At 51.6% G+C, this 121,896-nt stretch overlaps 1 protein-coding gene across 1 annotated transcript; it reads left to right on the forward strand.

The window, feature by feature from the left end:
- The first annotated feature begins 71,238 nt into the window (after nt 1-71,238).
- LOC121279721 (hyaluronidase-4-like) lies at nt 71,239-121,123 on the forward strand. The gene is made up of 4 exons (XM_041190964.1): nt 71,239-72,210; nt 102,560-102,649; nt 118,538-118,853; nt 120,981-121,123. Exons 1-4 carry the CDS (start codon nt 71,239-71,241, stop codon nt 121,121-121,123), a joined length of 1,521 nt encoding a protein of 506 aa, XP_041046898.1.
- Nucleotides 121,124-121,896: the final 773 nt, after the last annotated feature.

A 121,896-nucleotide genomic window follows, 5' to 3' on the forward strand; every position in this document is an offset into this window, starting at 1 on the left:
GCTGTGCTACAGATGTGTAAATGTCAGAGCGCTGTGCTGCAGATGTGTAAATGTCAGAGCGCTGTGCTACAGATGTGTAAATGTCAGAGCGCTGTGCTGCAGATGTGTAAATGTCAGAGCGCTGTGCTGCAGATGTGTAAATGTCAGAGCGCTGTGCTGCAGATGTGTAAATGTCAGAGCGCTGTGCTGCAGATGTGTAAATGTCAGAGCGCTGTGCTACAGATGCGTAAATGTCAGAGCGCTGTGCTACAGAGGTGTAAATGTCAGAGCGCTGTGCTGCAGATGTGTAAATGTCAGAGCGCTGTGCAGCAGATGTGTAAATGTCAGAGCGCTGTGCTGCAGATGTGTAAATGTCAGAGCGCTGTGCTACAAATGTGTAAATGTCAGAGCGCTGTGCTCAGATGTGTAAATGTCAGAGCGCTGTGCTGCAGATGTGTAAATGTCAGAGCTGCTGTGCTGCAGATGTGTAAATGTCAGAGCGCTGTGCTGCAGATGTGTAAATGTCAGAGCGCTGTGCTACAGATGTGTAAATGTCAGAGCGCTGTGCTACAGATGTGTAAATGTCAGAGCGCTGTGCTACAGATGTGTAAATGTCAGAGCGCTGTGCTACAGAGGTGTAAATGTCAGAGCGCTGTGCTACAGATGTGTAAATGTCAGAGCGCTGTGCTGCAGATGTGTAAATGTCAGAGCGCTGTGCTACAGATGTGTAAATGTCAGAGCGCTGTGCTACAGATGTGTAAATGTCAGAGCGCTGTGCTGCAGATGTGTAAATGTCAGAGCGCTGTGCTGCAGATGTGTAAATGTCAGAGCGCTGTGCTGCAGATGTGTAAATGTCAGAGCGCTGTGCTGCAGATGTGTAAATGTCAGAGCGCTGTGCTGCAGATGTGTAAATGTCAGAGCGCTGTGCTACAGATGTGTAAATGTCAGGCCGTTGTGCTACAGAGGTGTAAATGTCAGGGCGCTGTGCTACAGATGTGTAAATGTCAGGCGCTGTGCTGCAGATGTGTAAATTTCAGAGCGCTGTGCTACAGATGTGTAAATTTCATGCTGCTGTGCTACAGAGCTGTAAATGTCAGAGCGCTGTGCTACAGATGCGTAAATGTCAGAGCGCTGTGCTACAGATGTGTAAATGTCAGAGCGCTGTGCTGCAGATGTGTAAATGTCAGGGCGCTGTGCTACAGATGTGTAAATGTCAGAGCGCTGTGCTACAGATGTGTAAATGTCAGAGCGCTGTGCTGCAGATGTGTAAATGTCAGAGCGCTGTGCTGCAGATGTGTAAATGTCAGAGCTCTGTGCTACAGAGGTGTAAATGTCAGGCCGTTGTGCAACAGAGGTGTAAATGTCAGAGCGCTGTGCTACAGATGTGTAAATGTCAGAGCGCTGTGCTACAGATGTGTAAATGTCAGAGCGCTGTGCTACAGATGTGTAAATGTCAGAGCGCTGTGCTGCAGATGTGTAAATGTCAGGGCGCTGTGCTGCAGATGTGTAAATGTCAGGGCGCTGTGCTGCAGATGTGTAAATGTCAGAGCGCTGTGCTACAGATGTGTAAATGTCAGGCCGCTGTGCTACAGATGTGTAAATGTCAGAGCGCTGTGCTGCAGATGTGTAAATGTCAGAGCGCTGTGCTACAGATGTGTAAATGTCAGAGCGCTGTGCTGCAGATGTGTAAATGTCAGAGCGCTGTGCTACAGATGTGTAAATGTCAGGGCGCTGTGCTGCAGATGTGTAAATGTCAGGGCGCTGTGCTGCAGATGTGTAAATGTCAGAGCGCTGTGCTACAGAGGTGTAAATGTCAGAGCGCTGTGCTGCAGATGTGTAAATGTCAGGGTGCTGTGCTACAGATGTGTAAATGTCAGGGCGCTGTGCTGCAGATGTGTAAATGTCAGAGCGCTGTGCTACAGATGTGTAAATGTCAGAGCGCTGTGCTACAGATGTGTAAATGTCAGGGCGCTGTGCTGCAGATGTGTAAATGTCAGAGCGCTGTGCTACAGATGTGTAAATGTCAGAGCGCTGTGCTACAGATGTGTAAATGTCAGGGCGCTGTACTGCAGATGTGTAGATGTCAGAGCGCTGTGCTACAGAGGTGTAAATGTCAGGCCGCTGTGCTACAGATGTGTAAATGTCAGAGCGCTGTGCTGCAGATGTGTAAATGTCAGAGCGCTGTGCTACAGATGTGTAAATGTCAGAGCGCTGTGCTGCAGATGTGTAAATGTCAGAGCGCTGTGCTACAGATGTTTAAATGTCATGGTGCTGTGCTGCGGCGGTGTAAATGTCAGAGCGCTGTGCTGCAGATGTGTAAATGTCAGAGCGCTGTGCTACAGATGTGTAAATGTCAGAATGCTGTGCTGCAGATGTGTAAATGTCAGGGCGCTGTGCTGCAGATGTGTAAATGTCAGAGCGCTGTGCTACAGATGTGTAAATGTCAGAGCGCTGTGCTGCAGATGTGTAAATGTCAGAGCGCTGTGCTGCAGATGTGTAAATGTCAGAGCGCTGTGCTACAGATGTGTAAATGTCAGGGCGCTGTGCTGCAGATGTGTAAATGTCAGAGCGCTGTGCTGCAGATGTGTAAATGTCAGAGCGCTGTGCTGCAGATGTGTAAATGTCAGAGCGCTGTGCTGCAGATGTGTAAATGTCAGGCCACTGTGCTACAGATGTGTAAATGTCAGAGCGCTGTGCTGCAGATGTGTAAATGTCAGAGTCTTGTGCTGCAGATGTGTAAATTTCATAGCACTGTGCTACAGATGTTTAAATGTCAGGGTGCTGTGCTGCAGATGTGTAGATGTCAGAGCGCTGTGCAGCAGATGTGTAAATGTCAGAGCGCTGTGCTACAGATGTGTAAATGTCAGAGCGCTGTGCTACAGAGGTGTAAATGTCAGAGCGCTGTGCTGCAGATGTGTAAATGTCAGAGCGCTGTGCTGCAGATGTGTAAATGTCAGAGCGCTGTGCTACAGATGTGTAAATGTCAGAGCGCTGTGCTGCAGATGTGTAAATGTCAGAGCGCTGTGCTACAGATGTGTAGATGTCAGAGTGCCGTGCTGCAGATGTGCAAATGTCAGGGCGCTGTGCTGCAGATGTTTAAATGTCAGGGTGCTGTGCAACAAATGTGTAAATGTCAGAGCGCTGTGCTGCAGATGTGTAAATGTCAGAGCGCTGTGCTACAGATGTGTAAATGTCAGAGCGCTGTGCTGCAGATGTGTAAATGTCAGAGCGCTGTGCTGCAGATGTGTAAATGTCAGAGCCCTGTGCTACAGATGTGTAAATGTCAGAGCGCTGTGCTGCAGATGTGTAATGTCAGAGCGCTGTGCTGCAGATGTGTAAATGTCAGAGCGCTGTGCTGCAGATGTGTAAATGTCAGAGCGCTGTGCTGCAGATGTGTAAATGTCAGAGCGCTGTGCTACAGATGTGTAAATGTCAGGCGCTGTGCTACAGATGTGTAAATGTCAGAGCGCTGTGCTACAATTGTGTAAATGTCAGAGCGCTGTGCTGCAGATGTGTAAATGTCAGGGCGCTGTGCTACAGATGTGTAAATGTCAGAGCGCTGTACTGCAGATGTGTAGATGTCAGAGCGCTGTGCTGCAGATGTGTAAATGTCAGAGCGCTGTGCTACAGATGTGTAAATGTCAGAGCGCTGTGCTGCAGATGTGTAAATGTCAGAGCGCTATACTACAGATGTGTAAATGTCAGAACGCTGTGCTGCAGATGTGTAAATTTCAGAGCGCTGTGCTGCAGATGTGTAAATATCAGAGCGCTGTACTACAGATGTGTAAATGTCAGAGCGCTGTGCTGCAGATGTGTAAATGTCAGAGCGCTGTGCTACAGATGTGTAAATGTCAGAGCGCTGTGCTGCAGATGTGTAAATGTCAGAGCGCTGTGCTGCAGATGTGTAAATGTCAGAGCGCTGTGCTACAGAGGTGTAAATGTCAGAGCCCTGTGCTACAGATGTGTAAATGTCAGAGCACTGTACTACAGATGTGTCAATGTCAGAGCGCTGTGCTGCAGATGTGTAAATTTCAGAGCGCTGTGCTGCAGATGTGTAAATGTCAGAGCGCTGTGCTGCAGATGTGTAAATGTCAGAGCGCTGTGCTGCAGATGTGTAAATGTCAGTGCGCTGTGCTACAGATGTGTAAATGTCAGAGCGCTGTGCTACAGATGTGTAAATGTCAGAGCGCTGTGCTACAGATGTGTAAATGTCAGAGCGCTGTGCTGCAGATGTGTAAATGTCAGAGCGCTGTGCTGCAGATGTGTAAATGTCAGAGCGCTGTGCTGCAGATGTGTAAATGTCAGAGCGCTGTGCTACAGATGTGTAAATGTCAGAGCGCTGTGCTGCAGATGTGTAAATGTCAGAGCGCTGTGCTACAGATGTGTAAATGTCAGAGCGCTGTGCTGCAGATGTGTAAATGTCAGAGCGCTGTGCTACAGATGCGTAAATGTCAGAGCGCTGTGCTACAGAGGTGTAAATGTCAGAGCGCTGTGCTGCAGATGTGTAAATGTCAGAGCGCTGTGCTGCAGATGTGTAAATGTCAGAGCGCTGTGCTGCAGATGTGTAAATGTCAGAGCGCTGTGCTACAGATGTGTAAATGTCAGAGCGCTGTGCTGCAGATGTGTAAATGTCAGAGCGCTGTGCTGCAGATGTGTAAATGTCAGAGCGCTGTGCTGCAGATGTGTAAATGTCAGAGCGCTGTGCTGCAGATGTGTAAATGTCAGAGCGCTGTACTACAGATGTGTAAATGTCAGAGCGCTGTGCTGCAGATGTGTAAATGTCAGAGCGCTGTGCTGCAGATGTGTAAATGTCAGAGCGCTGTGCTACAGATGTGTAAATGTCAGAGCGCTGTGCTGCAGATGTGTAAATATCAGAGCGCTGTGCTACAGATGTGTAAATGTCAGAACGCTGTGCTGCAGATGTGTAAATGTCAGGCCGCTGTGCTGCAGATGTGTAAATGTCAGAGCGCTGTGCTGCAGATGTGTAAATTTCAGTGCGCTGTGCTACAGATGTGTAAATGTCAGAGCGCTGTGCTACAGATGTGTAAATGTCAGAGCGCTGTGCTGCAGATGTGTAAATGTCAGAGAGCTGTGCTGCAGATGTGTAATGTCAGGGCGCTGTGCTACAGATGTGTAAATGTCAGAGCGCTGTGCTGCAGATGTGTAAATGTCAGAGCGCTGTGCTGCAGATGTGTAAATGTCAGAGCGCTGTGCTACAGATGTGTAAATGTCAGAGCGCTGTGCTACAGATGTGTAAATGTCAGAGCGCTGTGCTGCAGATGTGTAAATGTCAGAGCGCTGTGCTACAGATGTGTAAATGTCAGAGCGCTGTGCTACAGATGTGTAAATGTCAGAGCGCTGTGCTACAGAGGTGTAAATGTCAGAGCGCTGTGCTGCAGATGTGTAAATGTCAGGGCGCTGTGCAACAAATGTGTAAATGTCAGAGCGCTGTGCTACAGATGTGTAAATGTCAGAGCGCTGTGCTGCAGATGTGTAAATGTCAGAGCGCTGTGCTGCAGATGTGTAAATGTCAGAGTGCTGTGCTACAGATGTTTAAATGTCAGAGCGCTGTGCTGCAGATGTGTAAATGTCAGAGCGCTGTGCTACAGATGTGTAAATGTCAGAGCGCTGTGCTGCAGATGTGTAAATGTCAGAGCGCTGTGCTGCAGATGTGTAAATGTCAGAGCGCTGTGCTGCAGATGTGTAAATGTCAGAGCGCTGTGCTACAGATGTGTAAATGTCAGGGCGCTGTGCTACAGATGTGTAAATGTCAGAGCGCTGTGCTACAGATGTGTAAATGTCAGAGCGCTGTGCTGCAGATGTGTAAATGTCAGAGCGCTGTGCTACAGATGTGTAAATGTCAGAGCGCTGTGCTGCAGATGTGTAAATGTCAGAGCGCTGTGCTACAGATGTGTAAATGTCAGAGCGCTGTGCTGCAGATGTGTAAATGTCAGAGCGCTGTGCTGCAGATGTGTAAATGTCAGAGCGCTGTGCTACAGATGTGTAAATGTCAGAGCGCTGTGCTGCAGATGTGTAAATGTCAGAGCGCTGTGCTGCAGATGTGTAAATGTCAGAGCGCTGTGCTACAGATGTGTAAATGTCCGAATGCTGTGCTGCAGATGTGTAAATGTCAGGGTGCTGTGCTACAGAGGTGTAAATGTCAGAGCGCTGTGCTGCAGATGTGTAAATGTCAGAGCGCTGTGCTGCAGATGTGTAAATGTCAGAGCGCTGTGCTACAGATGTGTAAATGTCAGAACGCTGTGCTGCAGATGTGTAAATTTCAGAGCGCTGTGCTGCAGATGTGTAATGTCAGAGTGCTGTGCTGCAGAGGTGTAAATGTCAGAGCGCTGTGCTACATCGGTCTAAATGTCAGGCCGCTGTGCAACACAGGTGTAAATATCAGAGCGTTGTGCTACAGATGTGTAAATGTCAGAGCGCTGTGCTACAGATGTGTAAATGTCAGGGTGCTGTGCTGCGGAGGTGTAAATGTCAGAGCGCTGTGCTGCAGATGTGTAAATGTCAGAGCGCTGTGCTCAGATGTGTAATGTCAGAGCGCTGTGCTGCAGATGTGTAAATGTCAGGGCGCTGTGCTACAGATGTGTAAATGTCAGAGCGCTGTGCTGCAGATGTGTAAATGTCAGAGCGCTGTGCTACAGATGTGTAAATGTCAGAGCGCTGTGCTGCAGATGTGTAAATGTCAGAGCGCTGTGCTGCAGATGTGTAAATGTCAGAGCGCTGTGCTGCAGATGTGTAAATGTCAGAGCGCTGTGCTGCAGATGTGTAAATGTCAGAGCGCTGTGCTACAGATGTGTAAATGTCAGAGCGCTGTGCTACAGATGTGTAAATGTCAGAGCGCTGTGCTGCAGATGTGTAAATGTCAGAGCGCTGTGCTGCAGATGTGTAAATGTCAGAGCGCTGTGCTGCAGATGTGTAAATGTCAGAGCGCTGTGCTGCAGATGTGTAAATGTCAGAGCGCTGTGCTACAGATGTGTAAATGTCAGAGCGCTGTGCTACAGATGTGTAAATGTCAGAGCTCTGTGCTACAGATGTGTAAATGTCAGAGCCCTGTGCTACAGATGTGTAAATGTCAGAGCGCTGTGCTACAGATGTGTAAATGTCAGTGCACTGTACTGCAGATGTGTAGATGTCAGAGCGCTGTGCTGCAGATGTGTAAATGTCAGAGCGCTGTGCTACAGATGTGTAAATGTCAGAGCGCTGTGCTGCAGATGTGTAAATGTCAGAGCGCTGTGCTGCAGATGTGTAAATGTCAGAGCGCTGTGCTACAGATGTGTAAATGTCAGGGCGCTGTGCTGCAGATGTGTAAATGTCAGAGCGCTGTGCTGCAGATGTGTAAATGTCAGGGCGCTGTGCTGCAGATGTGTAAATGTCAGAGCGCTGTGCTGCAGATGTGTAAATGTCAGAGCGCTGTGCTACAGATGTGTAAATGTCAGAGCGCTGTGCTGCAGATGTGTAAATGTCAGAGCGCTGTGCTGCAGATGTGTAAATGTCAGGGCGCTGTGCTACAGATGTGTAAATGTCAGGGTGCTGTGCTACAAATGTGTAAATGTCAGGGTGCTGTGCTGCAGATGTGTAAATGCGGGGCGCTGTGCTACAAATGTGTAGATGTCAGAGCGCTGTGCTGCAGATGTGTACATGTCAGTGCGCTGTGCTGCAGATGTGTAAATGTCAGGGCACTGTGCTGCAGATGTGTAAATGTCAGAGCGCTGTGCTGCAGATGTGTAAATGTCAGGGCGCTGTGCTGCAGATGTGTAAATGTCAGAGCGGCTGTGCTACAGATGTGTAAATGTCAGGAGTCGCTGTGCTGCAGAGGTGTAAATGTCAGGGCGCTGTGCTACAGATGTGTAAATGTCAGGGTGCTGTGCTGCAGATGTGTAAATGTCAGAGCGCTGTGCTGCAGATGTGTAAATGTCAGGGCGCTGTGCTGCAGATGTGTAAATGTCAGGGCGCTGTGCTGCAGATGTGTAAATGTCAGAGCGCTGTGCTGCAGATGTGTAAATGTCAGAGCTCTGTGCTGCAGATGTGTAAATGTCAGGCGCTGTGCTGCAGATGTGTAAAATGTCAGAGCGCTGTGCTGCAGATGTGTAAATGTCAGGCGCTGTGCTGCAGATGTGTAAATGTCAGAGCGCTGTGCTGCAGATGTGTAAATGTCAGAGCGCTGTGCTGCAGATGTGTAAATGTCAGAGCGCTGTGCTGCAGATGTGTAAATGTCAGAGCGCTGTGCTACAGATGTGTAAATGTCAGAGCGCTGTGCTACAGATGTGTAAATGTCAGAGCGCTGTGCTGCAGATGTGTAAATGTCAGAGCGCTGTGCTGCAGATGTGTAAATGTCAGAGCGCTGTGCTGCAGATGTGTAAATGTCAGAGCGCTGTGCTGCAGATGTGTAAATGTCAGAGCGCTGTGCTACAGATGTTTCAATGTCAGGGTGCTGTGCTGCGGACGAGTAAATGTCAGAGCGCTGTGCTACAGATGTGTAAATGTCAGGGCGCTGTGCTACAGATGTGTAAATGTCAGAGCACTGTGCTGCAGATGTGTAAATGTCAGAGCGCTGTGCTACAAATGCGTAAATGTCAGAGCGCTGTGCTACAGATGTGTAGATGTCAGAGCGCTGTGCTGCGGATGTGTAAATGTCAGAGCGCTGTGCTGCAGATGTGTAATGTCAGAGCGCTGTGCTGCAGATGTGTAAATGTCAGGCGCTGTGCTGCAGATGTGTAAATGTCAGAGCGCTGTGCTGCAGATGTGTAAATGTCAGGAGCGCTGTGCTGCAGATGTGTAAATGTCAGAGCGCTGTGCTGCAGATGTGTAAATGTCAGAGCGCTGTGCTACAGATGTGTAAATGTCAGAGCGCTGTGCTACAGATGTGTAAATGTCAGAGCGCTGTGCTGCAGATGTGTAAATGTCAGAGCGCTGTGCTGCAGATGTGTAAATGTCAGAGCGCTGTGCTACAGATGTGTAAATTTCAGGGCGCTGTGCTACAGATGTGTAAATGTCAGAGCGCTGTGCTGCAGATGTGTAAATGTCAGAGCGCTGTGCTGCAGATGTGTAAATGTCAGAGCGCTGTGCTGCAGATGTGTAAATGTCAGGTCGCTGTGCTACAGATGTGTAAATGTCAGGACGCTGTGCTACAGATGTGTAAATGTCAGAGCGCTGTGCTACAGATGTGTAAATGTCAGAGCGCTGTGCTGCAGATGTGTAAATGTCAGGGTGCTGTGCTACAGATGTGTAAATGTCAGAGCGCTGTGCTACAGATGTGTAAATGTCAGAGCGCTGTGCTGCAGATGTGTAAATGTCAGGGCGCTGTGCTACAGATGTGTAAATGTCAGAGCGCTGTGCTGCAAATGTGTAAATGTCAGAGCGCTGTGCTGCAGATGTGTAAATGTCAGAGCGCTGTGCTGCAGATGTGTAAATGTCAGCGCACTGTGCTGCAGATGTGTAAATGTCAGAGCGCTGTGCTACAGATGCGTAAATGTCAGAGCGCTGTGCTGCAGAGTTGTAAATGTCAGAGCGCTGTGCTACAGATGCGTAAATGTCAGAGCGCTGTGCTACAGAGGTGTAAATGTCAGAGCGCTGTGCTACAGAGGTGTAAATGTCAGAGCGCTGTGCTGCAGATGTGTAAATGTCAGAGCGCTGTGCTACAAATGTGTAAATGTCAGAGCGCTGTGCTGCAGATGTGTAGATGTCAGAGCGCTGTGCTGCAGATGCGTAAATGTCAGGGCGCTGTGCTACAGATGTGTAAATGTCAGAGCGCTGTGCTGCAGATGTGTAAATGTCAGAGCGCTGTGCTACAGATGTGTAAATGTCAGAGCGCTGTGCTGCAGATGTGTAAATGTCAGAGTGCTGTGCTACAAATGTGTAAATGTCAGGGCACTGTGCTACAAATGTGTAAATGTCAGGGCGCTGTGCTACAAATGTGTAAATGTCAGAGTGCTGTGCTACAGATGTGTAAATGTCAGAGCGCTGTGCTACAGATGTGTAAATGTCAGAGCGCTGTGCTACAGATGTGTAAATGTCAGAGCGCTGTGCTGCAGATGTGTAAATGTCAGAGCGCTGTGCTACAGATGTGTAAATGTCAGAGCCCTGTGCTACAGATGTGTAAATGTCAGGGTGCTGTGCTACAGATGTGTAAATGTCAGAGCGCTGTGCTGCAGATGTGTAAATGTCAGAGCGCTGTGCTACAGATGTGTAAATGTCAGAGCGCTGTGCTGCAGATGTGTAAATGTCAGAGCGCTGTGCTGCAGATGTGTAAATGTCAGGAGCGCTGTGCTGCAGATGTGTAAATGTCAGAGCGCTGTGCTGCAGATGTGTAAATGTCAGAGTGCTGTGCTACAGATGTGTAAATGTCAGAGCGCTGTGCTGCAGATGTGTAAATGTCAGAGCGCTGTGCTGCAGATGTGTAAATGTCAGGGCGCTGTGCTACAGATGTGTAAATGTCAGAGCGCTGTGCTACAGATGTGTAAATGTCAGAGCGCTGTGCTACAGAGGTGTAAATGTCAGAGCGCTGTGCTACAGATGTGTAAATGTCAGAGCGCTGTGCTACAGATGTGTAAATGTCAGAGCGCTGTGCTACAGATGTGTAAATGTCAGAGCGCTGTGCTGCAGATGTGTAAATGTCAGAGCGCTGTGCTGCAGATGTGTAAATGTCAGAGCGCTGTGCTACAAATGTGTAAATGTCGGAGCGCTGTGCTGCAGATGTGTAAATGTCAGAGCGCTGTGCTACAGATGTGTAAATGTCAGAGCGCTGTGCTACAGATGTGTAAATGTCAGAGCGCTGTGCTGCAGATGTGTAAATGTCAGAGCGCTGTGCTGCAGATGTGTAAATGTCAGAGCGCTGTGCTACAGATGTGTAAATGTCAGAGCGCTGTGCTGCAGATGTGTAAATGTCAGAGCGCTGTGCTACAGATGTGTAAATGTCAGAGCGCTGTGCTGCAGATGTGTAAATGTCAGAGCGCTGTGCTGCAGATGTGTAAATGTCAGAGCGCTGTGCTGCAGATGTGTAAATGTCAGAGCGCTGTGCTACAGATGTGTAAATGTCAGAGCGCTGTGCTGCAGATGTGTAAATGTCAGGGCGCTGTGCTACATAGGTGTAAATGTCAGGCCGTTGTGCTACAGATGTGTAAATGTCAGAGCGCTGTGCTGCAGATGTGTAAATGTCAGAGCGCTGTGCTGCAGATGTGTAAATGTCAGAGCGCTGTGCTGCAGATGTGTAAATGTCAGAGCGCTGTGCTGCAGATGTGTAAATGTCAGAGCGCTGTGCTACAGATGTGTAAATGTCAGAGCGCTGTGCTGCAGATGTGTAAATGTCAGAGCGCTGTGCTGCAGATGTGTAAATGTCAGAGCGCTGTGCTGCAGATGTGTAAATGTCAGAGCGCTGTGCTACAGATGTGTAAATGTCAGAGCGCTGTGCTGCAGATGTGTAAATGTCAGAGCGCTGTGCTACAGATGTGTAAATGTCAGAGCGCTGTGCTACAGATGTGTAAATGTCAGGGCGCTGTGCTGCAGATGTGTAAATGTCAGAGCGCTGTGCTGCAGATGTGTAAATGTCAGAGCGCTGTGCTGCAGATGTGTAAATGTCAGGGCGCTGTGCTACAGAGGTGTAAATGTCAGAGCGCTGTGCTACAGAGGTGTAAATGTCAGAGCGCTGTGCTACAGAGGTGTAATGTCAGAGCGCTGTGCTACAGATGTGTAAATGTCAGAGCGCTGTGCTGCAGATGTGTAAATGTCAGAGCGCTGTGCTGCAGATGTGTAAATGTCAGAGCGCTGTGCTGCAGATGTGTAAATGTCAGAGCGCTGTGCTACAGATGTGTAAATGTCAGGCGCTGTGCTACAGATGTGTAAATGTCAGGAGCGCTGTGCTGCAGATGTGTAAATGTCAGAGCGCTGTGCTGCAGATGTGTAAATGTCAGAGCGCTGTGCTGCAGATGTGTAAATGTCAGAGCGCTGTGCTACAGATTCGTAATGTCAGAGCGCTGTGCTACAGAGGTGTAAATGTCAGAGCGCTGTGCTGCAGATGTGTAAATGTCAGAGCGCTGTGCTACAGATGTGTAAATGTCAGAGCGCTGTGCTGCAGATGTGTAGATGTCAGAGCGCTGTGCTGCAGATGTGTAAATGTCAGAGCGCTGTGCTGCAGATGTGTAAATGTCAGAGCGCTGTGCTACAGAGGTGTAAATGTCAGAGCGCTGTGCTGCAGATGTGTAAATGTCAGAGCGCTGTGCTACAGGGGTGTAAATGTCAGGTTAATGTGCTACAGAGGTGGAAATGTGAGGTTGCTGTGCTACAGATGTGTAAATGTCAGAGCGCTGTGCTGCAGATGTGTAAATTTCAGAGCGCTATACTACAGATGTGTAAATGTCAGAACTCTGTGCTGCAGATGTGTAAATTTCAGAGCGCTGTGCTGCAGATGTGTAAATATCAGAGCGCTGTACTACAGATGTGTAAATGTCAGAGCGCTGTGCTGCAGATGTGTAAATGTCAGAGCGCTGTGCTACAGATGTGTAAATGTCAGAGCGCTGTGCTGCAGAGGTGTAAATGTCAGAGCGCTGTGCTACAGATGTGTAAATGTCAGGGCGCTGTGCTACAGATGTGTAAATGTCAGAGCGCTGTGCTGCAGATGTGTAAATGTCAGAGCGCTGTGCTACAGATGTGTAAATGTCAGAGCGCTGTGCTGCAGATGTGTAAATGTCAGAGCGCTGTGCTGCAGATGTGTAAATGTCAGAGCGCTGTGCTGCAGATGTGTAAATGTCAGAGCGCTGTGCTGCAGATGTGTAAATGTCAGAGCGCTGTGCTGCAGATGTGTAAATGTCAGAGCGCTGTGCTACAGATGTGTAAATGTCAGAGCGCTGTGCTGCAGATGTGTAAATGTCAGAGCGCTGTGCTACAGATGTGTAAATGTCAGAGCGCTGTGCTGCAGAGGTGTAAATGTCAGAGCGCTGTGCTACAGATGTGTAAATGTCAGAGCGCTGTGCTACAGATGTGTAAATGTCAGAGCGCTGTGCTACAGATGTGTAAATGTCAGAGCGCTGTGCTGCAGATGTGTAAATGTCAGGGCGCTGTGCTGCAGATGTGTAAATGTCAGTTTGCTGTGCTACAGATGTGTAAATGTCAGAGCGCTGTGCTACAGATGTGTAAATGTCAGAGCGCTGTGCTGCAGATGTGTAAATGTCAGAGCGCTGTGCTACAAATGTGTAAATGTCAGAGCGCTGTGCTGCAGATGTGTAAATGTCAGAGTGCTGTGCTACAAATGTGTAAATGTCGGAGCGCTGTGCTGCAGATGTGTAGATGTCAGAGCGCTGTGCTGCAGATGTGTAAATGTCAGAGCGCTGTGCTGCAGATGTGTAAATGTCAGAGCGCTGTGCTACAGATGTGTAAATGTCAGAGCGCTGTGCTACAGAGGTGTAAATGTCAGAGCGCTGTGCTGCAGATGTGTAAATGTCAGAGCGCTGTGCTGCAGATGTGTAAATGTCAGGGCCCTGTGCTGCAGATGTGTAACTGTCAGGGCGCTGTGCTGCAGATGTGTAATGTCAGAGCGCTGTGCTGCAGATGTGTAACTTTCAGGCCGCTGTGCTACAGAGGTGTAAATGTCAGAGCGCTGTGCTACAGATTTGTAAATGTCAGAGCGCTGTGCTACAGATGTGTAAATGTCAGAGCGCTGTGCTGCAGATGTGTAAATGTCAGAGCGCTGTGCTACAGATGTGTAAATGTCAGAGCGCTGTGCTGCAGATGTGTAAATGTCAGAGCGCTGTGCTGCAGATGTGTAAATGTCAGAGCGCTGTGCTACAGATGTGTAAATGTCAGAGCGCTGTGCTGCAGATGTGTAAATGTCAGAGCGCTGTGCTACAGATGTGTAAATGTCAGAGCGCTGTGCTACAGATGTGTAAATGTCAGAGCGCTGTGCTGCAGATGTGTAAATGTCAGAGCGCTGTGCTGCAGATGTGTAAATGTCAGAGCGCTGTGCTACAGATGTGTAAATGTCAGAGCGCTGTGCTGCAGATGTGTAAATGTCAGAGCGCTGTGCTACAGATGTGTAAATGTCAGAGCGCTGTGCTGCAGATGTGTAAATGTCAGAGCGCTGTGCTGCAGAGGTGTAAATGTCAGGGCGCTGTGCTACAGATGTGTAAATGTCAGAGCCCTGTGCTACAGATGTGTAAATGTCAGGGCGCTGTGCTACAGATGTGTAAATGTCAGAGCGCTGTGCTGCAGATGTTAAAATGTCAGGGTGCTGTGCTACAAATGTGTAAATGTCAGAGCGCTGTGCTACAGATGTGTAAATGTCAGGGTGCTGTGCTGCAGATGTGTAGATGTCAGAGCGCTGTGCTGCAGATGTGTAAATGTCTGGGTGCTGTGCTACAAATGTGTAAATGTCAGGGCACTGTGCTACAGATGTGTAAATGTCAGGGCGCTGTGCTGCAGATGTGTAAATGTCAGAGCGCTGTGCTGCAGATGTGTAAATGTCAGAGCGCTGTGCTACAGATGTGTAAATGTCAGAGCGCTGTGCTGCAGATGTGTAAATGTCAGAGCGCTGTGCTACAGATGTGTAAATGTCAGAGCGCTGTGCTGCAGATGTGTAAATGTCAGAGCGCTGTGCTACAGATGTGTAAATGTCAGAGCGCTGTGCTACAGATGTGTAAATGTCAGAGCGCTGTGCTGCAGATGTGTAAATGTCAGAGCGCTGTGCTACAGATGTGTAAATGTCAGAGCGCTGTGCTGCAGATGTGTAGATGTCAGAGCGCTGTGCTGCAGATGTGTAAATGTCAGAGCGCTGTGCTACAGATGTGTAAATGTCAGAGCGCTGTGCTGCAGATGTGTAAATGTCAGAGCGCTGTGCTACAGATGTGTAAATGTCAGAGCGCTGTGCTGCAGATGTGTAAATGTCAGAGCGCTGTGCTACAAATGTGTAAATGTCAGAGCGCTGTGCTGCAGATGTGTAAATGTCAGAGCGCTGTGCTACAGATGTGTAAATGTCAGAGCGCTGTGCTGCAGATGTGTAAATGTCAGAGCGCTGTGCTGCAGATGTGTAAATGTCAGAGCGCTGTGCTGCAGATGTGTAAATGTCAGAGCGCTGTGCTACAGGGGTGTAAATGTCAGGGTGCTGTGCTGCAGATGTGTAAATGTCAGAGCGCTGTGCTGCAGATGTGTAAATGTCAGAGTGCTGTGCTGACAGATGTGTAAATGTCAGAGCGCTGTGCTGCAGATGTTTAAATGTCAGGGTGCTGTGCAACAAATGTGTAAATGTCAGAGCGCTGTGCTGCAGATGTGTAAATGTCAGAGCGCTGTGCTGCAGATGTGTAAATGTCAGAGCGCTGTGCTACAGATGTGTAAATGTCAGAGCGCTGTGCTGCAGATGTGTAAATTTCAGAGCGCTGTGCTGCAGATGTGTAGATGTCAGAGTGCTGTGCTACAGATGTGTAAATGTCAGAGCGCTGTGCTGCGGAGTTGTAAATGTCAGAGCGCTGTGCTACAGATGTGTAAATGTCAGAGCGCTGTGCTACAGATGTGTAAATGTCAGAGCGCTGTGCTGCAGATGTGTAAATGTCAGAGCGCTGTGCTGCAGATGTGTAAATGTCAGGGCGCTGTGCAACAGATGTGTAAATGTCAGAGCGCTGTGCTGCAGATGTGTAAATGTCAGAGCGCTGTGCTACAGATGTGTAAATGTCAGGGCGCTGTGCTGCAGATGTGTAGATGTCAGAGCGCTGTGCTGCAGATGTGTAAATGTCAGAGCGCTGTGCTACAAACGTGTAAATGTCAGGGCGCTGTGCTGCAGATGTGCAGATGTCAGAGCACTGTGCTGCAGATGTGTAAATGTCAGAGTGCTGTGCTACAGATGTGTAAATGTCAGAACGCTGTGCTGCAGATGTGTAAATGTCAGAGCGCTGTGCTACAGATGTGTAAATGTCAGAGCGCTGTGCTACAGATGTGTAAATGTCAGAGCGCTGTGCTGCAGATGTGTAAATGTCAGAGCGCTGTGCTACAGATGTGTAAATGTCAGAGCGCTGTGCTGCAGATGTGTAAATGTCAGGCCGCTGTGCTACAGAGGTGTAAATGTCAGAGCGCTGTGCTGCAGATGTGTAAATGTCAGAGCGCTGTGCTGCAGATGTGTAAATGTCAGGGCGCTGTGCTACATAGGTGTAAATGTCAGAGCGCTGTGCTACAGAGGTGTAAATGTCAGAGCGCTGTGCTACAGAGGTGTAAATGTCAGAGCGCTGTGCTGCAGATGTGTAAATGTCAGAGCGCTGTGCTACAGATGTGTAAATGTCAGAGCGCTGTGCTACAGATGCGTAAATGTCAGAGCGCTGTGCTGCAGATGTGTAGATGTCAGAGCGCTGTGCTGCAGATGTGTAAATGTCAGGGCGCTGTGCTACAGAGGTGTAAATGTCAGGCCGCTGTGCTGCAGATGTGTAAATGTCAGAGCGCTGTGCTGCAGATGTGTAAATGTCAGAGCGCTGTGCTACATAGGTCTAAATGTCATGCCGCTGTGCAACAGAGGTGTAAATATCAGAGCATTGTGCTACAGCGGGGTAAATGTCAGAGCCTTGTGCTACAGATGTGTAAATGTCTGAGCGCTGTGCTGCAGATGTGTAAATGTCAGAGCGCTGTGCTACAGATGTGTAAATGTCAGAGCGCTGTGCTACAGAGGAGTTAATGTCAGAGCGCTGTGCTGCAGATGTGTAAATGTCAGAGCGCTGTGCTGCAGATGTGTAAATGTCAGAGCGCTGTGCTGCAGATGTGTAAATGTCAGAGCGCTGTGCTGCAGATGTGTAAATGTCAGAGCGCTGTGCAACAGATGTGTAAATGTCAGAGCGCTGTGCTACAGATGCGTAAATGTCAGAGCGCTGTGCTACAGATGTGTAAATGTCAGAGCGCTGTGCTGCAGATGTGTAAATGTCAGAGCGCTGTGCTGCAGATGTGTAAATGTCAGGAGCGCTGTGCTGCAGATGTGTAAATGTCAGAGCGCTGTGCTGCAGATGTGTAAATGTCAGAGCGCTGTGCTACAGATGTGTAAATGTCAGAGCGCTGTGCTACAGATGTGTAAATGTCAGGGTGCTGTGCTGCAGATGTGTAAATGTCAGAGCGCTGTGCTGCAGATGTGTAAATGTCAGGGCGCTGTGCTACAGATGTGTAAATGTCAGAGCGCTGTGCTGCAGATGTGTAAATGTCAGGGTGCTGTGCTACAGATGTGTAAATGTCAGAGCGCTGTGCTACAGATATGTAAATGTCAGAGTGCTGTGCTACAGATGTGTAAATGTCAGAGCGCTGTGCTACAGAAATGTGAATGTCAGAGCGCTGTGCTACAGATGTGTAAATGTCAGAGCGCTGTGCTACAGATGTGTAAATGTCAGAGCGCTGTGCTACAGATGTGTAAATGTCAGAGCGCTGTGCTACAGATGTGTAAATGTCAGAGCGCTGTGCTGCAGATGTGTAAATGTCAGTGCGCTGTGCTGCAGATGTGTAAATGTCAGAGCGCTGTGCTGCAGATGTGTAAATGTCAGAGCGCTGTGCTACAGATGTGTAAATGTCAGAGCGCTGTGCTGCAGATGTGTAAATGTCAGAGCGCTGTGCTACAGATGTGTAAATGTCAGAGCGCTGTGCTGCAGATGTGTAAATGTCAGAGCGCTGTGCTACAGATGTGTAAATGTCAGAGCGCTGTGCTGCAGATGTGTAAATGTCAGAGCGCTGTGCTGCAGATGTGTAAATATCAGAGCGCTGTACTACAGATGTGTAAATGTCAGAACGCTGTGCTGCAGATGTGTAAATGTCAGAGCGCTGTGCTGCAGATGTGTAAATTTCAGGCCGCTGTGCTACAGAGGTGTAAATGTCAGAGCGCTGTGCTGCAGAGGTGTAAATGTCAGAGCGCTGTGCTGCAGATGTGTAAATGTCAGAGCGCTGTGCTACAGATGTGTAAATGTCAGAGCGCTGTGCTACAGATGTGTAAATGTCAGGAGTGCTGTGCTACAATGTGTAAATGTCAGAGCGCTGTGCTGCAGATGTGTAATGTCAGAGCGCTGTGCTGCAGATGTGTAAATGTCAGGGCGCTGTGCTACAGAGGTGTAAATGTCAGAGCTCTGTGCTACAGTTGTGTAAATGTCAGAGCACTGTACTACAGATGTGTCAATGTCAGAGCACTGTGCTGCAGATGTGTAAATTTCAGAGCGCTTTGTTGCAGATGTGTAAATGTCAGAGCGCTGTGCTGCAGATGTGTAAATGTCAGAGCGCTGTGCTACAGATGTGTAAATGTCAGAGCGCTGTGCTGCAGATGTGTAAATGTCAGAGTGCTGTGCTACAGATGTGTAAATGTCAGGATGCTGTGCTGCAGATGTGTAAATGTCAGGGCGCTGTGCTGCAGATGTGTAAATGTCAGAGCGCTGTGCTACAGATGTGTAAATGTCAGGGTGCTGTGCTACAGAGGTGTAAATGTCAGAGCGCTGTGCTGCAGATGTGTAAATGTCAGGGCGCTGTGCTACAGAGGTGTAAATGTCAGGGCGCTGTGCTACAGATGTGTAATTGTCAGAGCCCTGTGCTACAGATGTGTAAATGTCAGAGCGCTGTGCTGCAGATGTGTAAATGTCAGAGTGCTGTGCTACAGATGTGTAAATGTCAGAGCGCTGTGCTGCAGATGTGTAAATGTCAGAGCGCTGTGCTGCAGATGTGTAAATGTCAGAGCGCTGTGCTGCAGATGTGTAAATGTCAGAGCGCTGTGCTACAGATGTGTAAATGTCAGAGCGCTGTGCTAGCAGATGTGTAAATGTCAGAGCGCTGTGCTGCAGATGTGTAAATGTCAGAGCGCTGTGCTGCAGATGTGTAAATGTCAGAGCGCTGTGCTACAGATGTGTAAATGTCAGAGCGCTGTGCTACAGATGTGTAAATGTCAGAGCGCTGTGCTGCAGATGTGTAAATGTCAGGGCGCTGTGCTGCAGATGTGTAAATGTCAGGGCGCTGTGCTACAGAGGTGTAAATGTCAGAGCGCTGTGCTACAGAGGTGTAAATGTCAGAGCGCTGTGCTACAGATGTGTAAATGTCAGAGCGCTGTGCTACAGATGTGTAGATGTCAGAGCGCTGTGCTGCAGATGTGTAAATGTCAGGGCGCTGTGCTACAGATGTGTAAATGTCAGAGCGCTGTGCTGCAGATGTGTAAATGTCAGAGCGCTGTGCTGCAGATGTGTAAATGTCAGAGCGCTGTGCTACAGATGTGTAAATGTCAGAGCGCTGTGCTGCAGATGTGTAAATGTCAGAGCGCTGTGCTACAGATGTGTAAATGTCAGAGCGCTGTGCTGCAGATGTGTAAATTTCAGAGCGCTGTGCTACAGATGTGTAAATGTCAGGCCGCTGTGCAACAGATGTGTAAATGTCAGAGCGCTGTGCTACAGATGTGTAAATGTCAGAGCGCTGTGCTACAGATGTGTAAATGTCAGAGCGCTGTGCTGCAGATGTGTAAATGTCAGAGCGCTGTGCTACAGATGTGTAAATGTCAGAGCGCTGTGCTGCAGATGTGTAAATGTCAGAGCGCTGTGATACAAATGTGTAGATGTCAGAGCGCTGTGCTGCAGATGTGTAAATGTCAGAGCGCTGTGCTGCAGATGTGTAGATGTCAGAGCGCTGTGCTGCAGATGTGTAAATGTCAGAGCGCTGTGCTACAGATGTGTAAATGTCAGAGCGCTGTGCTGCAGATGTGTAAATGTCAGAGCGCTGTGCTGCAGATGTGTAAATGTCAGAGCGCTGTGCTACTAATGTGTAAATGTCAGGTTGCTGTGCTACAGATGTGTAAATGTCAGAGCGCTGTGCTGCAGATGTGTAAATGTCAGGGCGCTGTGCTACAGAGGTGTAAATGTCAGAGCGCTGTGCTACAGATGTGTAAATGTCAGAGCGCTGTGCTACAGATGTGTAAATGTCAGAGCGCTGTGCTGCAGATGTGTAAATGTCAGAGCGCTGTGCTGCAGATGTGTAAATGTCAGGGCGCTGTGCTGCAGATGTGTAAATGTCAGAGCGCTGTGCTACAGATGTGTAAATGTCAGGGCGCTGTGCTACAGATGTGTAAATGTCAGAGCGCTGTGCTACAGATGTGTAAATGTCAGAGCGCTGTGCTACAGAGGTGTAAATGTCAGAGCGCTGTGCTGCAGATGTGTAAATGTCAGAGCGCTGTGCTGCAGATGTGTAAATGTCAGAGCGCTGTGCTGCAGATGTGTAAATGTCAGAGCGCTGTGCTGCAGATGTGTAGATGTCAGAGCGCTGTGCTGCAGATGTGTAGATGTCAGAGCGCTGTGCTGCAGATGTGTAAATGTCAGGGCTCTGTGCTACATAGGTGTAAATTCAGAGCGCTGTGCTACAGATGTGTAAATGTCAGAGCGCTGTGCTGCAGATGTGTAAATGTCAGAGCGCTGTGCTGCAGATGTGTAAATGTCAGGCCGCCGTGCAACACAGGTGTAAATATCAGAGCGTTGTGCTACAGATGTGTAAATGTCAGAGCGCTGTGCTACAGATGTTTAAATGTCAGGGTGCTGTGCTGCGGAGGTGTAAATGTCAGAGCGCTGTGCTACAGATGTGTAATTGTCAGAGCCCTGTGCTACAGATGTGTAAATGGTCAGGTCGCTGTGCTACAGATGTGTAAATGTCAGAGCGCTGTGCTGCAGATGTGTAAATGTCAGTGCGCTGTGCTACAGATTGTGTAAATGTCAGGAGCGCTGTGCTACAAATGTGTAGATGTCAGAGCGCTGTGCTGCAGATGTGTAAATTTCAGAGCGCTGTGCTGCAGATGTGTAAATATCAGAGCGCCTGTGCTACAGATGTGTAAATGTCAGGAGCGCTGTGCTGCAGATGTGTAAATTTCAGAGCGCGGTGCTGCAGATGTGTAGATGTCAGAGTGCTGTGCTACAGATGTTTAAATGTCAGGGTGCTGTGCTGCAGATGTTTAAATGTCAGGGTGCTGTGCTACAAATGTGTAAATGTCAGAGCGCTGTGCTGCAGATGTGTAAATGTCAGAGCGCTGTGCTACAATTGTGTAGATGTCAGAGCGCTGTGCTGCAGATGTGTAGATGTCAGTGCGCTGTGCTGCAGATGTGTAAATGTCAGAGCGCTGTGCTACAGATGTGTAAATGTCAGAGCGCTGTGCTGCAGATGTTTAAATGTCAGAGAGCTGTGCTACAAATGTGTAAATGTCAGAGCGCTTTGCTGCAGATGTGTAAATGTCAGAGCGCTGTGCTGCAGATATGTAAATGTCAGGGCGCTGTGCTACAGATGTGTAATTGTCAGAGCGCTGTGCTGCAGATGTGTAAATGTCAGAGCGCTGTGCTACAGATGTGTAAATGTCAGAGCGCTGTGCTACAGATGTGTAAATGTCAGGCGCTGTGCTGCAGATGTGTAAATGTCAGAGCGCTGTGCTACAGATGTGTAAATGTCAGAGCGCTGTGCTGCAGATGTGTAAATGTCAGGGCGCTGTGCTACAGATGTGTAAATGTCAGAGCGCTGTGCTACAGATGTGTAAATGTCAGAGCGCTGTGCTACAGATGTGTAAATGTCAGAGCGCTGTGCTGCAGATGTGTAAATGTCAGAGCGCTGTGCTACAGATGTGTAAATGTCAGAGCGCTGTGCTGCAGATGTGTAAATGTCAGAGCGCTGTGCTGCAGATGTGTAAATGTCAGAGCGCTGTGCTACAGATGTGTAAATGTCAGAACGCTGTGCTGCAGATGTGTAAATGTCAGGAGCGCTGTGCTGCAGATGTGTAAATGTCATGGCGCTGTGCTACAGATGTGTAAATGTCAGAGCGCTGTGCTACAAATGTGTAAATGTCAGAGCGCTGTGCTGCAGATGTGTAAATGTCAGAGCGCTGTGCTGCAGATGTGTAAATGTCAGGGCGCTGTGCTGCAGATGTGTAAATGTCAGAGCGCTGTGCTACAGATGTGTAAATGTCAGAGCGCTGTGCTGCAGATGTGTAAATGTCAGGGCGCTGTGCTGCAGATGTGTAAATGTCAGAGCGCTGTGCTACAGATGTGTAAATGTCAGAGCGCTGTGCTACAGATGTGTAAATGTCAGAGCGCTGTGCTACAGATGTGTAAATGTCAGAGCGCTGTGCTGCAGATGTGTAAATGTCAGGGCGCTGTGCTACAGATGTGTAAATGTCAGAGCGCTGTGCTGCAGATGTGTAAATGTCAGAGCGCTGTGCTACAGAGGTGTAAATGTCATGCCGCTGTGAAACAGAGGTGTAAATTTCAGAGCGTTGTGCTGCAGATGTGTAAATGTCAGAGCGCTGTGCTACAGATGCGTAAAAGTCAGAGCGCTGTGCTACAGAGGTGTAAATGTCAGAGCGCTGTGCTACAGATGTGTAAATGTCAGGCGCTGTGCTGCAGATGTGTAAATGTCAGAGCGCTGTGCTGCAGATGTGTAAATGTCAGGGCGCTGTGCTACAGATGTGTAAATGTCAGAGCGCTGTGCTGCAGATGTGTAAATGTCAGGGCGCTGTGCTACAGATGTGTAAATGTCAGAGCGCTGTGCTGCAGATGTGTAAATGTCAGAGCGCTGTGCTGCAGATGTGTAAATGTCAGAGCGCTGTGCTACAGATGTGTAAATGTCCAGGCGCTGTGCTGCAGATGCGTAAATGTCAGAGCGCTGTGCTACAGAGATGTAAATGTCAGAGCGTTGTGCTGCAGATGTTTAAATGTCAGGGAGCTGTGCAGACAGAGGTGTAAATGTCAGGCGCTGTGCTACAGATGTGTAAATGTCAGGGAGCTGTGCTACAGATGTGTAAATGTCAGAGCGCTGTGCTGCAGATGTGTAAATGTCAGGGCGCTGTGCTGCAGATGTGTAAATGTCAGAGCGCTGTGCTGCAGATGGTTAATGTCAGGAGCGCTGTGCTAGCAGATGTGTAAATGTCAGAGCGCTGTGCTACAGTGGTGTAAATGTCAGGGCGCTTGCTGCCCAGATGTGTAAATGTCAGAGCGCTGTGCTACAGATGTGTAAATGTCAGGGCGCTGTGCTACAGATGTGTAAATGTCAGGTGCTGTGCTTCAGATGTGATAAATGTCAGAGCTGCTGTGCTACAGATGTGTAAATGTCAGAGCGCTGTGCTGCTAGATGTTGTAAATGTCAGAGCGCCTGTGCTGCAGATGTGTAAATGTCAGAGCGCTGTGCTGCAGATGTTGTAAATGTCAGGCGCTGTGCTGCAGATGTGTAAATGTCAGAGCGCTGTGCTACAGAGTGTAAATGTCAGCGCCTGTGCTACAGATGGTAAATGTCAGAGCACTGTGCTACAGAGGTGTAATGTCAGAGCTGCTGTGCTGCAGAGGTGTAAATGTCAGACGGCTGCTGTGCTGCAGAGGTGTAAATGTCAGGTCGCCTGTGCTGCAGATGTGTAATGTTAAGGCTGCTGTGCTACAGATGAGTAAATGTCAGAGCCACTGTGCTGCAAGATGTAAATGTCAGGCTTGCTGTGACTACGAATGTGTACAATGTCAAGAGCGCTGTGCTGCAGCTGTGTACAATGTCCAGAGCGCAGTGCACCATATGATAGTATATGTCCAGAGCGCTGTGCTGCAGATGTGTAGATGTCAGAGCGCTGTGTTGCAGATGTGTAAATGTCAGAGCGCTGTACTACAGATGTGTAAATGTCAGAGCTCTGTGCTACAGATGCGTAAATGTCAGAGCGCTGTGCTACAGGGGTGTAAATGTCAGAGCGCTGTGCTGCAGATGTGTAAATGTCAGGGCGCTGTGCTACAGATGTGTAAATGTCAGAGCGCTGTGCTGCAGATGTGTAAATGTCAGAGCGCTGTGCTGCAGATGTGTAAATGTCAGAGCGCTGTGCTACAGAGGTGTAAATGTCAGAGCGCTGTGCTACAGGGGTGTAAATGTCAGAGCGCTGTGCTGCAGATGTGTAAATGTCAGGTTGCTGTGCTACAGATGTGTAAATGTCAGAGCGCTGTGCTGCAGATGTGTAAATGTCAGAGCGCTGTGCTGCAGATGTGTAAATGTCAGAGCGCTGTGCTGCAGATGTGTAAATGTCAGAGCGCTGTGCTGCAGATGTGTAAATGTCAGAGCGCTGTGCTGCAGATGTGTAAATGTCAGAGCGCTGTGCTACAGAGGTGTAAATGTCAGAGCGCTGTGCTACAGATGTGTAAATGTCAGAGCGCTGTGCTACAGATGTGTAAATGTCAGAGCGCTGTGCTGCAGATGTGTAAATGTCAGAGCGCTGTGCTACAGATGTGTAAATGTCAGAGCGCTGTGCTGCAGATGTGTAAATGTCAGAGCGCTGTGCTACAGATGTGTAAATGTCAGGGCGCTGTGCTACAGAGGTGTAAATGTCAGAGCGCTGTGCTACAGATGTGTAAATGTCAGAGCGCTGTGCTACAGATGTGTAAATGTCAGAGCGCTGTGCTGCAGATGTGTAAATGTCAGAGCGCTGTGCTACAGATGTGTAAATGTCAGAGCGCTGTGCTGCAGATGTGTAAATGTCAGAGCGCTGTGCTACAGATGTGTAAATGTCAGAGGTGCTGTGCTACAGATGTGTAAATGTCAGAGCGCTGTGCTGCAGATGTGTAAATATCAGAGCGCTGTGCTACTAATGTGTAAATGTCGGAGCGCTGTGCTGCAGATGTGTAAATGTCAGGGCGCTGTACTGCAGATGTGTAAATGTCAGAGCGCTGTGCTGCAGATGTGTAAATGTCAGAGCGCTGTGCTACAGATGTGTAAATGTCAGAGCGCTGTGCTGCAGATGTGTAAATGTCAGAGCGCTGTGCTGCAGATGTGTAAATGTCAGAGCGCTGTGCTGCAGAGGTGTAAATGTCAGAGCGCTGTGCTGCAGATGTGTAAATGTCAGAGCGCTGTGCTGCAGATGTGTAAATGTCAGAGCGCTGTGCTACAGATGTGTAAATGTCAGAGCGCTGTGCTGCAGATGTGTAAATGTCAGAGCGCTGTGCTGCAGATGTGTAAACTTCAGGGCGCTGTTCTACAGGGGTGTAAATGTCAGGGCGCTGTGCTGCAGATGTGTAAATGTCTGGGCGCTGTGCTACAGAGGTGTTAATGTCAGAGCGCTGTGCTGCAGATGTGTAAATGTCAGGTGCGCTGTGCTACAGATGTTGTAAATGTCAGGGCGCTGTGCTAGCAGATGTGTAAATGTCAGAGCGCTGTGCTACAGATGTGTAAATGTCAGAGTGCTGTGCTGCAGAGTTGTAAATGTCAGAGCTCTGTGCTACAGATGTGTAAATGTCAGAGCGCTGTGCTACAGAGGTGTAAATGTCAGAGCCCTGTGCTACAGATGTGTAAATGTCAGAGTGCTTTGCTGCAGATTTGTAAATGTCAGAGCGCTGTGCTGCAGATGTGTAAATATCAGAGCGCTGTGCTACTAATGTGTAAATGTCGGAGCGCTGTGCTGCAGATGTGTAAATGTCAGGGTGCTGTGCTACAAATGTGTACATGTCAGAGTGCTATGCTGCAGATGTGTGAATGTCAGAGCGCTGTGCTACTAATGTGTAAATGTCAGAGCGCTGTGCTGCAGAGTTGTAAATGTCAGAGCGCTGTGCTACAGATGTGTAAATGTCAGAGCGCTGTGCTACAGATGCGTAAATGTCAGAGCGCTGTGCTGCAGATGTGTAAATGTCAGGGTGCTGTTCTACAGGGGTGTAAATGTCAGGGCGCTGTGCTGCAGATGTGTAAATGTCAGGGTGCTGTGCAACAAATGTGTAAATGTCAGAGCGCTGTGCTGCAGATGTGTAAATGTCAGAGCGCTGTGCTACAGATGTGTAAATGTCAGAGCGCTGTGCTACAGATGTGTAAATGTCAGAGCGCTGTGCTACAGATGTGTAAATGTCAGAGCGCTGTGCTGCAGATGTGTAAATGTCAGAGCGCTGTGCTACAGATGTGTAAATGTCAGAGCGCTGTGCTGCAGATGTGTAAATGTCAGAGCGCTGTGCTACAGATGTGTAAATGTCAGAGCGCTGTGCTACAGATGTGTAAATGTCAGAGCGCTGTGCTGCAGATGTGTAAATGTCAGGGCGCTGTGCTGCAGAGGTGTAAATGTCAGGGCGCTGTGCTACAGATGTGTAAATGTCAGAGCGCTGTGCTACAGAGGTGTAAATGTCAGAGCGCTGTGCTACAGATGTGTAAATGTCAGAGCGCTGTGCTACAGATGTGTAAATGTCAGAGCGCTGTGCTGCAGATGTGTAAATGTCAGGGCGCTGTGCTGCAGATGTGTAAATGTCAGGGCGCTGTGCTGCAGATGTGTAAATGTCAGGGTGCTGTGCTACAAAGGTGTAAATGTCAGGGCGCTGTGCTGCAGATGTGTAAATGTCAGAGCGCTGTGCTACAGATGTGTAAATGTCAGAGCGCTGTGCTACAGATGTGTAAATGTCAGAGCGCTGTGCTGCAGATGTGTAAATGTCAGAGCGCTGTGCTACAGATGTGTAAATGTCAGAGCGCTGTGCTGCAGAGGTGTAAATGTCAGGGCGCTGTGCTACAGATGTGTAAATGTCAGAGCGCTGTGCTGCAGATGTGTAAATGTCAGAGCGCTGTGCTGCAGATGTGTAAATGTCAGAGCGCTGTGCTGCAGATGTGTAAATGTCAGAGCGCTGTGCTGCAGATGTGTAAATGTCAGAGCGCTGTGCTACAAATGTGTAAATGTCAGGGCACTGTGCTGCAGATGTGTAAATGTCAGAGCGCTGTGCTGCAGATGTGTAAATGTCAGAGTGCTGTGCTACAGAGATGTAATGTCAGGAGCCTGTGCTACAGATGTTTAAATGTCAGGTTGCTGTGCTGCGGAGGTGTAAATGTCAGAGCGCTGTGCTGCAGATGTGTAAAGTCGAGCGCTGTGGCTACAGATGTGTAAATGTCAGAGCGCTGTGCTGCAGATGTGTAAATGTCAGAGCGCTGTGCTGCAGATGTGTAAATGTCAGAGCGCTGTGCTAGCAGATGTGTAAATGTCAGAGTCGCTGTGCTGCAGATGTGTAATGTCAGAGCGCTGTGCTCCAGATGTGTAAATGTCAGAGGCACTGTGCTGCAGATGTGTAAATGTCAGGGCGCTGTGCTAGCAGATGTGTAAATGTCAGAGTCGCTGTGCTGCAGATGTGTAAATGTCAGAGCGCTGTGCTACAGATGTGTAAATGTCAGAGCGCTGTGCTGCAGATGTGTAAATGTCAGAGCGCTGTGCTGCAGATGTGTAAATGTCAGAGCGCTGTGCTACAGATGTGTAAATGTCAGAGCGCTGTGCTACAGATGTGTAAATGTCAGAGCGCTGTGCTGCAGATGTGTAAATTTCAGAGCGCTGTGCTGCAGATGTGTAGATGTCAGAGTGCTGTGCTGCAGATGTGTAAATGTCAGGGCGCTGTGCTACAGATGTGTAAATGTCAGGGTGCTGTGCAACAAATGTGTAAATGTCAGAGCGCTGTGCTGCAGATGTGTAAATGTCAGAGCGCTGTGCTACAGATGTGTAAATGTCAGGGCGCTGTGCTACAGAGGTGTAAATGTCAGAGCGCTGTGCTACAGATGTGTAAATGTCAGGGCGCTGTGCTACATGGGTGTAAATGTCAGAGCGCTGTGCTGCAGATGTGTAAATGTCAGGGCGCTGTGCTACAGAGGTGTAAATGTCAGGTTGCTGTGCTACAGATGTGTACAATGACAAGCGCTGTGCTGCAGAGTTGTAAATGTCAGAGCGCTGTGCACAGATGTGTAAATGTCAGAGCGCTGTCTACAGATGTTAATTGTCAGAGCGCTGTCTTGCAGAGGTGTATATGTCAGGGCGCGGTGCTACAGATGTGTAAATGTCAGAGCGCTGTGCTACAGAGGTGTAAATGTCAGAGCGCTGTGCTACAGATGTGTAAATGTCAGAGGCGCTGTGCTTGCAGAGGTGTAGATGTCAGAGCGCTGTGCTACAGATGTGTAATGTCAGGGCGCATGTCGGCAGATGTGTAAATGTCAGGTACGCTGTTGGCTACAGATGTTGTAAATCGTCAGAGCGCTGTGCTACAGATGGGTAGATGTCTGAGTGCTGTGCTGCAGAGGTGTAATATGTCAGGCGCTGTGGCTACAGAGGTCTAAATGTCAGGCGCTGTGCTACAGATGTGTAAATGATCAGGGCGCTGGTGCTACAGATGGTAAATGTCAGAGCGCTGTGCTACAGATGTTAATTGTCAGAGCGCTGTGCTACGAGGTGTAGATGTCAGAGCGCTGTGCTGCAGATGTGTAGATGTCAGTGCGCTGTGCTGCAGATGTGTAAATGTCAGAGTGCTGTACTGCAGATGTGTAGATGTCAGAGCGCTGTGCTGCAGATGTGTAAATTTCAGAGCGCTGTGCTACAGATGCGTAAATGTCAGGCCGCTATGCAACAGAGGTGTAAATATCAGAGCGTTGTGCTACAGATGTTTAAATGTCAGAGCACTGTACTACAGATGTGTAAATGTCAGAGCGCTGTGCTACAGATGTGTAAATGTCAGGGTGCTGTGCTGCAGATGTGTAAATGTCAGAGCGCTGTGCTACAGATGTGTAAATGTCAGAGCGCTGTGCTGCAGATGTGTAAATGTCAGAGCGCTGTGCTGCAGATGTGTAAATGTCAGAGCGCTGTGCTGCAGATGTGTAAATGTCAGAGCGCTGTGCTGCAGATGTGTAAATGTCAGAGCGCTGTGCTGCAGATGTGTAAATGTCAGAGCGCTGTGCTACAGATGTGTAAATGTCAGAGCGCTGTGCTGCAGATGTGTAAATGTCAGAGCGCTGTGCTGCAGATGTGTAAATGTCAGAGCGCTGTGCTGCAGATGTGTAAATGTCAGAGCGCTGTGCTAGCAGATGTGTAAATGTCAGAGCGCTGTGCTGCAGATGTGTAAATGTCAGAGCGCTGTGCTGCAGATGTGTAAATGTCAGAGCGCTGTGCTACAGATGTGTAAATGTCAGAGCGCTGTGCTGCAGATGTTTAAATGTCAGGGTGCTGTGCTACAGATGTGTAAATGTCAGAGCGCTGTGCTGCAGATGTGTAAATGTCAGAGCGCTGTGCTACAGATGTGTAAATGTCAGGGCGCTGTGCTACAGATGTGTAATTGTCAGAGCGCTGTGCTGCAGATGTGTAAATGTCAGGTTGCTGGGCTACAGAGGTGTAAATGTCAGGTCGCTGTGCTGCAGATGTGTAAATGTCAGGGCGCTGTGCTACAGAGGTGTAAATGTCAGGGCGCTGTGCTACAGATGTGTAATTGTCAGAGCGCTGTGCTGCAGATGTGTAAATGTCAGAGCGCTGTGCTGCAGATGTGTAAATGTCAGGGCGCTGTGCTACAGATGTGTAATTGTCAGAGCGCTGTGCTACAGATGTGTAAATGTCAGAGCGCTGTGCTGCAGATGTGTAAATGTCAGAGCGCTGTGCTACAGATGTTTAAATGTCAGGGTGCTGTGCTGCAGAGGTGTAAATGTCAGAGCGCTGTGCTACAGGGGTGTAAATGTCAGGGCGCTGTGCTGCAGATGTGTAAATGTCAGTTTGCTGTGCTACAGATGTGTAAATGTCAGAGCGCTGTGCTACAGAGGTGTAAATGTCAGGGCGCTGTGCTGCAGATGTGTAAATGTCAGAGCGCTGTGCTGCAGATGTGTAAATGTCAGAGCGCTGTGCTGCAGATGTGTAAATGTCAGGGCGCTGTGCTACAGATGTGTAAATGTCAGAGCGCTGTGCTGCAGATGTGTAAATGTCAGAGCGCTGTGCTGCAGATGTGTAAATGTCAGGCGCTGTGCTACAGATGTGTAAATGTCAAGCGGCTGTACTACAGATGTTTAAATGTCAGATCGCTGTGCTGCAGATGTGTAAATGTCAGGGCTGCTGTGCTGCAGAGGTGTAAATGTCAGAGCGCTGTGCTACAGATGTGTAAACTTCAGGGCGCTGTTCTACATGGGTGTAAATGTCAGAGCGCTGTGCTGCAGATGTTTAAATGTCTGGGCGCTGCGCTACAGAGGTGTTAATGTCAGAGGCTCGTGCTGCAGATGTGTAAATGTCAGGGCGCTGTGCTCCAGCATGTGTAAATGTCTGAGCGCTGTGCTACAGATGTGTAAATGTCAGAGTGCTGTGCTACAGATGTGTAAATGTCAGAGCGCTGTGCTGCAGATGGTGTAAATGTCAGAGCGCTGTGCTACAGATGTGTAAATGTCAGGGCGCTGTGCTGCAGATGTGTAATGTCAGAGCGCTGTGCTGCAGATGTGTAAATGTCAGAGCTGCTAGTGCTACAATGTGTAAATGTCAGAGCGCTGTGCTGCAGATGTGTAACTGTCAGTGCGCTGTGCTACAGATGTGTAAATGTCAGAGAGCTGTGCTGCAGATGTGTAAATGTCAGAGCTGCTGTGCTACAGATGTGTAAATGTCAGAGCGCTGTGCTGCAGATGTGTAAATGTCAGGAGCGCTGTGCTACAAATGTGTAAATGTCAGAGCGCTGTGCTGCAGATGTGTAAATGTCAGGGTGCTGTACTGCAGAGGTGTAAATGTCAGAGCGCTGTGCTGCAGATGTGTAAATGTCAGAGCGCTGTGCTACAGATGTTTAAATGTCAGGGCGCTGTGCTGCAGATGTGTAAATGTCAGAGCGCTTGTGCTACAGATGTGTAACTGTCAGGCGCTGTGCTACAGATGTTGTAAATGTCAGAGCGCTCTGCTGCAGATGTGTAAATGTCAGGGCGCTGTGCTACAGATGTGTAAATGTCAGAGCGCTGTGCTACAGATGTGTAAATGTCAGAGCGCTGTGCTGCAGATGTGTAAATGTCAGAGCGCTGTGCTACAGAGGTGTAAATGTCAGAGCGTTCTGCTACAGAGGTGTAAATGTCAGAGCGCTGTGCTGCAGATGTGTAAATGTCATAGCGCTGTGCTACAGATGTGTAAATGTCAGAGCGCTGTGCTACAGATGCGTAAATGTCAGAGTGCCTTGCTTGCAGAGGTGTAAATGTCAGTGCGCTGTGCTACAGAGGTGTAAATGTCTGGGCGCTGTGCAACAGAGGTGTACATTTCAGAGCATTGTGCTACAGCGGAGTAAATGTCAGAGCCTTGTGCTACAGATGTGTAAATGTCTGAGCGCTGTGCTACAGATGTTTAAATGTCAGGGTGCTGTGCTGCGGAGGTGTAAATGTCAGAGCGCTGTGCTACAGATGTGTAAATGTCAGGGCGCTGTGCTACAGATGTGTAAATGTCAGAGCGCTGTGCTACAGATGTGTAAATGTCAGAGCGCTGTGCTACAGATGTGTAAATGTCAGAGCGCTGTGCTGCAGATGTGTAAATGTCAGAGCGCTGTGCTGCAGATGTGTAAATGTCAGAGCGCTGTGCTACAGATGTGTAAATGTCAGGGTGCTGTGCTACAGAGGTGTAAATGTCAGAGCGCTGTGCTACAGAGGTGTAAATGTCAGAGCGCTGTGCTACAGATGTGTTAATGTCAGGCGCTTGTGCTGACAGATGTGTAAATGTCAGAGCGCTGTGCTACAGATGTGTAAATGTCAGAGCGCTGTGCTGCAGATGTGTAATGTCAGAGCGCTGTGCTGCAGATGTGTAAATGTCAGGGCGCTGTGCTACAAATGTGTAAATGTCAGAGCGCTGTGCTGCAGATGTGTAAATGTCAGAGCGCTGTGCTACAAATGTGTAAATGTCAGAGCGCTGTGCTACAGATGTGTCGATGTCAGAGCGCTGTGCTGCAGATGTGTAGATGTCAGGGCGCTGTACTACAGAGGTGTATATGTCAGAGCCCTGTGCTACAGATGTGTAAATGTCAGGTGCTGTGCTACAGATGTGTAAATTTCAGGCCGCTGTGCTACAGAGCTGTAAATGTCAGAGCGCTGTGCTACAGATGTGTAAATGTCAGAGCGCTGTGCTACAGATGTGTAAATGTCAGAGCGCTGTGCTGCAGATGTGTAAATGTCAGAGCGCTGTGCTACAGATGTGTAAATGTCAGAGCGCTGTGCTGCAGATGTGTAAATGTCAGAGCGCTGTGCTGCAGATGTGTAAATGTCAGAGCGCTGTGCTACAGAGGTGTAAATGTCAGAGCGCTGTGCTGCAGATGTGTAAATGTCAGAGCGCTGTGCTGCAGATGTGTAAATGTCAGAGCGCTGTGCTACAGAGGTGTAAATGTCAGGGCGCTGTGCTACAGATGTGTAAATGTCAGGTTGCTGTGCTACAGATGTGTAAATGTCAGGGTGCTGTGCTACAAGGTGTAAATGTCAGGTGCTGTGCTACAGAGGTGTAAATGTCAGGTTGCTGTGCTACAGATGTGTAAATGTCAGAGCGCTGTGCTACAGAGGTGTAAATGTCAGAGCGCTGTGCTACAGATGTGTAAATGTCAGAGCCCTGTGCTACAGATGTGTAAATGTCAGAGCGCTTTGCTGAAGATTTGTAAATGTCAGAGCGCTGTGCTGCAGATGTTTAAATGTCAGGGTGCTGTGCAACAAATGTGTAAATGTCAGAGCGCTGTGCTGCAGATGTTTAAATGTCAGGGTGCTGTGCTACAAATGTGTAAATGTCAGAGCGCTGTGCTGCAGATGTGTAAATTTCAGAGCGCTGTGCTGCAGATGTGTAAATGTCAGGGCGCTGTGCTGCAGATGTGTAAATGTCAGAGTTGCTGTGCTACAGATGTGTAAATGTCAGAGCGCTGTGCTGCAGATGTGTAAATGTCAGAGCGCTGTGCTGCAGATGTGTAAATGTCAGGGCGCTGTGCTACAGAGGTGTAAATGTCAGAGCGCTGTGCTACAGATGTGTAAATGTCAGAGCGCTGTGCTACAGATGTGTAAATGTCAGAGAGCTGTGCTACAGATGTGTAAATGTCAGAGCGCTGTGCTACAGATGTGTAATGTCAGAGCGCTGTGCTGCAGATGTGTAATGTCAGTGCGCTGTGCTGCAGTTGTGTAGATGTCAGAGCGCTGTGCTGCAGATGTGTAGAATGTCAGAGCCGCTGTGCTGCAGATGTGTAAATGTCAGAGCGCTGTGCTGACAGATGTGTAAATGTCAGAGCTCTGTGCTGCAGATGTGTAAATGTCAGGTGCTGTGCTACAGATGGTGTAAATGTCAGAGCGCTGTGCTACAGATGTGTAAATGTCAGAGCGCTGTGCTAGCAGATGTGTAAATGTCAGAGCGCTGTGCTGCAGATGTGTAAATGTCAGAGCGCTGTGCTGCAGATGTGTTAAATGTCAGAGCGCTGTGACTACAGATGTGTAGATGTCAGAGCGCTGTGCTGCAGATGTGTAAATGTCAGGGCGCTGTGCTACAGATGTGTAAATGTCAGAGCACTGTACTACAGATGTGTAAATGTCACAGCACTGTGCTGCAGATGTGTAAATTTCAGAGCGCTGTGCTGCAGATGTGTAAATGTCAGAGCGCTGTGCTGCAGATGTTTAAATGTCAGGGTGCTGTGCTGCAGATGTGTAAATGTCAGAGCGCTGTGCTGCAAATGTGTAAATGTCAGAGCGCTGTGCTGCAGATGTGTAAATGTCAGGGCGCTGTGCTGCAGATGTGTAAATGTCTGGGCGCTGTGCTACAGAGGTGTTAATGTCAGAGCACTGTGCTGCAGATGTTTAAATGTCAGGGTGCTGTGCTACAAATGTGTAAGTGTCAGAGCTCTGTGTTGCAGATGTGTAGATGTCAGAGCGCTGTGCTACAGATGTGTAAATGTCAGAGCACTGTGCTGCAGATGTGTAAATGTCAGAGCGCTGTGCTGCAGATGTGTAAATGGTCAGGAGCGCTGTGCTACAAAGGTGTAAATGTCAGGGCGCTGTGCTACAGATGTGTAATTGTCAGAGCCCTGTGCTACAGATGTGTAAATGTCAGAGCGCTGTGCTACAGATGTGTAAATGTCAGAGCGCTGTGCTGCAGATGTTTAAATGTCAGGTGTGCTGTGCTGCAGATGTTAAATGTCAGAGCGCTGTGCAACAGATGTGTAAATGTCAGAGCGCTGTGCTGCAGATGTGTAAATTTCAGAGCGCTGTGCTACAGATGTGTAAATGTCAGAGCCCTGTGCTACAGATGTGTAAATGTCAGAGCGCTGTGCTACAAACGTGTAAATGTCAGGGTGCTGTGCTGCAGATGTGTAAATGTCAGAGCGCTGTGCTGCAGATGTGTAAATGTCAGAGCGCTGTGCTACAGATGTGTAAATGTCAGGGCGCTGTGCTACAGATGTGTAAATGTCAGAGCGCTGTGCTGCAGATGTGTAAATGTCAGAGCGCTGTGCTACAGATGTGTAAATGTCAGGCGCTGTGCTACAGATGTGTAAATGTCAGAGCGCTGTGCTGCAGATGTGTAAATGTCAGGCGCTGTGCTACAGATGTGTAAATGTCAGAGCGCTGTGCTACAGATGTGTAAATGTCAGAGCGCTGTGCTACAGATGTGTAAATGTCAGAGCGCTGTGCTACAGATGTGTAAATGTCAGGCGCTGTGCTACAGATGTGTAATGTCAGAGCTGCTGTGCTACAGAGGTGTAAAAGTCAGAGCGCTGTGCACATAATGTGTAAATGTCATGAGCGCTGTGCTGCTAATGTGTAAATGCACAGCTGCTGTGCTGCAGATGTGTAAATCTCATAGCGCTCTGCTAGCAGATGTGTAATGTCAGGGGCTGTGCTACAGAGGGTGTAATTCAGGCGCTGTGCTGCAGATGTTTAAATGTCATGCGCTGTTGCAGATGTGTAAATGTCAGAGCCTGAGCTGCAGATGTGTAAATGTCAGTGCGCTGTGCTTCAGATGTGTAAATGTCAGAGCCTGTGCTGCAGATGTGTAAATGTCAGGTGCCTGTGCAACAATGTGTAAATGTCAGAGCGCTGTGCTAGCAGATGTGTAAATTTCAGTGCGCTGTGCTGCAGATGTGTAAATGTCAGAGCGCTGTGCTGCAGATGTGTATAATGTCAGAGCGCTGTGGCTACAGATGTGTAAATGTCATGTGCGCTATGACTACAGATGTGTAAATGTCAGAGCGCTGTGCTGCAGATGTGTAAATGTCAGGTTGCTGTGCTACAGAGGTGTAAATGTCAGGTTGCTGTGCTACAGAATTGTAAATGTCAGAGCGCTGTGCTGCAGATGTGTAAATGTCATGGCGCTGTGCTACAGAGGGTTAAATTTCAGGGCGCTGTGCTACAGATGTGTAATTGTCAGAGCCCTGTGCTACAGATGTGTAAATGTCAGGGCGCTGTGCTACAGATGTGTAAATGTCAGAGCGCTGTGCTGCAGATGTGTAAATGTCAGGGTGCTGTGCAACAAATGTGTAAATGTCAGAGCGCTGTGCTGCAGATGTGTAAATGTCAGAGCGCTGTGCTACAGATGTGTAAATGTCAGAGCGCTGTGCTGCAGATGTGTAAATGTCAGGGCGCTGTACTGCAGATGTGTAGATGTCAGAGCGCTGTGCTGCAGAGTGTAATGTCAGGAGCCTGTGCAACAGAGGTGTAAATGTCAGAGCGCTGTGCTACAGATGCGTAAATGTCAGAGCGCTGTGCTGCAGAGTTGTAAATGTCAGAGCGCTGTGCTACAGATGCGTAAATGTCAGAGCGCTGTGCTACAGAGGTGTAAGTGTCAGAGCGTTGTGCTAAGGAGGTGTAAATGTCAGAGCGCTGTGCTGCAGATGTGTAAATGTCAGAGCGCTGTGCTGCAGATGTGTAAATGTCAGGGCGCTGTGCTACAGATGTGTAAATGTCAGGACGCTGTGCTACAGATGTGTAAATGTCAGGCCGCTGTGCTACAGATGTGTAAATATCAGGGCGCTGTACAGCAGATGTGTAAATGTCAGAGGGCTGTGCTGCATATGAGTAAATTTCAGAGCATTTTGCTGCAGATGTGTAAATGTCAGAGCGCTGTGCTGCAGAGGTGTAAATGTCAGAGCACTGTTCTACAGAGGTGTTAATGTCAGGATGCTGTGCTACAGATGTGTAAATGTCAGTGCGCTGTTCGACAGATGTGTAAATGTCAGAGCACTGTGCTGCAGATGTGTAAATGTCGGAGCGCTGTGCTGCAGATGTGTAAATGTCAGAGCGCTGTGCTGCAGATGTGTAAATGTCAGAGCGCTGTGCTACAGATGTGTAAATGTCAGGGTGCTGTGCTGCAGATGTGTAAATGTCAGGGCGCTGTGCTGCAGATGTGTAAATGTCAGGGCGCTGTGCTACAGGGGTGTAAATGTCAGAGCGCTGTGCTGCAGATGTGTAGATGTCAGAGCGCTGTGCTGCAGATGTGTAAATGTCAGAGCGCTGTGCAACAGATTTGTAAAATGTCAGAGCGCTGTGCTGCAGATGTGTAAATGTCAGAGCGCTGTGCTGCAGATGTGTAAATGTCAGAGCGCTGTGCTACAGATTTGTAAATGTCAGGGTGCTGTGCTGCAGATGTGTAAATGTCGCGGCGCTGTGCTGCAGATGTGTAAATGTCAGAGCGCTGTGCTACAGGGGTGTAAATGTCAGGGTGCTGTGCTGCAGATGTGTAAATGTCAGGGAGCTGTGCTGCAGATGTGTAAATGTCAGAGCGCTGTGCTACAGGGGTCTAAATGTCAGAGCGCTGTGCTACAGATGTGTAAATGTCAGAGCGCTGTGCTGCAGATGTGTAAATGTCAGAGCGCTGTGCTACAGTGGTGTAAATGTCAGGGCGCTGTGCTACAGATGTGTAAATGTCAGAGCGCTGTACTTCAGATGTGTAGATGTCAGAGCGCTGTGCTGCAGATGTGTAAATGTCAGAGCGCTGTGCTGCAGATGTGTAAATGTCAGGGCGCTGTGCTACATAGGTCTAAATGTCAGGCTGCTGTGCAACAGAGGTGTAAATGTCAGAGCGCTGTGCTGCAGATGTGTAAATTTCATAGCACTGTGCTACAGATGTTTAAATGTCAGGGTGCTGTGCTGCAGAGGTGTAAATGTCAGAGCGCTGTGCTACAGGGGTGTAAATGTCAGGGCGCTGTGCTGCAGATGTGTAAATGTCAGAGCGCTGTGCTGCAGATGTTTAAATGTCAGGGTGCTGTGCTACAAATGTGTAAATGTCAGGGTGCTGTGCTGCAGATGTGTAGATGTCAGAGCGCTGTGCTGCAGATGTTTAAATGTCAGAGAGCTGTGCTACAAATGTGTAAATGTCAGAGCGCTTTGCTGCAGATGTGTAGATGTCAGAACGCTGTGCTGCAGATGTGTAAATGTCAGGGCGCTGTACTGCAGATGTGTAGATATCAGAGCGCTGTGCCTCAGATGTGTAAATGTCAGGCCGCTGTGCAACAGAGGTGTAAATATCAGTGCGTGTGCTGCAGATGTGTTATATGTCAGAGCGCCTGTGCTACAGAGGTGTAAATGTCAGAGCGCTGTGCTCCAGATGTGTAATGTCAGGGAGCTGTGCTCAGATGTGTAGATGTCAGAGCGCTGTGCTCAATGGTGTAAATGTCAGGGGGCTGTGCTACAGATTGTAAATGTCAGAGCGCTGTGCTACAGAGGTGTAAATGTCAGAGCGCTGTGCTACAGATGTGTAAATGTCAGGCGCTGTGCTACAGATGTGTAAATTTCAGAGCGCTGTGCTACAGATGTGTAAATTTCATGCTGCTGTGCTACAGAGCTGTAAATGTCAGAGCGCTGTGCTACAGATGTGTAATGTCAGAGCCTGTGCTACAGATGTGTATATGTCAGAGCGCTGTGCTGCAGATGTGTAAATGTCAGAACACTGTGCTGCAGATGTGTAAATATCAGTGCGCTGTACTACAGATGGTTAAATGTCAGGCGCGTTGTTGCTGGCAGAATGTGTAAATTGTCAAGCTCTGTGCTGCAGATGTGTAAATGTCAGGGTGCCTGTGCTGCAGATGTGTAAATGTCAGGCCCCGCTGTGCCTGCAGATTTGGTAAATGTCAGGGCGCTGTGCTGCAATGGTGTAATGTCAGGGCCTGTGCTGCGATTGTGTAAACATCAGTGCACTGTGGCTACAGAGGTGGTAAATGTCAGAGCGAGTGGGCTGCAGAGATGTGTAATGTCAGGGAGCCTGTGCTACAGAATGTATGTAAATGTCAGAGCGCTGTGCTGCAGATGTGTAAATGTCAGAGTGCTGTGCTACAAATGTGTAAATGTCGGAGCGCTGTGCTGCAGATGTGTAGATGTCAGAGCGCTGTGCTGCAGATGTGTAAATGTCAGGGTGCTGTGCTGCAGATGTGTAGATGTCAGAGCACTGTGCAGCAGATGTGTAAATGTCAGGGCGCTGTGCTGCAGATGTGTAAATGTCAGGGCGCTGTGCTACAGATGTGTAAATGTCAGAGCGCTGTGCTGCAGATGTGTAAATGTCAGGGCGCTGTGCTGCAGATGTGTAAATGTCAGGGTGCTGTGCTGCAGATGTGTAAATGTCAGAGCGCTGTGCTGCAGATGTGTAAATGTCAGAGCGCTGTGCTACAATTGTGTAGATGTCAGTGCTGTGCTGCAGATGTGTAAATGTCAGAGCGCTGTGCTGCAGATGTGTAAATGTCAGAGGCTGTGCTACAGATGTGTAATGTCAGGGCGCTGTGCTACAGAGGTGTAAATGTCAGAGCGCTGTGCTACAGATGTGTAAATGTCAGAGCGCTGTGCTACAGATGTGTAAATGTCAGGGCGCTGTGCTACAGATGTGTAAATGTCAGAGCGCTGTGCTGCAGATGTGTAAATGTCAGAGCGCTGTGCTACAGATGTGTAAATGTCAGAGCATTGTTCTGCAGATGTGTAAATGTCAGCCGCTGTGCTGCAGATGTGTAAATGTCAGAGCGCTGTGCTGCAGATGTGTAAATGTCAGAGCGCTGTGCTGCAGAGGTGTAAATGTCAGGGCGCTGTGCTACAGATGTGTAAATGTCAGAGCTGTGCTACAGATGTGTAAATGTCAGGGCGCTGTGCTTACAGATGTGTAATGTCAGAGCGCTGTGCTGCAGATGTGTAGATGTCAGAGCGCTGTGCTGCAGATGTTTAAATGTCAGAGCGCTGTGCTGCAGATGTGTAAATGTCAGAGCTCTGTGCTGCAGATGTGTAAATGTCAGAGCGCTGTGCTGCAGATGTGTAAATGTCAGAGCGCTGTGCTACAGTGGTGTAAATGTCAGGTTGCTGTGCTACAGATGTGTAAATGTCAGAGCGCTGTGCTGCAGATGTGTAAATGTCAGGGCGCTGTGCTACAGAGTTGTAAATGTCAGGGCGCTGTGCTGCAGATGTGTAAATGTCAGGGCGCTGTGCTACAGATGTGTAAATGTCAGGTTGCTGTGCTACAGATGTGTAAATGTCAGAGCGCTGTGCTACAGATGTGTAAATGTCAGGGCACTGTGCTGCAGATGTGTAAATGTCAGGGCGCTGTGCTACAGAGGTGTAAATGTCAGAGCGCTGTGCTACAGATGTGTAAATGTCAGAGCGCTGTGCTACAGATGTGTAAATGTCAGGTTGCTGTGCTACAGATGTGTAAATGTCAGAGCGCTGTGCTACAGATGTGTAAATGTCAGAGCGCTGTGCTACAGATGTGTAAATGTCAGAGCGCTGTGCTGCAGATGTGTAAATGTCAGAGCGCTGTGCTACAGATGTGTAAATGTCAGAGTGCTGTGCTGCAGATGTGTAGATGTCAGAGCGCTGTGCTACAGATGTGTAAATGTCAGGGCGCTGTGCTGCAGATGTGTAAATGTCAGAGCGCTGTGCTGCAGATGTGTAGATGTCAGAGCGCTGTGCTGCGGAGGTGTAAATATCAGAGCGTTGTGCTACAGAGGTGTAAATCTCAGAGCCCTGTGCTACAGATGTGTAAATGTCAGAGCGCTGTGACTGCCTGATGTGTCAATGTCAGAGCCGCTGTGCTGCAGATGTGTAAATGTCAGAGCGCTGTGCTACAGATGTGTAATGTCAGAGCGCTGTGCTGCAGAGGTTGTAATGTCAGAGCGCTGTGCTGCAGATGTGTAAATGTCAGAGCGCTGTGCTACAGATGTGTAAATGTCAGGGCGCTGTGCTACAGATGTGTAAATGTCAGGTGCTGTGCTACAGAGTGGTAAATGTCAGGGTGCTGTGCTACAGATGTTAAATGTCAGGAGCCCTGTGCTACAGATGTGTAAATGTCAGAGCTGCTGTGCTACAGAGTGTAAATGTCGGAGCGCTGTGCTGCAGATGTTTAAATGTCTGGGCGCTGCGCTACAGATGTTTAATGTCAGAGGCGCTGTGCTGCAGATGTGTAATGTCAGAGCGTTGTGCTACAGATGTGTAAATGTCAGAGCGCTGTGCTGCAGATGTGTAAATGTCAGAGCGCTGTGCAACAAATGTGTAAATGTCAGAGCGCTGTGCTGCAGATGTGTAAATGTCAGAGCGCTGTGCTACAGATGTGTAAATGTCAGAGAGCTGTGCTACAGATGTGTAAATGTCAGAGCTCTGTGCTACAGAGGTGTAAATGTCAGAGCGCTGTGCTGCAGATGTGTAAATGTCAGGGCGCTGTGCTACAGATGTGTAAATGTCAGGGCGCTGTGCTGCAGATGTGTAAATGTCAGAGCGCTGTGCTGCAGATGTTTAAATGTCAGGGTGCTGTGCTACAAATGTGTAAATGTCAGAGCGCTGTGCTGCAGATGTGTAAATGTCAGAGCGCTGTGCTACAGATGTGTAAATGTCAGAGCGCTGTGCTGCAGATGTGTAAATGTCAGAGCGCTGTGCTACAGATGTGTAATGTCAGAGCGCTGTGCTGCAGATGTGTAAATGTCAGGGCGCTGTGCTAGCAGATGTGTAAATGTCAGAGCGCTGTGCTGCAGATGTGTAATGTCAGAGCGCTGTGCTGCAGATGTGTAAATGTCAGAGGCGCTGTGCTGCAGATGTGTAAATGTCAGGGCGCTGTGCTACAGATGTGTAAATGTCAGAGCGCTGTCTACAGATGTGTAAATGTCAGAGCGCTGTGCTAGAGAGGTGTAAATGTCAGAGCGCTGTGCTACAGATGTGTAAATGTCAGAGCGCTGTGCTACAGATGTGTAAATGTCAGAGCGCTGTGCTGCAGATGTGTAAATGTCAGAGCGCTGTGCTGCAGATGTGTAAATGTCAGAGCGCTGTGCTGCAGATGTGTAAATGTCAGGGCGCTGTGCTGCAGATGTGTAAATGTCAGAGCGCTGTGCTACAGATGTGTAAATGTCAGAGCGCTGTGCTGCAGATGTGTAAATGTCAGAGCGCTGTGCTGCAGATGTGTAAATGTCAGGGCGCTGTGCTACAGATGTGTAAATGTCAGGGCGCTGTGCTACAGAGGTGTAAATGTCAGGGCGCTGTGCTACAGATGTGTAAATGTCAGAGCGCTGTGCTACAGGGGTGTAAATGTCAGGGTGCTGTGCTGCAGATGTGTAAATGTCAGGGAGCTGTGCTGCAGATGTGTAAATGTCAGAGCGCTGTGCTGCAGATGTGTAAATGTCAGGGCGCTGTGCTACAGATGTGTAAATGTCAGGGAGCTGTGCTGCAGATGTGTAAATGTCAGAGCGCTGTGCTACAGAGGTGTAAATGTCAGGGTGCTGTGCTACAGATGTGTAAATGTCAGAGCGCTGTGCTGCAGATGTGTAAATGTCAGAGCGCTGTGCTACAGAGGTGTAAATGTCAGAGCGCTGTGCTACAGATGTGTAATCTTCAGAGCGCTGTGCTACAGATGTGTAAATGTCAGGGCGCTGTGCTACAGAGGTGTAAATGTCAGAGCGCTGTGCTACAGATGTGTAAATGTCAGGGTGCTGTGCTACAGATGTGTAAATGTCAGAGCGCTGTGCTGCAGATGTGTAAATGTCAGGGCGCTGTGCTGCAGATGTGTAAATGTCAGGTTGCTGTGCTACAGATGTGTAAATGTCAGAGCGCTGTGCTACAGATGTGTAAATGTCGGAGCGCTGTGCTGCAGATGTGTAGATGTCAGAGCGCTGTGCTGCAGATGTGTAAATGTCAGAGCGCTGTGCTGCAGATGTGTAAATGTCAGAGCGCTGTGCTGCAGATGTGTAAATGTCAGAGCGCTGTGCTGCAGATGTGTAAATGTCAGAGCGCTGTGCTACAGATGTGTAAATGTCAGGGTGCTGTGCTACAAAGGTGTAAATGTCAGAGTGCTGTGCTACAGATGTGTAAATGTCAGGTTGCTGTGCTACAGATGTGTAAATGTCAGGGCGCTGTGCTACAGATGTGTAAATGTCAGAGCGCTGTGCTGCAGATGTGTAAATGTCAGGGTGCTGTGCTACAGATGTGTAAATGTCAGGGCGCTGTGCTGCAGATGTGTAGATGTCAGAGCGCTGTGCTGCAGATGTGTAAATGTCAGAGCGCTGTGCTACAGAGGTGTAAATGTCAGGTTGCTGTGCTACAGAGGTGTTAATGTCAGAGCGCTGTGCTACAGAGGTGTAAATGTCAGAGCGCTGTGCTGCAGATGTGTAAATGTCAGAGCGCTGTGCTGCAGATGTGTAAATGTCAGAGCGCTGTGCTGCAGATGTGTAAATGTCAGAGCGCTGTGCTACAGATGTGTAAATGTCAGAGCACTGTGCTACAGAGGTGTAAATGTCAGAGCGCTGTGCTGCAGAGGTGTAAATGTCAGGGCGCTGTGCTACAGAGGTGTAAATGTCAGGGCGCCTTGCTGCAGATGTGTAAATGTCAGGTTGCTGTGCTACAGAGGTGTAAATGTCAGGGTGCTGTGCTACAGATGTGTAAATGTCAGGGCGCTGTGCTACAATGTGTAAATGTCAGAGCGCTGTGCTACAGATGGTGGTAAATGTCAGAGCGCTGTGCTGCAGATGTGTAATGTCAGGGTGCTGTGCTACAGATGTGTAAATGTCAGGCGCTGTGCTACAGAGGTTGTAAATGTCAGAGCGCCTGTGCTAACAGAGGTGTAAATGTCAGAGCGCTGTGCTACAGATGTGTAAATGTCAGAGCGCTGTGCTACCAGAGGTGTACATGTCAGAGCGCCGTGCCTACAGATGTGTAAATGTCAGAGCACTGTGCTAACAGAGGTGTAAATGTCAGCGCGCTGTGCTGCAGAGGTGTAAATGTCAGAGCGCTGTGCTGCAGATGTGTAAATGTCAGTGGCCTGTGCTGCCAGATGTGTAGAATGTCAGAGCGCCTGTGCTACAGATGTGTAAATGTCAGGGTGCTGTGCTGCAGATGTGTAAATAGTCAGGAGCGCCTGTGCTACAGATGTGTAAATGTCTGGGTGCTGTGCTACAGATGTGTAACTGTCAGAGCCTGTGTACAGATGTGTAAATGTCAGAGGCCCTGTGCTACAGATGTGTAAATGTCAGAGTCGCTGTGCTGCAGATGTGTAGATGTCAGAGCGCTGTGCTGCAGATGTGTAAATGTCAGAGCTGCTGTGCTACAGATGTGTAATGTCAGAGCGCTGCTGCTAGCAGAGGTGTAAATGTCAGCGCGCTGTGCTACAGATGTGTAGATGTCAGGGCGCTGTTCTGCAGATGTGTAGATGTCAGAGCGCTGTGCTGCAGATGTGGTAATGTCAGAGCGCTGTACTACAGAGGTGTATATGTCAGAGCCCTGTGCTACAGATGTGTAAATGTCAGAGCGCTGTGCTGCAGATGTGTAAATGTCAGAGCGCTGTGCTACAGATGTGTAAATGTCAGAGCGCTGTGCTACAGAGGTGTAAATGTCAGAGCGCTGTGCTACAGATGTGTAAATGTCAGAGCGCTGTGCTGCAGATGTGTAAATGTCAGAGCGCTGTGCTACAGATGTGTAAATGTCAGAGCGCTGTGCTACAGATGTGTAAATGTCAGAGCGCTGTGCTGCAGATGTGTAGATGTCAGAGCGCTGTGCTATATAGGTCTAAATGTCAGGCGGCTGTGCAACAGAGGTGTAAATGTCAGAGCGTTGTGCTACAGAGGTGTAAATGTCAGAGCGCTGTGCTGCAGATGTGTAAATGTCAGAGCGCTGTGCTGCAGATGTGTCAATGTCAGAGCGCTGTGCTGCCGATGTGTAAATGTCAGAGCGCTGTGCTGCAGATGTGTAAATGTCAGGTTGCTGTGCTACAGGTGTGTAAATGTCAGGGTGCTGTGCTACAGATGTGTAAATGTCAGAGCGCTGTGCTGCAGATGTGTAAATGTCAGGAGCGCTGTGCTACAGGAGTGTAAATGTCAGAGCGAACTGCTGCTTAGAAAGGTGTAAATGTCAGAGCGCTGTGCTACAGATGTGTAAATGTCAGGGTGCTGTGCTACAGATGTGTAAATGTCAGAGCGCTGTGCATGCAGATGTGTAATGTCAGAGCGCTGTGCTGCAGATGTGTAAATGTCAGAGCGCTGTGCTGCAGATGTGTAAATGTCAGAACGCTGTGCTGCAGATGTGTAAATGTCAGAGCGCGGTGCTGCAGATGTGTAGATGTCAGAGCGCTGTGCTACAGATGTTTAAATGTCAGGGCGCTGTGCTACAGAGGTGTAAATGTCAGAGCGCTGTGCTACAGATGTGTAAATGTCAGGGTGCTGTGCTACAAATGTGTAAATGTCAGAGCGCTGTGCTGCAGATGTGTAAATGTCAGAGCGCTGTGCTACAGATGTGTAAATGTCAGAGCGCTGTGCTGCAGATGTGTAAATGTCAGAGCGCTGTGCTACAGATGTGTAAATGTCAGAGCGCTGTGCTGCAGATGTGTAAATGTCAGGTTGCTGTGCTACAGATGTGTAAATGTCAGAGCGCTGTGCTGCAGATGTGTAAATGTCAGAGAGCTGTGCTACAGATGTGTAAATGTCAGAGCGCTGTGCTGCAGATGTGTAAATGTCAGGGCGCTGTGCTACAGATGTGTAATTGTCAGAGCCCTGTGCTACAGATGTGTAAATGTCAGGGCGCTGTGCTACAGATGTGTAAATGTCAGAGCGCTGTGCTGCAGATGTTTAAATGTCAGGGCGCTGTGCTGCAGATGTGTAAATGTCAGAGCGCTGTGCTGCAGATGTGTAAATGTCAGAGCGCTGTGCTGCAGATGTGTAAATGTCAGAGCGCTGTGCTACAGATGTGTAAATGTCAGGAGCGCTGTGCTACAGATGTGTAAATGTCAGAGAGCTGTGCTGCAGATGTGTAAATGTCAGAGCGCTTGCTGCAGATGTGTATATGTCAGAGCGCTGTGCTACAGATGTGTAAATGTCAGGGTCGCTGTGCTGCAGATGTGTAATGTCAGAGCGCTGTGCTACAGATGTGTAAATGTCAGGACGCTGTGCTACAGATGTGTAAATGTCAGAGCACGGTGCTACAGATGTGTAAATATCAGGGGCTGTGCTACAGAGGTGTATAATGTCAGATGCCTGTGCTGCAGAGGTGTAAATGTCAGAGCGCTGTGCTACAGATGTGTAAATGTCAGAGCGCTGTGCTGCAGATGTGTAAATGTCAGAGCGCTGTGCTGCAGATGTGTAAATGTCAGAGCGCTGTGCTACAGATGTGTAAATGTCAGGGCGCTGTGCTGCAGATGTGTAAATGTCAGGGCGCTGTGCTGCAGATGTGTAAATGTCAGAGCGCTGTGCTACAGATGTGTAAATGTCAGGGCGCTGTGCTACAGATGTGTAAATGTCAGAGCACTGTGCTGCAGATGTTTAAATGTCAGGGTGCTGTGCTACAAATGTGTAAATGTCAGAGCGCTGTGCTGCAGATGTGTAAATGTCAGAGCGCTGTGCTGCAGATGTGTAAATGTCAGAGCGCTGTGCTGCAGATGTGTAAATGTCAGAGCGCTGTGCTACAGATGTGTAAATGTCAGGAGCGCTGTGCTGCAGATGTGTAATGTCAGAGCGCTGTGCTGCAGATGTGTAAATGTCAGAGCGCTGTGCTGAAGATGTGTACATGTCAGGGCTGCTGTGCTGCAGATGTGTAAATGTCAGGAGCTGTGCTACAGATGTGTAAATGTCAGGGCGCTGTGCTGCAGATGTGTAAATGTCAGAGCGCTGTGCTGCAGATGTTTAAATGTCAGGGTGCTGTGCAACAAATGTGTAAATGTCAGAGCGCTGTGCTGCAGATGTGTAAATGTCAGAGCGCTGTGCTACAAATGTGTAAATGTCGGAGCGCTGTGCTGCAGATGTGTAGATGTCAGAGCGCTGTGCTGCAGATGTGTAAATGTCAGAGCGCTGTGCTGCAGATGTGTAGATGTCAGAGCGCTGTGCTGCAGATGTGTAAATGTCAGGGGCGCTGTGCTGCAAGTTGTGTAACTGTCAGAGCGCGTGCTCAGATGTGTAATGTCAGAGCGCTGTGCTACAGATGTCGTAAATGTCAGGACGCTGTGCTGCAGAGGTGTAAATGTCAGAGCGCTGTGCTTCAGATGTGTAAATGTCAGAGCGCTGTGCTAGCAGATGTGTAAATGTCAGAGCGCTGTGCTACAGATGTGTAAATGTCAGGAGCGCTGTGCTGCAGATGTGTAAATGTCAGAGCGCTGTGCTGCAGATGTGTAAATGTCAGAGCGCTGTGCTACAGATGTGTAAATGTCAGGAGCGCTGTGCTGCAGATGTTTAAATGTCAGGGTGCTGTGCAACAAATGTGTAAATGTCAGAGCGCTGTGCTGCAGATGTGTAAATGTCAGAGCGCTGTGCTGCAGATGTGTAAATGTCAGAGCGCTGTGCTGCAGATGTGTAAATGTCAGAGCGCTGTGCTGCAGATGTGTAAATGTCAGAGCGCTGTGCTACAGATGTGTAAATGTCAGAGCGCTGTGCTGCAGATGTGTAAATGTCAGAGCGCTGTGCTACAGATGCGTAAATGTCAGAGCGCTGTGCTACAGAGGTCTAAATGTCAGAGCGCTGTGCTGCAGATGTGTAATTGTCAGAGCGCTGTGCTACAGATGTGTAAATGTCAGGCGCTGTGCTACAGAGGTGTAAATGTCAGAGCCTTGTGCTACAGATGTGTAAATGTCAGAGCGCTGTGCTACAGATGTGTAAATGTCAGAGCGCTGTGCTACAGATGTTTAAATGTCAGGTTGCTGTGCTGCGGAGGTGTAAATGTCATGGCGTTGTGCTGCAGATGTGTAAATGTCTGGGCACTGTGCTACAGAGGTGTAAATGTCAGAGCGCTGTGCTGCAGATGTGTAAATGTCAGGTCGTGTGTACAATGTGTAATGTCGGAGCGCTGTGCTACAGATGTGTAACTGTCAGAGCGCTGTGCTAGCAGATGTGTAAATGTCAGAGCGCTGTGCTACAGCTGGTGTAATGTCAGGCGCTGTGCTGCAGATGTTGTAAATGTCAGAGCGCTGTGCTGCAGATGTGTAAATGTCAGAGCGCTTTGCTACTATATGTGTAAATGTCAGAGCGCTGTGCTGCAGATGTGTAAATGTCAGGGCGCTGTGCTGCAGATGTGTAAATGTCAGAGCTGCTGTGCTACAGATGTGTAAATGTCAGGTGCTGTGCTTCAGAGGTGTAAATGTCAGGCGCTGTGCTACAGAGGTGTAAATGTCAGAGTCGCTGTGCTACAGATGTGTAGATGTCAGAGCGCTGTGCTGCAGATGTGTAAATATCAGAGCACTGTACTACAGATGTGTAAATGTCAGAGGGCTGTGCTGCAGATGTGTAAATTTCAGAGCACTGTGCTGCAGATGTGTAAATGTCAGGATGCTGTGCTACAGATGTGTAAATGTCAGAACGCTGTGCTGAAGATGTGTAAATGTCAGAGCGCTGTGCTGCAGATGTGTAAATTTCAGGCCGCTGTGCTACAGAGGTGTAAATGTCAGAGCGCTGTGCTGCAGAGGTGTAAATGTCAGGGCTCCATGCTGCAGATGTGTAAATGTCTGGTTGCTGTGCTACAGATGTGTAAATGTCAGTTTGCTGTGCTACAGAGGTGTAAATGTCAGGGCGCTGTGCTGCAGATGTGTAAATGTCAGGGCGCTGTTCTGCAGATGTGCAAATGTCAGAGCGCTGTGCTACAGATGTGTAAATGTCAGAGCGCTGTGCTACAGAGGTGTAAATGTCAGAGCGTTGTGCTGCAGATGTGTAAATGTCAGAGCGCTGTGCTGCAGTTGTGTAAATGTCAGAGCGCTGTCCTGCAGATGTGTAAATGTCAGAGCACTGTGCTACAGATGTGTAAATGTCAGAGCGCTGTGCTGCAGATGTGTAAATGTCAGCGCGCTGTGCTACAGATGTTTAAATGTCAGGGTGCTGTGCTGCAGAGGTGTAAATGTCAGAGCGCTGTGCTACAAATGTGTAAATGTCAGGGCGCTGTGCTGCAGATGTGTAAATGTCAGGCGCTGTGCTAGCAGATGTGTAATGTCAGAGCCGCTGTGCTACAGAGGTGTAAATCTCAGAGCCCTGTGCTACAGATGTGTAAATGTCAGAGCACTGTACTACAGATGTGTCAATGTCAGAGCGCTGTGCTGCAGAGTTGTAAATGTCAGAGCGCTGTGCTACAGATGCGTAAATGTCAGAGCGCTGTGCTGCAGATGTTTAAATGTCAGGGTGCTGTGCTACCGAGGTGTAAATGTCAGAGCGCTGTGCTGCTGATGTGTAAATGTCAGAGCGTTGTGCTGCTGATGTGTAAATGTCAGAGCAATGTGCTACAGATTTTAAATGTCAGGGTGCTGTGCTGCAGAGGTGTAAATGTCCGAGCGCTGTGCTGCAGATGTGTAAATGTCAGAGCGCTGTGCTACAGATGCGTAAATGTCAGAGCGCTGTGCTACAGATGTGTAAATGTCAGGAGCGCTGTGCTACAGACGTGTAAATGTCAGAGCGCTGTGCTGCAGATGTGTAAATGTCAGAGCGCTGTGCTGCAGATGTGTAAATATCAGAGCGCTGTGCTACAGAGGTGTAAATGTCAGAGCGCTGTGCTGCAGATGTGTAAATGTCAGAGCGCTGTGCTACAGATGCGTAAATGTCAGAGCCGCTGTGCTACAGATGTGTAAATTCAGAGCGCTGTGCTACAGATGTGTAAATGTCAGAGCGCTGTGCTACAGAGGTGTAAATGTCAGGTGCTGTGCTACAGAGGTGTAAATGTCAGGGCGTTGTGCTACAGATGTGTAAATGTCAGAGCGCTGTGCTACAGACGTGTAAATTTCAGGGTGCTGTGCTACAGATGTGTAAATGTCAGGCCGCTGTGCAACAGAGGTTTAAATATCAGAGCGTTGTGCTACAGAGGTGTAAATGTCAGAGCCCTATGCTACAGATGTGTAAATGTCAGAGCGCTGTGCTGCAGATGTGTAAATGTCAGGGCGCTGTACTTCAGATGTGTAGATGTCAGAGCGCTGTGCTGCAGATGTGTAAATTTCAGAGCGCTGTACAGCAGATGTGTAGATGTCAGAGCGCTGTGCTGCAGATGTGTAAATATCAGAGCACTGTACTACAGATGTGTAAATGTCAGAGCGCTGTGCTAGCAGATGTGTAAATGTCAGGAGCGCTGTGCTACAGATGTGTAAATGTCAGAGCGCTGTGCTGCAGATGTGTAAATGTCAGAGCGCTGTGCTAGCAGATGTGTAAATGTCGAGCGCTGTGCTACAGATGTGTAAATGTCAGAGCGCTGTGCTGCAGATGTGTAAATGTCCAGAGCGCTGTGCTGCAGATGTGTAAATGTCAGGCGCTGTGCTACAGATGTGTAAATGTCAGAGCGCTGTGCTGCAGTGTGTAAATGTCAGAGCGCTGTGCTACAGAGGTGTAAATGTCAGGGCGCTAGTGCTGCAGATGTGTAAATGTCAGGTTGCTGTGCTACAGATGTGTAAATGTCAGGGTGCTGTGCTACAGAGGTGTAAATGTCAGGGCGCTGTGCTACAGATGTGTAAATGTCAGAGCGCTGTGCTACAGATGTGTAAATGTCAGGGCGATGTGCTACAGAGGTGTAAATGTCAGGGCGCTGTGCTACAGAGGGGTAAATGTCAGGGCGCTGTGCTCAGATGTGTAAATGTCAAGTGCTGTGCTACAGATGTGTAAATGTCAGAGCGCTGTGCTGCAGATGTTAAATGTCAGAGCGCTGTGCTGCAGATGTTAAATGTCAGGCTGCTGTGCTGCAGATGTGTAAATGTCAGGGCGCGTGCTACAGAGTGGTAACTGTCAGAGCGCTGTGCTACAGAGGTGTAAATGTCAGGGTGCCTGTGCTGCAGATGTGTAAATGTCAGAGCGCTGTGCTACAGATGTGTAATTCAGGGTGCTGTGCTGCAGAAGTGTAAATGTCAGAGCTGCTGTGCTGCAGAGGTGTAAATGTCAGGGCGCTGTGCTGCAGATGGTGTAAATGTCAGAGCGCTGTGCTGCAGATGTTTAAATGTCAGAGGCTGTGCTGCAGAGTTGTGTAAATGTCAGAGCGCTGTGAAACAGAGGTGTAAATTTCAGAGCGTTGTGCTACAGATGTGTAAATGTCAGAGCGCTGTGCTGCAGTTGTGTAAATGTCAGGGTGCTGTGCTGCAGATGTGTAAATGTCAGAGCGCTGTGCTGCAGATGTGTAAATGTCAGAGCGCTGTGCTACAGATGTGTAAATGTCAGTGCGCTGTGCTACATATGTGTAAATGTCATGCCGCTGTGCAACAGATGTGTAAATATCAGAGTGTTGTGCTACAGATGTGTAAATGTCAGGGCGCTGTGCTACAGAGGTGTAAATGTCAGTTGCTGTGCTATCAGAGGTGTGAAATGTCAGGTGGCTGTGCTACAGATGTGTAAATGTCAGAGCGCTGTGCTGCAGATGTGTAAATGTCAGGGCGCTGTGCTACAGAGGTGTAAATGTCAGGGCGCTGTGCTACAGATGTGTAATTGTCAGAGCGCTGTGCTACAGATGTGTAAATGTCAGGGCGCTGTGCTACAGAGGTGTAAATGTCAGAGCGCTGTGCTGCAGAGGTGTAAATGTCAGAGCGCTGTGCTACAGATGTGTAAATTTCAGGGCGCTGTTCTACAGGGGTGTAAATGTCAGGGCACTGTGCTGCAGATGTGAAAATGTCTGGGCGCTGTGCAACAGAGGTGTTAATGTCAGAGCATTGTGCTACAGATGTGTAAATGTCAGAGCGCTGTGCTACAGATGTGTAAATGTCAGAGCGCTGTGCTGCAGATGTGTAAATGTCAGGGCGCTGTGCTACAGAGTGTAAATGTCAGGTTGCTGTGCTACAGATGTGTAAATGTCAGGGTGCTGTGCTACAGATGTGTAAATGTCAGAGCGCTGTGCTACAGATGTGTAAATGTCAGGGCGCTGTGCTGCAGATGTGTAAATGTCAGGGCGCTGTGCTGCAGATGTGTAAATGTCAGGGCGCTGTGCTACAGAGGTGTAAATGTCAGGGAGCTGTGCTACAGATGTGTAATTGTCAGAGCCCTGTGCTACAGATGTGTAAATGTCAGAGCGCTGTGCTGCAGATGTGTAAATGTCAGGGTGCTGTGCTACAAATGTGTACATGTCAGAGTGCTATGCTGCAGATGTGTAAATGTCAGAGCGCTGTGCTACTAATGTGTAAATGTCAGAGCGCTGTGCTACAGATGTGTAAATGTCAGGTTGCTGTGCTACAGATGTGTAAATGTCAGAGCGCTGTGCTGCAGATGTGTAAATGTCAGGGTGCTGTGCTACAGAGGTGTAAATGTCAGGTTGCTGTGCTACAGAGGTGTAAATGTCAGGTTGCTGTGCTACAGATGTGTAAACATCAGAGCGCTGTGCTACAGATGTGTAAATGTCAGGGCGCTGTGCTACAGATGTGTAAATGTCAGAGCGCTGTGCTACAGAGGTGTAAATGTCAGGGCACTGTGCTGCAGATGTGTAAATGTCAGAGCGCTGTACTACAGATGTGTAATGTCAGAGCGCTGTGCTACAGATGTGTAAATGTCAGAGCGCTGTGCTACAGATGTGTAAATGTCAGGAGCCTGTGCTGCAGATGTGTAAATGTCAGGCGCTGTGCTGCAGATGTGTAAATGTCAGGGCGCTGTGCTGCAGATGTGTAAATGTCAGGGCGCTGTGCTGCAGATGTGTAAATGTCAGAGCGCTGTGCTGCAGATGTTTAAATGTCAGAGCGCTGTGCTGCAGATGTGTAAATGTCAGAGTGCTGTGCTGCAGATGTGTAAATGTCAGGGCGCTGTGCTGCAGATGTGTAAATGTCAGGCGCTGTGCTACAGAGGTGTAAATGTCAGGGAGCTGTGCTACAGATGTGTAAATGTCAGGGCGCTGTGCTACAGAGGTGTAAATGTTAGAGCGCTGTGCTGCAGATGTGTAAATGTCAGGGCGCTGTGCTGCAGATGTGTAAATGTCAGGCCTCTGTGCTGCAGAGGTGTAAATGTCAGAGCGCTGTGCTGCAGATGTGTAAATGTCAGGGCGCTGTGCTGCAGATGTGTAAATGTCAGGGCGCTGTGCTGCAGATGTGTAAATGTCAGAGCGCTGTGCTACAGATGTGTAAATGTCAGAGCGCTGTGCTACAGATGTGTAAATGTCAGAGCGCTGTGCTGCAGATGTGTAGATGTCAGAGCGCTGTGCTACAGATGTGTAAATGTCAGAGCGCTGTGCTACAGATGTGTAAATGTCAGAGCGCTGTGCTGCAGATGTGTAAATGTCAGAGCGCTGTGCTACAGATGTGTAAATGTCAGAGCGCTGTGCTGCAGATGTGTAAATGTCAGAGCGCTGTGCTGCAGATGTGTAAATGTCAGAGCGCTGTGCTACAGAGGTGTAAATGTCAGGCCGCTGTGCAACAGAGGTGTAAATGTCAGGGCGCTGTGCTATAGATGTGTAATTGTCAGAGCGCTGTGCTGCAGATGTTTAAATGTCAGGGTGCTGTGCTACAAATGTGTACATGTCAGAGTGCTATGCTGCAGATGTGTAAATGTCAGAGCGCTGTGCTACTAATGTGTAAATGTCAGAGTGCTGTGCTACAGATGTGTAAATGTCAGAACGCTGTGCTACAGATGTGTAAATGTCAGAGCGCTGTGCTGCAGATGTGTAAATTTCAGAGCGCTGTGCTGCAGATGTGTAACTTTCAGGCCGCTGTGCTACAGATGTGTAAATGTCAGAGCGCTGTGCTACAGAGGTGTAAATGTCAGAGCGCTGTGCTACAGAGGTGTAAATGTCAGGTCGCTGTGCTGCAGATGTGTAAATGTCAGGGCGCTGTGCTACAAAGGTGTAAATGTCAGAGCGCTGTGCTGCAGATGTGTAAATGTCAGAGCGCTGTGCTACAAACGTGTAAATGTCAGGGCGCTGTGCTGCAGATGTGCAGATGTCAGAGCACTGTGCTGCAGAGGTGTAAATGTCAGAGCGCTGTGCTACAGAGGTGTAAATGTCAGAGCGCTGTGCTGCAGAGGTGTAAATGTCAGAGCGCTGTGCTACAGGGGTGTAAATGTCAGGGCGCCATGCTGCAGATGTGTAAATGTCAGGTGCGCTGTGCAGCAGATGTGTAAATGTCAGGCGCTGTGCTACAGATGTGTAAATGTCAGGGCCGCTGTGCTGCAGATGTGTAAATGTCAGGGCGAGCTGTGCTGCAGATGGTGTAAATGTCAGGCGCGCTGTGCTGCAGATGTGTAAATGTCAGGGCACTGTGCTGCAGATGTGTAAATGTCAGAGCGCTGTGCAACAGAGGTGTTAATGTCAGAGCATTGTGCTACAGCAGGGTAAATGTCAGAGCGCTGTGCTGCAGAGTGTAAATGTCAGGAGCCTGTGCTGCAGATGTGTAAATGTCAGAGCGCTGTGCTGCAGATGTGTAAATGTCAGGCGCTGTGCTGCAGATTTGTAAATGTCAGGCGCTGTGCTGCAGAAGTGTTAAATGTCAGGGCGCTGTGCTGCAGATGTGTAAATGTCAGGGCCTGTGCTGCAGAATGTGTAAATGTCAGGGCGCCATGCTGCAGATGTGTAAATGTCAGGGCGCTGTGCTGCAGATGTGTAAATGTCAGAGGCGCTGTGCTACAGATGTGTAAATGTCAGAGCGCTGTGCTGCAGATGTGTAAATGTCAGAGCCTGTGCTGCAGATGTGTAAATGTCAGAGCGCTGTGCTGCAGATGTGTAAATGTCAGAGCGCTGTGCTGCAGATGTGTAAATGTCAGGGCGCTGTGCTGCAGATGTGTAAATGTCAGGAGCGCTGTGCTGCAGATGTGTAAATGTCAGGGCGCTGTGCTGCAGATGTGTAAATGTCAGGGCGCTGTGCTGCAGATGTGTAAATGTCAGGGCGCTGTGCTGCAGATGTGTAAATGTCAGAGCGCTGTGCTGCAGATGTGTAAATGTCAGGGCGCTGTGCTGCAGATGTGTAAATGTCAGGGCGCTGTGCTGCAGATGTGTAAATGTCAGAGCGCTGTGCTGCAGATGTGTAAATGTCAGAGCGCTGTGCTGCAGATGTGTAAATGTCAGAGCGCTGTGCTGCAGATGTGTAAATGTCAGGGTGCTGTGCTGCAGATGTGTAAATGTCAGGCCGCTGTGCTGCAGATGTGTAAATGTCAGGGCGCTGTGCTGCAGATGTGTAAATGTCAGGGCGCTGTGCTGCAGATGTGTAAATGTCAGGGCGCTGTGCTGCAGATGTGTAAATTTGAGGATGCTGTGCTGCAGATGTGTAAATGTCAGAGCGCTGTGCTGCAAATGTGTAAATGTCAGGGTGCTGTGCTGCAGATGTGTAAATGTCAGAGCGCTGTGCTACAGGGGTGTAAATGTCAGGGTGCTGTGCTACAGATGTGGTAAATGTCAGGGCGCTGTGCTGCAGATGTGTAAATTTCAGGGCGCTGTGCTGCAAATGTGTAAATATCAGGCCGCTGTGCTTCAGATGTGTAAATGTCAGAGCGCTGTGCTGCAGATGTGTAACTGTCAGGGCGCTGTGCTGCAGATGTGTAAATGTCAGAGCACTGTGCTACAGATGTGTAAATGTCAGAGCGCTGTGCTACAGATGTGTAAATTTCAGGGTGCTGTGCTGCAGATGTGTAAATGTCAGGACGCTGTGCTGCAGATGTGTAAATGTCAGGGTGCTGTGCTGCAGATGTGTAAATGTCAGAGCGCTGTGCTGCAGATGTGTAAATGTCAGGGCGCTGTGCTGCAGATGTGTAAATGTCTGGGCGCTGTGCTACAGAGGTGTAAATGTCAGAGCGCTGTGCTGCAGATGTGTAAATGTCAGGGCGCTGTGCTACAGATGTGTAAATGTCAGAGCGCTGTGCTGCAGATGTGTAAATGTCAGGGCGCTGTGCTGCAGATGTGTAAATGTCAGAGCGCTGTGCTGCAGATGTGTAAATGTCAGAGCGCTGTGCTACAGATGTGTAAATGTCAGGGCGCTGTGCTGCAGATGTGTAAATGTCAGAGCGCTGTGCTGCAGATGTGTAAATGTCAGAGCGCTGTGCTGCAGATGTGTAAATGTCAGGTGGCTGTGCTGCAGATGTGTAAATGTCAGAGCGCTGTGCTGCAGAGGTGTAAATGTCAGGCGCTGTGCTGCAGATGTGTAAATGTCAGGGCCCTGTGCTGCAGATGTGTAAATGTCAGGGCGCTGTGCTGCAGATGTGTAAATTTCAGGGCGCTGTGCTGCAGATGTGTAAATGTCAGAGCGCTGTGCTGCAGATGTGTAAATGTCAGGGCGCTGTGCAGCAGATGTGTAAATGTCAGGGCGCTGTGCTGCAGATGTGTAAATGTCAGAGCGCTGTGCTGCAAATGTGTAACTGTCAGGGCGCTGTGCTGCAGATGTGTAAATGTCAGGGCGCTGTGCTGCAAATATGTAACTGTCAGGGCGCTGTGCTGCAGATGTGTAAATTTCAGGGCGCTGTGCTGCAGATGTGTAAATGTCAGGGCGCTGTGCTGCAGATGTGTAAATGTCAGGGCGCTGTGCTGCAGATGTGTAAATGTCAGGGCGCTGTGCTGCAGATGTGTAAATGTCAGGGCGCTGTGCTGCAGATGTGTAAATGTCAGAGCGCTGTGCTGCAAATGTGCAACTGTCAGTGCGCTGTGCTTCAGATGTGTAAATGTCAGAGCGCTGTGCTGCAGATGTGTAACTGTCAGGGCGCTGTGCTGCAGATGTGTTAATGTCAGGCCGCTGTGCTTCAGATGTATAAATTTCAGGATGCTGTGCTGCAGATGTGTAAGTGTCAGAGCGCTGTGCTGCAAATGTGCAACTGTCAGGGCGTTGTGCTTCAGATGTGTAAATTTCAGGGCGCTGTGCTACAGATGTATAAATTTCAGGGCTCTGTGCTGCAGATGTGTAAATGTCAGGTTGCTGTGCTGCAGATCTGTAAATTTCAGGGCGCTGTGCTACAGATGTGTAAATGTCAGAGCACTGTGCTGCAGATTTGTAAATGTCAGGGCGTTGTGCTGCAGATGTGTAAATGTCAGGGCGCTGTGCTGCAGATGTGTAAATGTTAGAGTGCTGTGCTGCAAATGTGTAACTGTCAGGGCGCTGTGCTGTAGATTTGTAAATGTCAGGGCGCTGTGCTGCAGATGTGTAAATGTCAGGGTGCTGTGCTGCAGGTTTGTAAATGTCAGGGCGCTGTGCTGCAGATGTGTAAATGTCAGGCCGCTGTGCTTCAGAAGTATAAATTTCAGGATGCTGTGCTGCAAATGTGTAAATGTCAGGGTGCGGTGCTGCAGATCTGTAAATTTCAGGGTGCTGTGCTACAGATGTGTAAATTTCAGGGTGCTGTGCTGCAGATGTGTTAATTTCAGGGCGCTGTGCTGCAGATGTGTAAATGTCAGGGCGCTGTGCTGCAGATGTGTAAATGTCAGGGTGCTGTGCTGCAGATGTGTAAATTTCAGGACGCTGTGCTACAGATGTGTAAATGTCAGGGCGCTGTGCTGCAGATGTGTAACTGTCAGGGCGCTGTGCTGCAGATGTGTAAATGTCAGGCCGCTGTGCTACAGGGGTGTAAATGTCAGGGTGCTGTGCTACAGATGTGTAAATGTCAGGGTGCTGTGCTACAAAGGTGTAAATGTCAGAGCGCTGTGCTACAGATGTGTAAATGTCAGGTTGCTGTGCTACAGATGTGTAAATGTCAGAGCGCTGTGCTGCAGATGTGTAAATGTCAGAGCGCTGTGCTGCAGATGTGTAGATGCCAGAATGCTGTGCTGCAGATGTGTAAATGTCAGGGCGCTGTGCTTCATAGTTCTAAATGTCAGGCCGCTGTGCAACAGAGGTGTAAATATCAGAGCGTTGTGCTACAGATGTGTAAATGTCAGGGCGCTGTGCTACAGATGTGTAAATGTCAGGGCGCTGTGCTGCAGATGTGTAAATGTCAGGGCGCTGTGCTGCAGATGTGTAACTGTCAGGGCGCTGTGCTGCAGATGTGTAAATGTCAGGCCTCTGTGCTGCAGATGTGTAAATGTCAGGCCGCTGTGCTACAGGGGTGTAAATGTCAGGGTGCTGTGCTACAGATGTGTAAATGTCAGGGTGCTGTGCTACAAAGGTGTAAATGTCAGAGCGCTGTGCTGCAAATGGGTAACTGTCAGGGCGCTGTGCTGCAGATGTGTAAATGTCAGGCCGCTGTGCTGCAGATGTGTAAATGTCAGGGTGCTGTGCTGCAGATGTGTAAATGTCAGAGCGCTGTGCTGCAGAGGTGTAAATGTCAGGTTGCTGTGCTACAGATGTGTAAATGTCAGGGTGCTGTGCTACAGAGGTGTAAATGTCAGGTTGCTGTGCTACAGATGTGTAAATGTCAGAGCGCTGTGCTGCAGATGTGTAAACATCAGTGCACTGTGCTACAGATGTGTAAATGTCAGAGCGCTGTGCTACAGATGTGTAAATGTCAGGGCGCTGTACTGCAGATGTGTAGATGTCAGAGCGCTGTGCTGCAGATGTGTAACTGTCAGAGCGCTGTGCTACAGATGTGTAAACGTCAGAGCACTGTGCTACAGGGGTGTAAATGTCAGGGTGCTGTGCTACAGAGGTGTAAATGTCATGTTGCTGTGCTACAGATGTGTAAATGTCAGAGCGCTGTGCTGCAGATGTGTAAGTATCAGAGCGCTGTGCTACAGAGGTTTAAATGTCAGCGCGTTGTGCTGCAGATGTGTAAATGTCAGAGCGCTGTGCTGCAGAGGTGTAAATGTCAGAGCGCTGTGCTACAGGGGTGTAGATGTCAGGGCGCTGTGCTGCAGATGTGTAAATGTCAGGGCGCTGTGCTACAGAGGTGTAAATGTCAGAGCGCTGTGCTGCAGATGTTTAAATGTCTGCGTGCTGTGCTACAGATGTGTAAATGTCAGAGCGCTGTGCTGCAGAGGTGTAAATTTCAGTGCACTGTGCTGCAGAGGTGTAAATGTCAGAGCGCTGTGCTGCAGATGTGTACATGTCAGAGCGCTGTGCTGCAGATGTGTAGATGTCAGAGCGCTGTGCTACAGAGGTGTTAATGTCAGGATGCTGTGCTGCAGAGGTGTAAATGTCAGAGCGCTTTGCTGCAGAGGTGTAAATGTCAGGGTGCTGTGCTACAGATGTGTAAATGTCAGGCCGCTGTGCTGCAAATGTGTAAATGTCAGGGCGCTGTGCTGCAGATGTGTAAATGTCAGGGCCCTGTGCTGCAGATGTGTAAATGTCAGGGCCCTGTGCTGCAGATGTGTAAATGTCAGGGCGCTGTGCTGCAGATGTGTAAATGTCAGGGCGCTGTGCTGCAGATGTGTAAATGTCAGGGCGCTGTGCTGCAGATTTGTAAATGTCAGGGCGCTGTGCTGCAGATGTGTAAATGTCAGAGCGCTGTGCTGCAGATGTGTAAATGTCAGAGCGCTGTGCTGCAGATTTGTAAATGTCAGGGTGCTGTGCTGCAGATGTGTAAATGTCAGGGTGCTGTGCTGCAGATGTGTAAATGTCAGGGTGCTGTGCTGCAGTTTTGTAAATGTCAGGGCGCTGTGCTGCAGATGTGTAAATGTCAGGGTGCTGTGCTGCAGATTTGTAAATGTCAGAGTGCTGTGCTGCAAATGTGCAACTGTCAGGGCGCTGTGCTGCAGATGTGTAAATGTCAGGGTGCTGTGCTGCAGATTTGTAAATGTCAGAGCGCTGTGCTACAGATGTGTAAATGTCAGGGTGCTGTGCTGCAGATTTGTAAATGTCAGAGCGCTGTGCTGCAGATGTGTAAATTTCAGGGTGCTGTGCTGCAGATGTGTAAATTTCAGGGCGCTGTGCTACAGATGTGTAAATCTCAGAGCGCTGTGCTGCAAATGTGTAACTGTCAGGGCGCTGTGCTGCAGATGTGTAAATGTCAGAGCGCTGTGCTGCAAATGTGTAACTGTCAGGCCGCTGTGCTTCAGATGTATAAATTTCAGAGCGCTGTGCTACAGAGGTGTAAATGTCAGGGCGCTGTGCTGCAGATGTATAAATGTCAGGATGCTGTGTTTCAAATGTGTAACTGTCAGTGTGCTGTGCTACAGATGTGTAAATTTCAGGGCGCTGTGCTGCAGATGTGTAAATGTCAGGGTGCTGTGCTGCAGATGTGTAAATTTCAGGGCGCTGTGCTACAAATGTGTAAATTTCAGGGCGCTGTGCTACAGATGTGTAAATTTCAGGGCGCTGTGCTGCAGATGTGTAAATGTCAGGGTGCTGTGCTACTGATGTGTAAATGTCAGAGCGCTGTGCCGCAGATGTGTAAATTTCAGGGTGCTGTGCTGCAGATGTGTAAATTTCAGGGCGCTATGCTGCAGAGGTGTAAAGCTGCTCATGTTTCCGTTGTTTGGGAGATTAACTGTAATCCGCAGACCTGGAGAGTATGAGCTGCAGCATTATTGAATCCATCGCACAGTTTACCTCTGTGTGTCCACCATGATCCGATTTCACTGTCACTGGATCAGAGACACAGCTTTTACCCTCAGTGACAGAGCTGAATAATCATTTCAAATCAATTGATTTCACTTGGCCCTTTGGGCCTGTATCGTGGGCAGATGGGAGGTGGGCACAGAGACAGTGAGGGGGCTGCTGGGGAGCTGAGACTAGGACAAGAAGTAATTACCGGGTTGAGGGTGGAACTGGAAAGTTCCGGAACTGAGCACGGTCGATGCACAATTCAGCAAATTGATGCAGTTCAACGTTTACATTCGTCTCCCATAATCCTCGCTCTGATCCTCCCCCACCTACCACTAGATACTGACTTCCCCTAACCCCTCCCCACTCGATACTCCCCCTGACTCCCCCTAACTCCCCACTCGATACTCCCCCTGACTCGCCCTAACCCCTCCCCACTAGATGCTCCCCCTAACCCCTCCCCACTAGATACTCCCCTAACCCTCCCTCTAGATATCCCCCTGACTCCCTAACCCTCCCACTAGATACTCCCCCTAAGGCCTCCCACTTAGATACTCCCCAAACCCCTCCCAACTAAGATATCCCCCTGACCTCCCCCTAACCCCTCCCACTAGATACTCCCCTTACCCTCCCCACTAACCCCTCCCCACTAGATACTCCCCCTGACCTCCCCTAACCCCTCCCCACTAGAAGCTCCCCCTACCCCTCCCCACTAGATACTCCCCTAACACCCTCCCCACTATACTCCCTCCCCTGACTCCCCCTAACCCCTCCCCACTAGATACTCCCCCTAACCCCTCCCCACTAGATACTCCCCTAACCCCTCCCCACTAGATACTCCCCCTACTCCCCTAACCCCGTCCACTAGATACTCCCCCTAACCCCTCCCCACTAGATACTCCCCCTGACTCCCCCTAACCCCTCCCCACTAGATACTCCCCCTAACCCCTCCCCACGAGATACTCCCCCTAACCCCTCCCCACTAGATACTCCCCCTAACCCCTCCCCACTAGATACTCCCCCTAACCCCTTCCCCACTAGATACTCCCCCTAACCCCTCCCCACTAGATACTCCCCTAACCCCTCCCCACTAGATACTCCCCCTAACCCCTCCCCACTAGATACTCCCCCTGACTCCCCCCCCTAACCCCTCCCCCTAGATACTCCCCCTAACCCCTCCCCACTAGATACTCCCCCTAACCCCTCCCCACTAGATACTCCCCCTAACCCCTCCCCACTAGATACTCCCCCTAACCCCTCCCCACTAGATACTCCCCCTAACCCCTCCCCACTAGATACTCCCCCTAACCCCTCCCCACTAGATACTCCCCCAAACCCCTCCCCACTAGATTCTCCCCCTAACCCCTCCCCACTAGATACTCCCGACTCCCCCTAACCCCTCCCCACTAGATACTCCCCCCTAACCCCTCCCCACTAGATACTCCCCCTAACCCCTCCCCACTAGATACTCCCCCTAACCCCTCCCCACTAGATACTCCCCCCCCCTCCCCAAAACTCCCCAAACCCCTCCCCACTAGATACTCCCCCTAACCCCTCCCCACTAGATACTCCCCCAACCCCTCCCCACTAGATACTCCCCCAACCCCTCCCCACTAGATACTCCCCCTGACTCCCCCTAACCCCTCCCCACTAGATACTCCCCCTAACCCCTCCCCACTAGATACTCCCCCTAACCCCTCCCCACTAGATACTCCCCTAACCCCTCCCCACTAGATACTCCCCCTAACCCTCCCCACTAGATACTCCCCCTAACCCTCCCACTAGATACTCTCCCTAACCCCTCCCCACTAGATACTCCCCCTAACCCCTCCCCACTAGATACTCCCCCTGACTCCCCCTAAGCCCTCCCCACTAGATACTCCCCCTAACCCCTCCCCACTAGATACTCCCCCTAACCCCTCCCCACTAGATACTCCCCCTAACCCCTCCCCACTAGATACTCCCCCTGACTCCCCCTAACCCCTCCCCACTAGATACTCCCCCTAACCCCTCCCCACTAGATACTCCCCCTAACCCCTCCCCACTAGATACTCCCCCTGACTCCCCCTAAGCCCTCCCCACTAGATACTCCCCCTAACCCCTCCCCACTAGATACTCCCCCTGACTCCCCCTAAGCCCTCCCCACTAGATACTCCCCCTAACCCCTCCCCACTAGATACTCCCCCTAACCCCTCCCCACTAGATACTCCCCCTAACCCCTCCCCACTAGATACTCCCCCTAACCCCTCCCCACTAGATACTCCCCCTAACCCCTCCCCACTAGATACTCCCCCTAACTCCCCCTAACCCCTCCCCACTAGATACTCCCCCAACCCCTCCCCACTAGATACTCCCCCTAACCCCTCCCCACTAGATACTCCCCCGACTCCCCCTAACCCCTCCCCACTAGATACTCCCCCGACTCCCCCTAACCCCTCCCCACTAGATACTCCCCCTGACTCCCCCTAACCCCTCCCCACTAGATACTCCCCCAACCCCTCCCCACTAGATACTCCCCCTAACCCCTCCCCACTAGATACTCCCCCTAACCCCTCCCCACTAGATACTCCCCCTAACCCCTCCCCACTAGATACTCCCCCTAACCCCTCCCCACTAGATACTCCCCCTAACCCCTCCCCACTAGATACTCCCCCTAACCCCTCCCCACTAGATACTCCCCCTAACCCCTCCCCACTAGATACTCCCCCTAACCCCTCCCCACTAGATACTCCCCCTAACCCCTCCCCACTAGATACTCCCCCTAACCCCTCCCCACTAGATACTCCCCCTAACCCCTCCCCACTAGATACTCCCCCTAACCCCTCCCCACTAGATACTCCCCCTAACCCCTCCCCACTAGATACTCCCCCTAACCCCTCCCCACTAGATACTCCCCCTAACCCCTCCCCACTAGATACTCCCCCTAACCCCTCCCCACTAGATACTCCCCCTAACCCCTCCCCACTAGATACTCCCCCTAACCCCTCCCCAGTAGATACTCCCCCTAACCCCTCCCCACTAGATACTCCCCCTAACCCCTCCCCACTAGATACTCCCCCTAACCCCTCCCCACTAGATACTCCCCCTGACTCCCCCTAACCCCTCCCCACTAGATACTCCCCCTAACCCCTCCCCACTAGATACTCCCCCTGACTCCCCCTAACCCCTCCCCACTAGATACTCCTCCTAACCCCTGCCCACTAGATACCCCCCCTAACCCCTCCCCACTAGATACTCCTCCTAACCCCTGCCCACTAGATACTCCCCCTAACCCCTCCCCACTAGATACTCCCCCTAACCCCTCCCCACTAGATACTCCCCCTAACCCCTCCCCACTAGATACTCCCCCTGACTCCCCCTAACCCCTCCCCACTAGATACTCCCCCTAACCCCTCCCCACTAGATACTCCCCCTAACCCCTCCCCACTAGATACTCCCCCTAACCCCTCCCCACTAGATACTCCCCCTAACCCCTCCCCACTAGATACTCCCCCTAACCCCTCCCCACTAGATACTCCCCCTAACCCCTCCCCACTAGATACTCCCCCTAACCCCTCCCCACTAGATACTCCCCCTGACTCCCCCTAACCCCTCCCCACTAGATACTCCCCCTAACCCCTCCCCACTAGATACTCCCCCTAACCCCTCCCCACTAGATACTCCCCCAACCCCTCCCCACTAGATACTCCCCCTAACCCCTCCCCACTAGATACTCCCCCTAACCCCACCCCACTAGATACTCCCCCTGACACCCCCTAACCCCTCCCCACTAGATACACCCCCTAACCCCTCCCCACTCGATACTCCCCCTGACACCCCCTAACCCCTCCCCACTAGATACTCACCCTAACTGCACCCACCATCCCCCCTCGAGCCCTCACCCTAACTGCCCTCCTCACTGGATCCTCACCCTGATTCCCTCAGCTAAATGAATCTTCGTCCTGTCTGACCCCCTCATTCCTTCCTCACCCAGACTACCCTCCAACCCCCTGTCCACTGGATCCTTACCCTGATCCCTCTGCTCTCCAACTCTTCCCCCTCACTGGACCATTGTTTTAGCCTCTCCCGCTGCTACGGTGACTGTTTCACTCGAACTCACTGTTTTAGTTATTTTGCAATGCAGATGGGTCCAGGATGTTGCTTTGTTTGAAAGTTTACCTTGTGCTGCTCCCAGTGATGTCCTCGTACACGTCTCTTAACCAGCACTCTGCTCAATGTTAATGGCCTAGGTATTGCTGCCAGGACCCCTGCTGGCTGTGTCCCCGCTGGGTGTGTCCCCGCTGGGTGTGTCCCCGCTGGGTGTGTCCCCGCTGGGTGTGTCCCCGCTGGGTGTGTCCCCGCTGGGTTAGACCCCGCTGGGTTAGACCCCGCTGGGTGTGTCCCCGCTGGGTTAGACCCCGCTGGGTGTGTCCCCGCTGGGTGTGTCCCCGCTGGGTGTGTCCCTGCTGGGTGTGTCCCCGCTGGGTGAGGCCCTGCTGGGTTAGACCCCGCTGGGTGTGTCCCCGCTGGGTGTGTCCCCGCTGGGTTAGGTCCCGCTGGGTGTGTCCCCGCTGGGTTAGACCCCGCTGGGTGTGTCCCCGCTGGGTGTGTCCCCGCTGGGTTAGGTCCCGTTGGGTGAGGCCCTGCTGGGTGTGTCCCCGCTGGGTTAGGTACCGCTGGGTGAGTCCCCGCTGGGTGTGTCCCCGCTGGGTGTGTCCCCGCTGGGTGTGTCCCCGCTGGGTGTGTCCCCGCTGGGTGAGTCCCCGCTGGGTTAGGTCCCGCTGGGTGAGTCCCCGCTGGGTGTGTCCCCGCTGGGTGAGTCCCCGCTGGGTGTGTCCCTGCTGGGTTAGGTCCCGTTGGGTGAGGCCCCGCTGGGTGTGTCCCCGCTGGGTTAGGTCCCGTTGGGTGAGGCCCCGCTGGGTGAGTCCCCGCTGGGTGAGTCCCCGCTGGGTTAGGTCCCGCTGGGTGTGTCCCCGCTGGGTGTGTCCCCGCTGGGTGAGTCCCCGCTGGGTGAGTCCCCGCTGGGTGTGTCCCCGCTGGGTGAGTCCCCGCTGGGTGTGTCCCCGCTGGGTTAGGTCCCGTTGGGTGAGGCCCCGCTGGGTGTGTCCCCGCTGGGTTAGGTCCCGTTGGGTGAGGCCCCGCTGGGTGTGTCCCCGCTGGGTTAGGTCCCGTTGGGTGAGGTCCCGCTGGGTGTGTCCCCGCTGGGTTAGGTCCCGCTGGGTTAGGTCCCGCTGGGTGTGTCCCCGCTGGGTTAGGTCCCGCTGGGTTAGGTCCTGCTGGGTGTGTCCCCGCTGGGTGTGTCCCCGCTGGGTGTGTCCCCGCTGGGTGTGTCCCCGCTGGGTGAGGCCCCGCTGGGTGTGTCCCCGCTGGGTGAGTCCCCGCTGGGTGTGTCCCCACTGGGTTAGGTCCCGCTGGGTGTGTCCCCGCTGGGTGAGGCCCCGCTGGGTGTGTCCCCGCTGGGTTAGGTCCCGCTGGGTGTGTCCCCGCTGGGTGAGGCCCCGCTGGGTGTGTCCCCGCTGGGTGAGGCCCCGCTGGGTGTGTCCCCGCTGGGTTAGGTCCCGCTGGGTGTGTCCCCGCTGGGTGAGGCCCCGCTGGGTTAGGTCCCGTTGGGTGAGGCCCCGCTGGGTGTGTCCCCGCTGGGTTAGGTCCCGTTGGGTGAGGCCCCGCTGGGTGTGTCCCCGCTGGGTTAGGTCCCGCTGGGTGTGTCCCCGCTGGGTGAGTCCCCGCTGGGTGTGTCCCCACTGGGTTAGGTCCCGCTGGGTGTGTCCCCGCTGGGTGAGGCCCCGCTGGGTGTGTCCCCGCTGGGTTAGGTCCCGCTGGGTGTGTCCCCGCTGGGTGAGGCCCCGCTGGGTGTGTCCCCGCTGGGTGAGGCCCCGCTGGGTGTGTCCCCGCTGGGTTAGGTCCCGCTGGGTGTGTCCCCGCTGGGTGTGTCCCCGCTGGGTGAGGCCCCGCTGGGTTAGGTCCCGTTGGGTGAGGCCCCGCTGGGTGTGTCCCCGCTGGGTGAGTCCCCGCTGGGTTAGGTCCCGCTGGGTGTGTCCCCGCTGGGTGAGTCCCCGCTGGGTGAGTCCCCGCTGGGTGTGTCCCCGCTGGGTGAGTCCCCGCTGGGTGTGTCCCCGCTGGGTTAGGTCCCGTTGGGTGAGGCCCCGCTGGGTGTGTCCCCGCTGGGTTAGGTCCCGCTGGGTGAGTCCCCGCTGGGTGTGTCCCCGCTGGGTGTGTCCCCACTGGGTGTGTCCCCACTGGGTGTGTCCCCGCTGGGTGTGTCCCCGCTGGGTGAGTCCCCGCTGGGTGTGTCCCCGCTGGGTGTGTCCCTGCTGGGTTTGTCCCCGCTGGGTGTGTCCCCGCTGGGTGAGTCCCCGCTGGGTGTGTCCCCGCTGGGTGTGTCCCCGCTGGGTGTGTCCCCGCTGGGTTAGGTCCCGTTGGGTGAGGCCCCGCTGGTTGTGTCCCCGCTGGGTGAGTCCCCGCTGGGTGTGTCCCCGTTGGGTGAGGCCCCGCTGGGTTAGGTCCCGTTGGGTGAGGCCCCGCTGGGTGTGTCCCCGCTGGGTGTGTCCCCGCTGGGTGTGTCCCCGCTGGGTGAGTCCCCGCTGGGTGTGTCCCCGCTGGGTGAGGCCCCGCTGGGTGAGGCCCCGCTGGGTGAGTCCCCGCTGGGTGAGTCCCCGCTGGGTGTGTCCCCGTTGGGTGAGGCCCCGCTGGGTGTGTCCCCGCTGGTTGAGTCCCCGCTGGGTGTGTCCCCGCTGGGTGAGTCCCCGCTGGGTGTGTCCCCGCTGGGTGAGGCCCCGCTGGGTGAGTCCCCGCTGGGTGTGTCCCCGCTGGGTGAGTCCCCGCTGGGTGTGTCCCCGTTGGGTGAGGCCCCGCTGGGTGAGGCCCCGCTGGGTGTGTCCCCGCTGGGTTAGGTCCCGTTGGGTGAGGCCCCGCTGGGTGAGGCCCCGCTGGGTGAGTCCCCGCTGGGTGAGTCCCCGCTGGGTGTGTCCCCGCTGGGTGTGTCCCCGCTGGGTGTGTCCCCGCTGGGTGAGGCCCCGCTGGGTGAGTCCCCGCTGGGTGAGTCCCCGCTGGGTGTGTCCCCGTTGGGTGAGGCCCCGCTGGGTGAGGCCCCGCTGGGTGTGTCCCCGCTGGGTGTGTTCCCGCTGGGTTAGGTCCCGTTGGGTGAGGCCCCGCTGGGTGAGGCCCCGCTGGGTGAGTCCCCGCTGGGTGAGTCCCCGCTGGGTGAGTCCCCGCTGGGTGTGTCCCCGCTGGGTGAGTCCCCGCTGGGTGTGTCCCCGCTGGGTGAGGCCCCGCTGGGTGAGGCCCCGCTGGGTGTGTCCCCGCTGGGTGTGTCCCCGCTGGGTTAGGTCCCGCTGGGTGAGGCCCCGCTGGGTGAGGCCCCGCTGGGTGAGTCCCCGCTGGGTGAGTCCCCACTGGGTGTGTCCCCGCTGGGTGTGTCCCCGCTGGGTGTGTCCCCGCTGGGTGAGGCCCCGCTGGGTGTGTCCCCGCTGGGTGAGGCCCCGCTGGGTGTGTCCCCGCTGGGTTAGGTCCCGCTGGGTGTGTCCCCGCTGGGTGTGTCCCCGCTGGGTGAGGCCCCGCTGGGTTAGGTCCCGTTGGGTGAGGCCCCGCTGGGTGTGTCCCCGCTGGGTGAGTCCCCGCTGGGTTAGGTCCCGCTGGGTGTGTCCCCGCTGGGTGAGTCCCCGCTGGGTGAGTCCCCGCTGGGTGTGTCCCCGCTGGGTGAGTCCCCGCTGGGTGTGTCCCCGCTGGGTTAGGTCCCGTTGGGTGAGGCCCCGCTGGGTGTGTCCCCGCTGGGTTAGGTCCCGCTGGGTGAGTCCCCGCTGGGTGTGTCCCCGCTGGGTGTGTCCCCACTGGGTGTGTCCCCACTGGGTGTGTCCCCGCTGGGTGTGTCCCCGCTGGGTGAGTCCCCGCTGGGTGTGTCCCCGCTGGGTGTGTCCCTGCTGGGTTTGTCCCCGCTGGGTGTGTCCCCGCTGGGTGAGTCCCCGCTGGGTGTGTCCCCGCTGGGTGTGTCCCCGCTGGGTGTGTCCCCGCTGGGTTAGGTCCCGTTGGGTGAGGCCCCGCTGGGTGTGTCCCCGCTGGGTGAGTCCCCGCTGGGTGTGTCCCCGTTGGGTGAGGCCCCGCTGGGTTAGGTCCCGTTGGGTGAGGCCCCGCTGGGTGTGTCCCCGCTGGGTGTGTCCCCGCTGGGTGTGTCCCCGCTGGGTGAGTCCCCGCTGGGTGTGTCCCCGCTGGGTGAGGCCCCGCTGGGTGAGGCCCCGCTGGGTGAGTCCCCGCTGGGTGAGTCCCCGCTGGGTGTGTCCCCGTTGGGTGAGGCCCCGCTGGGTGTGTCCCCGCTGGTTGAGTCCCCGCTGGGTGTGTCCCCGCTGGGTGAGTCCCCGCTGGGTGTGTCCCCGCTGGGTGAGGCCCCGCTGGGTGAGTCCCCGCTGGGTGAGTCCCCGCTGGGTGAGTCCCCGCTGGGTGTGTCCCCGTTGGGTGAGGCCCCGCTGGGTGAGGCCCCGCTGGGTGTGTCCCCGCTGGGTTAGGTCCCGTTGGGTGAGGCCCCGCTGGGTGAGGCCCCGCTGGGTGAGTCCCCGCTGGGTGAGTCCCCGCTGGGTGTGTCCCCACTGGGTGTGTCCCCGCTGGGTGTGTCCCCGCTGGGTGTGTCCCCGCTGGGTGAGTCCCCGCTGGGTGTGTCCCCGCTGGGTGAGGCCCCGCTGGGTGAGTCCCCGCTGGGTGAGTCCCCGCTGGGTGTGTCCCCGTTGGGTGAGGCCCCGCTGGGTGAGGCCCCGCTGGGTGTGTCCCCGCTGGGTGTGTTCCCGCTGGGTTAGGTCCCGTTGGGTGAGGCCCCGCTGGGTGAGGCCCCGCTGGGTGAGTCCCCGCTGGGTGAGTCCCCGCTGGGTGAGTCCCCGCTGGGTGTGTCCCCGCTGGGTGAGTCCCCGCTGGGTGTGTCCCCGTTGGGTGAGGCCCCGCTGGGTGAGGCCCCGCTGGGTGTGTCCCCGCTGGGTGTGTCCCCGCTGGGTTAGGTCCCGTTGGGTGAGGCCCCGCTGGGTGAGGCCCCGCTGGGTGAGTCCCCGCTGGGTGAGTCCCCACTGGGTGTGTCCCCGCTGGGTGTGTCCCCGCTGGGTGTGTCCCCGCTGGGTGAGGCCCCGCTGGGTGTGTCCCCGTTGGGTGAGTCCCCGCTGGGTGAGTCCCCGCTGGGTGTGTCCCCGTTGGGTGAGGCCCCGCTGGGTGAGGCCCCGCTGGGTGTGTCCCCGCTGGGTGAGTCCCCGCTGGGTGTGTCCCCGCTGGGTGAGGCCCCGCTGGGTGAGTCCCCGCTGGGTGTGTCCCCGCTGGGTGAGGCCCCGCTGGGTGAGTCCCCGCTGGGTGAGTCCCCGCTGGGTGTGTCCCCACTGGGTGTGTCCCCGCTGGGTGTGTCCCCGCTGGGTGAGTCCCCGCTGGGTTAGGTCCCGCTGGGTGTGTCCCCACTGGGTGTGTCCCCGTTGGGTGTGGCCCCGCTGGGTTAGGTCCCGCTGGGTGTGTCCCCGCTGGGTGTGTCCCCGCTGGGTGTGTCCCCGCTGGGTGTGTCCCCGCTGGGTGTGTCCCCGTTGGGTGAGGCCCCGCTGGGTGAGTCCCCGCTGGGTGAGGCCCCGCTGGGTGTGTCCCCGCTGGGTGTGTCCCCGCTGGGTTAGGTCCCGTTGGGTGAGGCCCCGCTGGGTGTGTCCCCGCTGGGTGTGTCCCCGCTGGGTGAGTCCCCGCTGGGTGAGTCCCCGCTGGGTGAGTCCCCGCTGGGTTAGGTCCCGTTGGGTGAGGCCCCGCTGGGTGTGTCCCCGCTGGGTGAGTCCCCGCTGGGTGAGGCCCCGCTGGGTGAGGCCCCGCTGGGTGTGTCCCCGCTGGGTGTGTCCCCGCTGGGTGTGTCCCCGTTGGGTGAGGCCCCGCTGGGTGAGTCCCCGCTGGGTGAGGCCCCGCTGGGTGTGTCCCCGCTGGGTGTGTCCCCGCTGGGTGTGTCCCCGCTGGGTGAGTCCCCGCTGGGTTAGACCCCGCTGGGTTAGGTCCCGCTGGGTGTGTCCCCGCTGGGTGTGTCCCCGCTGGGTGTGTCCCCGCTGGGTGAGTCCCCGCTGGGTGTGTCCCCGCTGGGTGAGGCCCCGCTGGGTGTGTCCCCGCTGGGTGTGTCCCCGTTGGGTGAGGCCCCGCTGGGTGAGTCCCCGCTGGGTGAGGCCCCGCTGGGTGTGTCCCCGCTGGGTGTGTCCCCGCTGGGTGTGTCCCCGCTGGGTGAGTCCCCGCTGGGTGAGGCGCTGCTGGGCAGGACAGAGTGACGGTGATGGGTAAATCAGAACATTATTGATTGATTAATCTGGGGAAGACCAGCCTGACTGGAGCTTTAGCTCTGGATGTTGGTGGGACAGAGTTTACAGGGGCTTTGCCTGGGGGTGGGTGTGGGGGCAGGCTGGGGCGAAGGGAAACAGAGCTGGTACCCATGGAAACGGGGTTTAAAATTCATGTCAGTGAATATTGAAGATCTCGTGCTTCAGATGGAGGAGGCGGAGCTTCTGTTTATTCACTCCTGGGATGTGGGTGTCAGTGCCTAGACCTGCAGTTATTGCCCATCCCTAGTTGCCCATGTTCAGAGGGTGTTTTTAAGAGTCGGTGTGGGTCTGGAGTTACATGTAGGTCAGACCAGGTAATGACAGCAGGTTTCCTTCCCTAAAGGACATTAGTGACCCAGATGGGTTTTTACAACAACCGACAATGGTTTAGGTGGTGAGTGGGGAAGAGAGAGGAGTTTGTGGTACTGGATGAACGAAATGCGATTGGTTCACTTGATGTTCGGTTTAGAGGAAATTGTGAATCACCGGAGACTGGATAGAAGACCAAATGTCTGACAGAACAGAACTGGTCAATGGGTCAAGAGATAGACTTGGATTGTGAGGACCAGTCTGTTGTCTGTCTGATGGTGACTGAGCTGTTGTGTATTACTGACATTTCCTGTTTTATATTCTTCTCCAGTATTTGTCCATTTCCCTTTGCGTTTTCAGGGTGCCTGGCTCTCGATTTTTGACAGTCTCTCTGGAGAAATTCGGACTGAAATGTCAATGCTCAGGTCCCGGGGTCACGTTTATAATCGACTGAACCAGACTCGGTCATTATATTGTCTCCATCACTGGATCCGGCCAGTTTTACTTTAAAATTTTCTCCTTAGACTGGACTCCCCAGGATGAAAAGAAATCAGTTTCCTCCCTATTCCCCCTCTGGTCCCTCCCTATCCTCCCTCACCTCCCTCCCTATCCCGCCTCTGCTCCCTCCCTATCCCCCCTCTGCTCCCTCCCTATCCCCCCTCTGCTCCCTCCCTATCCCCCCTCTGCTCCCTCCCTATCCTCCCTCCACTCCCTCCCTTTCCACTCCCTCCTTATCCCCTCCACTCCCTTCCTATTCCCTTCCACTCCCTATCCCCTCCACTCCCTCCCTATCCCCCCTCCACCCCCTCCCTATCCCCCCTCCACCCCCTCCTTATCCCCTCCACCCCCTCCTTATCCCCTCCACCCCCTCCTTATCCCCTCCACTCCCTCCCTGCCCCCCTCCACTCCCTCCCCATTCCTTCCCTGTTATGGACAGTGTTTGGAAAACTGTAATATTTGGGAGAAATTAAACAAGGCGATTGGTCAGTTTGAAGAATTGTTGCAACAGTTTAGCAACTCAGTGCCTATTGGTTGATGTTGGTGCTAAAACGCTTCCCCAGCATCTAATTGGTCAGCCTCGATTTCACACTCAATCTGCTCAATGTTTCCATTTTTCATTTTCAATATTACGATGAAAATCTCTGGATGTCCTTGTGCAGCATAAATCCTGCCATTGGGTCCACATTGTGTAACCATGGTAATGGGAGGATTCGAGTGGTCACTGTTTATCACTTTGTTACTTGTCACTAGTTGCCTGTTGCCTGGATACAAACTAACAACTTTGATGGTTGTCACAGGTTGGACAAGTGACCGATGGATGCTTGCTGCCATGGAGCAGGTTCTCTGTGCCGTTCATCCCTCCTCCCAGCCAGTGGCATCTTCAGCATGTTCCTCTGTCTGCTCCTCACACTGGACTGGGCTCAATCTCACTGCAACAAGCAAGCAATGCCCCCTGTAATGGCAAACTGGCCATTCCTGGTCATCTGGAACATTCCAACTGAGAAATGCAGCACTCACCGAGGAGTCGATCTCCACCTCAATGACTTTAACATAGTGACCAATCAGAATGAAGTTTTTATGGGAGGGAATATCACCATATTTTACATTGAACAGTTGGGTCAATATCCTTACTATGATAAAGGCCACCCAGTTCATGGAGGCTGTCCCCAGAACACAAGCCTGACTGGACACATTAACAAGATGAAGGTTGACGTTCAGAAGTATTTACCATCCAAGTTCTACAAGGGCCTGGCCGTCATCGACTGGGAGGAGTGGAGACCCCAGTGGGTACGTAACTGGGGTAATAAAACCATCTATCGGGAGAAGTCAGAGGAGCTGGTCCGAGCCAAGTACCCTCCCTGGCCTCCTGCTCGAGTCCTGAAACAGGCTCAGTGGGAGTTTGACTCTGCAGCAAACAAGTTTATAAGCCGGACTCTGAGTGTGGGTGAGATGATGAGACCCCAGGCCTTGTGGGGTTACTACCTCTTCCCAGACTGTTACAATTACCATTACAACTCCAACTTCTCCCATTACGATGGGCGTTGCCCTGATATTGAGATTGAGCGCAATAATCAGCTGCAGTGGCTCTGGTCTCACAGTAAAGCCCTGTATCCCTCAATATACATGGAAGAAATCTTAAAATCTTCAGAACAAGGGAGACGTTTTGTGAGAGCGCGAGTGCAAGAGGCTATGCGTGTGTCATTGATAACTGACTCAACATATGCACTGCCTGTCTTTGTATACTCTCGGTCACACTATGCTTACACGTTCAAACCAATGACACAGGTAGGTCACACAGTAACATGAAACTGCCTGCCCGTTAACTAACAGTTATTTCACGTTATAAACAGGAGCCAGCAGTTCTCCAGAATCTGGAACCAGAGTCAATTTAATAATAAGAGCCAATCGAGACTAAATGATGGACGGGATCAGCTTCTACAAGGAGCCTGCGATATGACTTGGCTAACAGAAACTTTCCGATGGTGGGATCCTGAGTGAGCGAATGCACAAAGACCTTTATTAAATCAGACAAACAATTTGTTGCCAGGATCAATGGCTATCTCTCCTGAAGTCTGATCACAGAGCCTAGTTTAGGTGCCAACTCTCGCTCAGTGTGAGCACTCTTGACACCAGCAAAAGGCATCCATCCAGCGCTACTCCAGATAGCACACAGTCCAAATTAACTTTCCAGTATTGTACTGAGGGAGTGCAGCACTGTCAGAGAGTCAGTTCTGAGGGAATGCTGCACTATCAGAGGGTCAGTAATGAGGGAGTGCTGCACTATCAGAGGGTCAGTAATGAGGGAGTGCTGCATTGTAAGAGGGCCTGTACTGAGGGAGTGCTGCATTGTAAGAGGGCCTGTACTGAGGGAGTGCTGCACTGTCAGAGGGTCAGTACTGAGGGAGTGCTGCACTATTCAAGGGTCAGTACTGAGGGAGTGCTGTACTGTCAGAGGGTCAGTACTGAGGCTGTGCTGCACTGTCAGAGGGTCAGTACTGAGGGAGTGCTGCACTGTCAGAGGGCCAGTACTGAGGGAGTGCTGCACTGTCAGAGGGCCAGTACTGAGGGAGTGCTGCACTGTCAGAGGGCCAGTACTGAGGGAGTGCTGCACTGTCAGAGGGTCAGTACTGAGGGAGTGCTGCACTGTCAGAGGGTCAGTACTGAGGGAGTGCTGCACTGTCAGAGGGTCAGTACTGAGGGAGTGCTGCACTGTCAGAGGGTCAGTACTGAGGGAGTGCTGCAGTGTGACAGGGACAGGCCTGAGGAGGGTTAAACTATCATGGGGTAATAATGAGTGAGAGCTGCTCTGTCAGAAAGTCAACATTGAGCCATTGCCACATTTTGTAAGGTTGGTGTCTCACTAAGAGCTCTCAAGGCTTGTTTTCTGGACAGAAGCGGTTTATTATTAACCCATAACTACATACAGCTCTAAGATGCAGCCACGCACAGGAGTTGTCTCCATGCTCCTCGCAGACTCTCCTGCACACACTCTGCAATCATGTGCCTCTCTCCATCTAAAGTACCCTATCCCCTGTCCCACATTTAACCCTTGCTCATCCCGAACACCTTTATACAACACCTCCCCTAATCCTCACCCAAATATATTTGCAACACAATCTGTACTTGTTACCCCTTCTGCCCCCTCAAGCCTCTGACGTTATAAATTCAGATGATCTGGAGGCTTGACAATTCTTCCAGATCCGATTCTGTCACATTTGGAGGAAGGGTTGTCTCAGTCGCTTTGGATTGACTTTGTCGGCTTGGAATTGAAATTGTCATCCTCTGTGTTTCTAGTACTCGGTTGTCTACTTGATTCATTCTTTTTTTTACATTCCTCCAAGTTGCATTTCTCTTTATCCTCAACCCACCAGTTTTGTTCGGACGCTGTGGTTTTGTCCCATTCCTTCCAAAGGGAATGTTCACCTTGCTCATTCCCAGAGTGGCCTCAGATTTTCTTATTCTTTGGGTTCCACTATGTTCTTCTTGGAAATTTACGTTTCAAAAATGGAACCTTTGTTTCCACTTGTTTCACAATTGCACACAAATATTTATTTACTCTCTTAATTTCCAATCCTTTAACAAGCTTGTCAATCTTTTCATTCCACTCAGCAGCTACTCTGGTCAGTTCAGTTGTCTTTGTTTCAGAGTTATCTGTGGAATCCTTATACACACCCAGCAACTTCATCCTCCATGGTCACTGACTGCTCCATAGACTCTTTCAATTCACTCGTTAGATCCTCAATGTGTCCCTTGGAATTTTCCTTTTCTGCTTTCAAAGTCTGGATTCACTCTTCCATTCTGTGCATCTCAACTTTCCTGTTCTTCAGATTGGATCGAAGTTCTAGAATTTCAATTCTCTTTTCACCAGACCCACCTTCCCTACGTGAACGTATGTTCTCTGCTCTGAACAGCTTTTACTTAGCAGAACAAAAACAGAATTACCTGGAAAAACTCAGCAGGTCTGGCAGCATCGGCGGAGAAGAAAAGAGTTGACGTTTCGAGTCCTCATGACCCTTCGACAGAACTTGAGTTCTGTCGAAGGGTCATGAGGACTCGAAACGTCAACTCTTTTCTTCTCCGCCGATGCTGCCAGACCTGCTGAGTTTTTCCAGGTAATTCTGTTTTTGTTTTGGATTTCCAGCATCCGCAGTTTTTTTGTTTTTTACTTAGCAGAGCCTAATCCTTGTGTGCTAGCTCTAAAAGTCACATTTAATGTTACGCCTGCTGGATGTTTCAGAGACCCTTCACATTCCTTACTTAAGGAAGGATGTAAATGTATTGGAGACGGTTCGGAGGAGGTTTACTAGATTGATACCTGGAATGAGTGGGTTGTCTTATGAGGAAAGGTTGGACAGACTGGGCTTGTTTCCAATGGAGTTTAGAAGAGTTAAGGGGTGATTTGATTGAAGTGTACAAGATCCTGAACGGCCTTGACAAGGTGGATGTGGAAAGGATGTTTCCTCTTGTGAGTGAGTCCAGAACTAGGGGACATTGTTTTGAAATTAGGGATCACCCTTTTAGGACAGAGATGAGGGGAAATTTTTTCTCTGAGGGCTGTGTGACTTTGGAATTCTCTGCCTCAGAAGGTGGTGGGGGCGGGGTCACTGAATATTTTTAAGGCAGAGATAGATTCTTGTCAGGCAAGGGGATCAAAGGTTATTGGAGGTAGGTGGGAATGTGGAATTCAAAATACAAAGCAATCAGTCATGATCTTATGAATGGTGGAGCAGACTTGAGGGGCCGAATGGCCTACTCCTGCTCCTATTTTGTACGTTCGCATGTAGAGTCCCCTCAAGTTTATTCTGTTGTTCTTCTATTCTGTTGTTCAAGACAGTCTTCATTTCTTCATGCTGCTGAAAGGTTAAGTACTCCTTTTGTATTTTATCTTGAAGAACAATTAGCTGTTCTTTCAACGGTTTATTTTCTTGTTGACCACATGCCAACTCACGCTGTGCTTCAGTGCATTGTTTGGTTGCTACTGATAGCTCCAATGCAGCTTTTGCTGAAGTAGTATTCAATATCTTTTTTATCCTCCTGTTTATCCAGGGCTACATTTTGATTCTTCAGTCTTATAGGGCAGCTGACTTCTCTGAGTACCTTTTTTGCCAGATATTGTGCCTGGCTATATTCCTGATTGAATTGTTCCAACTTGATACAAGCATTTTCCAATCTTATTTCATTTTCCTTTTCCAGGGATTGTGTATTTTGAACTTTATCAGATAGCTTTCATCTACAGTCAGCTGCTTGCTCGCCACTGCCACCTGCATTTGTGTTTTGGGTAATGTATCATGATTTCCAAAAAGATGTAATTGTGGAACCTCCCAAAAATTCTTTACTCCCTGGTGCCCTCGTATGGTTTTCTTGGGTAATGTCTTTCCCCTTTTGTAGCTTTATTGGGGGTTTTCTACCCTTTGTTCAAACTAATCGATTCTCCAGGAAGTATTAAAACAAATCATTTGGGCCAGCTACCTGCCCCTCCAAGCCTGGGAATCAACTGGAAGGCATTTAAAAAAATTCTGCCTGTCATTTTAAAAAACATTTCCTTCAGGGGAGCCCAGCCACTACATGTTATGGTGCGGCTGTGAACCTGTTACTATAGCTTTCTTGCTGCTGCGTTCTGGAAAGCTAGTGATCCTGACTGCTGCCTATTTTCAAAGCTAACATCAGCTTTTTTACTGTATGGTGCTCACCCTTCTTGTGATTTGGCTCGGTCTGTAGACTCTGCATTCACCCTGGTTCTTCTTTTCATCTGCACAGTGGATTCTTCTGCTTTTTAGCATTTTTGGAATATTGCTCAGCCGGTTTTGACCGAGCGATGTCCCCTGACTCAGCATTCAATCAGGTGGGCAATGGCCCTCCACCTGCCCTGATTGCGTTCTTCAGTCTCTGTGTCATCAGCAACACAGTCTTCAACTTAAGTGCATTTCACTCAGGTTAGGCTGCGGTCTCTTTAGTTTTTCACCTTTTCAGAATCTGGGTTCCTTCTCCAATTACACTGGGATTTCCGGGTCCATCCTTCACTGCCACCATGTTGTAAGGTTGTTTAGTCTCTCACTAAGAGGTCTGGAGGCTTGTGTGGTTGAACAAAAACTGTTTATTGGTAACCCATAACTATAGACATCTCCAAGGCGTAGCCCTTCATTGGAGCTGACCCCATGCTAATTTCTGCAATATTTTACTACACAGTCTACTCATGTGACTCCCTACAGACCTACATGTGGGTGGTAGTGTTTCCCCAGTCCCATATTAACACTTGCTCTGCCCAAACACCCTTATACTACACTGCACTGTCAGTGGGTCAGTACTGAGGGAATGCTGCACTGTCAGAGGGTCAGTACTGAGGGAGTGCTGCACTGTTAATGGGTCAGTACTGAGGGAGTGCTGCACTGTCAGAGGGTCAGTACTGAGGGAGTGCTGTACTGTCAGAGGGTCAGTACTGAGGGAGTGCTGCACTGTCAGAGGGTCAGTACTGAGGGAGTGCTGCACTGTCAGAGGGTCAGTACTGAGGGAGTGCTGCACTGTCAGAGGGTCAGTACAGAGGGAGTGCTGCACTGTCAGAGGGTCAGTACTGAGGGAGTGCTGCACTGTTAATGGGTCAGTACTGAGGGAGTGCTGCAGTTAATGGGTCAGTACTGAGGGAGTGCTGCACTGTTAATGGGTCAGTACTGAGGGAGTGCTGCACTGTCAGAGGGTCAGTACTGAGGGAGTGCTGCACTGTCAGAGGGTCAGTACTGAGGGAGTGCTGCACTGTTAATGGGGCAGTACTGAGTGAGTGCTGCACTGTCAGAGGGTCAGTACTGAGGGAGTGCTGCACTGTTAATGGGTCAGTACTGAGGGAGTGCTGCACTGTCAGAGGGTTAGTATTTCAGATTAGATGTTAAATTGACACTCTGCGTTCTCTGTCAGATGCAAAGTTCCACAAGCAGGTATTGGAAGAAGAACAGCCAAGTTCTCCCCAGTGCACTGAAATCAATATTTATCCCTGAACAAACATCATTAAAACAGGTTACCTCATCATTTAAAATATTGCCTTTTGTGGGATCTTGCTGTGTGCAAATTAATTGTTTCATTTCCTACATTACAACAGTGACTATACTTTAAAAGGACTGAGTGAAGCGAGCTGAACATCCTGAGCTTCTGAAAGGTGGTATAGAAATGAAAGTGCTTTCTTCACAGGCATATACAAGGAAGGTACAACACAGCTACTGGCCACTCGGCCCATTCAGTCCACATCAGCCTTTATCCTCCACACAAACAGACAGTGTCAAGAACATTTTCCCTCCTATTTCCATGTCCCTCAGACCCTTCCTGTTGCTTCCAGCCTACACTGATTATTGACACAGATTCTTGAAGCTTTCATCACCACATTCCTGAAGTTAAAAACAATGTAAAACAAGAATTCCCTGTAAGGAATTGTGGGATCTGAGGGCAGTGCAGAATTCACACCATCTTTAATCACTTTATTTTCAATATCTACAGGGAGTGGTTGAGGTCAATAGAATCAATGTATTTAAAGGGAAAATGTACATCAACTTGAGGGAGAAAGGAATGGATGGATATGCTGATAGTGTGAAATGAAGAGGTTGGGAGATGTGGAGCATGAACACTACCATGAACCAGAGGGGCTGAATGGCCTGTTCCTGTGCTGTAATTGCCTTTCTACCATCAATTGTTTTAGTGTTTTTCCAATCCGCCAGAGCCAACCTGCTTCTCAGACCTTCATAATTTCTTTCATTCAGGTTTCGGACCTTAGTTTCAGAATGAACAAAATCACTTTTAAACTTAATGTAAAACTCTACCATATTATGGTCACTATTTCCTAAAGGCTCCTTTGCAGCAAGGTTATTGATTAGCCCTTTCTCGTTACATAATATTAAATATAAAATAGCCCAATCCCTAGTTGGTTCTTCAATGTACTTCCCCAGAACCCCATCCCGTCTACATTCAGGAATTCATCCTCCACAGCATCAGTACTGATTAGACTTATCCCAGTCAAATGTAAATTTAAGTCACCCATTATTACTGTATTTCCCACGTTGCATGCAACTTTCATTTCCTGACTTATACTCTGCCCAATGTTACCACGACAGTTTGGTGGCCTATAAACAATTCCCGCCAATGTTTGCTGCCCCTTAGCTCCACCCAAAATGATTCTACATCTTGATCCTTCAATCTAAGATCATCTCTCACTTACGTACTGATCTTGTCCCTTATTAACGGTGCTACCCCACCTCCTTTCCCTTTTTGCCTATCTTTCCTAAATGATGAATATCCATGAATAGTCAATTCCCAGTCTCGGTCACCCTGTAACCATGTCTCTCTAATGGTAATTAAATCAAATTCATTTACCTCTATTTGTGCCTTCAAATCATTTACTTTGTGTGAATGCTGCGTGCATTCCGATAGATTGCCCTTAACTTTGCCTTTTTAACAGTACTCTGCATTCTGACCCTATTTGATGCTTGTCTCTGTTTTGTCTGCCTTCAAATGTGACTTACTATCTTTCATCTTTCTGTTATCAGTTTTGCTTCCCTCCAATCTGAGCTACATCTCAGGTTCACTCCCCCTGCCAATCTAGTTTAAACCCTCCCCAAACTAGACACATTGGAACAATCGCTGCTATCTTTCCAGGTCAGAGAGTTATTTGGGTTTTAGCATCTTAAAGAAACATTTTTTCACATTAACTTTCCATTTTCATCAATAGCTCCCAGGCAGTTGAAGGTTCCTTAAACTTCTCTCAAACTTTCATCTTGTTCATTATAACAGCTCACCTCTCACTTTCAATCAATTCATGGTTAACCTCCTGCCCAACACCTTTCTCTCTTTTGTAAACACTTGGGTCAAATTCCTGTTCATTATCTCTGCTGATACCTTTATAGATTACTGTTTCTTTTAATAATTTTTGAGATTCCCACCTCAATTCTCTTTCCTATTTTCTCATAGACTCTCTTATTTTAATCATTTGTATCAAACCCAGTGACTCCATTTGCCTTTTCTTCCGATTAACTAAGTTGCAGAGTTTTGAAATCCAGGTGATTGGTGTAAATTCATGATGGTCCCAACTTGGCACCTTCTACCCCCCGTTCTACACTGACCTGGTATAACCTGCACTGTCCCAACCCCTACCCAACATAACTCCTCTAACCAGCAGTGCATATCTCCTTCTCCTCAGCCAGTTTTCTATCCATTTCCAGGGTTTACCCCTGAATTCCCACAGAATTCCTTTAACTAACAATCTTCAATGCAGAATTTCTATCAAAAGTTTTTTGGAATTTGAAAATGAGTTGGAGCATTTTCCAGAGGTTTATTGCCTCTTTAAAGAAGTTGAGGAGTTAGCCAATCAGAATCTCACTTTTCTGAATTCCTGTTGACTGATGTTTACTGGGTTCTTTTGTAAACTTACTTAATTCCACTGTGAATTGAAGTAAGACTGAAGGGTCTATATCTGCACACAGCATTGGCAACGAGGTACATGATTTGAAGGCATAAATAGAAGTAAACAGGTATGATGCAATTGCCATTACGTAGACGAGGTTACAGAGGCACCAGGACTGAATATGGATGCCACGTTACCCTGTGCCTAGCTGCTGGGACCTCCCCAGTGCCTATTGACCTGACCTTAATAAATGTCAGTGCATCATAAATCCATAAATCTACACTTCCCCCCCCCAACCCCCGTCACCACCACCCCCACCACCCCAACCCCGCCACTCTCCCCAACCCCCGCCACTCCCCCACCACCCCAACCCCCACCACCCCAACTCCGCCACTCCCCCCAACCCCCACCACTGCCCCCAACCCCCACCACTCCCCCCAACCCCCGCCACTCTCCCCTCCCCCCCAACCCCCGCCACTCTCCCCTCCACCCCAACCCCGCCACTCCCCCCCCAACCCCCACCACTGCCCCCAACCCCCACCACTCCCCCCCAACCCCCACCACTGCCCCCAACCCCCACCACTCCCCCCAACCCCCGCCACTGCCCCCAACCCCCACCACTGCCCCCAACCCCCACCACTCCCCCCAACCCCCACCACTCCCCCACCACCCCAACCCCGCCACTCTCCCCCACCACCCCAATCCCCACCACCCCAACTCCGCCACTCCCCCCAACCCCCACCACTGCCCCCAACCCCCGCCACTCCCCCAACCCCCACCACTGCCCCCAACCCCCACCACTCCCCCCAACCCCCGCCACTCCCCCCAACCCCCGCCACTCTCCCCTCCACCCCAACCCCGCCACTCCCCCCCAACCCCCACCACTCTCCCCCCCCCCCCCCCCCCCCCCCCCCCCCCCCCCCCCCCCCCCCCCCCCCCCCCCCCCCCCCCCCCCCCCCCCCCCCCCCCCCCCCCCCCCCCCCCCCCCCCCCCCCCCCCCCCCCCCCCCCCCCCCCCCCCCCCCCCCCCCCCCCCCACCCCCCCCCCCCCCCCCCCCCCCCCCCCCCCCCCCCCCCCCCCCCCCCCCCCCCCCCCCCCCCCCCCCCCCCCCCCCCCCCCCCCCCCCCCCCCCCCCCCCCCCCCCCCCCCCCCCCCCCCCCCCCCCCCCCCCCCCCCCCCCCCCCCCCCCCCCCCCCCCCCCCCCCCCCCCCCCCCCCCCCCCCCCCCCCCCCCCCCCCCCCCCCCCCCCCCCCCCCCCCCCCCCCCCCCCCCCCCCCCCCCCCCCCCCCCCCCCCCCCCCCCCCCCCCCCCCCCCCCCCCCCCCCCCCCCCCCCCCCCCCCCCCCCCCCCCCCCCCCCCCCCCCCCCCCCCCCCCCCCCCCCCCCCCCCCCCCCCCCCCCCCCCCCCCCCCCCCCCCCCCCCCCCCCCCCCCCCCCCCCCCCCCCCCCCCCCCCCCCCCCCCCCCCCCCCCCCCCCCCCCCCCCCCCCCCCCCCCCCCCCCCCCCACCCCCCCCCCCCCCCCCCCCCCCCCCCCCCCCCCCCCCCCCCCCCCCCCCCCCCCCCCCCCCCCCCCACCCCCCCCCCCCCCCCCCCCCCCCCCCCCCCCCCCCCCCCCCCCCCCCCCCCCCCCCCCCCCCCCCCCCCCCCCCCCCCCCCCCCCCCCCCCCCCCCCCCCCCCCCCCCCCCCCCCCCCCCCCCCCCCCCCCCCCCCCCCCCCCCCCCCCCCCCCCCCCCCCCCCCCCCCCCCCCCCCCCCCCCCCCCCCCCCCCCCCCCCCCCCCCCCCCCCCCCCCCCCCCCCCCCCCCCCCCCCCCCCCCCCCCCCCCCCCCCCCCCCCCCCCCCCCCCCCCCCCCCCCCCCCCCCCCCCCCCCCCCCCCCCCCCCCCCCCCCCCCCCCCCCCCCCCCCCCCCCCCCCCCCCCCCCCCCCCCCCCCCCCCCCCCCCCCCCCCCCCCCCCCCCCCCCCCCCCCCCCCCCCCCCCCCCCCCCCCCCCCCCACCCCCCCCCCCCCCCCCCCCCCCCCCCCCCCCCCCCCCCCCCCCCCCCCCCCCCCCCCCCCCCCCCCCCCCCCCCCCCCCCCCCCCCCCCCCCCCCCCCCCCCCCCCCACCCCCCCCCCCCCCCCCCCCCCCCCCCCCCCCCCCCCCCCCCCCCCCCCCCCCCCCCCCCCCCCCCCCCCCCCCCCCCCCCCCCCCCCCCCCCCCCCCCCCCCCCCCCCCCCCCCCCCCCCCCCCCCCCCCCCCCCCCCCCCCCCCCCCCCCCCCCCCCCCCCCCCCCCCCCCCCCCCCCCCCCCCCCCCCCCCCCCCCCCCCCCCCCCCCCCCCCCCCCCCCCCCCCCCCCCCCCCCCCCCCCCCCCCCCCCCCCCCCCCCCCCCCCCCCCCCCCCCCCCCCCCCCCCCCCCCCCCCCCCCCCCCCCCCCCCCCCCCCCCCCCCCCCCCCCCCCCCCCCCCCCCCCCCCCCCCCCCCCCCCCCCCCCCCCCCCACCCCCCCCCCCCCCCCCCCCCCCCCCCCCCCCCCCCCCCCCCCCCCCCCCCCCCCCCCCCCCCCCCCCCCCCCCCCCCCCCCCCCCCCCCCCCCCCCCCCCCCCCCCCCCCCCCCCCCCCCCCCCCCCCCCCCCCCCCCCCCCCCCCCCCCCCCCCCCCCCCCCCCCCCCCCCCCCCCCCCCCCCCCCCCCCCCCCCCCCCCCCCCCCCCCCCCCCCCCCCCCCCCCCCCCCCCCCCCCCCCCCCCCCCCCCCCCCCCCCCCCCCCCCCCCCCCCCCCCCCCCCCCCCCCCCCCCCCCCCCCCCCCCCCCCCCCCCCCCCCCCCCCCCCCCCCCCCCCCCCCCCCCCCCCCCCCCCCCCCCCCCCCCCCCCCCCCCCCCCCCCCCCCCCCCCCCCCCCCCCCCCCCCCCCCCCCCCCCCCCCCCCCCCCCCCCCCCCCCCCCCCCCCCCCCCCCCCCCCCCCCCCCCCCCCCCCCCCCCCCCCCCCCCCCCCCCCCCCCCCCCCCCCCCCCCCCCCCCCCCCCCCCCCCCCCCCCCCCCCCCCCCCCCCCCCCCCCCCCCCCCCCCCCCCCCCCCCCCCCCCCCCCCCCCCCCCCCCCCCCCCCCCCCCCCCCCCCCCCCCCCCCCCCCCCCCCCCCCCCCCCCCCCCCCCCCCCCCCCCCCCCCCCCCCCCCCCCCCCCCCCCCCCCCCCCCCCCCCCCCCCCCCCCCCCCCCCCCCCCCCCCCCCCCCCCCCCCCCCCCCCCCCCCCCCCCCCCCCCCCCCCCCCCCCCCCCCCCCCCCCCCCCCCCCCCCCCCCCCCCCCCCCCCCCCCCCCCCCCCCCCCCCCCCCCCCCCCCCCCCCCCCCCCCCCCCCCCCCCCCCCCCCCCCCCCCCCCCCCCCCCCCCCCCCCCCCCCCCCCCCCCCCCCCCCCCCCCCCCCCCCCCCCCCCCCCCCCCCCCCCCCCCCCCCCCCCCCCCCCCCCCCCCCCCCCCCCCCCCCCCCCCCCCCCCCCCCCCCCCCCCCCCCCCCCCCCCCCCCCCCCCCCCCCCCCCCCCCCCCCCCCCCCCCCCCCCCCCACCCCCCCCCCCCCCCCCCCCCCCCCCCCCCCCCCCCCCCCCCCCCCCCCCCCCCCCCCCCCCCCCCCCCCCCCCCCCCCCCCCCCCCCCCCCCCCCCCCCCCCCCCCCCCCCCCCCCCCCCCCCCCCCCCCCCCCCCCCCCCCCCCCCCCCCCCCCCCCCCCCCCCCCCCCCCCCCCCCCCCCCCCCCCCCCCCCCCCCCCCCCCCCCCCCCCCCCCCCCCCCCCCCCCCCCCCCCCCCCCCCCCCCCCCCCCCCACCCCCCCCCCCCCCCCCCCCCCCCCCCCCCCCCCCCCCCCCCCCCCCCCCCCCCCCCCCCCCCCCCCCCCCCCCCCCCCCCCCCCCCCCCCCCCCCCCCCCCCCCCCCCCCCCCCCCCCCCCCCCCCCCCCCCCCCCCCCCCCCCCCCCCCCCCCCCCCCCCCCCCCCCCCCACCCCCCCCCCCCCCCCCCCCCCCCCCCCCCCCCCCCCCCCCCCCCCCCCCCCCCCCCCCCCCCCCCCCCCCCCCCCCCCCCCCCCCCCCCCCCCCCCCCCCCCCCCCCCCCCCCCCCCCCCCCCCCCCCCCCCCCCCCCCCCCCCCCCCCCCCCCCCCCCCCCCCCCCCCCCCCCCCCCCCCCCCCCCCCCCCCCCCCCCCCCCCCCCCCCCCCCCCCCCCCCCCCCCCCCCCCCCCCCCCCCCCCCCCCCCCCCCCCCCCCCCCCCCCCCCCCCCCCCCCCCCCCCCCCCCCCCCCCCCCCCCCCCCCCCCCCCCCCCCCCCCCCCCCCCCCCCCCCCCCCCCCCCCCCCCCCCCCCCCCCCCCCCCCCCCCCCCCCCCCCCCCCCCCCCCCCCCCCCCCCCCCCCCCCCCCCCCCCCCCCCCCCCCCCCCCCCCCCCCCCCCCCCCCCCCCCCCCCCCCCCCCCCCCCCCCCCCCCCCCCCCCCCCCCCCCCCCCCCCCCCCCCCCCCCCCCCCCCCCCCCCCCCCCCCCCCCCCCCCCCCCCCCCCCCCCCCCCCCCCCCCCCCCCCCCCCCCCCCCCCCCCCCCCCCCCCCCCCCCCCCCCCCCCCCCCCCCCCCCCCACCCCCCCCCCCCCCCCCCCCCCCCCCCCCCCCCCCCCCCCCCCCCCCCCCCCCCCCCCCCCCCCCCCCCCCCCCCCCCCCCCCCCCCCCCCCCCCCCCCCCCCCCCCCCCCCCCCCCCCCCCCCCCCCCCCCCCCCCCCCCCCCCCCCCCCCCCCCCCCCCCCCCCCCCCCCCCCCCCCCCCCCCCCCCCCCCCCCCCCCCCCCCCCCCCCCCCCCCCCCCCCCCCCCCCCCCCCCCCCCCCCCCCCCCCCCCCCCCCCCCCCCCCCCCCCCCCCCCCCCCCCCCCCCCCCCCCCCCCCCCCCCCCCCCCCCCCCCCCCCCCCCCCCCCCCCCCCCCCCCCCCCCCCCCCCCCCCCCCCCCCCCCCCCCCCCCCCCCCCCCCCCCCCCCCCCCCCCCCCCCCCCCCCCCCCCCCCCCCCCCCCCCCCCCCCCCCCCCCCCCCCCCCCCCCCCCCCCCCCCCCCCCCCCCCCCCCCCCCCCCCCCCCCCCCCCCCCCCCCCCCCCCCCCCCCCCCCCCCCCCCCCCCCCCCCCCCCCCCCCCCCCCCCCCCCCCCCCCCCCCCCCCCCCCCCCCCCCCCCCCCCCCCCCCCCCCCCCCCCCCCCCCCCCCCCCCCCCCCCCCCCCCCCCCCCCCCCCCCCCCCCCCCCCCCCCCCCCCCCCCCCCCCCCCCCCCCCCCCCCCCCCCCCCCCCCCCCCCCCCCCCCCCCCCCCCCCCCCCCCCCCCCCCCCCCCCCCCCCCCCCCCCCCCCCCCCCCCCCCCCCCCCCCCCCCCCCCCCCCCCCCCCCCCCCCCCCCCCCACCCCCCCCCCCCCCCCCCCCCCCCCCCCCCCCCCCCCCCCCCCCCCCCCCCCCCCCCCCCCCCCCCCCCCCCCCCCCCCCCCCCCCCCCCCCCCCCCCCCCCCCCCCCCCCCCCCCCCCCCCCCCCCCCCCCCCCCCCCCCCCCCCCCCCCCCCCCCCCCCCCCCCCCCCCCCCCCCCCCCCCCCCCCCCCCCCCCCCCCCCCCCCCCACCCCCCCCCCCCCCCCCCCCCCCCCCCCCCCCCCCCCCCCCCCCCCCCCCCCCCCCCCCCCCCCCCCCCCCCCCCCCCCCCCCCCCCCCCCCCCCCCCCCCCCCCCCCCCCCCCCCCCCCCCCCCCCCCCCCCCCCCCCCCCCCCCCCCCCCCCCCCCCCCCCCCCCCCCCCCCCCCCCCCCCCCCCCCCCCCCACCCCCCCCCCCCCCCCCCCCCCCCCCCCCCCCCCCCCCCCCCCCCCCCCCCCCCCCCCCCCCCCCCCCCCCCCCCCCCCCCCCCCCCCCCCCCCCCCCCCCCCCCCCCCCCCCCCCCCCCCCCCCCCCCCCCCCCCCCCCCCCCCCCCCCCCCCCCCCCCCCCCCCCCCCCCCCCCCCCCCCCCCCCCCCCCCCCCCCCCCCCCCCCCCCCCCCCCCCCCCCCCCCCCCCCCCCCCCCCCCCCCCCCCCCCCCCCCCCCCCCACCCCCCCCCCCCCCCCCCCCCCCCCCCCCCCCCCCCCCCCCCCCCCCCCCCCCCCCCCCCCCCCCCCCCCCCCCCCCCCCCCCCCCCCCCCCCCCCCCCCCCCCCCCCCCCCCCCCCCCCCCCCCCCCCCCCCCCCCCCCCCCCCCCCCCCCCCCCCCACCCCCCCCCCCCCCCCCCCCCCCCCCCCCCCCCCCCCCCCCCCCCCCCCCCCCCCCCCCCCCCCCCCCCCCCCCCCCCCCCCCCCCCCCCCCCCCCCCCCCCCCCCCCCCCCCCCCCCCCCCCCCCCCCCCCCCCCCCCCCCCCCCCCCCCCCCCCCCCCCCCCCCCCCCCCCCCCCCCCCCCCCCCCCCCCCCCCCCCCCCCCCCCCCCCCCCCCCCCCCCCCCCCCCCCCCCCCCCCCCCCCCCCCCCCCCCCCCCCCCCCCCCCCCCCCCCCCCCCCCCCCCCCCCCCCCCCCCCCCCCCCCCCCCCCCCCCCCCCCCCCCCCCCCCCCCCCCCCCCCCCCCCCCCCCCCCCCCCCCCCCCCCCCCCCCCCCCCCCCCCCCCCCCCCCCCCCCCCCCACCCCCCCCCCCCCCCCCCCCCCCCCCCCCCCCCCCCCCCCCCCCCCCCCCCCCCCCCCCCCCCCCCCCCCCCCCCCCCACCCCCCCCCCCCCCCCCCCCCCCCCCCCCCCCCCCCCCCCCCCCCACCCCCCCCCCCCCCCCCCCCCCCCCCCCCCCCCCCCCCCCCCCCCCCCCCCCCCCCCCCCCCCCCCCCCCCCCCCCCCCCCCCCCCCCCCCCCCCCCCCCCCCCCCCCCCCCCCCCCCCCCCCCCCCCCCCCCCCCCCCCCCCCCCCCCCCCCCCCCCCCCCCCCCCCCCCCCCCCCCCCCCCCCCCCCCCCCCCCCCCCCCCCCCACCCCCCCCCCCCCCCCCCCCCCCCCCCCCCCCCCCCCCCCCCCCCCCCCCCCCCCCCCCCCCCCCCCCCCCCCCCCCCCCCCCCCCCCCCCCCCCCCCCCCCCCCCCCCCCCCCCCCCCCCCCCCCCCCCCCCCCCCCCCCCCCCCCCCCCCCCCCCCCCCCCCCCACCCCCCCCCCCCACCCCCCCCCCCCCCCCCCCCCCCCCCCCCCCCCCCCCCCCCCCCCCCCCCCCCCCCCCCCCCCCCCCCCCCCCCCCCCCCCCCCCCACCCCCCCCCCCCCCCCCCCCCCCCCCCCCCCCCCCCCCCCCCCCGCCACTCCCCCAACCCCCACCACTCCCCCCCAACCCCCACCACTCCCCCCAACCCCCACCACTGCCCCCAACCCCCACCACTGCCCCCAACCCCCACCACTCCCCCCAACCCCCACCACTCTCCCCTCCACCCCAACCCCCACCACTCCCCCCAACCCCCACCACTGCCCCCAACCCCCACCACTCCCCCCAACCCCCGCCACTGCCGCCCCACCACCCCAACCCCCACGACTGCCCCCCACCAGCCCCCGGCCCCCTCAGCACTCTGAATGGAATACTATCCATCACGGAAATCTGATTTCTACAGCATTCACCTTATTCCTGGAAGAATGTGTTTGAGGAAGCCTTATAGAAACTGACAACTTGGGGAATTAGAGATGGATGGAATTGTGTGGGATAGAGTCAGACAGCCCAGAACAGTCAGTGTGCTAACATCAGTCTCTGTTGTCTTTATTGCAGGGTGATGAGTATCTGGAATGACTTTCTTGCTGAGACCAGTCCTTGGGCTGATTGGAAAATCTGGCTGTTGGAATTGGAAGTAGGCATAAAAACATAGAAACTAGGAGCAGGAGGAGGCCATTCAGCCCTTCGAACCTGCTCCACCATTCATTATGATCATGGCTGATCATCCAACTCAATAACCTGCTCCCACTTTCTCCTCATACCCTTTGATCCCTTTCGCCCCAAGAGTTATATCTAACTCCTTCTTGAAAACATACAATGTTTTGGTCTCAACTACTTTCTGTGGTAACGAATTCCACAGCCTCACCACTCTCTAGGTGAAGAAATTTCTCCTCATCTCAGTCCTAAATGGTTTACTCCATATCCTCAGACTGTGTTCTGGACTCCCCCACCATCGGGAACATCCTTCCTGCATCTACCCTGTCTAGTCCTGTTAGAATTTTATAGGTTTCTTTAAGATCCCCCCTCATTCTTCTGAACTCCAGCAAATACAATCCTAACCGACTCAATCTCTCCTCATATGTCAGTCCCACCATCCCAGGAATCAGTCTGGTAAACCTTCGCTGCACTCCCTCTATAGCAAGAACATCCTTCCTCAGATAAGGAGACCAAAACTGCGCACAATATTCCAGGTGTGGTCTCACCAAGGCCCTGTACAATTGCAGCAAGACATCTCTGCTCCTGTACTCGAATCCTCTGACTATGAAGGCCAACATACCATTTGCCTTCTTTACCACCTGCTACACTTGCATGCTTACCTTCAGCGACTGGTGTACAAGGACACCCAGGTCTCGTTGCACATTCCCCTCTCTCAATTTATAGCCATTCAGATAATAATCTGCCTTCCTGTTTTTGCTACCAAAGTGAATAACCTCACATTTATCCACCTTATACTGCACCTGCCATGCATTTGCCCCTCACTCAGCTTGTCCAAATTACACTGAAGCATCTCTGCATCCTCCTCACAGCCCACCCTCCCACCCAGCTTTGTGTCATTGCAAATTTGGAGATATTATATTTAATTCCCTCATCTAAATCATTAATATATATTGTGAATAACTGGGGTCCCAGCACCGATCCCTGCAGTACCCCACTAGTCACTGCCTGCCATTCGGAAAAAGACCCGTTTATTTCTACTCTTTGTTTCCTGTTTGCCAACCAGTTTTCTATCCTTTTCAATACATTACCCCCAATCCCATGCGCTTTAATTTTACACGCCAATCTCTTATGTGGGACTTTGTCGAAAGCCTTCTGAAAGCCCAAATAAACCACATCCACTGGCTCCCCCTCATCAACTCTACTAGTTACATCCTCAAAAAATTCCAGTAGATTTGACAAGCATGATTTCCCTTTCATAAATCCATGCTGACTCTGTCCGATTCTGCCACTGTTTCCACGTGCTCAGCTATTAAATCTTTTATAATGGACTCTAGAATTTTCCCCACTACCAACATCAGACTGACTGGTCTATAATTCCGTTTTCTCTCTACCTCCCTTTTTAAATAGTGGGGTTACATTGATTACTCTCCAATCTGTAGGAACTGTTCCAGAGTCTATAGAATCTTGGAAGATGACCATCAATGCATCCACTATTTCTAGGGCCACTTTCTTAAGTACTCTGGGATGTAGATTATCAGGCCCTGGGGATTTATCGGCCTTCAATCCCATCAATTTCCCCAACATCATTTCCCTACTAATACTGATGTCTTTCAGTTCCTCCCTCTCACTAAACCCTGTGTTCCCCAACATTTCTGGTATGTTATTTGTATCCTCCTTTGTGAAGACAGAACCAAAGTATATATTTAGTTGGTCAGCCATTTCTTTGTTCCCCATTATAAATTCCCCTGTTTTTGACTGTAAGGGACCTACATTTTTCTTCACCAATCTTTTTCTCTTCATATACCTATAGAAACTTTTACAGTCAGTTTTTATGTTCCCTGTTAGCTTACTTTCATACTCTATTTTCCCCTTCTTAATCAATCTCTTGGTCCTCCTTTGCTGAATTCTAAACTGCTCCCAATCCTCAGGTCTGTTGTTTTTCCTGGCCAATTTGTATGCCTCTTCCTTGCATAGAATACTATCTCCAATTTCCTTTGTAAGCCATGGTTTGGCCACCTTTCCTGTTTTACTTTTGCAGACAGGAATAAACAATTGTTGCAGTTGACCCATGCGCTCTTTGAATGTTTGCCATTGCCTACCCTTTAAATAACATTTCCCAATCCATCATAGCCAACTCGTGCCTCATACCATCGTAGTTTCCTTTATTAAGATTCAGGACCCTAGTCTCAGAATCAACTACATCACTCTCCATCTTGATGAAGAATCCAATATAATGGTCGGTCATCCCCAAGGGGCCTCACACAACTAGATTGCCAATTATTCCTTTCTCATTACACAATACCCAGTCCAGGATGGCCTGTTCTCTGATTGGTTCCTCAATGTATTGATCCAGAAAACCATCCCGTATACACTCCAGGAATTCCTCCTCTACGGTATTGTTACTAATTTGATTTGCCCGATCTATATGCAGATTAAAGTCACCCATAATTACAGATGTTCCTTTATTACATGCATCTCTAATTTCCTGTTTAATGCCATTCCCAACATCACCGCTACCGTTTGGGGGTCCAGATACAACTCTCAATAACGTTATTTGCTCCTTAGTGTTTCTCAGCTCAACCCATACAGATTCCACATCCTCGGAGCTAATATCTTTCCTCACTGTTGCGTTTATTTCCTCTTTAACCAGCAATGCAACTCCACCGCCTTTTCCTTTTTGTCTGTCCTTCCTAAATACTGAATACCCCTGGATGTTCAGTTCCCATCCCTGGTCACCCTGCAGCCTTGTCTCCGTAATCCCGACTATATCATACCTGTTTACATCTATTTGCATGGTTAATTCATCCACTTTATTGTGAATGCTCCTCGTGTTAAGGCACAAAGCCTTAAGGCTTGTCTTTTTAACATTACTTGTCCCGGTCCGATTATTTTTCACGGAGGCCCTGTTTTTCGAGAAATGGACCATACAACCAATTGCCCATCCTTCAAACTGATCAGCCTGCTCATTGCTCTGTGTTCAGTACAGAGCTCCCCAGAATTCCCATATTATATTTCCACATCTATTTCTGGAAACTATAAGAAATAGGAGCAGGAGTAGACTATTCAGCCCTTTGAGTGTGCTCCGCCATTCAATACAATCATGGCTGGTCATCTGCCTCAACTCCACCTTCCTGCCCGCTCTCCATATCCCTTAATTCCCTTAGGCCAACACGCCATTTTTCTTCCTAATTGCTTGCTGTACCCACATGCTAACTTTGTGTTCCTTTACAAGTACACCCAAATCCCTCTGAACATCAACATTTACAACCCACACCTTTTAAAAGGTATTCTGCTTTTCTATTCCTACTAAAGTGAATAACTTCACACTTCCCTACATTATACTCCATCTGCTATCTTGTTGTCCACTCACTTACCCTGTCTATATCTATTTGCAGCCTCTTTGTATCCTCCCCACAGCTCACTTTCCCCCTTATCTTTGTATCATCAATAAACCTAGATACATTACTCTGTCTCTTTATCTAAGTTATTAATATTGATTCTTAATAGCTGAGGCTGCAGCACTGATCCTTGTGGCACTCCACTTGCCAACTTGCCTGCCAACTTAAAAATGCCCCATTTATCCCTACAATCTGCTTCATGTCCATTAACCAATCATCCCTCCATGCTAATATATTACAACTCCATGTGCCCTTATCATGTGTGTTAACATTTTGTGTGGCAATCTATCAAATGCCTTTTGGAAATTCAGGTATACTACATCTACTGGCTCACCTTTATCTACCCTAATAGTTACATCTTCTCTAAAGAAATTTGTCAAACATGATTTTCCTTTCATAAAACCATGTTGACTCTGTCTGATAATGCTATGATTTTCTAAATGCATTGTTAATCCTTCCTTAATTATATTGACAAATGACACAGACTAGTCCATTCCAGTGTTTATGTTCCACTAAAGCCTCCTCCCATCTTTCCTCATCTAAACTTACCATTGTAACCCTCGATTTCCTTCTCCCTCAAATGCTAATATCTAACTTCCCCTTAAAAGCATCTGTACCATTCACTACAACCACTCCCTGTGGTATCGAGTTCCACATTTTCCCCACTCTCTCAGTAAATACATTTTTTCTGAATTCCCTATTGGATTTCTTGGTGACTATCTTATATTTATGGCCTCTAGTTCTGCTCTTCCCCACAGAGGAAGCATTCTCTGTGTATCCACGCGATCAAAACCTTTCAGAAGGGTGAGGGATTAAGCTTGGGTAGAGGTAGCAAATTAAGGTGTAGAGTCAAGACAGGAGAGCAAAACAATACTATGAGAAATGAGGGTCAGGGAATGGCAGGAAGGGATGCAGATAAAACCTAAGAATAAACCAATAGTTAAGACTATATGTTACAAAGGTAACAAAAAGACAAAACTAAAGGCTCTGTATCTGAATGCGCGTAGCACCCACAACAAAGTAACTGAATTGATGGCCCACATTGAAGTAAATGAATATGATCTGATAGCAAATAGGGAGACGTGGCTGCAGGATGACAAGGATTGCGTCCTAAATACTGAGGGATACATGACATTCAAGAACAATAGGAAGCTAGGCAAAGGTGGAGGGGTAGCGCTGTTAATCAAGGAAGGCATTTCTGTAATAGTTAGAGATGACCTTGGTTCAGGAGAGCAGGATGTAGACTCGGTTTGGGTGGAGATGGGCAATAGTAGGGGAAAGAAGTCATTAGTGGGAATGGTCTACAGGCTCCCTAACAGTAAACATAATGTAGGACAAAGTATACAAGTAGAAACATTGTGTGCTTGTGACAAAGGGACAGCAATAATCATGGGTAATTTTAATCTATATATAAACTGGAAAAAAATTGGATTGGTAGTGGTAGCCTTGATAAGGGGTTCAGAGAATGTTTTCCTTGATTTGCTACCTCTACCCAAGCTTAATCCCTCACTCTTCTGAAAGGTTTTGATCAAGTAGATACAGAGAGATAGTTTCTTAGAGCAGCACATTCTTGATCCAATCAGAGAGCAGTTATTTTAGACTTGGTATTGTGCATTGTGACAGGATTAATTAATGATCCCATAGTGAAGGCAACCCTAGGTAGCAGTGACCACAATATGATTGAAATTTACATCTGGTTTGAAAGGGAGAAGAGTGGGTCCAAGACTGGTATCTTAAACTGAAATAAGGACAATTATGCAGGCATGAAAGCTGAGCTAGTTGAAGTGAACTGGGAAACTAGGCTAGAGGATAGATCAAAGGACAAGGACAGCAGATAGATAGGAACACCACCACCTGGAAGTTTCCCTCCAAGCCACTCACCATCCTGACTTGGAAATATATCGCCGTTCCTTCACTGTCACTGGGTCAAAATCCTGGCACTCCCTCCCTAACAGCACTGTGGGTGTACCTACACCATATGGACTGCAGCGGTTCAAGAAGGCAGCTCACCACCACCTTCTCAAGGGCAACTAGGGATGGGCAATAAATGCTGGCCCTGTCAGCGAAGCCCACATCCTGTGAATGAATAGAAAAAGCTTAGAGAAGTAATGACAGACATTTAAGGGGATACTCCAGAATGCTCAGAATAAATATATTCCTACTATAAAGAAAAATTCTAAGGGGAGGACCCACCATCCGTGGTTAACTAAAATAGTTAAGGAAAGCATCAAACTTAAGGGAAAAGTATATAACTGCACAAAGATAAGTGGCAGCTCAGATGATTGGTCAGAATATAAAGAGCAGTAGAGAATAACTAAAAGGTTAATCAGGAGAAAGAAATTAGAGTATGAGTGGAAGCTAGGTAGCTGGATAGCAAGAGATTCTACAGGTATTTAAAAAGGAAAAGAGTAAGTAAAATGAGTGTTGGACCTCTAGAGAGTGACAGTGAGGAGTTAATAGATAATAAGGAAATGTGTACAAGATTATGAGGGGCATGGACAGGGTGGGTAGGGAGCAGCTGTTCCCCTTAGTTGAAGGGTCAGTCACGAGGGGACATAAGTTCAAGGTGAGGGGCAGGAGGTTTAGGGGGGATGTGAGGAAAAACTTTTTTACCCAGAGGGTGGTGAGGGTCTGGAATGTGCTGCCTGGGAGGGTGGTGGAGACGGGTTGCCTCACATCCTTTAAAAAGTACCTGGATGAGTACTTGGCACATCATAACATTCAAGGCTATGGGCCAAGTGCTGGTAAATGGGATTAGGTAGGTAGGTCACGTGTTTCTCACGTGTCGGTGCAGACGCAATGGGCCGAAGGGCCTCTTCTGCACTGTGATTCTGTGAAATGGCAGAAGAAATGAACAAATTTTTTGCTTCTGTCTTCACTATAGAGGATACAAAAAACATTCTAGTAATAGCTGTAAATCAGGAAGTGGAAGGGAGAGGGGAACTTGGTGAAATTACAATCACTAAGGAAGCAGTGCTGAGCAAACTGATGGAGCTTTGGGCTGACAAGTCTCCGGGTCCTGATGGACTTCATCCTAGAGTCTTAAAAGAGTTGGGTAATGCAGTAGTTGATGCACTGGTGTTAATTTTCCAAAATTCGCTTGATTCTGGAAAGGTTCCATCAGTTTGGAAAGTAGCAAATATAACCCTCTATTCAAGAAGAGAGGGAGGCAGAAAACAGGAAACTATAGGCCAGTTAGCTTGACGTCTGTCACGGGGAAGTTGTTAGAATCAATTATTAAGGAGGTTATAGCTGGGCACGTAGAGAAATACAATGTAATTGGGAGGAGACAGCATGGTTTTGTGAAAGGGAAATCATCTTTAACCAATTTATTGAGTCTTTTGAAGGAGTAACATGTGCTTTGGATAAAGAGGAGCCTTTAGACGTGCTGTACTTGGATTTCCAGAAGACATTCAATAAGGTATCACACCAAAGGTTATTAAATCTCAAGGGGTAGGAGGTAACGTGTTAGCATGGATAGAAGTTTGGCTGGCTGGTAGAAATGGGTCTTTTCTGATTGGAAGGATGTGGGGGGAGAGTCCTGCAGGAGTCTGTGCTCAGCCTCAGCTTTTTACGATTTACATCAATGACTTAGATGAGGGGGGTGAAGACATGGGAGCTAAATTTGTAGATGACACAAAGATAACAGGAAAGTGTGTTGTGAAGAGGACATGGATATAGATAGGTTGAGTGAGTGGGCAAAGATCTGGCAAATGGAGTTTAATGTGGGAAAATGTGAAGTTGTTCACTTTGGCAGGAAGAATAAAAAAGCAGAGTATTAATTAAATAGAGAATGTCTGCATAATTCCAAAGTGCAGACGGATCCAGGTGTTCTAGCACATGTGTCATAAAAAGATAATATGCAGGTACAGTAAGTAATTAAGAAGGCTAATGGAATGCTATCCTTTATTGCGAGAGGGATTGAACATAAAAGTAAGAATGCAATGCTTCAGTTATACAGGGCATTGGTGAGACTGCACCTCGAATACTGTGTGCAGTTTTGTCTCCTTATTTAAGGAAGGATGTAAATGCATTGGAGACGGTTCAGAGGAGGTTTACTAGATTGATACCTGGAATGAGTGGGTTGTCTTATGAGGAAAGGTTGGACAGACAGGGCTTGTTTCCAATGGAGTTTAGAAGAGTTAAGGGGTGATTTGATTGAAGTTTACAAGATCCTGAACGGCCTTGACAAGGTGGATGTGGAAAGGATGTTTCCTCTTGTGGTTGAGTCCAGAACTAGGGGGCACTGCTTTAAAATTAGGGGTCGCCCTTTTAGGACAGAGATGAGGAGAATTTTTTTCTCTCAAGGTAGTGTGACTTTGGAATTCTCTGCCTCTGAAGGTGATGGGGGCGGGGTCACTGAATATTTTTAAGGCAGAGGTAAATAGATTCTTGTTAGGCAAGGGGATCAACTGTTATCGGGGGTAGATGGGAATGTGGAATTCGAAATGGCAGAGCAGGCTCGAGGGACTGAATGGCCTACTCCTGTTTCTATTTCTTAAGTTCTTATGGTGACTATTTATTATTATATCTTTCATTTCTATTCTCTCCTTTAATAGGGATTCTTTGATTTTTCCACCACCAATGTTAAGCTGAGTAGTTTATAATTCCCAGGGCATGTTCTACCCCCTTTCTTAAACATAGGAATTACATTAGCTATCCAGCAGAGAATAGCGATAAATAGACCATTTTCAGGTTGGCAGGCTTTTACTGGTGGAGTGCACAGGAATCAGCACTGGGGCCTCAAACCATTTCCAGTCTATACTGTCATAACCAGGTGAGACCAGGTGACAGGACTGCCTTTTTTTCCCACTCCTTGATTGATTGTAACAGTGTTTTTTAAAAGTTATAACGATGAATGTGACAATCTGTGTATGTACTGAACTGTTTACATGCTGATTGCAAAATACTCAGTCCGACAGGCTTCCTCGAGTTTAAGCACAAAAAGGGTTAATTTGTATTGTGCTAAAAACCCCTAATAGCCAGGTAAAGACATAAAAACATTTAAAAAGGTAAACACACATCCCAAGTGTTGCAACACTCACTCACAAACACACAATTACACACACACACACACACACACACACACACACACATGTATACACATACACACACACACCCACACAATTACACACACACATACACTCACACACACACGTATACACATACACACACACACCCACATAATTACACACACACACATACACACACACACACACACACACCCAAGCATGCAAAATTATAAGTTACACAGTAGAGGAGGTTAACTTTTGGACAAATTAAGATACCATGATAAAAGGCAAATAAATAGAGTTCACTGATTACGAATCCTTTGCTGTTGTTTGTGGATGAGGCAGTTTTTAAATGGTGATCCTTTTTCCCCTGGAAATGCTGCTTTGGATCTCTTCTTCTGAATTTCTCTGTCTGTTATCCCTTGTATGACACAAGCTGGCAGAGTTCACTTTAGTTGAGATAGAGAGAGATAGATGGAGAGAGATAGAGAGAGAGATAGAGAGAGAGAGAGCCTTATGCTGCTTCCAATGTAAAAACAGAATTACCTGGAAAAACTCAGCAGGTCTGGCAGCATCGGCGGAGAAGAAAAGAGTTGACGTTTCGAGTCCTCATGACCCTTCGACAGAACTGTTCTGTCGAAGGGTCATGAGGACTCGAAACGTCAACTCTTTTCTTCTCCGCCGATGCTGCCAGACCTGCTGAGTTTTTCCAGGTAATTCTGTTTTTGTTTTGGATTTCCAGCATCCGCAGTTTTTTTGTTTTTATCTCTGCTTCCAATGTTCCTGTTCCAGACTGCAGACTTTTTCTGCTATTACTGTAACCAAGTTTATAATCCTAGCTTTTCACAAGGGGCTTCGGTCATATGACAGCTGTTATTGGCTCACAATGGAGGGTGATCCATGTTAATGAAGGAGCTTTGATGTGTTATGGAGCTATGTGTTATGTTAATGAAGAAGCTTTGATCTCCCATTGCTAAAGCTATCAAGATGGAAATAAAGGGGACTTTAGCACCTTCCTCGCATAACAAAGTTTTGTTAGTCCTTCATTGTTCCTGGCAGTTTCTGGGGTCAGAGGGATTAGTGGCCCATTGTCATTATGTTTTTTAGACAATGGAAGGTGTGAAGTCCATCAGGGGAACTGCCTTTGGCCATGTCTCCTGGCAAAACTATATTCAGAGGCTTCCAGATTGGCCAAGTTGTAGGTCAGGTGACTTCTGCAGCAATTTTAAAGTCAGTGTCTTTTCTTGACAAAAGTCCTTTTAAATATATCTGACCAGCCAATGAAATTAAAGATTAATATTCCACATCACACATCACATCGTGTGACAGTACCAAGGACATGGATGAAGGGACTGAATGTATAGTTGTTAAATTTGCTGCTGACACAAAGATAGGTAGGAAAGTAAATTGTGAAGAGGACATAAGAAGCCTGCAAAGTGAATGTATGAAAATTTGGAAGATGGAGTTTAATGTGGGAAAATGTGAACTTCTCCACTTTGTCAGGAAGAACAGAAAAGCAGCAAATGATTTAATCAGAGAGAGATTGCAGAACTCTGCTGTACAGAGGGACCTGGGTGTCCTGGTGCATAAATCAGAAATGTTAGTATGAGGACACAGCAAGTGATTAGGAAGGCAAATGGAATGTTGCTGTTTATTACCAGGGGAATGAAATATAAAAGTAGGAAGTTTTACTGCAGCTGTACAGGGCTTTAGTTAGACCACATTCAGAATACTGCAAAACAAAACCAGAATTACCTGGAAAAACTCAGCAGGTCTGGCAACATCGGCGGAGAAGAAAAGAATTGACATTTCAAGTCCTCATGACCCTTCAGCAGAACTGGGTGAATCCAAGGAGAGGGGTGAAATATAAGCTGGTTTAAGGTGGGGGGGTGTTTGGGTGGGGTGGAGAGAAGTGGAGGGGGGTGGTGTGGTTGTAGGGACAAGCAAGAACAAGGCAAAAGAGAGATACGGAAATCTTGTCGCAGAGACAAACAAAACTTCTTCAAGGTAGGCATTTCTTGAAGAGCAGTGGCAGTCAATTAAACACAGAGATAAAAACAAAAAACTGCGGATGCTGGAAATCCAAAACAAAAACAGAATTACCTGGAAAAACTCAGCCGGTCTGGCAGCATCAGCGGAGAAGAAAAGAGTTGACGTTTCGAGTCCCAGGTAATTCTGTTTTTGTTTTGGATTTCCAGCATCTGTAGTTTTTTGTTTTTATTTCAGAATACTGCATACAGTTTTGACCTCCTTGCTTCAGAAAGGATATAATTACATTAGAAGCAGTTCAGAAAAGACTCACTCCACTGATTCCTGGGATAAAGGATTCTCCTATGAAGAAACGGTGGACAGGCTGGTCCGGTACCCATTGGAGTTTAGAAGAATGAGAGGTGATCTTATTGAAATATAAGATTCTGAGGGGAATTGACAGGGTGGAAACTGGAAGCAGGTTTCCCCTTGTGGGACAGACTAGAACTGGGGGTCACAGATGGAAATTTGAAGTCTCCCATTTAAGGCTAAGATGAGGAGAAATTTTTTTCCCTTAAAGACAGTGGAATTCTCTACCCCAGAGAGCAGTGGAGACTTGGTCATTGACTATATTCAAGGCTTAATAAGACAGATTTTTGATAGGCAAGGGACTGAAGGGTTAGGGGCCACAATCAGATCAGCCATGATCTAATCAAATGCTGAGCAGGCTCAGGGGGCTGAATGGCCTCCTCCCAGAATGACTGCAGAGGTAGGCCGGGCGGAAGGCCTGTCTCTGTGCCCTGGCACTGTATTGATTAAATAAAACAAAAAAGCAGCCCTCCCCCCTTCACCCCCCTCACCCTTAACCCACACGCACCCCATGCTCCATCCATGCCAACTTATGCCACCTCAAGCCCCCATCCACCCCCAAGGCCCCTCATACCCCCATGCCAACCCATGCCCCTCTATCCACCCCCATTGCCTCTGATGCTCCCTTTGTCCCCACATCCTCATGGCCCTTTACAGCCCCTATGCCAACTTAGTGCCAACTCATGTCAACCCATGCCCCACGTCCACCAACCTTTGCCTTTACCCTCCCCATGTCAACTCACCTAGTATTTTTTGACAGTTTTACAGTTCATTGACAATTTTGCAGCTCTTTGACAGCTTGAAAGTTCTTTGATAATTGTTAGACAGCTCGACAGTTCTTTGACAGCTTTGACTGTTCCAATGAGTTTATGCACTTTTTATACACAATCATGTTTACTTTTAACAATCCCAAAGGGTACCTTACCTCTCCCAAATTGTGTCTTTCCTCTCACAAATGTGTTCCAGGACCATATCCAAAGGGGTAGCTTACCTCTCCTAAGGGGTACCCTTGCTATCCATAGAACCATAAAACCATAGAAAAGTTACAGCACAGAAGGAGGCCATTTGGCCCATCTTGTCCATGCTAGCCCAAGGACACCCAGGTGCCCTTTCTAATCCCACATTCCTACACCCGGCCCATAGCCCTGCAGCTTACAGCACTTAAGGTGCAGATCCAGGTACTTTTTAAGAGAGTTTCGAGTTTCTGCTTCTACCAACAACTTGGGCAGCGAGTTCCAGACACTCACTACCCTCTGCGTAAAAAAGTTCTTCCTCATGTCCCCCCTACACCTTCTGCCACTTATCTTGAATCTATGTTCCCTGGTTCTAGAATTCTCCTCCAAGGGAAACAATTTTATTCTGTCCACTCTATCTACTCCCCTCATAATTTTGTACACATCAATCAAGTCACCTCTCAGCCTTCTTTGTTCTAAGGAAAATAACCCCAACCTATCCAATCTCTCCTCATAGCTACACTTTTCTAACCCTGGCAACATTCTTGTAAACCTCCTCTGCACTCTCTCCAGAGCAATTATGTCCTTCCTGTAATGTGGTGACCACAACTGCTCACAATACTCCAGCTGTGGCCTCACCAGTGTTTTATACAATTCCAACATTATATCCTTACTTTTATATTCTATACCTCTGCCAATGAAGGAGAGCATTCCATATGCCTTCTTTACAACATTGTCTACTTGAACTGCTGCCTTCAGGGACTTGTGTACTTGTACGCCAAGATCTCTCACTTTATCTATCCCTCTTAGTATATTCCCGTTTATTGTGTAATCCCTGTAACTGTTTGACCTTCCTAAATGTATGACCTCACACTTCTCTATGTTAAAATCCATCTGCCACTTTACCGCCCACTCCACCAACCCATCTATATCGTTTTGGAGATTATGGCTATCCTCTACACTATCCACTACTCGGCCAATCTTTGTGCCATCTGCAAATTTCCCAATCGTACCCCCCACGTTCACTTCCAAACCATTAATATATAACACAAACAGCAAGGGTCCCAACACTGAGCCCTGTGGAACACCACTTGAGACAACTTTCCATTCGCAAGGGCATCCATCAACCATTACCCTTTGTTTCCTGTTACAAAGCCAACCTTTTATCCAGTTTGCCACATGACCCTGAATCCCATGGGCTCTAACTTTCCTGACCAATCTGCCATGTGGGATCTTGTCAAATGCCTTGCTAAAATCCATGTACACAACATCCACTGCACTACCTTCATCAACCCTTCTTGTCACTTCCTCAAAGAATTCAATCAAATTTGTGAGGCAAGACCTTCCTTTAACAAATCCACGCTGACCATCCCTGACTATTCCATGCCTTTCCACATGACAGTTAATCCTATCTCTCAGGATTGATTCTACTAATTTGCTCACCACTGATGTAAGACTAACTGGCCTATAATTGTTTGGCATTTCCTTTGATCCCTTTTTAAACAATGGAACTATGTTTGCATCCAACTGAATCCACCAAGTTCAGACCTCCTCTTACCTGGTGTAATCTGCACACTTCAAGTTTCACACTCCTGACCTGCCAAGATCCCATTTAAATAATCAGCTGCCTCCACAAATGATGCATGGACAAAGCTCAGTCCAGCTCCAGTCCTTCCTGTGCAAAAATGGAACATGCTGCCTTCAGGAGTGGGACATGGAATTTTCAGCCATTTCCAGGATTTTCGCCCTGAAAGCCTCTCCATTGCAAAAATCTGAGCCAAAAGTTTTTTTCAATGTCTTTGCTTCTTAAAGGACCAAGCTACTCCCTTCTTGTTTTGTTTTTAATTCATGGGGTGTGGACATCACCAGCTGGGCAAGTATTTATTGTCCAGCCCAAATTGCCCTTGTTCAGAGGGCATTTAAGAATCAACCCCATTGCTGTGTGTTTGGAGTCACATGTAGGTCAGACCAGGTAAGGACAGCAGATTTCCTTCCCTAAAGAACATTAGTGAACCAGATGGGCTTTTACAACAATCATTGTATGATCATCGCCTCCTACAATCATTTAATATTAGTGAATAGTTTAGTCCAAGATTCTATTTTTCTATTTTCATCAACTTTTTATTGGCCTTTTTCTAGTTTCTAAAACACTCCCAATCCTCAGATTTACTAGTTTTCCTTGCAACATTATAAACCTCTTCCTTTAATCTATTACTATCCTTAATTACTCTAGTAATCCCAGGATCTATCTTTCTTGCTCACTTTTTGTTTTTTAACGGAATATATTTTTGTAGAACATTTTCATTTGTTTCTTTAAATATTTACCACACTTTAGTCTATTTATCCAAATGACCTTGGCCAGCTCTCTTCTCATATCGATGCAATTAACATTGGTTAAGTCTGAGATTCTTGTTTGGGACTAGAGTAAGTTGCTTTCAAATTTGATATGGAATTAAATTGTATTACGATCATTTTTTCCCAGAGGAACTTTCACTTTGAGATTACTAATTAAAGCTGCCTGAATACATAATACCAGATCTAAATTAGTTATCATCCCTTGTTAATTCCACTACATATTGCTACAGGAAACTGTCATGAAAGGATTCTACAAATTTATCTTTCAGACCAACTTTGCTAATTTGATTGGGCCAGTCAGTATAAGGGCTAAAGTCTCTGACAATGATTAAATTGCCTTTATTAGTTATTATTACATAACTTCTGTTAAGGGACCTATAAACTCCACCCACCAGCATTTTCTGACCATTTTTATTTCTAATCTCTGCTCATGTTGATTCTACTTCCAGACCTCTGAGCCAGGATCCTTTCTCACTGCAATGTTTATGTTATCCTTTACTAAGACAAGGAAACCATTTCAAAGCTGCATTCCGCACCTCAGTTAACACCTGCCTCAGACAGGGCATCAATTGTGCATCTTAAAATTTGGTTTTTAGATAACATCTGTGTTTACCAACACCCGTGTTCTAATTTGGGTTACTCACTAGTCCTGCCACCCTCTAGAAGTGCTTGTGTTGGTCTAATTGGTTTTGTTGATAAGTAGGGCCCATACTGAGGTAAGGAAGTATTTGTAAATCCCTGTGTATAACATCATTAAACCAGCCCACCAGGAGCAGGAAAATGGGTGCTGCTTTGCACAGCTGTACCAAATCTAACTCCTCCCCCTTGGAGTGGGGTTAAATATAATTAACTAATTTACTCATTGACTGCCCTTATATTTCAGGGAGATTTAATCTACAGCATTGGGGAAAGTGCAGCCCTGGGAGCAAGCGGAGTCATTCTGTGGGGAAGCATTGAATTTTCTCGCACCACGGTAAGAAGGGACTTTCACCACCGAGGCTCTTTACTGAGTCCGGCCAGTACTGATCTAAAACACTCTAGTGAAAGGAGCTGGGATGTGGACACCTGCTGCTTCTTGCATTGTCAGTACAGTGAGGATCAAGTAAAGTTTTCCAGGACTATGGAAGGTTTAAAAAGGCAAAATAGGGAAGTGACATCTTCTGATGATCTGCCTCTATCACTGTTTTTGCCTACAACCACACCCCCCCCCCACTTCTCTACCCCCACCCAACCACCACCGACCCCCGCCCCCTCCCCCACACCTTAAAGCAGCTTATATTTCAACCCTCCCTGGGATTCACCTAGTTCTGTCGAAGGGTCATGAGGACTCGAAACGTCAACTCTTTTCTTCTCCGCCGATGCTGCCAGACCTGCTGAGTTTTTCCAGGTAATTCTGTTTTTGTTTTGGATTTCCAGCATCCGCAGTTTTTTGTTTTTATCTTTGTTTTTATTTTTAAAATAGGGAAAGCTTGTTTTCATTGGTGAATCAGGAACAAGCATGAGGATTATCTTGAGGGAACAGAAGGAACTGCATTTACATAGCCCTTCCACAACATTGGGACACATCACAGTGTTACAACCTACCCCTGCCACCAACCCCCCACCCTGCCCGCCCCAGGTGAGGTTCCCCTAATTTGTTGATCCAGGCGAGACCTCAATTTGTCACTGGCTGGGACACCCCCAAATTGTCGTATCCCGGGTGGGGAGAGATGAACTGGTTCCGTGTCTTTATTCAGCACTCATGACTGTTGGTCACAACAAGATTTAATCTAAAAAGGATCCCTTTCACGGATCCCAATCTCCCAGACCCAATCATTCTGGTTTTGAAGGAGACAATTTGATCAGACTTTCCTGAGTTAAAGATAAGAGTAAGTTTATTAACTATTAAAGGCAAGAAAGGATAAATCACAGGCATATACGGTCATACGGGTTAAAGTAAGAAGTTAGCTTGAAGTAAGTTGGCTTGTATAAAAGGAAAGGTATACAGAACAGTCCTTGCCTTGTGGGGAGGAGGTGATTAAACATCGTGGCCATTGCGATTCGAGATTCCAGTAGAATGGACTCAGGTGGACAAGCAGTCGGTAGAGTTGACTCCAGTAGATGAATAGTTGTTTTCAAAGCTCCAGTAGTGTTGAATTCAGTAGAGAGAGAGAGAGAGGGATCAGGATACCTGCAAAATGGCAATTTGCAGGGACACTGTGTTTGGCTGTTACTTCTGAGTCAAACTTCGAGCACTTGCTCTCTCTCAGAACACCCACCAACAGACAGACACCAGGGTAGCTTTTCACCTCACTTTTAACCCCTTCTCTGTATATTCCAAATAAGAAACAAATTCACAAATCTATCTGGGCTTTGCTCACAGGAATTCTTGATGAGGTGATACTCATCTCCCATTATGTGCTATTGCCTCTACCGGAGGGAGCAATCAGTTTCTGGATGTCTTTAGAAGTACCTTGTCTGGCAACAGGATAGGGCTCCAGTACCTCTCACAGAGTCACCCTGCAGTATTCCAGCCATTGGCTTGTGTACATTTTTCAAACTCAGGTCTTATTTTTAAAGTCCAATATTTCTGGACACAATTCAGTGTTTTTCCTTCATTATCATGACATTAGGGATATACCAGATTGCTTTACAGCCACTTAATTATTCTGTACTCTAGTCTTCTGTTTTGTAGAAATATAAGAGCCAATTAGTGCATATCACAATTCCAGTAGTGAGATGTATGACCAGATAACCTGATTTTCTGATGTTGGACAGGACACTGGGGAGAACTTTTCTGCTCATCTTCAAATAATATTGTCATATCTTACGTTCATACTCCAAAAGAGAAACCAAACCCTCAGTTTAACAACAACTCTGACAATATAGCATTCCTCAGTACTGACCCTCTGACACTGCGAAACTCCCTCAGTACTGACCCTCTGACAGTGCAGCACTCCCTCAGTACTGACCCTCTGACAGTGCAGCACTCCCTCAGTACTGACCCTCTGACAGTACAGCACTCTCTCAGTACTAACCCTCTGACAGTGCAGCACTCCCTCAGTACTGACCCTCTGACAGTGCAGCACTCCCTCAGTACTGACCATCCGACAGTGCAGCACTCCCTCAGTACTGACCATTCGACAGTGCAGCACTCCCTCAGTACTGACCCTCTGACAGTGCAGCACTCCCTCAGTACTGACCCTCCGACAGTGCAGCACTCTCAGTACTGACCCTCCGACAGTGCAGGACTCCCTCAGTACTGGCCCTCTGATAGTGCAGCACTCCCTCGGTACTGGCCCTCCGACAGTGCAGCACTCCCTCAGTACTGGCCCTCTGACAGTGCAGCACTCCCTCGGTGCTGACCCTCTGACAGTGCAGCACTCCCTCGGTGCTGACCCTCCGACAGTGCAGCACTCCCTCGGTGCTGACCCTCTGACAGTGCAGCACTCCTTCAGTACTGACCCTCTGACAGTGCAGCACTCCCTCAGTACTGACCCTCTGACAGTGCAGGACTTCCTCAGTACTGACCCTCTGACAGTGCAGCACTCCCTCAGTACTGACCCTCTGACAGTGCAGCACTCCCTCAATACTGACCCTCTGACAGTGCAGCACTCCCTCAGTACTGACCATTCGACAGTGCAGCACTCCCTCAGTACTGACCCTCTGACAGTGCAGCACTCCCTCAGTACTGACCCTCCGACAGTGCAGCACTCTCAGTACTGACCCTCCGACAGTGCAGGACTCCCTCAGTACTGGCCCTCTGATAGTGCAGCACTCCCTCGGTACTGGCCCTCCGACAGTGCAGCACTCCCTCAGTACTGGCCCTCTGACAGTGCAGCACTCCCTCGGTGCTGACCCTCCGACAGTGCAGCACTCCCTCGGTGCTGACCCTCCGACAGTGCAGCACTCCCTCGGTGCTGACCCTCTGACAGTGCAGCACTCCTTCAGTACTGACCCTCTGACAGTGCAGCACTCCCTCAGTACTGACCCTCTGACAGTGCAGGACTTCCTCAGTACTGACCCTCTGACAGTGCAGCACTCCCTCAGTACTGACCCTCTGACAGTGCAGCACTCCCTCAGTACTGACCCTCTGACAGTGCAGCACTCCCTCAGTACTGACCCTCTGACAGTGCAGCACTCCCTCAGTACTGACCCTCTGACAGTGCAGCACTCCCTCAGTACTGACTCTCTGACAGTGCAGCACTCCCTCGGTACTGACCCTCCGATCGTGCAGCACTCCCTCGGTACTGGCCCTCCGATCGTGCAGCACTCCCTCGGTACTGGCCCTCCGACAGTGCAGCACTCCCTCAGTACTGACCCTCTGATAGTGCAACACTCCCTCAGTACTGACCCTCTGACAGTGCAGCCCTCCCTCGGTACTGACCCTCTGACAGTGCAACACTCCCTCAGCACTGACCCTCTGCCAGTGCAGCACTCCCTCAGTACTGATCCTCTGACCGTGCAGCACTCCCTCAGTACAGACCCTCTGACAGTGCCGCACTGCCTCAGTACTGACCCTCTGACAGTGCAGCACTCACTCAGTACTGACCCTCTGACAGTGCAGCACTCCCTCAGTACTGACCCTCTGACAGTGCAGCCCTCCCTCGGTACTGACCCTCTGACAGTGCAACACTCCCTCAGCACTGACCCTCTGCCAGTGCAGCACTCCCTCAGTACTGATCCTCTGACCGTGCAGCACTCCCTCAGTACAGACCCTCTGACAGTGCCGCACTGCCTCAGTACTGACCCTCTGACAGTGCTGCACTGCCTCAGTCCTTTTTTTTCATTCATTCATGAGGTGTGGATGTGGGCGTCGCTGGCTAGGCCCAGTATTTATTACCCATCCCTAATTGCCCTTGAGAAGGTGGTGGTGAGCTGCCTTCTTGAACCGCTGCAGTCCATGTGGTGTAGGTACACCCACAGTGCTGTTAGGGAGGGAGTTCCAGGATTTTGACCCAGCGACAGTGAAGGAACGGCGATATATTTCCAAGTCAGGATGGTGAGTGACTTGGAGGGGAACTTCCAGGCGGTGGAGTTCCCATTTGTCTGCTGCCCTTGTCCTTCTAGATGGTAGAGGTCTAGATGTTTTGGAAGGTGCTGTCGAAGGAGCTTTGGTGAATTCCTGCAGTGCATCTACTAGATGGTACACACTGCTACTACTGTGAACTGGTGGTGGAGGGAGTGAATGTTTGTGGATGTGGTGCCAATTCAGTGGCTGCTTTGTCCTGGATGGTGTTGAGCTTCTTGAGTGTTGTGGGAGCTGCACTCATCCAGGCAAGTGGGGAGTATTCTATCACACTCCTGACTTGTACCTTGTAGATGGTGGACAGGCTTTGGGGAGTCAGGAGGTGAGTTACTTGTCACAGGATTCCTAGCCTCTGACCTGCTGTTGTAGCCACAGTATTTATATGGCTAGTCCAGTTCAGTTTCTGGTCAATGGTAACCCCAAGGATGTTGATAGTGGGGGATTCAGCAATGGTAATGCCATTGAGTGTCAAGGGGCGTTGGTTACATTCTCTCTTGTTGGTGATAGTGTCATGTGGCGCTACCACCGTGCTAAATGGGATAGATTTTGAACAGATCTAGCAGCTCAAGACTGGGCATCCATGAGGTGCTGTGGGCCATCAGCAGCAGCAGAATTGTACTCGAACACAAGCTGTAACCTCATGGCCCAGCATATCCCCCACTCTACCATTACCATCAAGCCAGGGGATCAACCTTGGTTCAATGAAGAGTGCAGGAGGACATGCCAGGAGCAGCACCAGGCATACCTAAAAATGAGGTGTCAACCTGGTGAAGCTATAACACAGGAATACTTGCCTGCCAAACAGCATAAGCAGCAAGTGATAGACAGAGCTAAGTGACCCCACAATCAACGGATCAGATCTAAGCTCTGCAGTCCTGCTACATCCAGTCGTGAATGGTGATGAACAATTAAACAACTCACTGGAGGAGGATGCTCCACAAATATCCCCATCCTCAATGACAGAGGAACCCAGCACATCAGTGCAGAAGACAAGGCTGAAGCATTTGCTACAATCTTCAGCCAGAAGTGCCGAGTGGATGATCCATCTCAGCCTCCTCCGGAGGTCCCCAGCATCACAGATGCCAGTCTTCAGCCAATTCGATTCACTCTACATAATATCAAGAAACAGCTGGAGGCGCTGGATATTGGAAAGGCTATGGGCTCTGACAATATTCTGGCAATAGTACTGAAGACTTGTGCTCCAGAACTTGCTGTGCTCCTAGCCAAGCTGTTCCAGTACAGCTACAACACTGGCATCTACCCAGCTTTATGGAAAATTGCCCAGGTATGTCCTTGCACAAAAAGCAGGACAAATCCAACCCAACCAGTTACCACCCCATCAGTCTACTCTCCATCATCAGTAAAGTAATGGAAGGGGTCATCAACAGTGCTATCAAGCGGCACTTGCTTAGCAATAACCTGCTCACTGACACCCAGTTTGGGTTCTGCCAGGGTCACTCAGCTCCTGACCTCATTACAGCCTTGGTTCAAACATGGACCAAAGAGTTGAACTTCAGAGTTGACTCCCCTTGACATCAAGGCTGCATTTCACTGTGTGGCATCAAGGAACCCTAGCAAAACTCCTTCAGTACTGACCTCCTGACAGTGCAGCACTCCCTCAGTACTAAGCATCCAACAGTGCGGAACTCCCTCAGTACTGACCCTTCGACAATGCAACACTCTCTCAGTACTGACCCTTCGACAATGCAGCACTCCCTCAGTACTGACCCTCCGACAGTGCAGCACTCCCTCAGTACTGACCCTCCGACAGTGCAGCACTCCCTCAGTACTGACCCTCTGACAGTGCAGCACACCCTCAGTACTGACCCTCCGACAGTGCAGCACTCCCTCAGTACTGACCCTCTGACAGTGCAACACTCCCTCAGTACTGACCCTCTGACAGTGCAGCACTCCCTCAGTACTGACCCTCCGACAGTGCAGCACTCCCTCAGTACTGACCCTCCGACAGTGCAGCACTCCCTCAGTACTGACCCTCCGACAGTGCAGCACTCCCTCAGTACTGACCCTCCGACAGTGCAGCACTCCCTCAGTACTGACCCTCCGACAGTGCAGCACTCCCTCAGTACTGACCCTCTGACAGTGCAGCACTCCCTCAGTACTGACCCTCCGACACTGCAGCACTCACTCAGTACTGACCCTCTGACAGTGCAGCACTCCCTCAGTACTGACCCTCCGACAATGCAGCATTCCCTCAGTACTGACCCTTTGACAGTGCAGCACTCCCTCAGTTCTGATCCTCGGACAATGCAGCACTCCCTCAGTACTGACCCTCTGACATTGCAACACTCCCTCAGTACTGACCCTCTGACACTGCGAAACTCCCTCAGTACTGACACTCTGACAGTGCAGCACTCCCTCAGTACTGACCCTCCGACAGTGCAGCACTCCCTCAGTACTGACCCTCCGACAGTGCAGCACTCCCTCAGTACTGACCCTCCGACAGTGCAGCACTCCCTCAGTACTGACCCTCCGACAGTGCAGCACTCCCTCAGTACTGACCCTCTGACAGTGCAGCACTCCCTCAGTACTGACCCTCCGACACTGCAGCACTCACTCAGTACTGACCCTCCGACAGTGCAGCACTCCCTCAGTACTGACCCTCCGACAATGCAGCATTCCCTCAGTACTGACCCTTTGACAGTGCAGCACTCCCTCAGTACTGACCCTCTGACACTGCGAAACTCCCTCAGTACTGACACTCTGACAGTGCAGCACTCCCTCAGTACTGACCCTCTGACAGTGCAGCACTCCCTCAGTACTGACCCTCTGACAGTGCAGCACTCCCTCAGTACTGACCCTCCGACAGTGCAACACTCCCTCAGTACTGACCCTCTGACAGTGCAGCACTCCCTTAGTACTGACCCTCTGACAGTGCAGCACTCCCTCAGTACTGACCCTCTGACAGTGCAGCACTCCCTCAGTACTGACCCTCTGACAGTGCGGCACTCCCTCAGTCCTGCCTTTGGTTGAGAGCAGTACCCACTGGCCCATGGCTGACACATGGACTACAGCAAAGTTCTGAGGGTGCAGTGCAGATATTTCGGAATTATCTGGGGCTGACAAGGTTAAATTATGAGGATGGTTTGCACAGATTAGCCTTGTATTCCCTCGAAAAGATTAGTAAGGGGCGTGCGAGGATACAGGCGGCTGTGCCAGGTTGAGATGGAGGCTGAGTGAATAGCGAATTAGATTCATATGCTAAGTTCTGGTAAGTCCTTTTCAGGTTTTAACTATAGCTTGAGAATCAAGATCTGACATAGTACTAACCCTCAGATAAGTTAGGTTAGCTTGTTAAACAGAGAGCTGCAAGGAGTGGCAGTTATCTGTCAATCACCTGAAAGCAGTTGCCTCATGTGATGTTAATCACTGTAGCAGGAGGTTTAACTAGCTAGTGACTCATCAGAGGGTCCATGTTAGAGACTGGGTTTTTTAAACTGCTCAATCAGTAAGAGGCGCATGAGGAGACAGGTGACTATGCAAGAGTGAGACAGAGACTGAGTGAGCAGCGAATTTGGTGCACTGGGGAATGAGCTGTAGTATACATAGGAATTATTCTAAATTAATAAACTGATATAACTAAAGTTCACTAAAAACAGAGTAACAATGCTAGCACAGGGAGGTAAAACCTAAGAACACACCAATAGCCAAGACTAGATTTTACAAAGATAACAAAAAGACAAAGCTAAAGGCTCTGTATCCGAATGCGTGTAGCATTTATAGCAAAGTAACTAATTGAAAGCACACATGAAGTAAATAAATATGACCTGATAGCCATTACAGAGAGATGGCAGCAGGATGACAAGGATTGGGTCCTGAATATTGAGGGGGATATGATATTCAAGAAGAATAGGAAGCTACATAAAGGTGGAGGGGTAGCACTGCTAATCAAGGATGACACTGGTGCAATAATTAGAGATAAACTTAGTTCAGGAGATTAGGATGTAGAATCGGTTTGGGTAGAGGTGAGGAATGGTAAAGGAAATAAGTCACTGGTGGGAGTAGTCTACAGGCCCCTAACAGGAACCAAAATGTAGGACAAAATATATAAGAAGAAATATTGGATGCTTGTGATAAAAGGATATCAATAATCATGGGTGACTTTAATCTACATATAAACTGGAAAAATCAGATTGGCAGTAGTAGTCTGGATGAATGCTTTCAAGATAGTTTCTTAGAGCAGCACATTCTGGAACCAACCAGAGAGCAGGTTATATTAGACTTGGTATTGTGTAATGTGACAGGATTAATTAATAACCCCAGAGTGAAGACAGCCCTAGGTAGCAGCGGCTACAAATGATTGAATTTTATATCCAGTTTGAAATGGAGAAGAGTGGGTCTAAGACTAGTGTTTTAAACTTAAATAAGAGCAACTATGTGGGCATGAAAGCTGAGCTAGTTGAAGTGAACTGGGATACTAGGCTAGGGGATAGATCAACAGAAAAGCAGTGAGAATATTTAAGGGGATATTTCAGAATACTCAAAATGAGGGGCATGGACAGGGTGGATAGGGAGCAGCTGTTCCCCTTAGTTGAAGGGTCAGTCACGAGGGGACACAAGTTCAAGGTGAGGGGCAGGAGGTTTAGGGGGGATGTGAGGAAAAACTTTTTTACCCAGAAGGTGGTGACGGTCTGGAATGCGCTGCCTGGGAGGGTGGTGGAAGCGGGTTGCCTCACATCCTTTAAAAAGTACCTGGATGAGCACTTGGCACCTCATAACATTCAAGGCTATGGGCCAAGTGCTGGTATATGGGATTAGGTAGGTAGGTCAGGTGTTTCTCATGTGTCGGTGCAGACCTGATGGGCCGAAGGGCCTCTTCTGCACTGTGTGATTCTGTGATTCTGCGATTCTGTGATAAGCATATTTCTACTATGAAGAAAAATTTAAAGGGAGGACCCACCATCCGTGATTAACTAAAGAAGTGAAGGAAAGTTGTTAAGACACAGCAATTTGTAAAGTTGAGTTATTTAAAATCCCAGAGGGAAACTTTAAACAATTGTCATAACCTATATTTTCAATTGGTATGTTTTGAGTTGCAGTTCTAAATTCAGAAATAAGATCACCAGTTCTCAAGAGGTTTTTATATCAAACTAAATGAAATATTTATTAATTTACAACAAATTAAACACATACACATGGCTACAAATTACTACTTTCATAACTTTTAACAAATTCGCAAATTAATCTCCTCTAACGCAGCCAATAGACTTAAGCAGACACCAGGCAAAGCATTTTTCACCTTACGAATTCAAAACGAGGTTCCTTTCAATTTGGTTCCTTTGCAGACAGTTGTAGGCTTACAGGCTTAGATCTTACATGCCTCTGCCCTGCATACACAAACTCCTTTCTGTTATACTCAGTCTTCCCCTTTGAATGTAAATTCTCATTGTGTCACCAAGCCCTTTGAACCCCTTTCATGGTACCAATTTAATTAGTAATGTAAACATTGCTTGGTGTCTCCTAGCTAGGTGCAAGATTTCACTCCCACTCTTGAATATTCTATTCAACAAAATGCAAATGTCCCCTCTACCTATTGTTTACACCTCAAAACTACTATACATCAAAGCACCCAGACTAGCTGGCTTTAATCCAATTAACACACACGGACCAAACCTCTATTTAAAAATAATTTCCAATAACACTTTATACATTAAGATCTCTTCCTGACATCCCCCTTCCTATTGAAAAATGAACTGTCATAATTCTAAAAGACGGCTTCATTTTTTAATAACCCATCTCACACTGTCTCCTACACTTATTACCCTATTACATCACCAGATGCCTGCTTTAACATAACTGTGTATATATAACAGTGTCCAGGTTTTTTTTTAAATGTCCAATTTTCCTTTAAGCTTCAAACTCTTGATAACACATCTGCCATCAGATCCTCTCTTCTAGCAACATGTATAATCTATAGATTTAATGGTTGTAATAATAAACTCCACCCAAAAAGCCTTGTATTTTTGCCTCAAAATTTGCCCAAAAACTTCAAAGGATTATGGCCTGTATAAACAAATGCTTCTGATGAATTGTTTGCGACATTAACTTCAAAATGTTGCAATGCTAACACCAAACCCAAAGCCTCTTTTTCGATCGTTGAATATCTTCCCTGTTGTACATTCAGCTTCCATGAAAAATACCCTATGGGTTTTTCAATTCCAGAGTCATCTTCTTGTAACAGTACAGCCCCAATGCCTATTTCACTTACATCAATGGTCAACTTAAATTGCTTGGCATAATTGGGCACTGCCAAAACTGGTGTTGTAGTCAATAGTTTTCAAACTATCGAATGACTTCTGACACTCCAGTGTCCATTGAAACTTCTTGTTCTTTTTTAATAGTTCAGTCAGTGGAGCAACCACTTGGCTAAAGTTTGGTACAAATTTCCAGTAAAACCCACTCATGCCTAAAAATCTCAAAACTTCCCGTTTTGTTGTAGGCACTGGGGAATACATGAGAGCCTTGAATTTTGCATCTCTTGGAGCCACTTTACCATGTCCAATGGTATGACCTAGATACATAACTTGCGCTTTTGCAAATTCACTGTTAGCCAAGTTCATCACCAGATTAGCTTCTTGTAGTTGAGTAAATAATTCTTCCAGGTGTTGTAAATGCTCCTTCCACATCTAACTGAAAATAATTAGATCATCAATATAAACCACACAATTGCTCAAACTTGCAATTACTTTTGGCTTGTCAGTCTTTGAAATGTCGCAGGTGCATTGTTCATACCAAATGGCATGACTTTAAACTGATATAGTCTACTTGGCATTACAAAAGCTGATATCTCCTTTGCTCTCTCCAACAAAGATACCTGCCAATATCCTTTTAGCAAATCAATCTTTGTGATAAATTTTGATTGTCCCACTTTCTCGATGCAATCTTCCAACTGTGGTATAGGATATGAATCCGCTTTAGTCACCGCATTCACCTTTCAATAGTCCACACACAGTCGTTGTGTTCCATCCGGTTTCGGTACCAGTACAATAGGTGAGGGCTTGGCCTAAATAGCCAAGTGGTTATGGTACTGGGTTTGTAACCCCAAGATCAAGAGTTCAAATCTCACACTGGCAAACTATGAAACTTCATCTGAAACAGATGGAAACGGGTTTGTACTGGAAAGAGTTACAATAGGCAAACTCCAGTTACTGCAACTAGACTCGATGTCATTTTGAAGCATGAAATAAATTTCTTTTTGTACTTGTGATAACTTTGCTGGATTTAATCTATAAGGATGTTGCCTTATTGAAGATGAAACTTATACAGAGACATCATGGGCAACATTTCCCCCCCGTTGAGGGGGATATGCGGATATGCGGGTGGGGCGCAGATGGGCGGGTTCCCAGTCAGCACCCTACGCCACCATTTTACATGGGAGATCGGCTCAAATGTGAAAAGAGTAAGTAAAATGAGTGTTGGTCCTCCAGAGTATGACAGTGGGGAGTTAATAGTAAATAATAAGGAAGTGGTGGATGAAATGAACAAATATTTTGCTTCTGTCTTCACTATAGAGGATACAAATACATTTCAGTAATAGCTGTAAATCAGGAAGTGGAAGGGAGAGGGGATGTTGGTGAAATTACAATCACTAGAGAAGCAGTGCTGAGCAAACTGATGGAGCTGTGGGCTGGCAAGTCTCCGGGTCCTCATGGACTTCATCCTAGGGTCTTAAAAGAGGTGGATAATGAGGTAGTAGATGCACTGGTGTTAATTTTCCAAAATTCCCGATTCTGGAAAGGTTCCATCAGACTGGAAAGTAGCAAATATAACCCCTTTATTCAAAAAGGGAGGGAGGCAGAAAACAAGAAACTTTAGGCCAGTTAGCCGGACGTCCATCAGGGGAAGATGTTAGACTTGATCATTAAAGAGATTATAGCTGGGCACTTAGAGAAACTCAAGGTAATCGAGAAGGGTCAGCATGGTTTTGTGAAAGGGAAATCCTGTTTAACCAATTTACTCAAATCTTTGAGGGAGTAACATGTGCTGTGGATAAAGGGAAGCCTGTAGATGTGCTGTACTTGGATTGCCAGAAGGCATTTGTTAATGTGCCACATCAAAGGTTATAGTCCAAAATAAAAGTGCATGATGTAGGGGGTAACATATTAGCCTGGATAGAAGATTGGCTGGCTGGCAGAAAGCAGAGAGTTTGCATAAATGGGTCTTTTTCTGATTGGCAGGATCTGAGTGGAGTGGAGTCCCACAGGGATCTGTACTGGGGCCTCAACTTTTTACAATTTATATCAATAACTTAGATCATACAAATATACGAACAAGGAGCAGGAATAGGCCATTCAGCCCCTCGAGCCTGCTCCACCATTTAATCATGCTGATCCATGGCTGATCTGATAGTAACCTGAAATCTGCATCCCACCTACCCCTGATAACATTTCACCCCCTTGCTTACCAAGAATCTATCCACCTCTACCTTAAAAACATTCAAAGACTCTGCTTCCACCACCTTTTCAGGAAGGGAGTTCCAAAGAATCACAACCCTTTGAGTGTAAAAATTTTACCTCATCTCCATTTTAAATGAGTAATTCCTAATTTTTAAACAGTGACCCCTAGTTCTAGATTCTCCCACAAGGGGAAACACCCTCTCCACATCCACCCTGTCAAGACCCCTCAGGATCTTATAAGTTTCAAACAAGTCACCTCTTACTCTTCTAAACTCCAGTGGATAAAAGCCTAACCTGTCCAACCTTTCCTCATAAGACAGTCCACCCATTCCAGGTATTAGTCTGGTAAACCTTCTCTGAACTGCTTCCAAAGCATTTACATCCTTCCTTAAATAAGGTGACCAATACTGTACACAGCACTCCAGATGTGGTCTTACTAGTGCCCTGTACAACTGAAGCATAACCTCCCTACTTTGTATTCAATTCCCCTCACAATAAATGATAACATTCTATTAGCTTCCCTAATTTCTTGCTGTACCTGATACTAGCCTTTTGTGATTCATGCACTAAGACACCCAAGTCCCTCTGCATCTCAGAGCTCTGCAATCTCCAAAGGCATGGTAGCTAAATTCGCAGATGATACAACAATAAGTAGGAAAGTATGTTGTGAAGAGGATATAAGGAGGTTGCAGACGGATAATGATAGGTTGAGTGAGGTGGCAAAAATCTTGCAAATGGAGTAACAGTGCTATCAAGCTACACTTGCTTAGCAATAACCTGCGCGCTGACGTCCAGTTTGGGTTCTGCCAGGGCCACTCAGCTCCTGACCTCATTGCAGCCTTGGTTCAAACATGGACAAAAGAGCTGAACTCCTGAACTGAGGAGAGAGTGACTGCCCTTGACTTCAAGGCAGCATTTGACAGAGTGTGGCATCAGGGAGCCCTCACAAAACTGGAGTCAATGGGAATCAGGGGGAAAACTCTCTGCTGGTTGGAGTCATACCGAGCACAAAGGAAGATGGTTGTGGTTGTTGAAGGTCAGTCATCTCAGCTCCAGGACATCACTGCAGGAGTTCCTCAGGGTAGTGTCCTCGGCCCAACCATCTTCAGCTGCTTCATCAATGACCTTCCTTCCATCATAAGGTCAGAAGCGGGGATGTTCGCTGATGATTGCACAATGTTCAGCACCATTCATGACTCCTCAGATACTGAAGCAGTCCATGTCCAAATGCAGCAAGACCTGGACAATATTCTGGCTTGGGCTGACAAGTGGCAAATAACATTCATGCCACACAAGTGCCAGGCAATGACCATCTCCAACAAAACAAAATCCAACCATCACCCATTGATGTTCAATGGCATTACCATCACTGAATCCCCCACTATCAACATCCTGGAGGTCACCATTGGCCAGAAACTGAACTGGACTAGCCATATAAATATTGTGTCTACAAAAGCAGGTCAGAGGCTAGGAATCAAGCGGAGAGTCACTCACCTCCTGACTCCCCAAAGCCTGTCCACCATCTACAAGGCACAAGTCAGGAGTGAGATGGAATACTCCCCACTTGCCTGGATGAGTGCAGCTCCCACAATGCTCAAGAAGCTCAACACCATCCAAGACAAAGCAGACCCACTTGATTGCACCACATCCACAAACATTCACTCCCTCCATCACCGACGCACAGTAGCAGCAGTGTGTACCATCTACAAGATGCACTGCAGGAATTCACCAAGGGTCTTTGACATCACCTTCCAAACCCATGACCATGACATCTAGAAGGACAAGGGCAGCAGATTGATGGGAACACCACCACCTGGAGCTTCCCCTCCAAGTCACTCACCATCCTGACTTGGAAATATATCGTCGTTCCTTCACTGTCACTGGGTCAAAATCCTGGAACTCCCTCCCTAACAGCACTGTGGGGGTACCTACACCACCTGGACTGCAGCGGTTCAAGAAGGCAGCTCACCTCCACCTTCTCAAGGGCAACTAGGGATGGGCAATAAATGCTGGACCCAGCCAACGAAGCCCACATCCCTTGATTGAATTTTTTAAAATGTGTGAAACTGTGAAGTTGTTCACTTTGGAAGGAAGAATAAAAAAGCAGAGTATTACTTAAATGGAGAACAGCTACAGAATTCTGAGGTGCAGAGGGATCTAGGTGTTCTAGTGCATGAGTCACCAAAAGGTGCCTTGTACAGCAAGTAATTAAGATCCTTTATTACAAGAGGAATTGAACATAAAAGTAAAGATAATTTTGCTTCAGTTATTCAGGGCATTTGTGAGACCACATCTATAATACTGTGAGCAGTTTTGTTCTCCTTATTTAAGGAAGGATGTAAATGCATTGGAGGTGGTTCAGAGGAGGTTTACTAGATTGATGCCTGGAATGAGTGGGTTGTCTTATGAGGACAGGTTGGACAGACTGGGCTTGTTTCCACTGGAGTTTAGAAGAGTGAGAGGTGATTTGATTGAAGTTTACAAGATCCTGAACGGTCCCAACAAGGTGGATGTGGAAATGATGTTTCCTCTTGTGGGTGAGTCCAGAACTAGGGGACACTGTTTTAAAATTAGGGGTCACCCTCATAGGATAGAGATGAGGGGAAATTTTTTCTCTCAGAGGGTTGTGTGACTTTGGAATTCTCTGTCTCAGAAGGTGGTGGAGGCGGGGTCATTGAATATTTTTAAGGCAGAGGTAGATAGATTCTTGTTAAGCAAGGGAATCAAAGGTTATCGGGAGTAGATGGGAATGTGGAAATCGAAACACAAGATGATCAGCCATGATCCTATTGAATGATGAAGCAGACTAGAGGGACTGAATGGCCTACTCCTGCTCCTATTTCTTATGTTCATAGTGTTGATCTCATTGAGCTGTTTAATGATTAAAAGACCTGACAGTGTTGATAGAGAGAAACTATTTCCTCTGGTGGGAGAGTCCAGAACAAGAGGGCATAACCTTCAAATTTGAACCCGGCCGTTCTGGGGTGATGTCCAAAGCACCGCCTCACCCAAAGCGGAGTGGGAATCTGGAACCTTCTGCCCCAGAAAGCTGTCAAAACTGGGGACCAATTGAAGCTTTCAAGGCCATAATGGTTGGATTTCTGTTGAGTTCAGATACAGATTGGCCATAATCTCACTGACTGCAGAACAGGCTTTGATGGACTGAACTTCCTGTTCCTGTGAGAGCAAAGATGAACGAGGTGATTTCTTAAAGCTGTGAATGTTTTAGCACAGGGAGCCATTGACACAGTGACTGGGTCTCAACTGAACTCACTCCACGGGTAATGGGGTCTGAAGGTGTTCAATGTACTTAATATGGAGTGTGTTAGAGGGGCTGAATGGCCTCTTCCTGCTTCTAATGTTACTGTGAATTGTTGGTGCATTACCTTCACTGATCGACATGTTCAATTTCTCTCTTTCTCTCCCTCTGTCTGTGCAGGCAAATTGCCAACATGTGAAAGATTATGTGAAGAGGATCCTGGGACCCTATGTTGTGAATGTCACAGTTGCAGCTCAGATCTGCAGTCAATATCTGTGCAGCAAACATGGTCGGTGTTATCGAAAGTATCCTGAGCAAAACACTTACCTACACTTGAGTAAAAGGTCCTTTCAGATAGTCACACGGACCGATCGTAGTACATTCAGGGTGTACACTAAAGGCAAATTAAGCCTTTGGGACAAGTACCAGTTGAAAGCACAATTTGTGTGCCAGTGCTACAAGGGCTGGAATGGGAAATACTGCAGTCAGTCAAAAGGTACTGGCTGCCATTGTAAAGGATACAGATCCCTGCTCATCGCTGCTCTCTCACTGATCATCGTTCAGTTCCTCTGCTGACATGTACAACCTTCTCACAATGAAGATCAATCTCCTGTAACTTGAAAAACTATTCTTATATTGTTAACTGTGCGTGTGTATGTGTGTCAGCACACTTACACTGACTCTCGCACACTTACACTGACTCTCGCACACTTACACTGACTCTCACACACTCACTCTGACTCACACTGACACACTCACACTGACTCACTCAGTGACTCACTCACACTGACTCTCACACTCACACTGACTCTCTCACACTCACACTGACTCTCTCACACTCACAATGACTCTCTCACACTCACACTCACACTCACACTGACACACACTCACAATGACTCTCACACACTCACAATGACTCTCTCACACTCACACACTCACACTGACACACACTCACAATGACTCACACACACACTGACTCACACATTCACACTGACTCACACATTCACACTGACTCACACACTCACACTGACTCTCTCACACTCACATGACTCTCTCACACTCACAATGACTCTCTCACACTCACACTCACACTCACACTGACACACACTCACACTGACTCTCACACACTCACTCTGACCTCACACTGACACACTCACACTGACTCACTCACTGACTCACTCACACTGCCTCTCACACTCACACTGACTCTCACACTCACACTGACTCTCTCACACACACACACACTCACACTCACACTGACACACACTCACACTGACTCTCACACACTCACACTGACTCTCACACACACACATTCACTGACTCACTCACACACACACACACACACAGGCTCACATACATACACATGGAGTCACACACACTCACACATACACTCACACTGACTCATGCACACATACATTGACTCACACACACACCAACGCACACACCCACACACACAGATTGACTCACTCACACACACACACACACACACACACACACACACACAGATTGACTCACTCACTCTCTCACACACACACACACACACAGATTGACTCACACTCTCACACACACACACACACACACACACACACAGATTGACTCACTCACACACACACACACGGATTGACCCACTCACTCACACACACAGATTGACTCACTCACTCACACACGCACACACCCCGAGTGGCTAATTAATAGTGGCTGATTTGACCCTGCAAATGTTGCGAGTGGAGCTGTGACAATATCAGGTTACAGATGGATTTAGTTTCTGGCTCTTTCGCTGGGAAACCGGACTGAAATCAGATCAACAGAATCTGGCTTTAAGTGGCTGCAGTGATTACTGAGGCTGAGTGTATGGTTTTTAAAAAATTGCCTGAGCTTTGGACTAAATAATAGATGGACACCTGAATTGATTGGATATTTTCTTGAGTTTGATGGAACTGGATTAAAATGTAAATTAATTGCAGAGGTTAATTGGTGACTGGCAGTGAGTTACAGAGAGGACAGTGCACAGATAATGGTGAATACAGTGCACAGTGTAAATCAGATCCAGAAAGTATTGGGGAAACATTGAGAGCTGCTGCAACCTCATCCAATTCCTGGATTAAATTATCAGTGAGATCACAAGGCAAGAAAATGGTAATAAAAAGAAGACAATTGAGAATCAATAAATGATCTCTAAATAAGTTAATGAACAGTAATGAGTAAAACTTTAAGATATTAGAACTACGCTGTGTTCCTGTGTGTTACTCACAGCCCAAAGCCAATTAGCCCATCAATTTAGTTGAAATTATATTAGTCATGAAATTTACAAAATTCTCAGCCGGTCTGAGACTGAGAAAATTGCGTGGATGATAAAATTTTCATTGTTATTTTGTACAAAGTAAACCACAATAATGCTGAACAGGGGTCTGACTAAGCCAGCAGAGAGAATCCCTCACTCGCAGCCAGCACAGGGAATCTTTCCAGCTAATCCAGGTTGGATCCATCACCAGTTTAATCAGGCGGTGAGGAGGATATGGTGATAACTAGTCCCTGAAGAGTTTGTGTTTTCCTGCACAGTGGGGGCTTTTGTTCCCAAAATCAAAGTCAGAAGCTGTGTTTGTTTTTGTTTTCATTGGTGCAGCCAGGAATTGGAAAACATTTGGATCAGATACAGGTAGTGCCTGGACCACAGTTTGGAAGTATCGAGGCTCAGGATGCAGAAGAAGACCCCTTCATCCCTCGAAATCGGTGCTTCAGGATGAAGAGGAGCAAATGTTCCAGTAATCGAGCACAGGATTATGATAGCCACAGTGGGTGTTGAGGACAGCGTAGAGGGAGCTTTACTCTGTATCTAACCCCGTGCTGTACCTGTCCTGGGAGTGTTTGATGGGGACAGTGTAGAGGGAGCTTTACTCTGTATCTAACCCCATGCTGTACCTGTCCTGGGAGTGTTTGATGGGGACAGTGTAGAGGGAGCGTTACTCTGTATCTAACCCCGTGCTGTACCTGTCCTGGGAGTGTTTGATGGGGACAGTGTAGAGGGAAGTGTGAAATTTCAAAGGGATATTGATAGATTAAGTGAATGTGTAAAACTATGGCAAATGGATTTCAATGTGAGATCATCAAATTTGGATTTTAAAAGGTACAGCCAGGCACTTTCAAAATGGTGAAAGGCCAGAAACAGTGAAGCTCGGAGACTTATGGAGCCCAGGTTGAGATCATTAAAATGCCATGTACAGCTTCAGAAAGCTATCAGAAAGGCGGATGGAATGCTGGCTTTTATATCTAGAGGACTAGAATACAAGGGGGTAGAAATCCTGCTTCAGGCACACACACCCTGGTTAGACCACACCTGGAGAACTGTGAGCCATCCTGAGCACCACTCCTTTAGAAGGATATATCGCCTTGGACAGAGTGCAGTTTAGATTGATAAGAATCACATGTAGACTCAAAGGGTTAAATTGCAATGAGAAATTACACAAACTAGTCTTGTATTCTCTGGAATGTCAAAGGTTAACATTTGATTTGATCATTGTTTTCAAGACATTAAGGGGAAC

The sequence above is a fragment of the Carcharodon carcharias genome, chromosome 7, assembly GCF_017639515.1.
Source record: "Carcharodon carcharias isolate sCarCar2 chromosome 7, sCarCar2.pri, whole genome shotgun sequence".
In the NCBI taxonomy this organism is placed as follows: domain Eukaryota; kingdom Metazoa; phylum Chordata; class Chondrichthyes; order Lamniformes; family Lamnidae; genus Carcharodon; species Carcharodon carcharias.

What these genes read in the sequence shown, in the direction of transcription:
- LOC121279721 (XM_041190964.1), top strand. Translation starts at nt 71,239, where the DNA reads ATGGATGCTTGCTGCCATGGAGCAGGTTCTCTGTGCCGTTCATCCCTC. An exon ending in CGTTCAAACCAATGACACAG is followed by an intron (nt 72,211 to 102,559) that starts GTAGGTCACACA and finishes CTTATATTTCAG; the next exon opens with GGAGATTTAATCTACAGCAT. An exon ending in TTGAATTTTCTCGCACCACG is followed by an intron (nt 102,650 to 118,537) that starts GTAAGAAGGGAC and finishes CTGTCTGTGCAG; the next exon opens with GCAAATTGCCAACATGTGAA.